At 41.9% G+C, this 128,113-nt stretch overlaps 3 protein-coding genes across 13 annotated transcripts in view; 2 read left to right on the top strand and 1 right to left on the bottom strand.

The window, feature by feature from the left end:
* Positions 1–19,517: 19,517 nt before the first annotated feature.
* LOC123021480 (lymphocyte antigen 75-like) lies at positions 19,518–80,648 on the top strand. Its single transcript, XM_044426202.1, has 35 exons — positions 19,518–19,916; positions 27,053–27,424; positions 34,998–35,171; positions 35,828–35,992; positions 39,577–39,687; positions 39,982–40,125; positions 41,285–41,473; positions 42,525–42,682; positions 43,341–43,451; positions 44,005–44,093; positions 44,311–44,480; positions 44,596–44,792; positions 45,634–45,776; positions 48,335–48,416; positions 48,992–49,063; positions 50,732–50,855; positions 52,140–52,175; positions 53,528–53,703; positions 54,426–54,490; positions 55,534–55,610; positions 58,755–58,891; positions 59,175–59,280; positions 61,593–61,753; positions 63,095–63,224; positions 64,249–64,475; positions 65,191–65,359; positions 65,888–66,055; positions 68,681–68,803; positions 69,792–69,983; positions 70,098–70,318; positions 72,019–72,193; positions 73,804–73,968; positions 74,235–74,351; positions 76,105–76,272; positions 76,927–80,648. Exons 1-35 carry the CDS (start codon positions 19,814–19,816, stop codon positions 77,109–77,111), a joined length of 5,202 nt encoding a protein of 1,733 aa, XP_044282137.1. The 5' UTR covers positions 19,518–19,813; the 3' UTR covers positions 77,112–80,648.
* An 8,388-nt stretch (positions 80,649–89,036) lies between these two features.
* Positions 89,037–107,918, top strand: LOC123021482 (CD302 antigen-like). Its single transcript, XM_044426215.1, has 6 exons — positions 89,037–89,280; positions 95,493–95,603; positions 98,769–98,891; positions 100,191–100,364; positions 101,799–101,825; positions 107,471–107,918. Exons 1-6 carry the CDS (start codon positions 89,037–89,039, stop codon positions 107,662–107,664), a joined length of 873 nt encoding a protein of 290 aa, XP_044282150.1. The 3' UTR covers positions 107,665–107,918.
* Positions 107,919–114,272: 6,354 nt separating this feature from the next.
* Positions 114,273–128,113, bottom strand: part of LOC123021481 (E3 ubiquitin-protein ligase MARCHF7-like) — a 27,940-nt gene continuing 14,099 nt past the window's right edge. For 4 of the 11 annotated variants that reach the window (XM_044426204.1, XM_044426203.1, XM_044426214.1 and 1 more), the window contains 8 exons: positions 127,212–127,386; positions 125,500–125,661; positions 122,690–123,797; positions 121,819–121,988; positions 121,026–121,135; positions 119,622–119,735; positions 118,100–118,148; positions 114,273–115,114 (listed from right to left, as the gene is read on the bottom strand). In XM_044426204.1, the coding sequence (XP_044282139.1) occupies positions 115,053–115,114; positions 118,100–118,148; positions 119,622–119,735; positions 121,026–121,135; positions 121,819–121,988; positions 122,690–123,797; positions 125,500–125,661; positions 127,212–127,386 (1,950 nt within the window). In that variant the 3' untranslated portion in view covers positions 114,273–115,052. The other 7 variants (XM_044426211.1, XM_044426206.1, XM_044426209.1 and 4 more) reach the window with 7 other exon arrangements.

Raw genomic sequence — 128,113 nt, 5'->3', positions numbered from 1 at the left:
AATGACTACTGTCCTTCCTTCCTTCCTTCCTTCCTTCCTTCCTTCCTCCCTTCCTTCCTTCCTTCCTTCCTTATTGCATCCCATAGCTGAAGCTCTCTGGGTGATTTACAACAATATATAAAGGAAAACAATAAAATACAGTACAACGACCATAAAAAGCAGCATTGCTAAAATCAATTTAAAATAGCTTAAAATACAGTAAAAGACTATCGTATACAAGTAAAAGGCTATTCTATACTTTGACAAGCTTCCAACGTTCAGTCTCGTTTACTCAGTCTGTTTGAGGCACTTCACTATTACAAGGAGTTCTGCATTGTGCCTTTGCAGAGCACACTGTCTGCTTTGGCATTAATGTTATGTAGAAAGATTTGGAGGCTTCTCACCACCCCACGGTAGCTGAAATAGCTAGAATTATTTCCAGTCGTTTCAGTGCATGGACCCAAAACAATCTACTGATTTTGTGGGGGTGGGGGAAGTCTCAGCTTTCCTTCCCAGAGCTACTGTGTAGGAATGCTTTCTTCAAACCTAAAGCTGTATGTGAGGTGATCATCAGAAGGTTACTGCTTACACTGAGGGGGGAGATAATCTTTACCTTCCAGCTAAGACCTTCCCCAATTTATTCCTGTTAGGTAGACTTTTTAAAATAGCACAAAAATTGAGGACTTTTAAAGACAAGTCTAACTGCTGTGCATGGAATGGGATAAGAAGGAAGCAGCTCTCAGACCACTTTCAGCCTAGGAACCAGCCGGGGGCCCTCTGTAATGACCACACACTGTGCTACCAATAAGGAAGTCTTTGGCCCAGTAGGGTGACCGAGGGGGGAATCAGAGGGGTGCTATACAGCCGGAGTAGCCGTTGCGCCTCTTTTCTGCTATTTTCTGAGACTGTGTGCTCAGGAAAATGGAAAAATGAAAGTAACCCCAATTATGAAAACATGGCGTTTTGACAGCTGTTGAAGATCAAGCTTCTTTTTAAAAGTGGGTTTTTAACAGGCTAATCAGGAGGTTTTGACAGGGACATATGACTATAAATATAAAAGAACTCCCTGGTGAATCTACTAAAAAGCCCATTTTTAAAAGCCTTACCTTGTCGAGCTAGCTGCCAAAACTTCCATAAAAGGGGTAAATCTCACTTTTCCGCCTTCCCAAATATCTAACATCTCAGGAAAGGATGGAAAAAAGCAAGGACACGGACCTGTTGCTTGTTGTTTAATTGCAAAGTCATGCCTGACCCATCACGACCTCATGGACAACATTCGGACAGGTTCTCCTGTCCTCCACCATCCCTTGGAGTCCACCCAAGCTCATGCCAACTGTCCCAGTGACTTCATCCAGCCACCTCATCCTCTTCCATCCCCTTCTCCTTTTGCCATCAATCATTCCCAGCATCAGGGTCTTCTCCAGTGAGTTGTTCCTTCTCATTAGGTGGCCAAAGTATTTGAGTGGACATGGACCTACTCACCTCAAAAAGGACTCAAACACAGAAGGATCACGCTGCAAACGGGTTAAGCTACTGGCCATCTTCTCTCACAAAGGGCCCTCAAGGCTTGGCTTGCCTGGACAGCTTACTTTTGACAGACAAACAGAGAACACAAATTAAAATGCAAAGATTGTTGCAGCCTTCTTTCTGGATGGTTCCTTCAGGAGAACTTCCCATAACATTGACAAAAAAAGGCTTTTTCTTACGATTACCCAAGGGTTCACACCTGCCAATGACTTGGAAACTAAGAAAAAGCAAAGGGCAATTTAACAATGTGGTAAATCAGTGACAGCTGTTCCAATGTGCTGCTTGGGGACTTTGGAGGAGCTGTCACTAGCTGTCACTTCAGCGATCACTGGCAAGAAGGACATGTTAAGAAACAAAAACCTTAAGTAGTCAATTTGCAGCTCTGAAAAGTAACACCAATTCAGATACTATTGTATACACACATACATATCATGTGAACAACATGATATAAAATAGTGGAGAATGTCTCTGCCAAAGTCATACATTTCTAGACTTGCTACATTTGTGAAACTGGATCTCAAACAGCATGTGCCACGTGGAAATGTTTTTGCACATGGCACATACAGGTGTGTGGCTGAGGGTAGCATATGAATTTCAAGGTTGACAGTCTTGAAAAGGAATGCAAAATAAACGGAGAGTCACATGTCGCTGATGTTCCAGGGAGGGAGGGGAACATGAAGTCCAGAAGGCTGGAGATGTTTGGCTGTTGTAGCCACCATAGCTGCTCTCTTAACCACAGAAGCTGCAGAAATGTGGAACAGATGTGCAAGTTTCTGACAAGAGAGTCTTGTTTTCTTGCTTCCATGTCAGAATGAAAGGCAGATTTAGAAAACTGTGGGTGCCCTCATCTCCTCCATTTGCCTAGCAAATAGATGGCTACCAGAGCAATGGGTAATTCAGGAAGTCGGAGCAACTTTGGAAATGGAGACAGGTTCAGAAATATTCCTGGGGTGGCCAGACTTGCTCATTGGAAGAGCCACACGGGGGAAGTGCAGATGTTTGATAGCTGCAAGTGGGCACCCACAGGCGGTGGCTGCGGGCAGCAAGTGGGCACCTGTGGTCAGTGGCTGTGGGCAGCGAGCAGCAAGCCACAAGCTGCAAAATAAACTCAAAGAGCCGCATGCAGCTCCCAAGCCTCAGTTTGGCCACCCATGGTAATGTGTTGTTATTTCATTTTGCTAGCTGGGAATCTGAAAGCTCCGGCACAGAATAACGTTGGCTGATTCTGGAAGAATTTTGAGGCAGAAGGTTAAACTTTGTGGACCTTTGTTGAGCTTCCACTGAGATGAGAACTTGGGTACCCAGAGGAATTTTTCCAGTGGGAGTCAAAGCGACAGAGAAGTTTTTGGTCCTAACAGGCATAGATAGGCACCACAACACACCTGTGTACAGAAGCCTACACAGAAAAGTAGAAGATACTGAAAACTGAACAGCACTAATGCAGAAGAGTGTTACATTCAAGAAGCAGTATGATCACTAAATTTATTTGAATTTGAAGCAAGGACTAAAAAGAAAAAAAACAGCAAGAGAAAAATGCCCGCTACGCAAAACAGTACATCTAGTATAGGACTATTATCTTGTGCGTTTCATGGCATCACTGCACTTTGCAATATTGACAACTTCACTACATTAGTTCCAGAATGGTTTCTGCTAGAAACATTGGTGAGCCCTCTCCAGCTCAGCCTTTCCCAAGCAGAAGTCATCCAGAAGTTTCAAACTGGAAACCTAGTATTCCCAACCCTTGAGCACCGTGACTGGAGCTGAAGTCTAAAATCTCTGAAGGAACCAGGCTGGGGAAAGAGGCTGTAGGCAGAAGAAGAAAACATCAGAAGAAAAAATTGGTATATGTCATGTGGTTTTAAACTTCTAGAGAACCCAGGGCATTATTTTCACGTTTCACATTGTTAGCCATTCTTCCACAACAGCCAGCAATACAACTTTTGCATGGCTTGAATGTCAAACTACAGCAATATTATTTTGAAGCTGCATATTTTTCCTTTAAAGGAACATTCTCTCTCTCTCTCTCTCTCTCTCTCTCTCTCTCTCTCTCTCTCTCTCTGTGTGTGTGTGTGTGTGTGTGTGTGTGTGTGTGGTTAATATTGGGATGGGGGGGTGAGGTGCCCTGCTCAGCTTGCAACACACCGGTAGTTTCTGCTCTAAAGGCATTGCACAATCGGTGCTTTATTTCTACAGTAGATTAGAAAACACTGTGGGGGCTGTGTGTTACACTGTCTCCGCTCCAAGACCAACAGTAAGAGAGAGATGAGAAGAGGCACACCTGGATCTTCCACAAGGGCTAAAAATGGCAGGTTTTCCCTCTGCCTCTCTCTCACACACACACCACATTCTCATCCTCAATAAATTGCACTATGGGTTTAGTAACAGCAGTCCTTTATTGTAAGGTAAAGCAAAGGTAAGGTAAAAGCAAAGTATTGTACATTGTAAAGGTAAGTTTTAAAATGTTTAAAAGCTCAGAAAAACATACTGTCAAGATTCATGTAGCAGTTGTTGCTGCTACCTTTTGTTTCTTGGTGGACATGCTACTGCCCAAACCCAGCCATGAGAAAGTCCTAGATTTTTACTTCCTTTTTAAATCAGGCTGCAATTACTTCTTAACAGGAATGACTGAAAAAATGCAATGCAGAGGCATGACCAGATTCCTCCATGCTGAAGTGGCTTCCTTCAGGGACTGGCTGCAGCACCTCATTCCACGCACACCTGCCTCATTCTGGTCTCTGGTTCCACAAAAACACACCCCAAGATGGGCAGGTGAGGCCCAACCAGAGGAAGTTGGTATATCAGCTCTGGGGTTGGGATTCCATCGCGCTCAGCTGAGAGGAGCAGCACCGTAAACGGCAGAGGACAGACTTGGAAGGGGCAGTGAGGCTGACTTTCTGGAAAGCCCAGCTATGAGGCACCAGGCCCTCTTAGGCCTTTGGTGTCCATGCAAGTGGCCTGCCTCGTGGAGCACTTCTTGCTGTCTGTCTGTGACTGCAAATCCTTGACTCTGACCACTCTACAAGGCATGTATCGCGGGACTGTGACTCTTCGTGCACAGTAGTTAGTGCGTGCTTTACAAATGTCACCCTCCCACAAGGCCTCTCCTGGAGCATTCCCATTCTTTTTTCTGGACTTGGATAGTGAGCTACTGTTCGGCTATCACGCTAAACCACACATGTCTATTTCTGCACCTGTGCTGTCCCACAATGCATAATGGAACATATAGGAGGGCAGAAAAAGAAAGACATGGCATGGGGGGAGCACCACCATTCCAAACTTCACCCATGCTTATGGATGTCTGCAGGAGGAGGGAGGCAAGCTCCATCGACCCCTCAGGGATAAGCCATTCTCTCCAGTCTCCCAGCTTGCTTGCAGTTCTCTAGCCTTTCTAGAGCCCAGGATACGAGACAGGATGTATAGCCACTATTCTGCTTCTTCGTTTTCTAAAAAGCCAGCCAGCTCCCCCTGTTAGCATTGCTACCCATTAATGAAAACATAGTGCATGTCCATGGATGAGGATCCATTACAATCAGTGATGCTGGCTGGGATGCCATCGAAGACACGGTGCATTCCCTGGAGTCAGCATCCTGCAGCATGCAGGTTTCACTTACATTGGTTCCATTCCTTTTGAATAGCTTGATGCTGGCATGCTTGCCTGAGCATCAAATACCACAAAGCCGAAACCTTCACAGCTGACGCTGACATCTGGAACATTACATAATGTAATCAGAGAAAAGCCTTCCTGTTTCATGTGAGCATCTGCAGTTTATTCCATAATAAGTAATCATAATTTCCACAGCCCTTTTTAATGAACAAAATGCATTTCATCCCTTCTGTCTTTCTATGAAGGAAAGATGAGGATAATTTTTTGATAGTTAAACTTGGCAGAGAGCATACAGAAATAAATTGCGATCATGGGGTGGGGAAAAGAACACACATAAAAAGAGCAATTAGAGAAAGAGATGATGAGAATGCCAGGAACCTTAAAGCAAAAATGGTGGTGGGAGGGAGAGATTGCAGTGGCTGGTACTGAAATAAAACATATTTATAGTGGGCATATTAGAAACTGGTTGAAAAGTGAAAATCTGTTTTTATCTTTGAATCTATAAAATCTGTAAGAAGTATAGTAGAAAGAGGTAGGTTGCTGTACAGGCCGGTACAGAAACAAGGTACTGTTTGACACAGCATTAAAATGTGAAATTTGCTGTCATGAAATAGGGCAATGGACTCTTATGCGGCTTTAAAAGAGGGTTATGCAACTTCAAAGAGGATGATTCTATTGAGAGTTATTAGCTGTGACATGGATGCAGCATAGCTCTAGATGTGAATTACTACAGGAATGGCAGCTGCCTTACTGATGGGCTTTCCTGAGACTTATGGCTGGCGGATCACTGTTGCAAACAGTGTGGCAGGCCCTCCTGCTGATGCAGTAGGTATTCTCACTCATTCTTACAGCAGAATCCTTCAAATTCACTGAAGTAAGTTTAAAGAGTCTCATTTTGGAAGCAAAGAAGTAACTGAGGCTGAGAGAAAATGGCTTGCATGTAGTCTTGATCAATTAAAACACATTTTCTGGAGTAGCAAAGAGTCCCGTGTCACCTTAAAGACTGGCAAATGTATTCTGACATGAACTTTCATGGAAACTTGTGTGCCACATTTTGATTTCATCTGCCATCACAGTTTACATCTATACCCTGCCCTAAGCCAATACCAGCTTGTGGAAATCTGCTAGTTTGCATCTGATGAAGTGAGTTGCGTCCATGAAAGCTTGTGCCAGTATATATTTGTTGGTCTTTAAGGAGCCACAAGACTCCTTTCTTGTCCTTTAATCCAAGACCCTGAACCCCAACTAATTCTAAACGATGGTTGTAAAGTTCTAAGGTCAGTTCAGTTATAGTGCAAAACCAGAAAGGATAAAAAGCTAAATAAATAAAAGTTAAAGATCATACTAAACAATCAGTGCAAAGTCCACAGACAATTCCTACAGCTGCGTATACGTGACTGGGTTGCTATTGTCTTCCCAAAGATAACAGAGGCTGGAGGTTTACAACAGGAATAGCAAACTCCGAGCCCTTTAAAGAACTTGGTGCTAAAAGAATTTAAGTGTCTTCTGTGTACAGCAGAGGTGAAAACCATGTAGTTCTTTAGATGTTTCTAGATTCCAACTGCCACCAGCCCAAGGCAATATAGCCAGTTGGGCAAGATGGTGGAAATTGTATTTCAGGATCTGGGGGGCTACATGTTCTTCATTTCTGATGTGCAAGTCCATTTATTAAATGAAGGCTAACACTAAACATTCTGTACAGTGTCACCTGGGACCTCTAGGGCTTTTGCAATGGGATACATACACAAAGCCCTGGAAGATTCAGCCTGCTTACTTTTCTGTATGGTAGTGCAAACAGTAAAAAGCAGCAGTCAGAAAATTCCCTCCATGGAAACTAACAATGCTTAGTTCAATGTTACATACACAAGGGTGTCTCACAAAAATCTCCCTTTAGATGAAATGGTTTGTTTAGAGCCATTGTTTTAATAGAATTCAAGAGAATGACAACATTTCATCTCTAAAAATGAGTGTTCTGGCTTGTTTAGCACTGTGCTTGAGACAGATTGATTCTGAAATGGGAATAAGAAGCAGCGGCTAGAAAACCATTAATGAATTGTTCAGATCTTTTCCAAAATGTCTACATCATTTGCAATAAAGGGAGGAGGAAAAGCTATCAGTGATTTCTATTATTGAATTGCAGTTGTTTTGGTTTACTTTCTGGGGAAAGAATTTTTGAATCGCCCACTCAAAACTTCACGTATCAGTTAGCTTTAAAACTGTATACTAATTATATCTGTAATCTAAAAAGTCTGTTCATGCTACATTTTCCAAGGATTAAAATAAGATTTTTAAAAAACCCAAGCAAGTTAAAAATAAAAATATTTCAAAATGCTACATTTGAAATAAATTTAACTTTTCTATTAAAAAAATCTACTATTTGAATTATCAGCTGCAAACAAAGACATCTGTTGTTAAGAACAAGATACCAGCTTAAACATACACAGTATTTTAAACAAATGGATTCATTCTGAATGGAATTTAGCACCCTGTAATTTAGTGGGCTGGAGGAAATCAGATCATTTATTCTTTGCATCATATCTGAATTTGAGTTGAATGTCTGTAAAAATAAATAATGGTATTTTGCCCATTTTCTTTTTATACATTTAGTAAAGGCAGAATTAAATGTGATCATTTTTAATTTTACAGTCAGTGTTTGAAGCATATGCTTTGCACTGAAGTAAATGTCATAAAAAAAAGAGACGTAATTATTTGAGGGTGCAGCCCTATGTCCTCCCAACAGTTGGCACAGAAAGAAACATACATTCTGCTCCTACGCCCACAGTTGCAACTGGGAATGGGATATTCCAGAGGAAGACACTGGGGCCAAGGGCTAGGCCAGGGGTCAGCAATCTGTGGCTCCGGAGCCGCACGTGGCTCTTGAACCCCTCTGCTGCGGCTCCGTCGCTCAAAACACTCGTGACAGCTGCTGATCTGCAGCTGAGGCTCCAAGTTACAAAATACCAATAGGTGATGATGAGGAACGCTGCACTAGCTGGTTAAGTACATTGCAACATTGCAGGGAAAGAGTGGAACAAGCTTCCTCCAGGCTCTCATGTTACACGAAACTGCTGCTGAAAGGATTCTCTTTGTCCCAATGTAATCTCCTTCATCTGAATGTTAAAAGCTGCGCTTGGGACCTGTCACAATTCACAGCACTTGACTGTTTATCTGCTAATCACTCACTAAACACACCTATATCTCTGTCGATCTGCAGACCCACCCCCACGCCAATTTATTGAGCCTCCCCCCCACCCCCCCGCATAGGCCAACCATGGATAAATTGAAGAAAAGTTTCTGAAGAAAACCAAATGTTTAATTATACATGGGTAGATTCATTTGCTTTTACTGCTGACGAACTTATGGGGTTTGCTGTTTAATGCACGCAGCCCTTTAGCACTGACTTTGACTCTTCAGGAAGCTGTTCTCCTATTCAAAATATACGAAAGGAGTCCTACTAGTTTATAATGTAAGATTAAAAATAACAGTTTTTAGTGACTGAACAAGAACTGCAGCTAAATCATAATGAAGATATACATAGCATTAAGGTAAAAAACAATATATGCAGTGTTATCTCCATTTTAGATGGCAAAAGGGTTTTGCGGCTCCCAGTATTTTCTTCTGTATGGGAAACGGGTCCAAATGGCTCTTTGAGTGTTAACGGTTGCCGACTCCTGGGCTAGGCCAATCCCTATCTGAGCTGCATTCTGCTTTCTTCCCCCCGCTGGGCACTTCATCCTAATGACCACGTGGCATAAGGTGCTGTGGCACTGCTGTGCCTCATTCCATTCAGAGGCTGATGTGCAGTGAGACAGTGGGACAGTTTATTCAATTCCCACCCTCCGATTTCAGCAGGCAGATAACCTAGGTGAGGCAAAGCTTGCTAGGGAACAATAATGGAGGAAGCCCAATGCTTTCCAAGAGAGAAAGCTTTCTTGCTGACAGTCTTGCAAGACCACGCCTGGCATTTTGAACTTTACATCATTTCCCTCTTGTCCCTCCTTTTGTGCTTTCCTCTTGTCCTTGAAATTCTCCCTTGTTCCTCTGGCTTACAGCAGAATTGCCAAAGAAAGTGTGGTAGAACTGCATTGAGTCTTAGAGGGAATACACACGGGGCACAGCTAGGCAGTTCAAACCAATTTACATTGATGGTGTTTTTATAAGCATCACTGAAGAAGGCTATCTAACCTTGTTTAACTGCAAGCATTCTCTAAAGCTTAGCATGTCAGTGTTAAGTGAAGGCGTGAAAACAGGTACTTCTTTCCCTTGGGGAGAAAGCGCATGTTGCCTGTGGCAGGGGCAAAGAGAAGAAGGAAAGGGAGGAAGTAGAGGAAAGGAGCTGATCAAGGCACAGATCGAAGTGGGGGAGCAAGATAAACAGCTGTGGATACAGGAGCTCCCTAATGACCGAGAGCATCTGGAGTTGTCCCTTTTATCCAACAGTTCCATCTACTGGACTCCTGTGCAGAGACTGAGAACAGCCATTAGGGATGTTGGAGTGAAGCAGTTACATCTGCATCATCTCGGGAGTAAGCTGATGAGACATCCTCTAGGCCAGTGATGGCGAACCTATGGCACGTGTGCCGCAGCAGGCACACAGAGCCCTCTCTGTCGGCACGAGAGCGAAGCCACCCCAGCATCGCCCCAGCAGCCGAGCATCGGATAACAGCGCACATAGGACCCATGTGCATGCTCAGAAAGGAGTAGCGGCACCAGGTGATGATGTCACAAGCCACAACTCATTAGCCGTGACTTGGCCAAGCTTTCGCATGGCCGGTTAGTGCGCTGCCAAGGATATATATATATATATTTGCTTGGACTGGTTGTGAGTTGTTTTTTCTAAACTAAAACCTAAGTATTCAGGTTTTATTGCAGTGTTGGCCCATTGCGATAAATAAGTGGGTTTTGGGTTGCAGTTTGGGCACTCGGTCTCTAAAAGGTTTGCCATCACTGCTCTGAGCCATACCCATATTGTGAGGTTTAATAATAAGGCTGACTCTGATGAACTGAGGTTAAATTACACCAGGCAAAACAAAGATGAAAAAAGCAATGCAAAGAATGGAAGATTCTGACAAACCTATTTTTCTGTGCTATATCCTAACTCAGACTTGAAAATAAATAAATAAATAAAATAATAGTCCAGAGAGTCTTCTTTTCTTCTCCAACTGAGTAAACACAATCAGGATCTCAGTATCTTGGGTCAGTCAGCCAAACTTTCATGTTTTTATTTGAGTTTGCATATTGATCCATATCTAGACAGATTCCAGAGTGGTGAACAATAAAAAACAGATAAAAGCCCAAAAATAATGCACTAAAACCAAGTAACATTAAATCCACGGTCATCTGCACCATGGCATAATTAGTTGTGTGGTCCAACACTTGAAGAATGGGCCTAATTTTTTCCAGAAATAACCTGAACTTATTTTTAAGTGTGCCATAGCTCAACAACAAGATAGGGCCCGTATGAGCATCCACCATCTTGAGCCAGGATCCCAGCACTCGCAGACGGGCTCCCGCAGATGGCTGCCCAGAGCGTCTTTCTCTCTTTCTCTGAATCCAGTGGTCTGAGCAAAGCCAGGTAGCTCCACAACATTCCACTAATAAATCCATTGGCTTTAACTTGAATTGAAAGCTAAAGAATCGCACTGTACAATTTGATGCACATTCATGTAGACTCATTTCTATCACTTTAAAACTAATCTTGATTATAGCTTCCTTCTCAGCAAGTTTTCTTAGTTTCCTCAACCCTAGTTGTAAAACAGGATGCTGTTTTACTAATTTGTGGACTTCACTTTTCTTCCATACTGGTTCTCAAACTCTGCAGAGCACTTGTGTTGTCTCGGGGTTTAGTTACCTATGGTGGTAGGTAACAAAAACAGTTTCCTGTAAAGTACAGTTTCCTGTAAGGAAATTATAACTTACTGATTTCTATCTAGGACAGTGTGTACAGAATTGATGATGAAAAATGACACTGGACCTTTTTCAGTCTTACAAGAAAAGCAAAGGTATCCCTTCTATCCAAGAAGTAAAGTCTAAAGGCATGCCTAATGAGCTCTCTCAGTTTGGAATCAAGGATCTGCTCAGCTGCACACAGACATTTATTTCAAAGCAGTAATTTTATGGCAGTACATCTCAGCGTCTTCTTTCCACTTTACTGGGTCCTTAGTTCTTTTTTTTTTTTCTTTTTGGAAAAAGCTTTGGTCAGATTCCTTTTGATAAAAGGTGGCAACATAGTGTCTCCCTCCTCCCCATGGACACATAAATGCTCCAGCTGCATTTGTTTGCTAGGGACAAGCCCTATCTGCTACTGACTCTTTTAGGTTATCTAGAAGTTAAATTTCTGAGTTGGATGCATGTTTTCTTTATCACACATGTGCTATGCAAATAAACATGCATGAACACTAAAGCACTATGCATGCATGGCTTGCTTTTCCATACTGGAGCTGCTACAGCACATTTGTGTAAGCACAATTTTTATTTTGCATACAATGAAGCCAACATTGTAACATAAACCAGCGACATATAGCATTTTGTTCACCATAGCCATTCACCAGATAACACCTTTGGATTTCTAGTGGAGCGTAGTTAACGGAGAGAAGATGCAGTTCAGTGGCAACTCCCTGGTTTGTTTGCAGAAGGCTCGTTTTGTTCCTTGGGATTTCCAGGCAGGGTTATAAAAAACTCCTCTCCAAACCCCTGCAGAGTTGCAGTCTGCGTTCATGGGACCAAGGGCCAGCCACAAGATTAGGCAGCTTCCTATAGTTCATATATTATGTCTTTTGTTAATGAAGGTTTCAGTAAAAAGGTCACGTTTTGCTATTGCTTGTATTAACCTGCTGCAGTGAGTCAGCTGTTCTGATAATGCTGCCATCCATATTTTATAAGCCAGCCTCGAACTGCGAAGCCCAAATGGGATCCACTCAGTGCAGTGCTGCTCAGTGTCTAAGCATGAAGCCGATGACTTCCTTTTGACTCAGGGGCTATATGATCTGCCTGCTTAATCGGATCCCAGTTCAGTCCTTCAGAAAGGCCTGTTTCTGCTCAGCCTGCGTTATACCTTCCCTCTCACTTCAGTTTCTGTTTCTGTGTGCTACTGAGTCATGTGCATGCCAGTCTAGCAGTGTAAGTCCTACAACTTTAAAGCTGTAGTTTTTCTACATTTCCCCCAACCTTTGCCTGACCTCAAGCAGGGGACAGGATATGTAGGACATGCATTTCTTTTCTTCCTGTGACCAGGTTGGATGATTAGTCTGTATAGCAAGCTACGATGACTCTGCAAAACGACCCCACTGAAAATAACCGCACCACCCTTGTTTCGCACATGCATTTACCAGACGCTTTAAAAGAAACCCAGCCGAAGCAACATGAATTCTTGCTTCTGCCACAGTTCTGAAACCGCACTGTGGCCTGTGTCATGTGCTTGCTCTGTAAGTGCAAATGATACAGTGCACACGACCTTTCAAACTTCTCCATAAGCACAACACTATGCACAGGGACGCAGCATTTGACTATACTATAAACAGAGCGGATGACATGCAGTATTCATTAACTTTTGTCCCACAAAGCAGCCGCTGAGTTTGAGAAACACACTGGCACAGAGGCGCCTTGTAAATGCACAGGACCGCACTACCAATCCTGATAGAATAGTGAGAACAGTCTCACTAGGCTGGTCTCCTGGCAGGGTCACCCAAGGAGGAGTGGTCAAGGCTGAGGCCAGACGAAGATGCATCCACCGTCACATCAACAAGAAGAATGGATCTCACTAATTATGATGGGGATGCAGAACCTTCTGAAGGGCAGCTACTGAGGCACAACAGTAGTTGAAGACAACACCGGCAGAGTGATGCTCAAGCTAAGTCTAGTTAATACTGCACAGAAGAAGCCAATGATAAGCCACTTGTGCCTATTTTTTACCCTTACAATCCTGTGATGAAACAATCCAAAATGAAACAAGAGATAGTGCCAGAAGATGATACCCCCAGGCTAGGAGACACTTTACGAGCTACTGGGGAAGGGCAAAGGACAAAGACAAGTATTGTTGTCACTAACTAGATCAAACAAGAAAGGGAATCTGTGCAGCTGACATGCACAGAGGTGAGAGTAAAGTCAAACAGTAGCTTCTTGCTTGTGGCACCGGTTAGGCATCAAGAGAATCAAATGTAGAGGCACACCCGTTTCTTTCAGGACCATCCATAGCTTCTTGCAAGCTACACAGTCAAAGGCTTTGCTGTAGTCAATAAGCAGAGACTGGTCTTTTTCTGAAATTCTTTGGTGCATTCCAGTAGCCAACATATATTTGCAATATGATCTCTAGTGCTTCTTCCTTTTAGAATCCAGCTTGGACGTCTGGCATTTCTCACTCCATAGAAACATAGAAACAGAGCGAGTCAGAAGGGGCCTCCCGGGCCATCTAGTCTGACCTCTGGCACCAGCCGGCTCCGCTCACGACATACCCACCATGTGGACGTCCAGCCTATCCTTGAACACCCGCACTGATGGGGCCTCAACGACCTCTCGTGGAAGCCCATTCCACATCCTTGGGGTCCTGACTGTCAGGAAATGCTTCCTGGCATCCAAATGGAACCTAGGCTCCCTGAGCTTTGCTCCATTGGAGCGTGTCCTGCCTTCCTCTGCAGGGGAGAACAGGTCTCTACCCATCTCCATGTGACATCCCCTCACATACCTGTATGTCGCCAACATATCCCCTCTGAGTCTCCTCTTCTTCAGGCTGAAGAGACCCAGTTCCCTCAGTCTCGCCTCATACCCCATCCCCTGCAAACTGGCCACCAACCTTGTGGTCCTACGCTGCACTGACTCCAACCTGGCTATATCCTTTCTGTAATGAAGGGCCCAAAACTGAGCACAATTGCGGGCGCACTAGAGTCGTGTAGAGTGGTAGTAATACCTCTCTTGATCTAGAAGCCACACTTCTGGCTATACAACCAAGGGTGGCGTTTGCCCTCTTGACCACCGCATCACACTGCTGACTCATGTTTAGCCTGCAGTCAACCAGTACCCCAAGGTCCCTTTCACAAGTGCTGCTCTCCAGCCACTTGTCACCTAACCTGTACTTATGACACCTATTCCTATGCCCCAAGTGCAAGACCTTGCACTTATCCACATTGAACGCCATCCTGTTGTCTCCTGCCCACTTCCATAGTCTGTCCAGATCCTTTTGGATCTGGAGTACCTGCTCCTCAGTTGTGGCCACTGCTCCAGTTTTAGTGTCGTCTGCGAATTTGATCAGCAGACTGTTCACCCCTTCTCCCATGTCGTTAATGAAAAGATTAAATAGGATCGGCCCCAGGACAGAGCCCTGGGGGACCCTGCTTGTTACTGGCCTCCATCCCGATGATTTCCCGCTAATGGTTACCTTCTGCTTACTGTCAGTCAACCATGCCCTAATCCACCGGACAGTGCTTTGGTGTATCCCAAAACTCCTGTTTCTCCACCAGGATATCATGGGGCACTTTGTCAAAGGCCTTGCTGAAATCCAGGTATACTACATCCACTGCATCCCCTCCATCTAGCCATCTGGAAACCTTGTCATAGAATTCCACAAGGTTTGTCTGGCAGGACCTGTTTTTGCAGAAGCCATGTTGTGTGGCTGTCAGCCTCCCTTCCCTATCTAGCATCACTAGATCTCTCTCTATTATGAGCCTTTCCATTGTTTTTCCTGCAATGGACGTAAGGCTAACCGGTCTATAATTCCCCATGTCCTTTCTACTACCCCTTTTGAAAATTGGGACCACTGACGCCATCCTCCAGTCCTCTGGAACTTCACCCATTCTCCACGAGGCCTCAAAAATGGAGGCCAGCGGGCGTGAGAGAACCCCTGCCAACTCTCTAAGTACTCTTGGGTGTAACCCGTCAGGGCCTGGCACCTTTGTAATGTCCAATGCCCTGAGGAGCCCCTCGACTTCAAGGGGGGTGACTCTAATCTGTGCCTCTAAGTCCCCACCCTCATCTAATCTCTATGCGGATATCCCCCATCCTGCTTTGGGGAGAACACAGAGGCAAAATAGTCATTTAGCATCTGTGCCTGTTCCCTCATATCAGTCACTGGATCGCCTTCCTCCTTATTTAGTGGTCCCACCACTTGTCTCCCCTTCCTCTTCCTATTTACATGCTGAAAGAAGCCCTTTTTGTTGCTCTTGATATTCGTGGCAAGTCACAGCTCATAATCAGCCTTAGCCTTGCGAAGAATCCTTCTGCAACGGGCTTCCTCCTCCCGGTATACCCTTTTGTCTATTTTCCCCAGTACCCATTTCCTACGGAGGTTCCTCTTTCATCTAATCCCTCTAACCACCTCCTTTCGCATCCATGGCGGCACTCTCCTCCACCTCCCCACCTTACTGACTAGAGGTATCGTCAAGGCTTGCGCCTCCAAAACCTCCCTTTTGAGTGCTATCCACCCCTCCTCAACTCGCTTACCTTCCAGTAACCTATCCCAGGAGACTTTCCCCAGTCTGGCCTTCAGTTGGCCAAAGTTGGCCCTCTTGAAGTCCCAGCTTCTAGTGCTCGACCTGCTGCACGTCCCCAGTCCCCTGATCTCAAAGCAAAGGATGAAGTGATCACTCGCATCCAGAGCTCCCCTAATCTGTACTTTATTTATTTATTTAGAAAGTTTCTATGCCGCCCCATTCGCCGAAGCCTCGGGGCGGCTCACAACATGAATCAATTAAAATAATATAAATTATAATAATATAAATTAACAATATAAAATAAGTTACTTCATCTATCAGTTCCTCCCTATTGGTCAAGACCAAGTCAAGGATGTTTCCCTCCCTTGTCGCCTCTTGGACCCACTGTGTGAAAAACCCTCCCTCTATAGCTCCTAGGAAGCAACGAGACCTGACTGTCACTGCCGAGTGAGTCTCCCAAGTAATATCCGGGAGATTGAAATCTCCCATAATTACTGTGACTCTCCCCCGAGATATCCTTAGAATCTGGCCTGTCAGGACATCATCCAGGGTCTCAAGTTGACCTGGAGGGCGATAAGATACCCCCACTGTCAGGTCTCTTTCCCTGTCAAAACCCCTAAATTTCTCACTCCATATACGGTGTTATTCTTTGTTGCAACACTTTCAGTATAACTTTGTTTGCATGGGAGATTAATACAATGGCCTTCTTCTGCATTTCCCTTCTTGAGCATTGGAATATATATTTGTTGAATGTTTTCAGTCTGTGGGTCATTGTTTTGTTTTCCATATTTGTTGATCACTGTAATAGTTAAGACAGAATATGAAGAAACAGAATGGTTTCCCTTAGGCAAAGGTGTCACACAAAGATGCATTTTATCTCCCTATTTGATCAATCTGTATGTAGAACCTATCATAAGGAAAACTGGTTCGTATGAGAGGCAGGAGTGAAAATTGGTGGCAGAAACACCACTAATTTAAAATATGCAGATGACAATCTACTACTGGCAGAAAGCAGCAATGACTTAGAACAACTCCTGTTAAAGTAAAAGAAAGCACTGCAGGTGAATATTAAGAAAACAAATATCATGTCCACAGAAGAATGACAGAACTTTAGTGCTATTAATAAAGAAACTGAAATTGTGATTTCACATATGTTGCCTCAGTCATCAATTCAAATACAGACTGTAGCCATTCAAAGGACTGAGACTTGGGAGGGCAGCAATGAAGGAACCAGAAAACGTCACCAAATGTAAGGACATTTCACTAGAGACCAAGGTCAAGATCGTTCAAACCATTTGATCACAATGGCTCCCAATCACAATGCATGGCGATGAAAGCTAGGCTATGAAGAAAGCAGACAGGAAGAAAATTGAAATTTGAAACATGGTGCTAGAGAAGAGCTTTGCAAATACCCTGGACCATCAGAAACTCAAACAAGTAGATACTAGATCAAATCAAGCCAGAGCTTTCTCTAGAAGCAAAAACAGAGGCCGTGATACTTTGGACACATCATGAGAAGGCAAGGCTCCCTGGAGAAGGCCACCATGTTAGGGAAAGTCAAAGACAGAAGATGAAAGGAAGTCCAAATATGAGATGGATTGAATCCATAAGAGAAGCCACAGCCTTGTACTTGGGAAAGCTGGATCGTGCTGGCATGGACAGGGCATTTTGGAGGGCTTTCATTCATCGGGTTGCCATAAGTCAGAGAAAACTTGATACCACATAACAACAACAAAATAGATTCTGCTGCAGAAACCTTTCACCAAAGGCTAATCAAAAATATAAAAAAGGATATTCAGTTAGATGCTTTCTGTTGTCTTGTTATGGCAGCAGGTATCTATGTCAAGTTCTTTGTTACATCTTCCTACTGTTTTATTTGTGATCCCAATTTAAATTAACTGCTTGACTAGAATATTCTCATCTAAATTAACTATAATCAGGAAGGTTATTTTAATGGAAGACCTAAATGCATGCACTTGAATGAAATTCCTTGGATTAGAACTGCTTTTTCCTCTATATATTGTGAATAAACCTTCTGATCTACAGCTCCTCTTAATTTAATTTTATATCACTGAAAATAGCCATTCTGGGTTTACATCACATTATAAGCTCTACAAAAAATGTAATCTTTGTCCTATTATGCACACAGATCTCATTACTGGATTTCTTCTTTTCCATCTTAGAAACATCAGAACCACTGTATTCATAATATTATATTCCCAGGCTGCTTATGATGCATTTAAAAATGCTTGGAGGTTAAGATCCATTGCATTGAATTGGAATGACTAGATTAACTGAACTCAGGTCCACTGAAATCACTGGTTCAGGATGGTCACTGCTTAATTTACATCCTGTTGATTTCTCTAAGGAAAAAGTGAAATTTAGTCCAGCTCTAACCCGTTTTAATTAAAATGAAATAGTGCTTTATCCAAGTAAAGATACTTTTGCATTTCTACAAAGAAATACAATCCTATAACTGTCTGCTCATAAATAGGTGCCAGACTTAACAATGGGACTTACTCTGGGGTAAGTCGGTATAGAATTAAATCACTTTCGCTTTTTATTCAGTTCACTGAGTGAACATGCCCTCAGCTGTCCATGTGATGGTAGCCCCCAGTTTAGACTACTGTATCTGGTGCTATCCTTGAAGCCTGTTCAGAAACTGTAGAGTTAGTACAAAATGTGGCTTTTAGATTACTAACAAGAACCATGTTGTGATCACACTAAGCCTGTGATTTGCCAGCTGCACTGTCTCCCCAGTTTGTTTTCCAACACCCTGCTTACTCGTTTACCAGTGGAAAAACAAGGCATGAGCCCAGCAGCTAGTGCACAGATATTATTCCAGTGCTCTGGGCCTGAATGGATGTTAACCCTGCACCTTCTGAGCACCACCAGAGCACAGCTACAGGCCATCGGTGCTTGTGCTCTTCTGTAGCCTTCCACGTAACTACGTCTCTCTTTACAAGGCATCCTTATCTCTGTGATGGGCAATACTGCATCTGATAGCCAAGCGAGCCTGCACTTTTAGCAGCATTTGCGCTCCTTGAGGCTTTGTGGCAGCTTGGCATTTGCCTCCGAGTCCCAGAGGGGGCTAAGCACGTCTTGGAACTGAATGCAGAGAGTGGAGTGCAGGCGATTCACTGATTGTTTACATAAACACAAAACAGCTGTTAAGAGGAACTATTATGTCATCCGCTGGAAAGCATCAGGCAGCAAAGCAAAGGCTCTGCCATTGGTAGAAAATGTGCCAGACTTGCAAAAAAAATGCTTATCAAATATTCACACACACACACACACACACAATATTTTTCAATCTTATCGCTTGCTAGTTAAACTGCTATATTTAACTGAGTTATGTATAGTAGTGTTTGTGAATCCACACGGAGAAGATAAAAACTCCCCAACCCCACTCACACCGCTAGGATGCAATTCTATCAGTCCAGAAGTGTTGGGCTAGGTGGACATTCACGCTGGACTTGATGGGAGTTGCAGTCCAATGCATCTAGCCGGCCTCGGATCATGGAAGACTAGCCTTGAGTGAAAGCAAGGGGCAACGACCACAAGACATCGCACTGCGACGACACCAGGTTTAAACTATAATGCACAATCATGTCCAATGTTTCCCGTGCAGCACTCTTGAGTCTGTAGCAGGAACTGAGTCCCGACGACGACACGCTACCGCCAGCATGAGGCGGTGTGCCTACGCACAGCAGTCGCTGGGGAAGGCGGCGCGGGTGCTGTTGCATGCACCGCCCGCAAGCGGAGGGCTGCCCGCCGCGCAAACGGAATGCTAAACGCAGTCCGATCCAGCATGGCTCGCAGTCCCTTCTCCGCGCGGCGGGCAGTTTGCGTGGCGAGGGCGCAGCGCCTCTCCCGCGGGCGCCTTCCCGGGCCAAAGCGCCTTTCGCTTTCGATCCCTTTTCTCCGCCGCGAGGGCGGGGCTCTCGCCTAAACGACGCTGCGAAGTCGAGGGCGTAATAGAAACATATATAGGTATATATTTAGCAACGTCGCCAGCGTTTTTTGATGCCGGCAGTTTGCGGCCTGCCTGCCTGCCGCCTGCCGACGACTTGCTCCTCAAGACCCGGGCGAGGCGGAAAAACCCGTGATTGGCCCCGAAGCCTACACCACTCTGTGGTCGGCGGCACCGGCGCGCTCACACGCGGACCGTAACTAAGAGCCTGCGAGCGCCCGAGGCGGGCGGGGGCAGCCTTTCCGGAAAGGCACCGGCTCCGTCGCGGCCGTCGTGCCCGCTCTGCTCGCGGCAACTTTTCCCTGGAGGATGAGGAGGACGCGCCGGCGCTCCCTTTCCACCTGCTGGGTGGCTCTGCTGGTCTGCAGCCTGTGCTGCCGCGGCTTCTGCGCGCTCCCGGCGGCCTCTTCAGGTACGGGAGCGGGGCTTCGGCCACGGGCTCGCCTTGGGGACGGGACCCCAAGCTGTGCGCGCACTGGCGCGGGCTGACTCGCCCCAGCCCCCGGGGACGCGAGCCCGGCGGGGGAAGGAGGAGCTGGGGGGGGGGGGGGGAACGAGTGCCGGCCAGTGACTGCGCAACCTCGCCGGTGGAGAGGCTTGGAAGCCTGCGGCGTGGCTGTGTGCCTCGGGATGTTGAAGCAGAGGCAGGAGCGATGCATCTGGAAGCGCTGCTGCGGAGGGGGCGAGCTCTTACGGCGGGGGGCGAGTAGCGGGCGTGGGACAGAGGGCGGGAAGTCCTGCAGGGAGACCAGCGCTTTCCCCTAGCCTGCAACGGGGATCCCCACGGCGAGTGGAATTTCCCTCGAAGGAGCTCTGGCCCTCGGAGAGTGGAATTATTATGTATTCCTAGAAAAATACATGTTTATCTAGGCGGATCAAACAAAAGCAAACAGCCGTTCCGTCAGAGCGCACGGACGGGGCGCAGGCTTTTTTCGCTCACTTGCGTATTCGGTGACAGGCTAGAGCAAAGTTTGGAGCCATGATTGGACTGGGCTTTTAGCTCTGTGACAGGGCTTTGCCCAGCTTGCGAAGTACTGCTAAGCTGCAGAGCATGTGTAGAGTACCCCGTCGCTTGGGCCAAGCGCTTCTGGTGTGTCTGTGGCGCAGAAGCCCCAGCGGCGTTTTCTGCCCATGAGCTCACACCGTGTCGGCAGGGCAGCCAAGGGTCGACTTTCGTTTTTGCTTCAGCAGCTATGGAATAAAGCGTTGCTGCAGGAGTTGCTTGCGCGTTCCCAGGAGCCGCTTGCGAGAGAACCCTTTCTCGGCATGACTCAGAGGCCGAGGGACTGGCCTGCTTCCAGTTCCCATCGAACTTAATATAAAGAAAGGAACGCAGCCCTTGGGCGGAGCAGGGGAATTCCAGAAATGGACTGGAGCTATAAGAGAAAAGCTGGGTGGTGACAGGCGAGGGCCCTGCTGATTGTTTTGTTTCCCTTCAGGGAAAAACAAGCTGCCTGCAAGCAGGCTTGACGCTTCCCCCATATCCTACAATGCCTATGTGCTTTGTAAGATACTTGCCTAACAGGCAGGGGTTCAACTCCCTCTGGTAACTATATTTCCATGGTGCAGGCAGCTGGTGCATTGCTTGATTTTTACCTGTAGTGCTGTGATAAAAGTCACTAGCAATAAGGGTTGTGGTACCCACGAAAGGTTATGCCATAATAAATGGTTAGTCTGTAAGCCATAGTATACCCACATTTTTCTGAACAGCAGGGCCCAATCCATGAAAGCAAATGTTGTGCCAAAATGTTGGTACATTGTTACCTCTTCCCTGCATTATTAGAAATTGTCCTTTCCCCCTCCATCTCCTGTGCAATTGCAGGACAGAACTAGCTTTTGAGGAAGCTGCTGTTTGGGCACACTGGGTGAAAAGGGAGGCAGGTATTTTGTTTTTCAAGTAAGGGCAAGCAGCCAACAAACATTAGGAAACGGGCATATCTGGTAAAAACAGATTATAGCCAGCAGTGTTAGGATGTGTCCACATGAGGTTTTTGACAGTGCTAGAATATTGATTAATCAGATCAGGATAAGCCACAATGCAGTCATACCATCTGATCCCTTTCTGATGTAAAGAAGTTATGTCTTGGTGGAATCATGGCAGCAGAGTGAAAGCAAAGGAGTCTTGATTAGCTTCAGGCTTTCCTGTTCCTTTCGAGTTTGGCAGCAGTCCTCCTGGTGGGAAGGGAAAGGGGACTGAATGGATTTTCCCTTGTACAAAGGGTTTGAGGATGGCTTGGTCTTGATTATTCAGTCAAAAGTTTTACAAAAGACTTGCTCCTGTTTCAGATGAAGATGATGAGTACCTGCAGTTCAAAACTTACCATCTCTGGTAAAGAAAGGTTTTGGAAAATCTTGTGCAGCCTAGCTCCTGGAGGCTGTTTTCTACTTTTGAACTAGCAGTGAAGCCCTGGATCTGTCATGAATGAAACTTGTTTGTGGACATAACCCAAGGGATTAGCTTTTTTATGTAAGAATTAGTTCTTGGATATAATAGGTAACCACTAGTGGTTGTAGAACTAAACAGCAGTTTAATGATGAAGTTAATAGGTTTAATAATGCTAAATAAAGTGTCTGCAAAATTCAAGTGTAAAAAGACTTCAGAGAAACTTGCCAAGCCAGCATTTAACTGACTCACACTTCCACAAAGGCAACAACAGAGAAAGTTGCTCAAATTTTTCATGAGTTTCTTCCACATTACAATTTAGGAACCTTTGAAAATTTCCAGGCACTCTTCCTGTAAGAGGGGAGAAATATGTAGGGCTGTAGCTAGTTTGTTTTTTAGGGGCAGCTCTCAGTAGCTCGAGCTCATTTGCATGGTTTGTTCAGACTCCTCTTGGTCTGTAACTGTAGTTTCCAGATGCTTTACAGGTTGTATTCAGAGCTCCTAGCTACATGATAGGAAAGAGGATGACTGCTTGTTTGTTTCTTTCTGGCAGGCAGTGACTAGTGCAGCCTGGTAGGACAGGTGTAACCTGGTAGGAAAGGGAGAATGATGAGAGAAAGAAACCAAGGGAGGGATATATTTATAGGTCTTGCACTTAGGTACCAAAAGAACCAAAAAGCCCAAGGCTTGAAGATACAACTCATAAATCTTACCCACAGACACGTCTGTGTTCGTTAGAATTGGTTCCCACATCTGTGTGTCCTTTCTCTGTCCTAAGATACATAATGAACAATTCTCAGGTTTAAAAAGACTCTTATCTGTGGTGAGCATTTGCCTGTGAACTAGAGTGGCATTCAGTTACAGTTGGAAAGGACATTCTGTCTAACAGCACTTTTGCTTTGTATAGTTTCTCTTTTCTCCACCAGTGGTGTGAACACTGGCAGCAGCCCTGATCCCTCTTCCGCTGGAGATATGCCCCAGGTATCTTTCCTGGGAAAGGGCTGGCGACATGGGTGTGCACAGCAGCCATAGCAGCAAGCTGTGTTACACAACATAGTGCTAGGCAGCTATGTGTATGGCTCTTATGTGTCTCCTCCAGCCTTTAAAGTGACTGGGTCATAAAAGGTGGGAAGTAGGAATAAGAGATTGGTGCAAGAACGTGGCCTTGCAGCACAGCACAGCCCTATCTCCAGTGCTGGCAGAAATTTAGGGTGCTTCCAGAGGGGTCAAAAGACTGCCACAAAAGGAGCATAGGAAACACAGGAGGGCTACAAATCTGTATACCTTGTAAATCCTAGCACAGTGAAATCCTAGTCTGGAAACACCTTTAATCTCAGGGAGTAGCCAGCCAGATGGTAACATTACTTTGGATTTATATAGCAATTTTCTGACAGTTCAATGCACTCCAGGTAGATCATCTTACTGATACTAGGAACAACCCTGTGTGAGTTGTTATCACATTATATCGACCCTATGTTGCAAAATAGTGTGCAAAGATGAGATGAACGCTTGATATTCATGGTTGAGGTAAATGACTCAGGTTTATCTGGTGAGTTCTTGGCTTTACACCTCTCAGTTTTAACTGTCACTCCAGTTCACAAATTGACAGAAAGGCTTATAAACGGGGCATGATTGAGATAACCACTTGATTTTCCACTGGCAGAATAAAGTTTGGGCATGTCAAATTGGGTTAACAGCCTTTCCTGACCTCCGTTTTCTTTATTGAGCTCTTTGTTTAGCACTTTACATGCACTTATCTAGCATATTGCATTAGAATGGTTCAAATAATGTTGATGTTACTTAGCCAGTTCTTGACTCACAGTAAATGGTAAATATTTTTGTAAAGTTAAACTTCATGGGACCGAATCCAAAGGATTTAGGATGCACTTGCTTTAGGATTTAGGATTCACTTGTAGAGTAGGACTACAAGTGAAATTCTCTCACATCATTTTCAAGGATTAACAAGGGTAAAGAAATCCTTATCTGCCAAAGGAAATCTTTCAATATTTGTTTTCATTTACATTAGTGTCTTTTAAAACATGTACTGCCAATTAGTTTCTTCATTGTAAATCTTCAGATCTTTTTAAACTTTGTAATTTTTCCATTTTTCTTCAATATTTATGGAGCAAGCCATTATACCACACACAATGTCAAGGGTAAGATTGTGATCACATTCTGTCTCAAAAAGACATTCTGTTTTGTGACATGTTTAAACCAACGCAAAACAGAAGCTGTATTTACACTGCTCAAGTAAAAAAAAGAAAAAATAAACATAGTGGAAGAACCACCAAATATAACACCCCCCGTTTTTGTTGCATTTTTAATGAAACGACTGAGCCCTAGGCCAGTAAATGCTTTCAAAACTCATGGCTTTCTGGCAAGCTGGAGTGAATGCTGACCATTCTTATACCCACCCCCCTCAGAATTATCTATGAAAAGTTATGTGGGCAGTGTGTGTGTGTGTGTGTGGGGGGAGATAGTCCATTTATTCATGTGCATGTTCAACAACCTGCTTTAGCATTGGATGATACTCAAATGGAAGTTGAATAGGGTGTTTCAGTTCAGCGCATTAAACACAGCATAATTGTTTTCTTCCAGCAAATTGCTAGAGGCATGGCTCCAGGGACTGTGCCATGAGTGGGCTGCAAAGGCACAAACATGCTTTTTTCCAGGAAAAAAATGTTACCATTCCGGCCAAATAAACATCTGAATAAAAATTTTAAGTCACTGTTAACTTGCTATTTTTGAAGGTTTTAAGAAAACTCCTAGTTTCCTTTAGCAGGACAATAAACATCATTAATTTATCACTAGAATCTTTAAAAAATACCAAAGAGTACAACACAGAAACACTCCTTTTTCACACCACAGAAGAGAGCTAATGTTCAAATAGTGGGGCTAGTCCATTTCCATAGAATGTGTTAGATAAGAAGCAAGTTGTCATCTGTGAGCAGTTTTCTCTGTGCAAGTTGGTAACATTCTAACAGATGTTAAGAGGCAGAGCACCCGGAGCAGGGCCTTCTCTGTGGTGGCGCCCCGCCTACGGAACGTGCTCCCCAGAGAGGTCCACCTGGCGCTGTCGTTATTTGTTTCTCGGTGCCAGGCCAAGGCCTTTTTATTCAAACGTTATTTTAATATGTTTTAATATTGAACTTTATTGTTGTATTTTATTAACTTGCAGCCAGAGTGGGTCGTCAGTTTATTTATGCTGTAAGTTGTCCAGGGATGCAAGTAATTGGACGGCATACCAATTTTATAAATAACAATAATAACAGTCACAGATTTGGGCATCATATTAACTTCAATTCCAAATGGGTGTTTGGGACTGAGATATATATGTTCATGATGAATGGGAGTTACCTTAGAGTCTGTAACCTATACTCTGAAATGCTTTTGTAAACATGCAGTGTTTTTATGTGTAAATTAATTTAAGCTCTAGAAAGACAGATTTATAGAACAGGGTAACTTGCCAGTTTATGCTAAATTTTAAAAATTTCCATTTAATTTTAAATTGAAGTGAGGATTTTGGGTAAGACTTTTTGAAAATATAAAAGTTCTGAAAATTATGTAAATATGTACAAATACAATAATCCTAATCATTCTAAATTTCTGAGAAAGAGTGAAAGGATGCTATTTCACAGGAAAAATAGATTTCCTATGCTTTGTCCATTTCTTTGATGGATTACATTGATCATTTTATCCTTGATCAAACTTTAGTAGCAGGTTTACCTTACATTGCTATGTAGCAGTAAAATTTACTGGTTTCAAAATCAGTGTGTTGAGATTTACATTCTGGTGAATTGGATTGTGTCTAATAAATTAAGGCTCCATCTAGGCAAGACAGAAATACTGTTCTTGGGTTATTTGTCTGCCCTGGTGAATGGTATTCCACCTCTCTCTAAAGAAACAGGTCTCACTCCCCCTAAACCAAACCTGATTCCAGGTGCTTGCTCTAACCTATAAAACCCTATATGGCTGGGATGTGCAATATTTGATGGAGTATATCTCCCATCCACAATTGACGAGTACAGTACAATTAATATCTGAGGCCTATCTTCAAATCCAAACCCCAGGGAAGGCTCAGAGGGCACAAGGAGTGGGCCGTTTGGTGTGGCAGCCCCACTGCTGTGGAATCATCTCTCTACTTGGACCCACCTGGTGCCAACTTTGTCATCCTTTTGGCACAGAGTTGAGAGAACCCTCTCTTCCAAGACACTGAAAAATATCTGCAATGATCTAATGATTTGATCAGGGTATCAGTGTATTTTTTTCACATGTCTGCTCCATACTAAATACAGCTTTAGTTGTTAACTGTTTCATTTTTTTAAACTGTTTTTTACATTTTGTATTATGGGGAAAATAATTGTATAGGGTGCAGAGATTTTTGGGTGGAGGATTATGGTCCTGCTAGGAACTGTTATAAACCCACCTGAAAGCGTCAACTATTGGGTGAGATAGAACCGAAACAGATAAATCATCTCACTTTGGGTTCCTGCAACACGTTATCTGTGGGCTTGTCCCTGGGGACAGTCCTGCAATTTGCTAGTCCAGCCTAGGCTGTATGGCATGGGACAACTTGAATATAGTACACCAGGTCATGCAGAGTGCCCGCTCTCAGCCTGTTCTGGAGCTCACTTCAAAGTGCAGCCTTCAACTTTCAGATCCTTAATGATTTGAGACAAGGCTTTTAAAGATCCCACCTTCTGCACCTTAAAAGGTCCTAAAATCATCTTTCTTTAGAGGTCCTTCTCCATGTGTCCCTCAAGTAATATGCATCAAGTGGCCTCCGTGGAAAGGGTGTTTTTGGGGTGGCATCCCAGTTATTGAACGCTTTCTCCAGTCAGGCTCATCTGATGTTCCTTTTGATATCAGGCTTTGTTTTAGAGTTCTGAATATTTAATAGTTAACATTTGAACATTTAATATTGCTAATTTGCTGTAGTGTTTTTTTACTGAATTGTGGTTACATTTTAATGTTTGTTATTGTAAGCCAAATTTAGAATGTTTTTATGAGGTGGCATTTACAAACACTGTAAATAAATAGAAAGTGCTACAGTCTTTTAGGGAGGTGTTCTTTTAGCGGGCATTCTGTAACATGGCACCCTTATAATATTGCCTGACTGCATCTCACAAAAGAAAAATATTAAAGCATATGCCTTTCTTATGCAGATAATAATGCTTTTGCCATCCGCCATGAAAAAACCAACACGTGCATCAAAGTTAAAAACCGGGAGATAACCGCAGGAGACTGTCGAGAGACAAAAGAGACCTTATGGGCCTGGGTCTCCGAACATCGCCTTTTTAATTTGGGATCCCAAAAGTGCCTTGGACTAGATACCAAATCCCAGAATACCTTGAAAATTGTGGATTGTGACTCGGACCTTCTTACACTGTGGTGGCGATGTGTTGATGCCGCAATACTTACAGAATCTGAGAAGAAATTGACTTTAAAGAATGGAATTGTGTCTGTAAGCATTGACGCTTCCGATATCTGGAGAAGAAGCAATTCCAGTGATTCTATTTGTAAACTTCCATACCATGGTATGTATTTTCTTTGTGTCATTTGTTTTTTTGGGAGAAAGATGGGATTTCAACATGGGTTTCATTTAGTAAATGTAGGTGCTGTTCCTAGAGCAGTGAACATTACGGAGTGAGTGGCTGTCAGACAAAACTTGCAGAATCACACTGTTTGCACCTGGCTTAGTGTGGTGTCTGAAAGTGACCTACAAGGTTTTGTGGTTTGGTTTGGTTTTGGTCATTGACTTTTAAGGATGCTGAATTGACTAGTAGGTAATTGGTGGCCTGGTCTGGACATTATGAAAGCATACACTGCAATGGACTTCAGGCTCAGATACTTGACTCTTCCTCACATGTGAAGACACTGAAAGTTTCTCTGTTGGCCTTGAATAAATTGTAGTACTGGCCCAACTCAGGAAACTGTGGATAGTCTAACTGTACCCGTTTTCATGATTTGAGATCTTATTACTTTATTAAACCATGGTTTACAGGAAACAATTTCCCTAAGTTTGAACACAGTGGGAAATTGAAACTAACTCAGGTGCACCATGAAAGCATTCCATCTGTTATTCTGATGCACAGAGGAGTAGAAAGGAAGGGGAATCCATGAACTGAAGGTTCAGTGTGAATTATTCTCATGACTCAAAACAATAGCTTGTTCTAAGTTTTATAATTTAAAGTATAGTCCTAACGTATGTTTAAAAAGGAAAAGGTTCAGCAACTCTCAGCGTTCCCTAGACAACTTTACTCGCAGCATCTGGGGGATGCTGGGAGTTGTAGGGTTTTGTTTTGTTTGCTTATCTAAAAAGGGATAGGACCACACTATTAGAATAAAAGGGTTAGCACGAAATAGCCAGCATACTAGCAGGTTTAGATACCGGTTAAAACCCATGTAATTTTTTTCTCATTGGCTGGGAAACTGACTAGGCAATAATGTGTTTCAGTGCACAGAAAACCCTGCTGTACAGTTCTTACATGTTCTGTCCCCTCCCTGTTCTTAAAAAGATCAATAATTTTGCAGCAAGTTGTAGTTCTTCTCTTGCCATGTATGCTACTCATCCACCTTTAAAAGACATCTAGGCCAAGTGCTTCAAGTGCTCCTGGCAGGCAGGGCTCTCATCACCTAGACCTGGATAAAAGAATGCAGCCCCTCTCTCTGCAGGTGCTGCTTCTGCTAACTGTGGCAATCTTACACAAGTGTTCCCTATTATTAATTTCATGTCTGTACCGCCCGTAGCTGAAGTTCTCTTGGTGGTTTACAACAAAGTATATAAACAATAAAATGTTATTCGGTAATTTGGAGGTAGGGGCTGAGGTTTCTTCAGTGAGGTTTCTCATTTTCATCTAACCCAAGTGAAGCATTTCCATCCTGAATCACTGCCTGTGCTTGATAATGGACTGGATAAGGGCCATGTGCCCATATTACCCTGATAATGCATCACTTGCACTGGCTCTGACCCAATATAAGGTGCTTGTTCTAACACCCAAGCCCCTAAACAGCTTTGGACCAGAATATCTGAAGGACTGCCTGCTCCCATATGTACCTACCTGGCCCCTAAAATAAGGCAAGGAGGCCCTTCTGAGGAAGCCATCCTCCAACAAGATAAGGAGGATGGCAAATGGAAGAGGGGCCTTCTAAGTTGCACCCCATCTATGGAACGTCCTTCCGGGAGCAGCTTGTCTGGTGCCATCTTTACAATCTTTCTGATGCCAGGAGAAAATGACTCTGTTGGCAAATTTGGCACCAGGCTGGCCATGGCAGGGAGGTTGTTCCAAAGATGGGGGCCACCACCAAAAAGGCTCCCCTCCCCAGTTGCCACCCTCTGAGCCTCTTGAGGGATTAGAACCCAGAGGAGTGTAGTGTCTGGGCAGTTGGGGCTGGGAGAGGTGCTCCAGCAGGGGTTGTGTCCCAAGCTGTGTAAGGCATTATAAGTTAGGACTAGCACCTTGCATTGGTACTGGCCTCATACAGGTAGCCAATGCAAGCGGGCCAGAACTGGTCTTCTGTGTTTGGGCCTCCAAGTCCCGGTTATTAAGCTGGTTGCCACATTCTGCACCGGCTGCAGCTTCTGAAACATCTTCAAGGACAGCCCCATGTAGAGTGTGTTGTAGTAAACTAATTTAGAGATTACCAGAGCATAGATTACAGAAGTCAGGCTATCCCTGTCCAGGTAGAGGCACAGATGGGCTGCCAGCCAGAGCTGGTAGAAAGCATTCCAGGCCACCAATGTCTCCTGAGCTTCAAGTGACAAAGATGGATTAATGAGTACCTCCAAACTACAATCAAGGAGCATTCCCAAGTACCTAGGTGCCATTCTGTGTCACACCACAGGCTGTATAAGGAATTAACAAAATACGTTGAGATACAAGTGCAATTTCATAAAACGTGAGAAATACTTGGCACACTGGTCATATACTGTCAGCTAACCATCTGTTGCGCGACTGAGGCAAAATACTTCAGGAATGCTTTTCAGTTGAATCTAAAGCTTGCCTCCTGTGGATGAAAAGGCTCCTCCTTCCTTCCAGAGATGGCTTCTGATCTGGCAGAATATCTCTGCTAGTGGGATGGAGAGGAGGCAATATTAGCCAACGTCCCCTCCAGCTGAAGTCCTCCGTCCCCCTTGAAAATCTGCTCTGGAGGATTGGTGGACCTTCTGGAATAGTTAGAGAAATGGTACGGAGGTCTGCAAGGGGATGGAGAATCTGCTTTCCATTCCTTTCCATGGAGAGAGTTGCGAGTGTCCTGAGCAGAACTCAGCTCAGGTGATGTCACCACTAGTTAAAGGAATCAGTCCTCTTGAACCATACCATCTTAATTTCATTCCGGCTCCATTTGCTAGCAAAACCTGCTCACAAGTTCTGGGCAAACTCTCAGTCCTCTTCATCTCTCTCCTCTTTTCCTTCTGCGTCAGGCTCCCTGCCTCCCGTCTGCCAGGCTGCCTAGTGAAGCTCCCTGCCCCATCCCCTTGCACACCCAGCTGTCTACCTCCCAAGTTGCCTCTGTTACTGCATACTCTGAACAGTGGCCAAGATCCACATTGGCTAGAAAGGTGCCTGGCATGGCTCTTCAGAAAGGCGGCCACGTCCAAACGCCTGACTTGAAGGCTTATTCCTCAGAGCCAGTAACTGTGGCAAGGGTGTCCCTGGAGATTTCTTGTACTGTGGTGGGAGCAACACAGTAGCGGCAGATTCTGCTGACAGGACTGGTGGGGAGATGAGCGGACAATTTGCTGCTTTGCCATCTTAATTCACAGGAAAGGTGGTCCTGCAACTCACTGTCTAATTCTGCAGTAGTTGGGTGCAGCCCTGCGTGCTTTGTATAATTGTAGGCATCACCCAACTGGAACTAGTAATCAAGGGGTTCTGTGTGGGGTGTTGGACTAGGATAAGCTAGGTTCAGCCATTCAGGCATGAAATGGGTTAGGTTCCCAGATAATGAGCCACTGGATTGCTTTAGCACCCTGGACATCTTCGGGTAGGACTGACTAAAAATGTAATAAAGGATTTGTTAATCCAGTGAATAAGTCAGATCCAGAGTAAATGATGACTTTATCATGACCAAGACAAATCCTGTTGATTTGTTATATGGTACTAAAGCATGCATAACCTAATTTGGATCCAACCCAATGTTAGTTTTTCAAAGCACATGCATTAAATCTGTTAATTTGCATTGTTACAACTTCAAAACATCAGTGTTTAAGAATAGTTGATTCACTCGATTGAACTCATCTTTTTTGACAAGTTGAATTTCCATTTCACATGTTAGCTTGTATTAGGTTTACCGATGAGGAGCTTGTAATCTGAGGAAATGTGGCTTGCACAAGGTCATGTGTGGCTGATCTAGAATTTCAAGTTAAGTGTCCCAGATCCGACTACAACTCTCCGTGCTCTGCTCCACATTTTAAAGAATTGCTCCTGGTAATAGGACTCAGTGGTAGTTCTTTTAATTAGAAGTTAATTACTGCTATAGTCCTGTACTCACTTACCTTAGAATAAGCCCACTGAACTCAAGAAAGTTACTTCAGTATTGTAAGATGTAGATTGCAAAACAGGAGGATAGGTCCTCGGGAATGACAGATGCTGCATGGAAGAAATAAACAAGCATGTCCCATTTTTAAATTACTACCATAATATATATCCTTTTGTTGTTATAGGCCATGCTTTATTTCTAGCAATACATGTCCTAGAAGAAAGGAACCAGGTAAATCTTGCCATGTAAAGCTAGAACAACTGGAAATGAGAATACTATAATGATTAAAGTTTCTGACCCCTTCCCCAGACTTCTGCATTTAGCACCCTTGAAGTATGCAGGTGTTATGGAGTCTTGCCAATTCCATTTTACCTAGGCATTCTCTATGACCGGCCTCACATAAAGTGCCTGTAGTTATACTACATCTTACAAGACATACTCTTTATGAATTTGTGGTTCTCACTGGGGAAAAACATTGAGCATGTCTGAACAAATAAATCAAGGCTGCCTGTGTCTTTCTCTCTTGTTGCTGCTGTGCAACTTGGTTGATGAAGTCCATGTTGCAAAGCATATTTAGTTTTCTGTTCTTCTGTAACTATAACTTAATACAAAAATGTGCTTTTCTGGCTGTTGTTTTCCTATTCTTTTCTTTTTTTGCGGGGGGGGGGAAGGGTTGTATTGTGTCTGTTAGCTAATAAGCCCATGAACAGGAATGTGCTTTTAAAAACTCAGTACAGTGTCTTAATTTAATGTAGAAATTCTTAATTTATAAATTAACAACTGTAATAGAATCCCAAAAGACGTGTTCATGGACTTGTGCCATGCAATAGGACGCATTCCCTGTACTACCCCAGAGTATTTGTATGTAGGCAAAATTGTTTGAGCCCCACTGTGGGAATCTGATGGGACTGTCAGGTTTATCATATAGACCTATTTTAATTACACACCTACAGTAAGTAAAGTTGTTGTTTCTTTTAAGTATGAACTAGGATAATAATGTTGAGTTACTATTCACTTACACATACAATTTCTGCAAAGCTCAATGGAAGGATATGCAGACTTGCTTTGCTTGACAAAGGAAAAAAACAGTCAAATTGACTGAAGCAGATGAAACTGTTAATTTTGTATTCCTGTTGAACTGGACTGAAACAACTGGAGAAGTTGATGTTCTTGAGAAACTTTTCACCAGCTAGACTGACATCCCTCTTTAAACTTAAATGCTTTGTGATCAGTTCCCATCTGTACCAGCAAGACAGCTTTTCAGTTTCAGTTTTAAATGGATATGTTGCCTGAATTACATTTTAATGCTTTGCTTTTTAAATTTGTTGTTGTTGTTGCAGAGAAGGAACATATAAGCCAAATAAAAAATACATATAAAAATATATTTTCACCAACCGAAGAACTTGCCTGGTTCATCCAGGATGTAAAGATTTTTGGCAAGCAGCTGGATTTTATATTTTCAAATCAACAATTGGTTTGATCAGCAACCGTCAGAGGATTCTTTCACTGAGTTGACACAGGCACTCTGAAACCTGAGGCTATCACATCACTTGGCAGAGCTGAATTTGAATGATTGCAAACCCTCCCTCTTCACATAATTTTATGACTCTGGCTGTATAGGTATCCTGACAACATTCAGAGAGCCTTTTATATCCCACACCCCCTACTAATCCGATTTTTATAACATCTTGTAACTTCTTTTTATAACATAGTACCACCTGATTGATGGTGGAGGCTCAAAAGCCTGAAAATTTTTGTGATCTATGAGTTAGCCTACTAAAAGTATTTCAGCATACAGTTTTTGAATACATGATATCCATGTGTGAATGGCATACAAACAGCCTCCTTGCATTAGAACTCTTTTCCCAGTTATGTCTTGATGTTTCCACTACAAAACCTGTAATGCAATCAACAATATGGTAGCACTTGTTTCAAAAGAATACATTATTTAGCATTACAACTGTGTTGAAAGCTAAACAACTGCTGTAGGGAGGAAGATCAGATAAACAGTGTAGTCCTGGAATTACTGCCCTTAAAAATATTAAGATAATGTGCTTTGAGAGTGATTAATGTTTTCAAACCTAAAATCAGTTTCCTTTTCCTTGAAAGCAAGAAGAATTTGTTTACCAAGATTTCCATAGCTTAGTGTTCCACCAGTGTTCCCAGAGACTTCTGTTTTGGTTCCAACTTCTCCTTTGCTGTTCTTCTTCTTATAGTTTATCATTTATATTAAAATTCCTTATTGGCAGTTGGGATTGCTTCGAAGCAAAGAGAACTTCTAGCTATTTCCATGTTTGTTTCCTATAAATTCCATGGGGCTGCATGTGGGGCCCTGAGACATTCCTAGGAAATGAAGATCATGGCGAGCTGATAGTTTCCTCCAGTGTGCCCATTTTGTGGTGGTGCCCAGAATAGCTTTTCAAATTGCTAAATGCGCCCGAATAGGTTGCCTAACTCACTCTAGCTTGGATGCGTCCTCTCAGGAAGGCCTGCTTCCAGGCTTGTGGCAATTTCTCCATAATGCTTCCCACCTAGATACCTGAAGGGACATATCATAGCAGAGGTCGAGCACTGCAATACCAGATGAGGACTAAGGCATATCAGTTTCAGGTCCAGTAATTTCTGCTGCTACTATGAGTAATTATGCCTTTGCAGAAGCATTATATTCATTGGCAGCTCTGTTAGATCATACCAGTTAAAACCTGAAAATATGTTTTGCCAGGAACATGATTGGGTGGACTCAAAGCGACTGGCATTGATAAGGGAGATCAGTCAAGCTGAAGAAAATTGTTAGTCTCTTTTTCAAGTCCATAAACAACTTGTTCTAATCCAGTTTCATAGGAATGCAAAACTGTCTGGCATGCCAGTTTTACTTGTTTTGTGAAGTATAGAAAGGCTCTCCTTGAATGGATTTTTGCAGAAAATATATGTGGAATTTTATGACAACTCAGCACGGCTTATTCCAGTTTGAGGACCATTCAAGAATTCTGTATGGTGTAATCTTTAGCTTGATCAAATCTTACTTCTTAATACATTAATTCAGTTAAAATGTTTAGAAGCCACCTTTAAGGATAAATGAACTCACAAGGCAGCTTTCAAGGTATCCACCAGAGACAATAACATTTCTATGATATAAACCAGCAAGAATGATAAAAACAAAACTATTCAGCCCACGAAATACAGAAATCCAGTAAATCATTGGGATTGTAATAATCAGCATTCCAACAAACTCCATCTCAGAAAAACCTATGTTGAACCCCACTGGGGGCATTTTGAACCCCACCTAGTAATAGATTCAGCACTATGCCATTTATCGTAAAACCCTATTCTTAGTCCCTTGGTTTTGGAATATACATTTGTGCTTCTCACAGAATACAGAGGAAACAACACAAAAACCATTCTGTCCAATTGATCCATTGATCAATCTCTTGCAATCCAGCTATGTCTGCATAACACAGAAGGACAAAAGGTGAGGTCTTTCCCACCATGTCATGTTGTTCTACAGTTATACAAACCCCATCGTTGAAGGCTTGAAGTTGCTGTTAATTTCTTACTTCCAAATGACCTGTATTGGTTGATTGATATATATTCTACATGCTAAATACTTCTCTGGCCTTTTCTCTGTAGTAATTTATACAAGGGATGGGAATTCTAATGGAAAGCCGTGTGAGTTCCCTTTCCTGATGAATAAGACATGGCATCATGACTGCATACGCAATGGAATGTTCGAGGATGGTCTGTGGTGTTCCACAACGTCCAATTTTGATACTGGTAGAAAATGGGGTTTCTGCTTAAAACCAGGCAAGTAGCATTCCTGTATAAAACAACATCTTGAAAAATTTATTTTACTTCAGTGTGTCTTGTTTATTTTTACACTTCATGGGCAGAAATTGTATTAAGCTCTTGTGTTGTATATCTGTACTTCTGTTTTTGTGTTCTATGTTATAAATTAGAAAGAGGATTTTAATTGTTTAATTATGGAGCCAACCAAATAATAAGGATTGTAAATGCTTAAAATAAATAAAATGTTCCAGTGTTGGTGCAGAACATATGAGGAATCAATGCTGTGATGTAGGACGTGATTCACTTGTATTCTATGTATTTTCACCTGGGTTTTCACTAGTGGGATTTGGGGACAGAAAGCCCACTTGTTACCCTGACCATTGGAACATGCAAGCAGACATCACAAGAAATGACTGTGTACCCCTTTCTTAGTCTCCACTTGTTTTACATGTGCATGGAACAGGAGGATGCTGGGTAGGGAGTCCATGTCCAGATGCACATGGACTTCTTGTTTGCTGCACTGCTTTGGACTACTGTCCATACACTATATGTCTGTATCATTCTCAAGTCAATGCCATTTTATTGAGGGCAAAACACAAATCTACTGAGTGCTTGTGGCACTCAGTGCTGCCTGCATGGGACTTAGGTTTTAATTATTCTTTTGCTTTCACCAGAGGATGGTTGTCAAAATACATGGGAGCATGATGCAGATTCTGGAAGCTGCTACCAGGTAAATACACAGGGTCCCCTTTCTTGGAAAGAAGCATATATCTCATGCCAGAGGCAAGGAGGAGATTTGCTGAGCATCACCAGTGCATCTGAGCTACACTACATTCAAGGTAGGTTCATTTGTGTACAGTGAATTCTAGAAGAAGCAGTTATTAACATAGGAGACATAAAGATCTTTGACATGAGCAGTAGTTTTGAGGTAATTTTCTAACTACCAGCTCTCATACCCTGAAAGAGAGAATGTCTTCTGTACAGCAGAAGCTCTCTTTTCTCTACACCTGAGCTATTCAAAATCCCTGCTACTCAAGTTTATTTCATAACACAGAAGGCAAAGTTGTCCATGAGGTTTTCTGAACCAGGAAAGGTTCTTAGTTTTCCCCTCCTTTTTTCTGTCATTATATTGTTAACTGTTGTGTACATACTTGCTGTGGTTCTTCAACTGTGCTGAATTTCAGAGTATGGCTAATCAAGTATTTCTTGCCCTTAGTAGTTGGGGAATATCAAATCTATTTGTGTAATTGCATAACAAGCTCTCAGGATCAACCAGGGTAATACGGGGTATCCATGAATAAGCTCTCCCATGAGGTATCTCTCTCTCTCTCTCTCTGTATGCAGGGAAAAGTTGGTTTGGGAAAGTTGGGGGTGGGATATTGCATTAATTTACCTACCCTTTACCATTTTTCCTATCCAGCATTCCCTCAACTCTTATTGGTCACACAGAAGAAAACATACTGGGATGTGATTTAGATAGGAAAGATGATGCAGTAGAAAACAATACTTCCCTTGCATTATTTCCCCAACTCAGTTCTTCCTTCTCCATGAAACTGCACAATGTTGCATCAATGTTTAGTGTTAGGAAAATAAGATCCTCTTCCCAGATTCTCCCGCTGTCCTCCCATGCGGCTACATGGAGAAGTTCCCATTTTAGATTAACCACAAATTACTGTGCCACTGTACCCCAAACAGTGGTAAGCCACAACTTACCATTAGGTGAAGAAAACTAGCTTCATCTGCTATGGTTTAAAGGTGGCTTGGATTTGAACAATGCAGAGTTAAGACTAAGCAGACTTTGTCTAGGCTGTGGTTAATCTAAAATGGAATGAAAAGCTTCAAAACTCTTCCATGAGGTTGTTCCAGAGCAGAGTATGTGTGATCTTAGGGCTTGCTGTGACTTATTCTCATTATACTAAACTGTGATGTCTGGACAAAGTCATTAACTACTTCAATTTTTAAAAATCAGTTAGGGGAACAAAACACCAGGAGATTTATGGAACAGGATTTCCTTCAATATCTCTAGCTGAGTCTTGTCCTATAGCTATTAAGTTTCAGTTGTGAGGATTCTGCATGATCCTCTCTGACGAAGAGGTTCAGGGAGAGTTCTGCACAGAGTACCTTAAAAGAAGTCAGTATTACTTAGTAAATAAAGTGCTAGACTTTGGCCTAGCAGTGTGAGTTCTAAAGTTCCTATTCAGACATTTTTAGCAACTTGGAACAAATTACTATATCTCAGCCACAGTTCTTCATTAAGAAAATGAAAAGTATGAAAGATAAATCATGTATAAAAAGTCAATAATGCAAAGCTTCAGAATTCATTTTTTTTCTTTTTTTGGTCTCCCTTTCTGGATGGCTACTTCTGAACCTCATTAAATGTTGTTCAGATTTGTTCCCAGGTGAATATTCCTACATATCCAAACTGCCCCTTGCTCCAGTTCATTCATGTAGATCAAGGTATATCTTAGCTTTCTACAGAATTGTGTTGAAGCTTGAATTAAAAATAATCTGTTGCATATAGAAACATTCTGTGTAATCCATGTTATGCAAGGATTAAGAAAGGATTTGCATGAGCAGTTCTGGTTTTATTTTCTTCTGGGTGGTATTCTTCTTGGGCACAGGGCCAAGCAGGTTAAATGTGCTCATTTTCAGTTAACTTAATCTATATATAACATAATCAGCTGCTTTTCAAAAAGCACTTCACAGATTCAGATAAGCCCCAAAAGTACAGAGATTTACCCTTGGCATACTTGCCAGAAAGTGGATCTTTGACTATTATGGCAGTTTCAGGTTCCTCCCCCCCCGCCTTTTGTAATCATAATTCTGCAACTTGCAAGGTTCACTTCCTTACACTGCAGTCTGTGCACATCTGCTCCAAGTAAGCCCCACTGAGTTCCATGGAACTTGCTCCCATGAATGTGTGAATGTGTACTAGGAGGGTAACCTTACTTTCTTGCCTTCATATATTTTATCCCTAGAGAAAGTGCAGGCTTTTCTCAACAACTACTGTGACAATAGTGACGCAGCGTGCAGCATTTAATGACACCACCATCAAGAGACCATAGGATTGTTCCCTTAGTGTCTTTTTTCTCTAAGCAAAAGTACATCCCATTATGTGGTAGTGGGATTGCTAGAGCTGGACTTAGGATAATCAAAATATATTGAATTTCTTACCTTAGGATAGTAAGGCAAATTCTACAGTATGAAAGACAGCAATATTTTATCAAGGATATAATGTTTTGCTTTCTTCACCATGTGTAAACTTAGAATAGCTGTATTTCTGATGTTTTGCGATGATGGGGTAGAAGTTGCAGCTCTGGAGCTATAGACCATTGCTGACCATGGCCAACAAGAATGAAAACTAATAGTTGCCATCTGTGCCCTAGCACTAGTGATGAGAACTTTACTCTAGTGTAAACCAATGCTAGTGCAAGGTGCCTAGCACTTGCAAAGGCAGTGGGGAAAAGTGACTTGCCGCTGAAATTCAGTGGCAAACATTGCCTTTGCAAGTACTAGTTACGTTGTGCAAGTGTTGCTTTGCAGTAGCACAATATCATTAGCACTAATGCTGGAGCATAGCATTCCTTTTAAAGGATATTAATTTGCCACTAAGCTCAATAAGCTTAGCATATGGACTTGCCCTTCATGCAGATTTATAGGGGCATTATTAGATTCCAAGTCAGAATTAACCTTGTTAAAAAGAACTTACATTTTAATACAAAAAAGTTATTAAGCAGTAACTTTTCAAAACAACCATAAAAGTTATCAGCTTTTCTACCATCATATTACAGATCATGCAGATCTCGAAAAGAATCCGTCTCCATAATTTCAATGCTGCTTTCTACAGGAAGCAACTGCTTAGGTCAGCGTTGTGCTTCTTGGCAGAGAAATGCTCACCTGCATATAAGTAATATGGAAATTCAAAATGCAGCATATATTTCTATTGGTCAGAAAAGGGTAAAAAATCCAGTATTATGCAACAACTTGAACAAATACATGTGATGTGTCTAGCCATGCTGTGTCATGCCCGTTTGCAGTGTTCTTTGTTTTAAACAGATCTGAATTGGCACCCCAAATATACTTGTAGCATCACAGGCATTGCTAGTATTTTGAAAATATTTAAGTTCTCAAAATGATGTCCTCACTTATCACTGGTGATTTCACAGGCACTGTCCAATAAATTCATTTATTGTTTGAACACATTCTACACAGCATTTATAACACCTGTGGGAACAGTGCCTGCATTTTCCCATGCTGTTGTATTGCAGCTCAGATTCTAATCATAATCATAATATCCCAGGTAAGGAAAAGCTACACTGAAAGATGCTGTTTGGATTCAGGGCAGCAGTTGAGTCACAAGTATGATGTTGTTGCTTGAACACCTATAATTATATCAACATCTGATATTTTTTTAACCCTCTAGCTAAAGATGACATTGCAGACATGTTTTGGATTGGATTAAACCAACTGGATAATTTTGGAGGCTGGCAGTGGTCAGACCATACGCCATTGAACTTCCTTAGCTGGAGTCCAGGTAAACGCACCTGTCGGTTAGTCAGTGTGATCTTATGCATGTGTACTCAGAAGTAAGTTCCACTGCGTTCAGTTGGGCTTACTCTCTGGTATGTGTACACAGGTTTGCAGCCTTATTAAATATTTTAATAGCACACTATCAAGAATATTATATTAAAACTTCCATGAAGTTTGTGACCATTTTTAAAAGGAGGAAGGAACAACAATGCACACGTCGGTTCTTCCAAGTCCTGTAATTATGCAGACTCTGATTTCTTATTCACTACTCTAAATACTAATTTTTATTCTTCTGCAGAGATGAAGGATTCATCCCCTCTGGATGGAACTGCGTGTGCAATTATGGATGCCAACAAGGGTGACTGGAAGAGTTATGCTTGTGAGACGGCACTTCCTTATGTCTGCAAGAAACAATTCAACAGCACTGAGTCAGAGCTCCCAGGTAAATCAGGATCGGTTTGTGGTTGCAGCTGCCTCTCACTATTAAACCACTGTCATCTTCTTCAGGCATACTTAGTTATGAAATTCTGTTTGCAATAAAAATAGCATTGCAAAATGTTCTCGGCAAAGACCCAAACCCATACCAAATATTCATCACAGTAGAATATAATGAGATGCAAAGGGTGAGAAAAGAGTGCAGAAGTTCAGTTTTTGCAGAAACCAAGTCTGGAAAGAGTTTAAGGGATTTTCACCATCACCCAAGAGTGGGACCATAATTACCAGTACTTGAAAAGTTTAGGCAAGTTTGCTCCCTAGAAGTGTGTGTGGGATTGCAGTGTGCACATTTACCTAGGAGTAAGTCTGACTGAACTCAGTGAAACCTCCTTTTTATTAAATACATGTAGGATCAGACAGCATGAATATCTCTTGGGCTGGGTTTCATTATTTGTATTAATGCAAGGTAGGAAGCTAATTGGAGAGTGGTAGCATTTTAAAATAAAATGTACATTCTTGTCAGCATTGGTATGAAGGGACAGAAGACCAAAGACAGAAAATCGGATTGAAGCTTCATGGGTAATTATGTGCCAATGGCAAGAGTGGGGTGGGAATCATCTCCTGTTCTTCTGTTCCGTGCACCAAAACCCTTCAGTCCACACACTTCAGCCTGCATGGGCTTCTTTCCAATCTTGGAAAATGCAGAAGTGGAGGTGGCAGAGAATGTACTGCACTTACATTCCAAGATGTGATGTTAGCATGATTTATTCTGCACTACTTTGATTTATATTTCTGAAAAGCATTTCAATGTGACTGCAAAATTGAGTGGGAGAATCTTTGCAGAAGGATGCTGCCTTATACCAGGTCAAACTGTCTCTCTCATCTAGCCAGGTATTGTCTACTCTGATTGGTAGCAGCTCTCTAGTTTCAGGCACGTCTTTAATGGCTCTTTTAACTGGAGATGCCAAGGTTCAAACCTGAGATATTCTGAATGCAAAACATGTACTCTGCCACTGAGCTACAGCTCCTCCATAGTGTATGGTCAGGTTGTGCCATGTTAGTTGCACGTTAGTTCTGTTCTGTGCTTTTAAGAGGTTGGGACTTTTACCATCACCTCCCAGTGTATATTGACCAGCAAATAATTCACTTATTCTCTTTATTCCCAGGAGTTCAAAACTATGAAGAGACCCAGTGTGACTCTAACTGGTATCCTCACAATGGATTTTGCTATATGCTAATGAACGCTTCCGCTTCCTGGAAAGATGCATATCACTCATGCAGTGCGAGCAGTAGTAGCTTAATCAGCATAAATTCCTTAGCAGATGTGGAGTTACTTGTTACACAAATCCATAATGGTAAGTTTGGCTAAACATAGCCGAGAATGATCTACAGTATTCAGCCTAAGCACCTCTCTCAATTTAAGGATAAGTAATGTAATGGAAATTAGCTTTCGATTAGTTATTATTTCCCATTTGTCACAGTTTCAAGAATAAACAAATACATAATTCAGCCTGGGTTAAATGCACTGTGTGTCGTGCCTGACGGCTCGGGAGAGACGTCTACTCATGAGGAAGAGACAGGAGCCAACAGTGAGAGTTTGGCAATGGACCAAGGAGACTTATATTTGAGAACCAGTGCTCAGACAGCCCATATACAGCCTGGCTCTCAGGCTACTGAGCAAGAAACCTCTCCACCACCTCATCCCTCGGCCCCTGAGCATACAACCCCCCGCAGGCTGATGGGGAAGCTCCTGAAGGAGTAGCTTCCTCTGATTCTAGCTCTGGGCTGCCTGAGGAAGGTGCCCCCCCCCCAGCTCCTAGCTCTGAAACTGCTGAACAGAGTTCAGGAGGGCAAAAGACATGACGGAGAGTTTGGCACATGCCCAAAACAGGAGAGCCTTAATGCGACAGACCCAATTACGACAACGGGACAGGGGTCTGCCACACCCTCGGGCGGAAAGATGAGACAGGAAGGTTTGATGCCACATGTTGCTTTTGAAGAGATAGGGAGCTCGTTAGTGGAGCTTATCAGTTAAATCGTAAATTTTGTAGTGAGTAGCAATAAAAGTTTTTAGCTGATATATGGTCTGCTGTATGAATTAATTGAAGCGTGAGTTACCTCATGACACTGTGGTGGCTACATCCTTTTAAATGTACTGTAAGAAGTCTTAGGAACTTCCACTCAGTTCTGGGAGAAAAATGTGTTCTTGTTCTGATTACATGACTAATCATGGACTCAAAGAATAGTTGAAAGAGGCCAATAAACCCATCAAGTTCACCTCCCTACTTAATGTATAACCACAAGTTAAAGCATCCCTGACCTATTGGCTGTCCATTGTTTCTAAGTGCCTTGTCATTCCATTGTCTGTATTCTTTTTTAATTGCTTGCTTGCATTTCTGAATATAGAAACAAAAGATAAAGTATGGACAGGGTTTATCAATGAGGAAGTTCCAGCCTTGTTTAAGTGGTCAGATGGCTCCGACGTGGTTTTTACCTACTGGGATCAAAATGAGCCAAAAATTCCTTCCAACAGCACTCCTAACTGTGTTGCCTACTCAGGAAAGGTAAGGAACGTCTATATTCTATAATTAAATGTTCAAAGTGCCTATCCCATTTCAGAGCAGGGAATAAAATTCATAAATTGCCTTATATTGTGCTTTTGTGTATGTGTATAGCTTGTTTAGTTTTGGAGGGGGTTATTATCGCATGTTTACTAGGAAATAAGGCCCTCTGACTTCAGTGGAACTTTCTCCCATGCAAATATGCATAGGAGTAAGCATTAAATATCCAGTTTCTACAGCTGTAGTTCATGTTAATGGACCTTAGAACAAGAAAATGACAGACCTTAGAACAAATACACAGGGCCTATCATGTCTTCTCAGTCGCTCACAGCTTTCTGTAAGAGGAAACATACACAGCCATCTCTCACCTTTTGTGGGACACCAGCTTTCACACCTGCTGATTGGTCTCTCCAAGGCATGGTAGATAAATGGGAGGTGCCAAGGTGCATAAGCAACAGTGATTAATGGGGGGTTTAGAAGGTGAGAAGGCATTGAGGAAGGTGGGAATCCCTCCTTTGAGGAGAAGGACATGGGAAAAGCTGAGAATTGGCTAAATCTGCCTTTATTCCAGTATTGAAGAAGTGTGTTTATATGCAACATAAAAAGAATGAGACTTTAGGTGTCTAACAAAGACAACCCCGCTTTTTCCTCTTGTTTATAGTGGGGCCGATGGAACGTTCTACATTGTGATGATAAACTCAAATACGTGTGCATGAAAAAAGGAAAGGTTTTGGATAAACCAAAACCTGTTAAGGATTGTCCTACAGATGGGGTAAGGCAATAGCAACAATTCTATTTTTAATTAATCTTGGTGATCTTATTTAACATAATTTGCTACCGTTTGCTCAACATGTTTGCCATTTCACATTTCATATTCAGTAATAATAAACACAGAAAATAAAATGGAATTATTTACAATTCTTATACTAAATAAAAGAGTAAACACCTGTATTGTGCCTAGTGGCTATTTTAATGTCTCAGGGGATGATCCTGTACGTGTCTATCCTGACATAACTATGGATAAGTTGTGTGCTAGTGCATGCAGCCTGTCCACTCCCCCTTTTCTCCTTCACTCCTACAAGTGCATGAAATTGAGCAGCAAAGAAGATCTTACTGTGCCACCTGAACCCAGAATTTTCATTTTTTGGTCCCAGGCAAGGTAGAATTGTAAGCTAGCAACAAACCATGTTGTGACAGGAGGAAGAAATGCATGCCTTATTCAAAGTAAGCCAGGAATCCTGGTTTAGCATTATGTGTGAATGTGGTAAGGGAATTGGGCATGCTGCATTTATCTAAAAGTAAAAGATTATCATTCTCCAAACTAGGAATGGAAGAAGCATGGAAATTTTTGTTACAAAGTCGAAGAGAATGAAGTCTCATTTGGAAAATCATGCAATCTCACAATAGGGAACAGGTATTGTGTAGTTTTCACTTTGAATGAATAAAATATAATTGGTGGGCAAGAGATAAGTCTAATTTGCTAACTCTTATGTACTTCTTAAATATATGAATGTGGAAAATACATACACTATATCCCTGTGAAGCAAAGTGTTCATTTCCCTCAAGTAAGATGTATTTGCACATTTGATATGGGTAATTACTCCTTAATCTGTAACTTTTGACTCTTACAGATTTGAACAAGAATTCATAAACAGTCTGATTAGAAAGTATAGCAGAGTTGAAGAAAAGTACTTCTGGACTGGCTTGCAAGATATCAAATCTTCAGGAGAATATAGCTGGGGAAGTGTTGATGGAACTATTGAAATGTTGACATATGCAAACTGGGGCAGATTTGAACCAGGTAAAATCTTGAAATTGGTGTGTGGCTACGTGTTTTGGAAAGTAGTTTTGTACAATGTTCGGTTTCTGAAAATAAGTATAGACAATGCTGAAAGTTTTTAAAATCAACATTCTAGCTCTGCTTGGAGGATGTGTGGCTATGTCGAGTGGAAAATACCTTGGAAAGTGGGAAGTCAAGAACTGCAAAACATTTAAAGCTTACTCTATTTGCAAGAAATACATTGGACCAAAAAGGAAACCAGACGTACCACCCAAAGTCACTGACCCCTGCCCTGAAGGGTGGCACAGTGGATCAGGTCTTGTTTGTTATAAGGTAGTATATCATTCCTATTAAAGTTCCTAATTGATCTAGTGTAATTTCATGAGAACATGTGTGTGTGTGTGTTAACAGTATCCATATTGTACTGTGTTGGTTTGTATTAAAGCCCGTAGAATATCTGGATATTTTTCTTTTTTCCTGGTCAAAAGTTTCATTACAGCATGTTATTTCATAACATGATTGCAGTAACTGATCAGTTTCTTTCTAAAATTATATTAATTTATTCAGTGAATGATCAGGCTCTGAGCAGACTATTTGGGACCCTGAGTTACCATTCTGTGCATGGAAAATCCTCTGTTTTCAGAAGGTCATTGATCCAGCTCCTGCTGGTTTGTGCAGAGGAAAGCATGTTTTACTCATTGCTGATTACTCTTGCTGCCCACAGTGAAGCTTCCCACATAGTTCCAGAGGACCCTCAATCGTCTGGAACAAATTTCCAGGGTACTGTAAGAGTGAGTCAGACAAAAAATGCCTTCTCCCTTTCCACCAGTGGAGTAAAGCTAAAATAATGCTCACAGCAGCTTAGTACCCAAACCAAAAAAATGTAAGATGTATTCTTGGCTAACTGTGTGTGTGTGTGTTTGATCAAGAAAGAATAAAATTAAATGCTTACACAGAAGCAGTATGAGTGAACAACAGACCATCAAGAGACTCAGTGTGATTGGACGGCCTAAAAATATCCCAAATAAATAAATCAAAGAATTAAAAGAGAATGCTCAAAATATAAAATTGATAAAGGATTGAGTCTGATGTTTTTATTTATTTGATTTATATGCACCCAGTTAGTCCTTAGGTTCTGTGGGTAGCTTACAATGTTTCGTTTCCTTTTATAAAGTTCTTTCATAAGGAAAGAGTGCTGAGAACCAGAACGTGGGAAGAAGCAGAGAGATTTTGTGAGGCTCTTGGAGGACATCTTCCTAGTTTTAGCCACGTGGATGAAATGAGGGAGCTCCATACCACATTGAGAGAAATTATCAGGTAATATTCTTGAGATCCTGCTGGTATTGTGCTGCAAGTCAGTCGATGAATCTGTCTGCAAGCTTGGATGTCCTGCAACTTTCTTTTTAAGGTTGATGAAATAGTTCACATGACAACCCACTCTGTAAACAAGCTATGCGGGATGAGTTGTTTTCTGTACTTTCTGTGGGTTGTCTTAGCCTCTGTCCCCTCCAGTCCTCTGGCTGGTACCCCAGGGTCCTGCACTGCAGAACCTGTTTCTTTTCTCACAGATCCCCACGTGGCTGCCAGGGACTTTGCCAGTCCACCTGTGCCCAAGCAGCATGTTGGAATGACTGTCATTGGCTCTGACTTGTTTTTTTCTCTAAGATTCTGTGCTGGCTGCTGGGTTCTCCCTCTTTCTTTCTGCTGCTCCACTTCTTTGTATTAGGGTTTTATGTTTTGCTTTTCTCTCTTTCAAACTCCAGCCAGTCAGAAATGTGCTTTTTGTTGATTTCTGGTGAAAACAGAATTCATTAGGGATTCAGCTAAAAAAGTGCGGAATGGAAAAAAGGATTAGTCATCTTCAAAGCATAAAATAGTTTGCTGTTTAAAGTATGCTGTTTAAAGTGACAGTTAAGTGGCAAATGGCAATGAAAATAGAAAAACACAGTTTAGCTATTTGCAGTAAAACTGTGGGGCTTTACTGTGTTATTCCAAAGTGGTAAACAGTAAACAAATAAAACAAATGAAAGTAAAAACAGTATGTTAAAAACATGGTAACATTATAACTATGGCTGGCCTGCTTCCCAGAGCAAGGATGTCTTCCGCGGGCACCCAAAATAGCGTGCTGTGGGGCCTGCCACACCTCCTGAGTGAATGGGGCTGTTCTGCAGGTGGGCTCCAGTTGGTCCGTGGCTCTTTGCGTGGTGCCTGCAAAGGAATGTCATCTGAGGACTTCGGTGACCAGGCAGGTCGGTAAGGGAGGAGGCATGCCTGGTCCCAAGCCTTGCTGTTATTGCTAGAAAACGGATCAACAGGAGGAGCTCTATTTTAATGACCTGGCTCTCAGAATAGGGCAACCCACAGTGGCTGATCAGCCAGGTGAGCGGTTGCGTCCTGCAACCCTAGTACAACCATACGGACAGCCCGTGACTTGCTGGGCAGTTCATAACCACATTGGCTTCCTGTGAGTCAAAGCCCACCAGGACACCTTCACTGGAAGTGGCTGAGAAAGGCCAAAGAGCCACCTGGCAGGAGTGGCAGAACCCGCTGCCGTTCTTCACAGTCTCACTAGTGCCACTCCCATCCTCCCTCTTCTCAGCCCTGCTCTTGAAAACCTGGAAGCATGGATAGTGGAGAATGTCAAGGCCTGTTTGTAATTTGTTTCACCGTTATTTTCAGTGCTCCACAACTGCACAAGAGGGAATGTGTCATTTCCCCTTAGTTTTACTGACATAAAATTTGCACAATTTCCCCCTTTGTGGTATTGTTTTGCCCTGAGCTTTCCACAACGTCCTTCCTCTTCCTTTTACAGCCTTGCTATGAGATTTGCATATGCCTCCCAGTCCAGGAGCGTGTAGCCCATGTCTGTGTGTCACACTGGAGCTAGCAGTGGAGGCTGGTGAGGGAGAGCAACAAGCTCGACGGATGGTGGTAGCCAAAAGCAACTGGCAGCTGTAGGGGAAATGGCACTTGGTGGGTGGGTGTCCTTGTTTCAGCAGAACATGAAGGAACTTTAAAAAATGTGTTCAGTAGCAAAGAAAACCCAACCTGGAGGCCCAGTTTACAAGATTGTTGAGCAGAGCAGGAGATGGATGTCTTAGTCATGGAGAGGTAGTCTTGTAACAGAGTGCAAGAACTTAAGAGAAAAATGTTGGCAAGCATGTGAATGTGTTCCTAAGGGCTCAGAAAATGAATTCCATTTGGTGATCTGATGGGAGTGGATTTCTCTTAATAGTTAGCAGCCCTACCAGATGAATTGCAGAAAAGTCTCGGACCAAGTACATGAGGAGTTTTTATGCAGAGCCACCTGAAAAACATACCAGAGTCTGTAGGAGGACTGAGGGGGATGGAAACATGCCATGGGAAACCACAGAGCTCATGATTGTCCATTGGAGTTAGCAAATGAACAAACAATCCATGCGGTCTTATTCTCAAAGTGGCATAGCATGGCATGAAAACCTGCTTAGAATATCTTAAAAGTTAATGCTTCTTATTTTTAATCAATTCTACATCTAAGTACTGTGTGCATGGTAAGGGGGTGGGACTGCAGTGCATCACCTCATGTTGAGGCTTGTAGGTTCTGCTTCCGAAGAGAGACAAACTTGCCTCGAGTCCACCACATGTATTCCAAATGCATGCCACCTTTCTGCTTCAGTGCTGAAATACAGATTCTGGCTTCCTATGGAAATGTCCATTTGAACACAAAAATGGCTGGCCCAGAGGGCATCTTGGCAGACAATACATATTCCCCACCATACTGAAAATTCAGAAATCTGCAGAGGCAATTGCTTTATAAGCTGACTGTGATAAAATACACAGCTTTAGAGTAATTGTGTTGAAATATAGCTTTGTACCGAAATGTTCTCTTTTTTCAGTGATGACAGATGGGTCTGGGTTGGGCTAAATAAGAGGAATCCAGAGTCACCAGGATCATGGCAGTGGAGTGACGATAAGCCGGTAAGTTGACAACAGTAAAGGAAGATCAGATCCTAACTGGGAGAATGTAGGTGGATGTGGAAGAAATCACTTGATTCAGAAGTGATCTAGTCCTTGCTTGTGGAAGGGCATCAAGAAACATGGAAGTTGCTGTCCACAAGAACTGCTGCACTTCTTACACCAGAAGAACCAGTTCCACAGAACACATTCCGCTTTGCTCTGTAAAATCAATAGGGAACCCTCAAGTTATGACACCTTGTATATTCATAGGAGTACATATGAAGCTCCAGATGGTAATGAGCTAACTTTTAAAGTTAACTTTTAACTTTAACTAGTGCTAAGTAAATATCAGAATGTGGCCTTTCACTTCCATAAAGGCCTATGTTAGTATGCATTTTTTGAAAGACTTTTTTGGTGCAATCCACCAAAGCACAACTTCACTAAGAGCCATTACCGGGTGGGAACTGCCTGCTAGCCCCCATTTGAGATGCTTACACTCTGTAGTACTGCAGGTATTGTTGCTACAACTTGCTGGTTCATATGAATTAAATGCAATTAGGTAATATGTTGCGCAACTGTCTCTTTCCTTTGTTTAGGTGTCTACTGTCGTCATGTCCCCTGAGTTTAGAGAAGATGACTATGACACTAGAGACTGTGCAGCTGTCAAGGTGCATTTAAACTGTTCTGATCACCAAAGCTTTCTTGGTAAAAGGGTGGAATACAAATCAAATAACTAAATAAGGCTATCCTATATGTGCTTAACTTAGCAGTGAGTCCAGCTGAAATCTGTGGGGCTTACTTTTGAGTAGGCATGCATAGGATTGTGCTGTAACTTTTACATAAAATTGTGCTACATTTTGTTACATTAATTCAGTTGCTATATTAATTGGCTGATAAACTTGGTCAACATGAGGTGCCATTTTTGGTTTGCTGTTCAGTAAAAACAAGGCACTTTTGGTTTACTAGTAAGTCCTAAGTGAGTTCTCCCAAGTCATCCTGTTACCCTGGGCAAGCAGCTGTGGCTTAACAGACCCTTCCTAAGTGGGTGGCAGGATGCGAGGTTTGGCTAGAGCAGGGGTCTCAAACTCGCGGCCCGTGGGCCACTTGCTGGGACAGGGGGGGGCACGGGGGAGGGGCCCTGCGGCCTTCAAAGCGCCGGCTGTGCTGGGGCCGGCCGTGGGATGAGCGGCCCACCACCACCGCGGTGGAGGGATACGTGATGCGGCCCAGCCTCACCCAGACTCTCCTTCCAGCGGCCCCCAGGTCAGTTGAGTTTGAGACCCCTGGGCTAGACGTTCCACCAATTTCAAAGCCCTAATAGTTTGCAAAAGCCAAGGTAGAAGGGAGGCATGTGAAAAGCCAGATCTTACCCTTCTGTGTTGCCTATGATTCTCTGTTGTTTCCCCACCTGCTCCCCTCCCCCCCCAGTGAGTTCCAGTGGGGGGAAGTCAGTTGTGCCAGCTCAAGGCTGGAGCTTCTGAGTGAATGAATAGAATTTGGCTCCAGTTGAACACCACTTTGTAGGACCTGGTGCCAGCAGAATCAGTACTGGCAGGATTGCTATATTTGCTGAGCTCTTCACAGGCTGATCCAGAGGAACAGATAGTCTACCCCGCCACCAGTTGAGCAGCATCTCTGGACCCTCCTTGGATGGATGGCAAAAGGGTTTTGGATTGCTCAGCCAAGTGCACTGTCAAATAAAAATTTAAAATTACGCAGCATTCATCAAATGAGTTTATAGATTTGAAAAATGCAGCAACAGTGGCTCTTTTGCAGTAGGTTGTTTTTCATTTTTGTATTTGAATGGCAGCATCCTCTTTTTCTCCATCAGTATTTTATTTCTAAAAACTTGAAAGCAAAAAGATCAGTGTTAACAATGCAAAGTAATTGCACAAACAAATGGCATTTGATAACCAAATGCACAGCCTTGATCAGGCATCACTGTGCTCCCGCACACTTTTAAGGATTGTGGCCGTGTCACATAGCTCTGTCCCAGCCCACCACCTGCTGAAGCACACATGTTCTTGTGTCGCATGTTATCGCCTTCAAGCTGCAGTCCTGCATGTATTATTGGAAGGCGGTTCCATTGGACACATAATTCTTATGCACAGGCCACTAATTAGTTGTACATTTTATCTTTTAAAGCACACAGGAGATAAATGGGATTTATTAAGAGCTGACTTAGGCATTTAGACGCTTCTTTAGGAGTATACTCCACTGAGCACAGTGGAATTTAATTGTCCATAAACGTGCATGATATTACAGCATGTGTGCAGGAAAATATACTGAATACCAATGCTACATATTTTCATCATGTTTATCTTCCTGTTGAGCAGACTCTTAGAGCAATGCGACGAGCAATGTGGTCATTTCACCTTTTTGGAGACAGAGAAGAGGATTTCTATTTAAAACCATTCCACTGTGGTGCAAAGCTTGAATGGGTGTGCCAGATTTCTAAAGGTAAATTTCAGTTGCAAACGTATTGTACAGCTCTGTCCTATGGATGTTCATTTAGAAGTTGAGTGCCACTGTATTCGGTATAGGTCCTGAATATAGCACACACTGTGGGGTTGGGGTAGGAAATGTTTTCACCTTCATTTTGTTATGTCTGCCAACACAAGCTGCCTACCCAGATTTCTGCAATCTGAGACACAGAATTTAATAAAGATTTCTTTCGAACCAGAGTTCTTTTCATCCAAGATTGAAGGCTTTCTTCTTTCTTTTTTATAGTGATGATTATAAGGGATGCATAAATCAGTTTTTGAATATTCACTGCTCAATTTTTATTGGCTAGAGAATTTTGTCTAAAAATTGCTCTCATACTTCCTATTCCATGTGACCACATTCATCAGGAGGAGAAGCCCCATCAGTAGGAAGAGGGAGGCAACTGCAGCCAGCGGCAGAATTTGGGCACCTTTGAGGGCAGCTGTTCATATATTGTTAGTGTGAGGAAAATATGCTGATTGAGTTAGCCACTTTATGCAGTAAAAGCAGCGTTTGAGGCCAGTGTTTCCAAACAATAAAATCCATGCTGGGTTGGCAAACCAGCCTTTACTGAAGTTGCACAGCAGCTACTCACAACCGGTTTTTCTCAGCCCTGCCTGAAGATGCTGAGGATTAGATCTGGGACCAGCGGCATACGAAGTATCCTGCTGAGCCTAAGTGCCTTCTCCTGGGCCAGCAGAATTTAGGAAAATAAAATGCACAGCATGATGCTACTGTGCTCTTTTCTGAGAGTTCCAACTGCTCCTTTGACTCCCAACTGCAAGGCCAAGGGAACCTGAACTGTGATGACATACATCACATAGCTTGATTTTATCCTTGCAACAGCAGCCCTTTGGGGTAGGTTGAACTGAGTCTGCGACTGGCCGAGCGTTACCCAGTGAGCGCCATGGCCAGGCGGGTACTAGAACCTGGATCTAACACTCTTAACCACCACACCAAGTCCTAGGCTTTGTCCAAGTCTTTCCAAGAGCTTCTTGGTATTTTTGACCAAGTAAAGCTGGATTTGCAGGGTGTGACAAAATCACTATATACTCTTGATTTAATTTTCTTTTAAATTATTGTTTTGCCCATGCTTAAGAGATGTATATTTACCACACTGCTTGTGCATTTCTGATAAAGAGACAAAGCAATTCCACACATTGTTTAACAAAGCTCTTGCGCATTTCTCTCTGCCCTTTCCGTTGTGACCAAGGCAAAATCAGCAGGCCCAATGACAATTCCTTCTTCTGTTCTCCACAGGTATTACTCCAGAGATACCAGAGTGGTATAAACCAGGTGAGTTTTCCCACATTAAGGTGGTGTCCACACATGCAACTGAAAAGTGCCTTAGATCTCAAATGAAATCTCTGACAGCTGGGCCTGGGCGCTTTGCTTTGCACCCTTGCATGCAGCTTGCAAGCAGAGGGAACTGTTGACTTGATCTCTGCTACACTGCAGCACCACTGCTTTAGACGGCCCGACAGTATACTTTAGCTTTCCACTGCTAGTGACACGAGGAACTAATAAGGTTGCACGAGGCTTTATCTGATGGCTTACTCTGGTATGAAGCCACAGTTTGAGAAATGGCGCACTCAGTTGTGAGCTGCTGGCTCCTTGCTCTGTACCCAGCTGAACCATCTGCTTAACTCCAGACCAACAGTCTCAGCAGGGACTTCGTTTAAGGGGATTTATAATCAAAGAGCAGCATGAACACATCACACATATCTAATATAATATATTTTGCAATATAATGTGTAATATATTACTTTATGAATGATCTCTTTCGTAGCACTAGCAGGAATTCTGTACTGAATATAATATGGAATATATATTTGCCCAGCAACCAATAGCTAACTGAAATTTGGAACAATCTTACACAGTTTTGTAAAGAAACTTGGCTCTGCCCACGAACATTTTCAGGGAGAGTGCTAGTACAGGCAGTGAGCAAGTGTGTCCGAAGTCATAATTGATTCATGGCTTGCAAGCTTATGGGGGCACTTGCATTTGCTGTAATGGAACGCGGGAAGGTGATATCTCAGGTATGTGGAACTCGAGTTGTTTATAAATTGAGCCCATCATGCCAGTCATTTGGAACACGTGCTTTCCAAAAGTATTGCTCATAGAATTACCGTCGTGGACCTTGATCCACATAGGAACATAAGCATGTGCCTTTTCTGTGCAGACTGGCTAGACTCCTTCAACTCATTCTTCCCCTCCAGGATTTATGTGCACTGACTGGAATCTGATCAGTCGCTGGAATCAGTGCCCTGTGTAGTTCTTTGATCGACCTCATGGCAGAACGGGGTTGTTGGGACACGCAAGGCTATGCCGCCCTCATGGCATGCCTATACTTGGGCATGCCAGCTGGGGAACTGGAGAGATTACTGTGCGAAAAAGCCCTGAATATCACACGCAGTGGCTCAGGGCTGCATTGAACACCTTGGGGCGTGTGCAGGTCATGATGCTTGCTATATGTACGGCTGCACTTTTAGATGCTATTGATTTACTTGGTGTGATTGTTACAAGGCATTAACCACTATTTGTTACACGTTCCAGAGTGGCAAAGTTTTGGGGGTTTGTGTATGCATGTAATTTTTATTGAATATAAATGCCTGTCTATGCCTGTTGTGTTTTTTGTTTTTTTGTAGATGAAGTTGGAATTCATGGGCCAGCACTGATTATTGATGGGTCTGAATTCTGGTTTGTGCCGGAAAAGCACCTGAGCTATCAAGAAGCATCTGCATTCTGCTCGAAGAATGACAGTGACTTGGCTTCTGTCACCTCGTTCACAGCACTGACAGGAATTTTGAACAGAATAGCAAATGTAATTCCTTACTTATTATGGATAGCTTTTATTGTGAATCATATCTATCCCGAAATAATGAAGTCTGTCTGCTTAGGAAGATGGGTAAGAAGTATGATACCCAGTGGTGGGAACAGAACCAAGGTTTTCCTCTATTCTGGCTTGACCATCTTCTACAGTTTTGTCTGTAGTTAACAAGGGTGCTTAGAGGTTAAACCCTTGAATGCGTGGTTCACGTAGATTAGAGCCATGTTTGATTGAAACCCATTAAGATTAGTCTTGTAGGAACATCCATCTTTCCAAAGTGCAGGAAAAACAGTTAACAGGGCTTGAGACTCTTACGATCTGGAGTGCAGGAGGAAGCCCATTTCAAGAAAGTCGAGGCTTCCTAAGCACCACATGAGGGTCTTGGCCTGATTCCCATTTGAGCAAGCAGTGGTCAAAGAGCACCAACTGTCTTTGCGAATGAATTGCCGCCACGCAGAGGCTTCTAATCAGCAGGCTGTAGTTTTGCTGCAGGGAAATCTTGCACTGCAATTCAAAGATGAAAATTAAAATGGCTTCATGCTTTGAGCCCCAATATATTACTGAGAAGCCTGGATTGGTGGTGGGATGTGATCATAAATGATCTAACTATGCAGAAGGTTTTCACTTTGTTACACTTACTTTGCTTTGCACTGTAACTGTACTGAAAGATATTTGGTCGTCCAGGTTTAAGTCCACATCTCCTTTTGCTTTTGCAGTTATCAGATCAGAAGCAGAATTGGTGGCTGAGATACACACCTTCTACAAGTCGATTTCATTCGCTGTATGTAGACCCATCTATCATTATCATTATATTATCATACTGCATTTCTTCCCTGTTTTTTTTCCCTTTTACAGGGAATCCAAAGTGGCTTACAAAGTTCTCCTCCCCTCCATTTATTCTCACAACAACAACCCTGTGAGGTAAGCTTGACTGAAAATTGGTGCCTGGCCCATAATGATCTAGTAATGTGAACAAGCTGCAGCACTAGGCTAGATGTTGGAGCTAAGAGTTTCAAGATTTATTCATCATCTGAAATTTGATACCACCTTCCACAGGAAATTTCCACAGGAGTTTCACAGATATTTAAAAACAAAAAACCAGTGGATTAGATGCACAATCTGCTTGGGTCACAAGCACTTCTGAAAATTTGTGGAAGTGTCCTTGGCATCGATACAAACTGATTGCAATGTAAGGCTTGCCAAGGGGCAAGTGCCTCAACGGAATATCTGTGGCAGTGTGGTGTGGTGGTTAAAGTGTTGGACTGGAACACCGGAGATCTGGGTTCTAATCTACACTTGGCCATGAATCTCAGTGTGTGACTTTGGACCAGTCACTGACATTCAGCTTCATCTACCTCACAGGGTCAATTTAAAAACAAACTGGAGAGGAGAATTATGTGAACCATCTTGGGTCCCTTGAAGGAAAAAGGTGAGTAACAAATTTAATTAATTAATAATCTTAGTGCTGATTAGGATTGCGTGCCAGCCCCTCTTCTTTATCCCAAAGCAAATCAGGAATTGCATGGACAGAATTTTTAGAATAAGCAATAAGTAAAGAGTCCCCAGATTGGAACTGCAGCAGGGCCAAAGTGCTCAAGGCAGAAAGTAACAGAAACCTAACAATTGAGGAACAATCACTGTGTTCAGTAGCTGCAGAAAAAGATGCTATCTCCATATCTCTGTTCTTCCAGCAAACCTGTTCTGCGTAATATAACAGATGCCAGATAAAGAAGCCAGCATAGCTCGCTTGTTACTTAGTCGTCTTGTCTTTCAATAACAACTGAAGGCTACTTTTAAAATACTTGTTTTCTTTGTTGTGTCTAGTTCTGCGTTATTTTCATACTACCATGAACGACACTTCAGGAATTGTTGGCATGTTTCTTATCAAACCTGGTTTAGAGGTAAGGTGTTTATTTTTAAAACAGGTCCTTTACAACCCTTAAGAGTTTTTTCTTTTTGGGAACAGTTTATTGTTCCCTATTAAATCTTTTTGTTTCGTTCAGCCACAGAGACTTTCGTGGTTTTTAAAAAATATATACAGAGACAGAACATTGCTTCAAATATTAAAGGCAATAAATATAGACTGGCAGGGCTTGTTTGTAATCTTAGAGATGGTCCTGCATTCAGAGTTCATGCAGTCTGTAGAAGTCAGTAGGACTTCTGCAGCTTTTATAACATTTCCTAACAGCACAGATAGCCAAGAAACAACTGGACTAGAGGCTCTGCAGGTGGCTGGCACAGCCTGCGTGCTCTGCGTGGTGGGTGCATCGCCAGTGTTCAGAATGCTCCCCTCTGTGTCCTGCAAGCCCGTCAAGCCAGCCGCCTCCTTCTAATGCCACTCCCATGCCAGTCAGGGTGCAAAGGAAAGGACTTGGCTGAGGCTTGCAGGACCTGACCCAAGGGTGGGGAATAGATTATGGGACAATATATACAGTATATGACCCAAGTGTGTGCGCATGTGCGTGTGTACATACTGAACTTGACCCCAAGGGATTTTCTTGATTACGGGAGATAACCAGCTTCCATATAGCCTGAGGTGCCCAATCCTGCCTAATCTTGGAAGCTAAGCAGGGTCAGGCCTGGTTGGTATTTGGATGGGAGTCTTGATTCCTGCATTCAGCAGGAGGTTGCGGCCGATGGCCTTCTAGGCCCCTTCCGACTGTATGGCTCTGTGAACTCCTTTCTTCAGGGGAATAGGGCGCACCAAGGCAGCATAACTTCTGTCACCAGATTGGGCATAGCTGTAGGCTGGAATTTATCTTTCCATGGTAACGTATTTCCTGACAGCATATTTCCAGGGTGGTTCTTCATGGTCTGTGTGCATCACATATATGGGGTTTGTGTCCGTGGGGATCTTGCGTTGGAACTCTTCTGAGCTGAGATCTTAGGCAGGAAGTCGGCCCGACTCCTCCAAAGCATGTCCAGAGGGCAGGACTTAAGAGACACTTACTTTGCCTCAGTCTGTCTTCGACTGCTGCAGCAGCATTGGGAGCCTTCTGTACTAAATCACGTCTTTGATGATGGAGCTGTGTATTTTTTTATTTTTACTCTTCCTAGTCTTTCTATCTACTGCTTCATAGCTTACCACTTTTTAACATTTCCCTTTATTTTTTGTGAGAGTGCTCTCTGATTTTGCAGTGTCTTCTAACAATAGCTTATGGCTCTTCGGGTCCCTCTCAGGGGTGAGAATTCCTGCTGCCTGCTGACTCCATTTCAGTTAATCCTATTTCCTGTTCTTTCATCCTGTTCAGTTTCTGTTAATTGAAGACTTGCTTTATCATCCTTTCAAATTTATTTGGCAGCATTGTCTGTGTTCAATATGTTTTGCTTCCATCTGTTGACTTGGACACTTCTAGTGAGACTGAAGTACTATATCCCTGCCGGTTTCCTGGCCAATTCCTTCCTGGAGCCTCTCTGTAGTTTTGTCTGCCTTAATGCCCAAGCCTTTCAAACTGCTGGCTTTGTGTGATCCCAGGTTGTTCACATGCAAGGTACGTTTGCACATTGCCATAACCTCCAGACATCGAGTGAGGTGCCTTCCGGACCAGCCTGAGAATTGTGGTCCTCCACTGGGCCAGGCAGCATGTAGGACAGATCCAACTTTCCTACCTAAAGTTTTGACACATTTTCATTTGAACCAAGCTTCCACTCTTCCCATCTTCTTGCCAAATGCAATCATAGCTCCATAGTGTTCTTCCTTCACAGGAGCGCAATGGATTCTATCCTACCTTCATGGGCCTGCTGTGTTTCAAAAGGTTCTGATACTTACTTTGTCAGTTACAGTGGCAAAAATAAGGGTGCTTTGATATTGAAGACCATCAGATTGGATCTCTGAAATGATCAGGCTCCAGTACATTCTGACTTGGCTCTCACTGTTGCCTCAGGCCCATTGTGTACCCGGTTGTTTCCCCCAGTTGAGAGGTGTTCTTCTTTAAAACCTATGCAAGGCCTCTGCCTGCTCATCGTCTGCAGCCTTTATATTAAGTGGTGCTGCTTCAGTGTTTAGACTAGCAGGGACGCTGCTTGCACTTGAACCCTTCTCCTTGGGTAAGCCAGCTGGCTTATCACCCTTCTGCCTGATGCACAGGGATTGTGAAGAAGGACACGTTGCTTACCTGTAACTATTGTTCTTTCGATGGTCCTTGTGCAGCCACACAGTCCGTCTTCTTACTCTGCTACAAGTATTTTGGGAAGTTTCTCACTTGCTTCCCTCAGTTTTTTTGGTGCTGCTATTTGAGGGAAACATTTGGAACATCACCCTCGAGGCACATGCTGCAGGAGATAGCATGAGCTTCCTGTCTAAATGTTTCAGCTCTAGGACATTCCAGCCAAGTCTGCATGGGTGTACAGCCCATGTTTTTGACTACACAGTAAACACCTCAAAGAGCTACAGTTTGAGGAGAGCAGCTCGCCCTTTCAAGCAGCAAGAAGCATTTCCCAACACTGTGACTAAAGTTTTTTAAACTGGAGATAATGTGAGTTGAACCAACAACTGTCTGCTGGCAAAGTGTGAGTCCTGCTTTTGAGCTCAAGGTTCTCTCTTGTTAAGTGTGAACAGGACCTCAAACGAATCAGTTCTGATGCAAAGTGTTGTAACCCCCCTCATAATCGGACACGCAGCCAGGGCATGGCTCGTCACGGGTAAAAAGCATGGTCAAGGTGTCCTGTTCGCGTGAGAACAAGGACAAGAACAAGGATGTGCACGCTACGCAAGGCTGACAACAAAGCAGGCTACGCTCCAGCATCACCGCAGACGTTACACCCTTGTACCCTCGCTTGCTTGCTTTAGCATGATAAATGTGCAAATGGGGCTTGGTAGCTTTCCCCTATTGTTCGCTGTTATTCAAGCATAAGTGTAAAAGAGTATAAAAGCAATGTCTTCCCTCTGCTCGAGACCACACTCCAATGAGTGCTTGGTCCCTGCAGGAAATAAACTGCTTCTCTCGAAAATTCCAGCTGGTCTCTGGTCTCATCCGTAAAACCGCGGGACACAACACAAAGATATTAACATTATGGTTTTACTTGTCTGTTTATGGTTCCTGCAGACAACACCATAGATTGCAGTGCCAAGCTCCCTTTCATCTGTGAGAAATACAACACATCGCTGTTGGAGGCACACGATCCGAATTTTCAAGCACCTCAGAGAAAGTGCCCGGAAAACTGGTTCGTTTTCCAGGATCAGGTAAAAATAAATAAGTATCCTTATCCCTTTATTTTTCAGACCATGTGATATCTATTAGAAAACTTTTAATATATCTTCTGATGTTAAGTCTCCAAATCAGTTTGATGGGTATTTGCAAGGTCATAGAGTGACCCTGAATTGTAACAACTTGTTTTTTGTAAGGATCTGCCCGATCCTGGATTGATGTTGTGCTTTGTCAGCTACACCTTAAACTAAGCATCAAAGAATTCTCACCGTAATCAGTTCACTATATGTTGCTTTAAGAAAAATACTCCTCTTTCAGTGTTTTCAATTGGTGCCACCTAAGGATCTAACGTTTAGAAAAGCGAGTGAATATTGCCATTCGTATAATGGGTTCCTTCCTTCAATCAAAAACCAAGCTGAACAAGGTAAGATGCTAGATTCCATGCTTCTTAGTAAGTATGGTTTAATCTAGAAAACTAGGCATTACATTGATCTCTGAATGTTTCTGGAGATAGGCGAGACATCAGGATTCTACAGATTTTCTAGCACCTGCTGTGGAAATAAGGGTAAATGGTGCTCTTTCCCCTGCCCTCTTGAACCAACTGGATCTTTTCTTAATATGCCAATATAGATATTTATCTCAGACATGTTTTGTTTATTCATATATATATATATATTACTTGGTTTCTCAACCCTGGATAAATTGAAGCTAAATTCAACCCTGAAGCTTACACTAGAAACAGAGTCAAAAGGGGCCTCCTGGGCCATCTAGTCTGACCCCTGGCTCCAGCTAGCTCCACTAATGACATGCCTACCATGTGCATGTGCACTACTATTGAAAAGTAGTGTGCATGTGAGGTTTGCTTGTGCTTCTAAATCTGGGATGGTTAAACTGCACATGAAAGTTTCTGCTCAGTGCAGCAAAATAGAAGACTGCTTGTTTCAGGCAAGAGTGAAAGGAACTGAATTGCCACTGATAAGAGTTTTTAACACACAATCCAATTTTACAGTTGTTATATTCTGCATCCTCAAAACAAACCCCGTTCTGAATAGTGAGAGACTATTTTTTTTCCATTTCATTACCTTGTGTTGCTCACACTTTTTCTTTCTCACTACACCTGTGTTCACATGAGTGTGAGTGTGTGTGTATGTGAGAGAGAGAGAGAGAATATAACTTTGCCCACTGAAGATATAGCTGATGGAATTGATTCTGCTTCATAATAAATTGCTATGTGACTTTACATTTTGTTCATTGAAAGAAAATGATTTTTTTAGCTTACACCAGTGAACCAGATTGGAAACATTTGTTTTTTAACACCCTAATTAACTCTGTCTGCAGGACAGAGTGGATTGCTCAACCCCCAGTAAGTAATGGCATGTGCCAGCTGCCATTTTGAATATGCAACTCTTGATTGGTGTAATTAGAGAATTGTCATGTTTTGTGGACCCAGCTGCTGTGGGTAACACAACCCTTACATCACCCTCTGTTTGTGGTATGGTTATGTGAAGGTGGTTTAACCCTCAAATAGCTCACAGTGACCAGGTTTGCATGATACGCAATTGAGAATTTCATATTCAAAATGATAATGTATCTCATTTTGGATTAACAAGCCATGGTGAGCCTGATATACAAACCAGGCCATTGTGTCTGAACCAAGAATGTCTCAACACACTCTGCTTCTTTGTGGTTTCTGTGACTCACAGAAATGGGTTACATGTTTGCACAAAACAGACTTTTAGAACATGCCAAAGCTAAATACAATTTTATGTGAGAGTTTCCCTGTCATGCAGCTTTGATTCCTGTCTGTCTCCCAGTTTGTTTTCACTCACCGCAGCAATTAGCATTTGGAACGCTATCTCACCTCTCCATTCTACCGTCCTCTTCTGACATGGTGAACAGAGTTTTCTTCCTCCATTTTCTTTTCATCTTCTCCTATTGTCTTTTAGTTTTTTTCTCCTTCTTCCTGTATTTGGGTTCCCACTTCAAAGTGCACAGCCTCAAAGGCTTTCTTCAAAATGGCACCTGCGTGTCAGAAAGATACCATTAACGGACAGGCACCGCAGCTGCCTTCTTGGAAAGGGCTGCTGTACAGACTGCTGGCTTTTGCAAAGCAGGTCAGGAGAAGGCAGTTTGCACGCCTAAAGGCCCTGCTGTGGGGCCAGGCTCTCAAGCCGCAGACCCGGGCTCAGGGAGCTGGCTTCTGCATCCTGCTTCAGCAGGCATTTACCATGACGCAGCGCCTTCTCTCGGCTTCTTCCTGTACACACTGTGGAGAGTGCTTCAGGGCAGCCATCCCTGAAGGGCAGCCAGTCATTCATTGACTTTCTAGTGTTTACACATTTTCCCCATGCTAAAAAGTGGAAATGTGTCTCCTAAGCATGAGAAGTCAAAATATGTCAGAATGCTTGTTATCTGGACCCCACATTTTGACCTGATCTTCTCCTCAACTAATTGTGGCCCTCATGCTGAGAGAAGTTTCTCACCTCTGATCTAAGGGTTGGAGTAAAAGATGAAGAAAGCCCTCTAAGCAAATTCAGAATTTCCTGCCATCGGTAGCTACAGACTGGTTTACTAGTATTGCACTAATTGCAGTTCGTAGACAAGGTGATTTGCAGCTGAAGGAAATGCAGTTGGCATAAGCGAAGGATGAATTGTTTTACATATGCAAACAGATTGTAGAATGTCTCTTCCGGCTGCCTGATTCTAAAACACAAATATTTCTCTTTCACCCAACAGATTTTATAACATCCTTGCTTCCTCATAAACCCCCAAATATTTGGATTGGTTTGCACTTTCGGGTTCACACACGTGAAAACAAGTGGGAAGATGGCAGTCCACTAAAATATAGCAATTTCCACCCGTTACTTCAAGGAAGGATAAGAAAGGTTCAGCTCGATGTAAGTTGTTGAGATTGTTCTTTTCATGTAGACTTCATGATAATTCCTGATAATTCATGAAGTTGGTTAAGGTAGAAAAGGACTACCAGTGTAGGGTAGGGAAAGAATTGTGTGTCCCACAAAAGAGAGAAGAAAGTAAAATCTGTCAAGGCTTCCTAAGTATTTGGTCTGTAGCTGAGTGCCTTCCTTGAGAGCTGGGATGGGCAGGGCAAAGCCCATGGACTCCTTGGCCCTTTTGTGCCACAGCATCCTTTCAGATTGAAGCAGCCCATCTGTGCCACTTGCTGCTGCCCAGTTGTGTCAGCACATTCAGCAGATAAGGCTGCGATATTCCCCTTCCGGGGGAATGTGGTCCTTTGACCCCTGGAAGTATGCCCTCCCGTTTTGGCTTGTACAGAAAGCCAAAATCCAGAATAATGCCACTGGGCAGAGTTTTCTTGAATTAAATGGAGTATAATTGTTATATTCAAACAAATAATTATATAGCATAAAGAAATATAATATTTTTAAAAGTGCATAATAATGACTGAGAGAAAAAAAATCTATTTACAGTCCTGTGGGTTGCACCATTGAGGATCATAACCTCTGAAACCTGGAGGCTTACAAATATGCAGTGCATAGTGGGAGGAGCAGTATAAACACTGCAGGCCATCTAGTTGAAACGCATTGGAGCAGGAGGGAAGGAGGCTGGGATATTGCCAGGATACCTCATATCATGGCAGACCCAGTCGCCTTTCCTCCTTGCTATGTTTGCATGCTCCCCGAGGTCACTTTCCCAACTTTGGAAAGGCAGCCAGTGTGGTTCTTTGTGCACCAACAAGGAATGAGAGACTTGGAGCATGGATTCCCAACTCCATGGTCAGATCTCATATTAAGAAATCGAATTATCTAATGCCCCTTTGTTTATAATAGTATGCTACACTATTCTGCCTTAGGCGGTTACAGGAAAATTTAATCCAAAGGCAAGGATTCTCCCTATCCAACGACAGAACTGAACAATATTTATCTTGGAAACAAACTAACTATGACACTTCTGAGCCTTTGCAGTGGTTAGACAGCTAACTTAGATGGCAGAGTGCTATATGTTTTCTAGCTGCACAGAGATAGTCATGGGAGCAGCAGCCACTGAAGACGGCATGTTGGCCATCCCTGACATAACAGTCACATAGTTTGGGAACAGATAAACTACTTTAGACAGTATATACTTGATTTTCATAATGTAAAAGGGCAATATGATGTCTTAGCTACGATGAAAAGAGTGTTTCCATATCTTTTCTGGTATATCTTAGGATGGTTAATTGAGTGTCTATCACTCCATCTTCTGGGTGCATTCTTTTCCAGTTCTTCGATGAGGAAGCAAACAACCAGTGTGGTGTTTTGCTCAATGATCCCAAGTCGTCATATCTTGGAACCTGGAATTTCACTTCATGTGCTGATACCAAGTCTGTGGCCATATGTCAAAAGAATGCTGGTAATGCTCAGAATCCCTAAAGAGTATCACATGTTTATGAGCCGAGAAATCCATGGGAATCCTGGAAAATGATTGACCTCTGTCTGCACACAGGCTGTTTGTTAAGAAACTGCTCATACATCATATTTATGTGACAGCCCAAGCTACGCAGAGTTCCATATGAGTGTTTGCTATAATACAATTTTCTGGCGCATGACCGCTATGCCATATGACAGGAGCCAACCTAGATGGTGTTTTGGCATCTTAACCAAGATATATTTGCTGAATGAAATGCTTAGCATCTCACGGAATAGGACATGGAATAATCAATTCGAGTTGTGAAAACCCAGATTCAGGCTTGCTATCAGGAACAGTTTTCTCACTGTCGGAGCCTTATGACAGTGGAGCCTGGAATGGTTGTGGATTCTCCCACAGCAGAGGCATTCAACCAAAACTGGAAAGTCGTCAGAATGAGATGGTGTAAATTGTTGCTCTGCAACAGCAGAGGGTTGAACCCAATGACCTACTATTCTGTGATTCTATGAAATCATATTAAATAGAATGACTTTTACTTTTGAGTAGACATGTAGACAATTGTGCTGTAAGCCAATTATCTACAAAATATTGCATATAGGAAAAATACTTCCCAAAAAAAGGATACTCATTTTTTTCTTAGACAATGCATGTATGTGCCTTACTTTACACAAGGCATTCCAGTTACAGGGAGGAAGGACTGTTTCTTAAGATAGTGTTTGCCATCTGTAATTTTTACAAGTACATGTATTATAGTATTTTAAGAAAAAAATATGAACCAATAAGGAATTTGTTCTAGTCAATCGAAGTGTTTTAGTAGTTTAATTTAAGCAATTGACTCAGTGTTGCAGTCCTTCCTGCATCACTGAAAATGCTATGTACAACATTATAAAGCTCCTTTTCAAGCTTAAAAAATATACTCCAAAACAGTATAGGAGACATGGTTGATTCTACAAAATTGCAGTGTGTGATGAATAGTTAGTCCTACTTAACTATTTGGTTTCTTCCTTAGAGGTTGCAGAAAACCAGACACAGCAAGAGCTTAATGTCACTGTGAACTATCAAAATGTCACATACACCATAATTCTGAAGGCCCTGACGTGGCATGAGGCACAGCAGGTATGCCTGCAGAATAATATGCAGCTGGTTAGCATCACAGAGCAATACCAGCAGGCCTTCCTTGCTGCTCAGGCTGCCCATCATAATTACCCACTGTGGATTGGACTCTCCAGCAAAGATGTAAGTTTCATTTCACTCTCCTTTGAAACATACCATTGGAATACCAAACGGGGGTGTGTACTGAGACAGTTTAAACCATATCAGTAAAGTATTCGCCCTTCGATGCTGCTTCTGTTGTTTGAACTGTGAATCATTTGTGGATGTCTGTTTAAAATGTACAGGTAAAAGCTATTGCACTTTTACACAATAGGAAAGAAATATACCTCCATTCCATCCAGTTGGAGGACTAACGTTAGCCCAAGGACCTGCAAAAGCAATTGTGCTGGCCATTAACACTAGGCCGATACATATAACTACCTACACACAAGTTCATTTATATCCACAAATCTTGGATATAATTTTACAAGAAATATGGTGAAGAATACACTTTACACATTGTACATTTCTCTACAGGGCTCAGTGTTCAGCCTTCCCCAGCTTGTAACCAAGATATTTTGCACTGCAAGTCCCAACATTCCTGACTATTCACCATGCTGGTGGGAGCTAACGGGAGTTGAAGTTGGGGAAACCTGTCATTAGTATGTCTTAGGGATAAGCTGGGGGGGTAGGAAATCTGGTGCCCAAAACAACTGGAGGACACAAAACTGTTCCTGATATTTAGTTCTGTGCAGACAGTATTCCATTTGTATAATTGAGTTTAGAGCTGTCATGTGGTTTAGTTTAGTTCGGTTTTATTGTTTAATTCTGTTAATCTTTTTAATGTTTATGTCACTAGGATGGAATACATTATCACTGGTCTGATAAAAAACATATCAGTTTCAGTCGCTGGTCTGAAGAAGATGGAGATTTAATTGACAGTTGTGTATATTTGGATACCGATGGATTATGGAAAACAGCTGATTGTTACAGCGAAAAACCAGGAACAATTTGCTACCAGCCAACAAGTAGGAGTCCTTGAATTATTGTTTTGAGAATATTTTTGTAAAAAATATTATTGAAAATATTTAATCATACAGTATTTGGCTTCTGTGTTTTAAATGTTATTTAAAATAGCAACATCATACCCTTCATGTTGTATTTCCAAAAGAAAGTGTGCCTTCCACTTACATCTCTGGATTTTAGCATTAACTCATGGTTTCCTCCTATACCAGAATTAGAAACTGTTGAAGTAAGCTTGCCTACCATGGCTATGGGTAGATAAATTTGGCTACTGTTAACTGTTGTTTGAATCACTGGACACAGAATGCAGAGCCATAACAAAGCCAAGCAAGAGAAGGGATGGGGGATTTACTCTGGAAGAGGGCAGGAGCAAGTATGCATCCCAGATTTGGTTCCTAATTTGAAAAGCATGGTTTTCAGGAAGCCAGCATTACATCCCATAATTTTCTTTCAGTCAGTGTTGCATCCTAGGGCAGCTAGTTATATTCTGAATATATTCTTGTGCTCTAAAGAAATGTGGTTTATTTTTACAGATGAAACGGAAACATCAGAAGCATATTATGATTCTATCAAATGTCCACACAAGATCAAGAATACACCATGGATAGCTTTTCAGAACAGTTGTTATACATTCGTAATCACAAAAAATCGATGGAAAGAATTGAAATCGGATGAAGCCCACCATTTATGCAGAAACATGAGTAGGCAGTTTTTTCTGAATTCTTATCTTCATATGATATTGAATGACATCTTTAGATCCGAAAGAACTTCTTAGTTTTCCTATGTGATCATGGACAAGAGCATAACTATGTCCAGACACATATACACTGAGCAATCCATGGAGACTGCTAACAGTCATTTCTATTATCACAGCCTCATATTTTTCTAGAGCTGAAATCGTGGGACTTCTACAGTTCCCTCCAAGTTACTACCCAGGTCAGACTAAGATTCCTCCATGCAGCTGTAAATTATTATTTGAATAAAACAAGCAATGACTGTATGTGTGAACAGGCACATAATTATTGGAGTAGCTCCACAGGTTATATTATGCTTTGTATCTCATTGGAGAACTAGTTATATTCATGGTTCTTTCTTGCCATATTTGCAATCTGTTGAAAACTTGGAAAGAAAAAGATCCACTGCTATGTAGAATTTCAGTTTGCTAGCATGAACTTTGGTGGGCATCTTTTCTTAGCAGAGTACATATAAGTGAACTAATAACTGATGAAGTGGGCCATGAATAGTGCCAGAATGCAACTATTTATCTTTAATATGCCTGTTGTTCCTTCTGCTGCAATAGACTAATGCAGATTTCCTCTAAGAATGGTGACATTTCTCCTGACCTTCTGGAGAGTTTTCTAGGGAAAAATGCTGCTGGTGTATGCACCTTTAGTGAGACAGAGTTTTAAAAGTGTAGTTTCGTATAAGGTCAAGATACATAAAACCTAAGAGTCCAGCAGTACAAGACCAAAGGCCCAACTAGTCAGCATCCTGTTTCCAGCAGTGGCCAGCAAGACGCTTATAGGCAAGCCATGAGCAGCCCATGATGGTCCCCTGCAGTTGCTCTCAGCAGCTGGCACTTGGTCTCATCTAGCCATCAGGACTACTAGCTGTTGATGTCTCTGTATGTCATGAATGTGTTTCATGCCCTATTAAAGCCATATAGTCAAGCAGTAATCATAGACTATATATTCATAGTCTGAAGAAGTGCCTTCCTTTGGTTTTCCCTGTTTCTGCTGCCCATTCATTTCAACGAATGACCTTGCGTTCTAGTAATATGGATGGAAGGGGGGGGGACTTTCTCAACACCATGCATAATGTTCTAAACCTCTGACTCATTTCCCCATAGCCAACTTTTTCAAAACGAGAAAGTCTTAGCTTCTTGATCATTTTGGTTGCCCTTTCAACTCCTTTTCCAATTCTGTATATTGCTTTTTTAAATAGTGAAAACAGATACAAAGATTTATATGAAAGCATTATTAATACTTTTTTAGTATTTAGTATCAAGCGTTTATTATTTTCTACAAATAAAACAAATGATCATTCAAAAGACGTCGGACATACTGGGTTATTATCTTATTCACTCTACAATTAATGTATATTTCAGCCCTAAGTATAATCCTGTTTCTTTAGCCCTTGATAAAAGAAGTTCCAAGTTTGGTAATAATATGTTTCTTCTTTTTCCTTGAGAGACAAGGTCAATCTATCCATTTCTGCACAGTCCAGTATTTTCTTTAAAATTAATTCTTCTGTTGGTATTTCCTCATTCTTTCAGTGTTGTGCAAATACAATCCTTGCCGTTGTAATTACATGTAAAGTCAGATATGCGCTTTGTTTGTCGAGAGCATTATTAATACTGTTAGAATGTCAGTCCCTTAACTAATAATGTTAACATGGAGTTTGCCTTTTTCATCAATACTGAATGCTTTGTATTCCTTTCAGTGAACCACAATCCCAAGATCTCTTATTTGGGAAGTTGTAGCCAGTTCAGAAACTATAGGACTATATGTAGCTGACAGTGTTTATCATCTTATACTTATTTGCATTAAGCCTCATTTGGCATTTTGTTGCCTATTTACTCAAATTGAGATCTTTTAGAACAGTCTAGTTGGGGTTTCAGTGTTCTGAGTAACATAATAGGTGAGTCTCAAGGTCATGCTGAGCCATCTTGCTAATAAGCTACTAGGATTGGATTTTTTTTTTTTTTTTTTGCTAAACAGCCCACAGTACTCCTGGCAGATAATTGTGCTTCTATAGCTTGTTCCAGTTCATTTATTCCCATTCAGTACTCCTGAGAACTCCAGCACACAACCCTCAGGCATCTTTGTGACACAATTTTTGGTCGCATTGGTCCCTACATCAGCAGCCTTTCTGCAGTTGGCCCACTGGAGTTGCTAGCTTCTGAAAGAGACCGCCACCCCCCCGTCTGCCCCCCCAGATCGCCAAATGGAATTAATTTTTAGAGCCCTCGCAGCTACAAGAACACATTCACCAGTGGGCTGGGTTGGGTTTCTTTTGTTTGGAATTTCACTGCTACACTTAGAGTGGCAAGACTGGTATTTAGCCCAGCATACTGGTATCCCAATAGGAGATTTGCACAAAATGATTTTTTCATACCTGCCCCTTTCCAGAAATAATATGTCCACTCATTTCAGGTTATTTGTAGATGTGCAGAATCCCCTTTGCACTTAATACTGTGATTTCAGATTCTTTTAATTAAAAACTTACATCTAGGTTATACCTTACTCCAAAAGAATGTTAGAAATTGTCAATTGAATCCTTCCAAATTCATTCAGTGACTTCTTTTTTAAAAACTTCTTCAACAGATTCGAATGCCTCTCTCTTGATTATCAGGGATGAATATGAAAATGATTTTGTTGTGGAGCAGCTTCAGTCTTTCAGTGGCCTTGCCCACTGGCTGTGGTTAGGTCTGGTGTATGAGGCTGACGGTAAGTTCTCAGTTATTTATAGCTGTAAAACCCTGTTACTACTGCGTCCCTTTATAAATGTACAAAGAGACCAATGCTACAATGATGCAATTTGCAGCCAAATTCTATTAGCAGAGAGAAGTGAGACTGAATTTGTATCAAAGTTATGTTTGATTAGTTGAATTGTCAGATGAATGTTAATGGGAAAGATTCTCTAAACTCATTTGCTTTGGAAAATTGTGCTGTTAGTTAAGGCTATTTTGGCCATTGCAAAGAATGAAAACTTAAAGAAGATGCAGGCTGGGTAAACATTGAAGCCTCTGTGTAGTTGAATGAAATTGCCTTTGAGTCCATAAGAAATAGCAAATGTGTAACGTTCTGGTTTTCAAAATCCTATTTGCTAATTGTTCTAGTACAGCAGTTTTTCATTTCCAAGTCTTTCAGTACACGTGCACAGCCTGCTTTAAGATCGGTCAAATATTTAAAATCTCATACGTGGATGCTTATTATTTAAGTGTTGCATTTATGCAGTCATGTTTATTAGTTTAATTTCTTCTGGAGTTGAAACTGAGAAATTTCATGAAAAATGTCTCAAAAATACTGGATTGTTTTCAGGTGCTGTTCTTCTGCAAGCCTAATGGACAGGATACCACCAATATGCCACACAGCTGACACAGAATTTTCCCCTTTCCTGCCTCACTTCATGCTCCCCAAACCCATCCTGTAGATTTTGGGACTGCAGAGGGAGGAGAAGGGAAACTCCCAGTGCATGAACAGAAGTTCACTTGTGTAACACTGAATTTAACCCAGTAAAACTTTAAGCAATCCACACTACTTTCCAATGGGGAGAAATAGATACATCCCTTCTAGACCAATCATTGTTAGCAATGATAATCAAGTAATATTCCTGTTGTTAACATTGTCCAGGCATGACCTACTTTGAGCACTGCTGTCTTTTCAATAATATCAGTAGTGCTCGGTATGAAAATGCCGTGTCTTTTCCCTGCAGATAATGCTTTAAAGTGGTCTGATGATACACGCTTGACATACAATAACTGGAGAATGGGGAGACCTTATATAAGGAATAACCATTTTGTTGCTGGTGTTCACCTGGATGGCTTCTGGGATATTTACAATGACACTCGCTGGCTACCCTTTCAGTTCAAGCTACACAGCGTTCTCGTCTGCAAAGTAGAAATGGGTAAGGAATATTTCTCATTTTTGTTGAATTTGCAAACACCCACAAATATTATCTTACACATACCTAGGCTGAAGAAAATGTGCAAACATTTATCCATTTTTTATATTGAAATAGGACCAAAGGAGGACAAACCACCATTGCCTACACTACTACCCTATAAAAACACATCATACTGGATTCTTCAAAAACAGATCAATTGGTACGAAGCATGGAAAGAATGCAAACAAAACGGAAGAGAATTAGCAAGCATACACAGCGAATCTGAACAAGACTTTCTGAAAAATATTGTAAAGAGTGATGGATTTCCACTATGGATTGGTTTATCCAATCATAATGTAGGTCTGATCTCTACTTTCATAGCTGCGTAGTAGTCATTAGAGGTTTTTAGTCTCTTGTTCACATGTACATGTTTAAATGCATTATACATTAATTTTATTATGGCATTGCATTTATTATTTTGTTCTTTATAATATATTATTTTTGCCTCCACTTTAAATGCTTTCCTTACACTTAAATATGTTGAGCTGTCAATGAGGATAGGAATGGGATGAAGAGATTGTAAAATTGTCTACAATACAGTCAAATACAGTAAGATCATAGTTTGGTAAAACCTGGAGTCAGAGATCAGATTGCTATCATATTTCCCGTAGAAGATTGTTTCATTTAATTCCTCTATCACACAGAATAGTGTTACAATGACTGGCAGACAGCTCTATTCATATTTACTCAGGAGTAAATCTCATTGAATGGTGAGGGGTGGAGTGGGCTTAGCACATGGTAAGCAGCCACAGGATTGCAGGCCGAGTCTCCCTTCCTCCTCTGTATGCAAAAGGTCTGGGAGAGCACCAGAGTAACCCATACAGTGTGAGACTCCAAGACAGAGGACAGTTGGCAAATCAGGCACATTGGAGGGTGGGGTAGACTGTGTATGTGAATAAAAATAATTGCCTGAAGCTTCTTGCAGAGCTACCTGCCTGTGAAAACAGAAGCTGCCAATCCATTGACAGAATTCCCCCCACAATTACAAGTGCTGTAAGCTACACGCAGCTTCATGCTGCTTTTGTTCCTCAGAAATCAAAACATTTCTTAATATCCCAAATCATTGTCTAAATCCAATGCATGTTCAGTCAGAGAAAAGTCATACAACTTGCAGCGTGCCCCAGCCAGTAATGCAGGACCCTGGCAGTGAGGAGGAAGGGTTTAACTCTTCGCCTCCTCCCCTCCCCGCCATCTCTCCCAGTCTGCAGAGTCTGCTGAGAGAGCCCCACCTGCTATTGTTTTCAGAGAAAAGCTGTGAGAGTTTTCTCCTGGTGCTGCTGGCAGGTGTGTGGGACCTGCTCTGAACCACAGGGAGGTAGAAGCATTGAGTTAAAGTCTTCCCTTCCTGAACCCCCCGTTATTTGCAAAATTCAAATTGATTTATTTACCCATCTAGTTATTTTCTTTTATTTACAACATGCCTACACTATACCTAAACAGATTCCATAGCAATGAATAATAACAATTAAAAAGAATAAAGCACGGTGTTAAATGTTTTTAAAAACAGTAACAATAAAAACCATGGTTGGTCAAGGGTTTCTTGAAATTAAGCTGTTTTCAGGGGGTGCTGAAAGCAATGCAGTGTTGGTGCCTTCCTGATTTTCAGAAGCAGGGACCTCCACAATGATGGCTTTACTGCAGGTGGATCCCAGTTGGTGCACATGTCCATGGGGAGAACCACCAAGAGCATCCTGTCTCAGTGGACAGCTTAATAATGGGGTCTTGCCATATCTAATTTGTCCCTGTGGGCTTTGCTCTCAAAGCATATCACCTGTTCTGGCACCAGCTTAGTTCAGTGCACTCTGCCTCGGATAATTTCTCTGAGAACAAATCTGGATATTGAAGTGTAATAAAATTCAAAGCCCCTACATGAAAATAAGGAAGTCTTGAGCCTCTGCAGTTCCCTTTTTAGCCATGATGCTCATTTAGCCAAGTGCTTGATAAGAAAGAATAGCATTAACCTTTGTGCAGCCTGAATTGTATTGTTCATTTCCAGGAAAATGATTCCGATTTTGAATGGTCTGATGGGAGCACATTTGACTACCACCCCAGGGAATTTGAACATTCACCTCCTCCTGGAAAATGTGTTGTCTTGGACACAAAAGGACTTTGGAATCGCGTGGAATGTACAAAGCCCGCTGATGGTGCTGTTTGCTACTCCCCTTCAAACAGTAAGCCTGCATTCATGCACCTTGATGTTTCCATGCACCGCATACTCTGAGGACTCTAAATCAAAACAACAACAAAATTGGAGGAGTGATGTCCTTAGCTGCTGCTAAATAAATGTCCCTAGAATGAGATCCCACTGTTTTCAAGGTTTCAGGTCATGTGCTAAGGACTGCAATGAGTTATATATCCATCAAAATCAGTGTGACTTAGTTTATTGTAAGTGTCCCAAAGTAACATAGGAGATGTTCTTGTTTTGGTTGTTGCTTTGCTGTTGAGAGTGCGTACGGATGTGATTATCATTTCACAGTTGTTATGCTGGCCTAACGGCAGGCGAGTGGCCCTGACATATCAGGACCATCAGATTAATCTCCTTGGCTGCAAAACTGCCTAATTGCTAAACGGTGTGTAATTTTCCTTCCAAATCAATGTGACTCGAAGTACTGAGTTTACAAGAAAATGCCCACCATCTGGAGAGATCAGAAAACAGCAGAAGACTGGAGAGACACTGTGACATTTGAACAGCCCCAACACTGTCTCTGCTCACCAGACGAATGCTCCGTGTGGCCAGCTCTGACAGAGCTCCCTCGGAGAAGGGAAGCGAGCCTCAGAGCACAGCCTGGCATCTGCCTCCTCCCCACTTACTCCTCAGAATCAGCGTGGGAGCAGCTGATCTGTTCACTGTTGTCCTCACAACTGCAGCAACAGATATGCACATAGGTCTGCAAGGGGGAAATGCATTTGTGTGGGGACACACTTTTCTGAGAGTGCTTTTGCACACATCCATTTCACAGGATTAGGTTCGGGTTTATGTTTCAGACAAAAGGACACGACTCTGCACAGCTGCTTATCAAATCAACAGCCTTGTACACTCATCACTGCAGGTCGAACTGTTTCCGAAATTGTTGTCTTCATGCCTTTTAAAAAACACAGAGAAGCCTTGTTAGTTCTTGAGAAGGCTCCTTTCATGTAATCCTATTGACCTGGATGCAAAAGACAAGGAACCGCAAGGAGTTCTGGGCCATACAGTCTGCAGACTATACCACACTGTACAGTTTGCAGCATGGAAAGAGGAGCAGGAAATCCATTGACCAAATCCATATGAACCATGGTTGTTTCTTTTCCCCATGCTGCATGTGCCTCGTTTCCATAATTATCTTCACAGGGCCCAGGTTGCCATGTGGTCCAAACCAGCCAAGTAGGCAGTCAGGATAACTTCCAAACCACCCTGCAAAGCACCCATGCCAGGTTTGGATGGCATGGCACCCTGTGCCCACAAGGTAAATTATGGAAACGAGGTGTACTGTGACTGGCATGTGGGAGATGGAGAAAAGAAGCCACAGTGGCTTCTCTTTCTTCCCTGATCGTATCAATCCCATCAACACAGAAATCTCCAAGCAACACCTTGTATGCTTGCAAATAATTCATGAAAGATTTTTTTAAATTTTCTCATGAAGGTGTATAGTGCTGCATCAGAGAAGATAACTAGGTCTGCGAATCAAATGTCATAGCTGTACTTTATTTTAAACTTTGAATTACAACATGAAACTGCCTGTTAAATGAAGAGCCTCATTCTGTCTGACCTGTGATAATGACAGTAGTTTCATTTTCACAGAAATGCAGTCCAAGCAAACTGAAATTGCAGCCAAGTGTCCACAACCAGCTGCTGGATCACCACAGTGGATACAATATAAAGACAATTGCTATGCATTTGCTATGGAATTATACAATTATTCAATATATACTGCGGGTGATGCTAAAGAAGTCTGCAAGAAGCTTGGTATGCTCAAATAATGCATTGTCTCATAGTTAAAAAGGAGATCATAAAACCCCATGTAATATTTTGGATGAGGAGTTAATTTTTCATCATTATTATATTTTAAATATATTAAATTTTGTTCAAGAAGTGAATAATATATAAGTAACAGTAAAACCTATTTTCCAGTATAATTTTAGGCGCTGTCTTTCCATCAATATTATTAGGAAGTTTAAATGAATATCTCAAAAAGTTTTTATCTCTTTTGACTGCTAACATTCTCTCACTAGACCCGTCCGCAACACTTTTGACTGTCAAGGATGCTGAGGAAAACCAGTTTGTGAGTATGCACTTGAAAGAATACCACTACATCACTGGAAGAGCATGGCTTGGAATACAGTCTAATGGTAAGGAGTCTCTCAGAAACACAGAACTACAAAAACTACGTGTGATAAGCAGAGAGATAAATTTTGAGGTGAACTTAGATACATTTGCGTTGCATCCTTTAGTTTCATGATTTTAATGAGACAGCATTTGTATTTGGATTGTGTTCATGGAAATCACTGCAGAAATCACATTAATACAGAAATTAATGTGATTGTTAATTCTCAATGTGTTATTGAGAACAAGTGCTCAATAACATTGTAATTAATAGAATTTAAAATAGATAATGTGTCTTACACATTTGGTGGTTTAAATTTAAGCACAGTGAATTTGAGTCAAACTAGAGGCCAGTAGCCAATATTTCAACTCAGTATTTTAAATTCATCATATCACCTCTGCCCTTTCTCACTATGTGCCGGTTTAGAGAGAGACTTGGTTCTCGCACTGTTTCGCTTCATCTTTCCTATTTCTGCTGCTTCCATACCTCTACCCCAAGTTTAGGCCTTTCTCCTGGGATCTCCCTATTCCCTAAGCCAGCTGCTTTCTCTGCATTCACAGCATCCTTTTGCTAGCACTGCTGCTTTTTAGAAGTGGACCTGTCCAGTCAGTTGCAGCCAGAACAGTGTAGGATCAAAGCAAAGCAGCGAGCAGCATTCAGAAGAGCCTCTTGCCTACCCTCCCTCCCTATGATCCTAGAGCAGCTCAGGCAACATCCATTACAAGAGTTTTCCACACCACAAAATCTTTCTGTGTGGTACCATACAGATAGCAAATGTTATGAAGTTCTATACAGAGTAAACAGCTGGAATGCCAAGTAGCAGTTAGAACAGGCAAGTGGGCTAGTTTTGTGTAGCTGCACAGCTTCATAGCTGGCTGTTGCAGAGACATAAATGGTAGTTTTCTTTGGTATACCTTCATGTGCTGGCTAGCTACGTGGCCAGCCATGCCCTGGTTTTGTAAAGTTTTGTATAGTCAGCTCTGTCCTGCCACTCAGTTATGCTTGCATTGCCCATCTGTGAATCAAGACCTGTGCCAGCATCAGAGTCCTTGGCTGGATGTGGCAAGTCTCCAGGAGAGGTTTCTTGCTGGTCCCTTCCTTTTCAACATTATTAGTCATGCACCTTCTTCTCCTAAGGTTCAGCACCAGTGGGAACACAGAAAATCATGATTTCCTCTCTGTAAATGTACTGTTAGCTCAGGCATAAGCTGATCCTTGGATAATTTCTGAAATATTCTGAATATCTGTGAGTGTCTTTGGATTCTACAAGTTTGCTGTAGCTTCTTTCTGTTTGCCTGACCTTATGTTGACATGTGTTTTTCTGCTCCGTGGGGCTGTTTGAGACTGTGCTCCCCACTGCTTGACCTCTCAACCTAAGGACACCCTGTGTTTTCATGGGCCACTTTGTTTTGCCCTCAACAGGCCAGACTTCCAGGTTCACACATCACAGGGAACAACTCGGACATCCCTGGGTTGTTCACCACAGCAGAAGCAGATGAGCAACCAGGAATCAGGGTGTTGACTTGCCTCCAGAGCCATGATTAGTTAACTGTAGGTTGCTCGCTGCATGCAAACCAGTGTCAGTTAAAATTCTGTAGTATAAGGTAGTCATTTTTACTTGTTCTTGGCTTGCACACTGATACCAGACTTAGGGAGCTATATTTAGACAACCTGCAAAATAGCAGAATGGACCCTCCCAATATTAGGCAGACACCTGACCCTGAATTGACTTTGCGGGATCTGAATAAATAATAAATTCTTGTGGCTTTTATTTACAGCTCAATCCTTGAAGTGGCTTGATGGATCAGAGGTTAAGTATACAAACTGGGCAAAGGGAAATGAAAATGTTCGTGGTGAATGTAGTGTTATCCTTACAACAAATGGAACCTGGTCCAAGACAGACTGCAAAACTGGCAAAACCAGAGTGGTGTGCAAAGCTCCTCAAGGTGGGTAGGGTATTGTCTGAATAAGCTGTATATTTTTAAAGAAACTACTGGCACACAGTTGTGTTAGCAGCATCTTACATCTCTCTCTAGCTGAACACAGGAAAATTATCTCCACAGAACTTACTAGCAACTTCTTTCCTGTCATTTTTCCTCCTTGGCCTCTGGCTATGCATGACTACCTGTGCATCTCCATCTGTTACATCAGCTATTACAGGTGCTTCCAGACGAGTCTCTGTCATACAATTTCCCCTGCCTCGTTCATGGAATTTTACAGGAATCCGGTTTGAGGGTGGGAATCGGTCAGCTCCCCAGACTCCAGCCCCCTTTCTCTGTTCCTGGCAAGGAGCTGGTCTCTTGCATTTTGTTATACTCATGGAACATGGATGGTACCATTTTAATAATAGCAGCAGCTATTATTAGGGAGTTTGGGTCAAAAAAAGGAGCCCACTTACCCACATAATTTCCCCCAAAATGGGTAGGTGCTCACTATTCACAAAAGGCTTTCCCCACTGAAACTGTGGGGTAGCAAGCATGGACCTGATGCTTCACGTGGCAGTTGGGATACAGTGTGCTTGTGTAACCATTCTGCATATAGAACATGATTTGCAATGGAGCTGCTCTGGAGTAATTGTTCTTGGTGTTTGCTCTTTGCAGTTGCAAATCGAATGGGAGGGGCAATAGCAGTCGCCGTTTTATTCATTGTGGTCCTGCTGGCTGGACTGATATGCTTCCTGTATAAGAAGAAACGACTGCACTGGAGTGGATTCTCTTCAGTACGCTACGAACGGGGGATGTACGAAGATGAAACTGACAGCATGTTCACCAGAGATGGTGACTGAGGAATAATTCTTGCAGGTTTTATTTAAACTTTTTCTGGAATGGGCTGTTTTGGCATCTTTTTAAAGGTTTCCTTTGGGAAACCTATGCCAGGTGTCTTAAGTAGCAGAGAAACTCTGACTTCTGGATACTGTTTTTGTTTACTGTTCAGGGTCCCTCAACAGCAACTCTTTCTCCAACTTTAAGAGACAAAGTGTACCTACCCTGTCTGATTAACCATTTAAACTGCAGCCTTTTTCTTCATTTTTAATATTTGCACATACAGGAGAAAAGGTACATGATATTATCTTGATGTTAAGATCAGGACATGCTCCATCTACTGATACAAAGTTCAGCGGCAGACATCCAGGGAATTGTTTGAAATGTAACTTACTTTGTATAAAACATGGAATGTGTCAGCTTGTAATATCGATCATGCTCTGTTTTACTTAAGTTCTCTTGGTACAGAGTGTTGCTGTTTTTAAAGCCCTCTTTTGAAATTGTGTCCCTTTTCCATTGTAAGCACCAAAGATTGCATCTTGGTCAAAGAATTTTAAGCTGAATAAGCCATACACAATAGCTGAAAAAATTAAAGCAAGAGCTAAACGAAAAATTCAGACTCCTATATAAATTATCATATTCACTAGGTCCAGCTTAGTGAATGGAAGCTAGAGAAGCAGACATTGTGCAGCATCTTGCATTCATTTGATATTTGTACTTATTCTGATTACTTATTTCATTGTCAGATACTCCAATGAAGGTACTAGCCTGTTTTCCTTTATTTACAAGTTAAATGCATTGCCTGAAATGTAAATAGGTACTTGATAAAACATTTCCATTACTAGGGCTTTCCAAAAAAATATTCTGATCATAGTTCTTTATGCTGCACTGGATTGATTCCCTTCCCCGCTTCTGTGCCACCACCGATCCCTTGTACTGATTCTTTATTTGGTGGTAACATGGAACAATTCAACCATATTGTGGCACTGTTTCATAAGTCAACAAAGGAGAGCCATTATATGTATTGTCATCCCATTAACCTAAGAAAAATGCACCAGGGAAATGCTTAACCAATTGTTCTGATAATACTACTGATTTTTTAAAGGAATGCTATCAAAATTGATGGCAAAAATAAAAAGAATTGGTTTACTGCTATTAGCTCTTTTAAAAGGTGATAGAGATGCATATTTTGAACAGTCTTGATAAACAGAATGTTAAATTATGTATTTAAATGCTGTGCCCCTGATCCAGAGTCCCACATGGGCAGGAGCTCCCCATGTCATATATGAGGAGAAACAGAATTAGCAAGCATTAGAAAAGCTATGCCCTCCATGGGCGTATCAGATTGCTTCTCCTACATAAAAATGGGAAAACCTTGTATGCATGGGGTTCTGCATTACAGATTGTGGTCTAGTGTTCTGTATATTATGCACAGACATAAGACCATGTGATTACTGAAACGTGCCCTAAGTAGTGGGGGGAAATCTGTTAGTTTAGTAATGCAGCCTTCTCTGTAGAAGAGTGTTTGGAAATCCCTTTTATAAGACTAGAACATCTTACGTGTTAATGTATACATGAGTAGGCCTTTGTGTGTACGCAAGTAGTTTTCCTGGACAGACAACAATCTCTCTTCCTGCTTTCAATCTCTTCTCTCAGGGTCTTTCTGCATGATCATTTGAAAGATGTCATATTTGCATTTTAGCCATTGAAGGATATTCCATATTTGCAGTGACCATAGCAAAGTATTCAATAAAGGAAGGGGAGAGCTTGCTGTGTGAGGAGCAGTAACATAGAAACAGAGCGAAGCAGAAGGGGTCTCCTGGGCCATCTAGTCTGACCCATGGCGCCAGCTCACGACATGCCACCATAGCTGCATCTCTTTGTAAAAGAACTTTAAAAAAAAGAACTATCGAGATAGATGCGTGCTTGGATCAGAAGTCATAACTAAAAACCCCAGACTACAACAAAAGCCTCATAGAGACAGGAGTGCTCTATCTGCATACCATCTGAGTCACAAAATCCAGCAAGTGTCCGTGATGCTTACACAATAGCATTCCACAGAGGAGTTGCAATGGGTTGAATCCAACTTTAGTCTAAGTTAAGCCTCATTAATTTGGATGGATGTACACTAAATAGGACAAGCATTAGACACAACTCAGTGACTACATGCTAACATTTAACATAAATAAATACATATTTATGTGAGCCGTCCCGAGGCTATAAGCGATGGGACGGCTTACAAAAACTCTAAATAAATAAATGAATAATAAATAAATAGCTGGAGAATGTATTGTAGTTTCCATGATAATCAAGTACTGGTCTTTGAGTACTTGGAAACCATGGCAGCCTTGCAATGAAAATAGCAAGGGCCTATGGGGGTGGCAGCTTCTTAGGGCACAACCTTGTGGCTTCCGGATGTTGTCTGGAGTGCCCTAGGAGTTCCACATATTCTCAGTCCAAGCTCCTGCAGTCTTGGGCCATGATGGCCAAGCCCATGCCCCACCCCCTCACAGCCAGCATAGGAAGAACTGCAGCAGATGGCCGTCGGAGAGCTGAAGTGAACCTTGGAGAGGGAGAAATGGAGCTTGCGGTGGGGAGGGGGCTGGTGCCATCTGCCTACATCAGCTCCCAAAGCCACTTCAGGCTCCTTCCTTCCCCTTCCTTGTTTTATCTAGAGTGCTGGAAGGGCCATTCCAATGAAATGAAATGCACAGGGCAAGCCATGGCGGCACAGTGCTTCCAGCACTCTTGAGTTCAGAGAGTTACACACACTAAGGGCAGAGACAATTGGATTGTGTCCATGCTGTATCAAATCTGATTGTGCAGAAAGACCTATAATATAGTGCCTATATTAATAGCCCATGTGAGACTGCTGAATAATACTGATGCACATGTATATCCACAGTTAGAAGACATATGCACTTTGCCTTCACTGAAAGCATGATTTAGATAATTGAAATGTCCTTAACCTGCAGGTAGATGTGGGTGTATACTCCATGCACTACTCCTTTGTGGACTGAGTAGTGACCAGGGTTTGGGATAATTTTCAGTTCTCTAAGTCTGCTTAGTTACTGAATTCATGACTATTTGCACTCCTGGGTTTCTTTTGATGTGAATCTATAAAGAAAGTTTATTTTAAATATGAGCGTTGTTCAATTATGCAAGATAGGATAAATATGAACAAAACTTTCAAGTGTTTCTATAAAATGTTTATTTGTATAATATTCGAAAAGATATACATTTTGTAAGTTATGTTTTTAATTGTGTGAGCTTTGTGTGGGTCCCTCCACCCGAAAAAACCCTATTCCTAGTCATGTTGTGAAATGTTGTGTGAATTAAGACAAATGCCTTACTATATCTAATTAGACCAGTTGTTGAAACCTACCTATGGTCTGAGTAATAGCAGTAGATTTAAAGATGGCTTCATGGGTTGCTAACTTAGACTTGTGCTAGAGAGAAAATTAAGCTGACTTGATTCTTCTCACCTTATTAAAATCTTTTTGTACCCTTCAGTATTTAAAGAAATCAAAAATTAATGTTAATAAAACTTTTAAAAAGAATCCTATATTATTCTGATGAGTTTCTTTTAGAGGGGAAGAAGACCATAGGCAAGTTGTAAACAGAGATTGAATTCAGAACAGATACTTGAGTAGCAAGGCAGAAGAATTTCTGTGCCTGCACAGAGTGCCGTACTGTTCTCTATGATGAGCTGCACTATCGGCCCTGGAATCACTGAACATCTGTCAGATGGGAAGGGGCCTGGCACATGCTCTGCTTCTCCTCTTTGTGAAATAACTGACAGTGCAAGAGGAAGCGTCACAGCTCAGTGGGAAAACACCTGCCTGGTATGTTGAAAGCCCCCGTTTCTATGCCTGTTATTTCCTGAAAAGGCTGAGAAAGACTTGTCTGAAAATCTGAACAGTTACTAACCGTCATCGTAAAGAATACCACGGTAGTTGCACCAAGAGTTTCACTCACTCTAAGGTAGCTCTTTGTGTTCCCATAGAACTTCAGAGAAGCTCACCCACCATTCAGAGAAGGCTCTTTCCTTCAGCAGAGCTTCTTGTGGATTAAAGAGCAAGGTGGAAAGCAGAAAGCCCCCCCCCCCTTTCACTTGCAGTACACTCATGTCACATCCCGTGCTTGTTCCAACGGGTCTCCAACTCTTTGGAGCAGATTTGGGGTGGGGGAAATGTAGAGTTTGCAGAAGAAAGGGGGAATCAGCAAAAAATCACCTACACTGAAGAGCATTTTGTGATTAAGTTTAGCGCCAGCCACCACATTTTGGAACAGGAGCTGTTCAAGGGCAATCTTATGAATCCAAATTCTAAACACAGGCTACAACAGCTTAAATGGTGAGTGCCTTTCTTTCAGCATACAGATGTTCTGAAAACAGCAAAATCCATAAAAATGGTTTATAATTAGGAAAGGAACTGAAAATAAAGCTGCCAAACATAAATTAAGGTGCACTTAGAATACTGTGTACAGTTCCGGTCACTGCATCTAAAACTGGATTATGGTGAGGAAAAAAGTGGATGGGAAAACATTTTTCTCCCTCTGCCATAATACTAAAACCCGGGGCCTCCCATTTGTGGTTGTGGGAGTTCAAGACAGATCAACATGAAGTACAGATTGTATCGTAATAAGTACTCCCCACAGCACATTACCTGTGGAATTCATTTCCACAAGATGTGGTGAGGGCACCAATAAGGGCAGCTTTAAAGGAGATCAGACAAATTCATGGAAAATAAACAGCTACTACTCCTTTTGATACCCCCAGTATCAAGCCCAGTATGTCTGTGTACATCATTTGGTAGGACAAATGGGTAGGGGAGCGCTTTTGCACACATGTCCTGCTTGTGGGTTTCCTATGGGCAGTTGGTTGGGCACTGTAAACAGAATGCTGGACTAGATGGCTGGTTGGCATGACCCAGCATAGATTGTTTTACATGTGTATGTTGCACCACTGGGGAATTTTTAACAGGATTTAGATGAATACGCTTGCCCCTGAAGAACTCTACTATTCCAAATAAATTTTCATTGCTGGGCTTTCTGAGAACGATTTTCTCTTTTTGCATTCTTTTTCAATTACTCCTTTTGGTTTTCCAAAGGAGCAAGAGTGATGGAATGCTGTTGATGACAGAGTGCTTTCAGAAAGTCAGTTCTTTTCCCTACCTATCAAAACTTGTACAATTATTCTAGTCTTATCCAGCTTGGGTTAAGCTAAGAGATTTTCCATCTGCTGCAGCCTGCAGAGGCAATGGCTGCCTTTATTGGGAGCTGTAGTCCAAAACAACTAGAAGGCACCAGCTTGGGGAAGTCTGAGCTGTTCCATCTTTCCAACCAGATATTTTTTGGTAAGAAAAAAGATAGGAGACCTGATAGGATAAAACAGGTTGCAGATAGAAGAGTAGGTTTCTGGTGGCTGGACTTCCATGTTTGAGGAAGGGATAAAAGCCCCATTTGAAGCACCCATGGAATACAGTAGCCAGAAAATGCCTGTCTGTGAATGGATGTAAATCAGAGGTGTAGCTGTTGTTTTTTAACACAAATATGAGTTATTTATTTTGACATAAATAAAGCTTTGCAAATGTTTTAACTAAAACCTTGTTGAGCTGTTTTGTATTTTAAGGATGGTTTCTGTGATTAAAACTCCCCATTATTCTAATGAGCATATATTTTCTTCAGGGCCCAGACTAGTCCCAATTGCCCTCCGTTCCTGGGAGAATCAACAGACCTGCTCTGTAAATGGAAGGACTTAAAAACCTTAGAAAAATAGTTTGTGTTTCCTGTTCATTGGATTAATAAAAGGGAGTATAATTTTAAATAATGGTTCAGACCTTGACTACCTCATTTCCAGATAAAAATACAGAACCTCCATTTTGGGTACGTTTACCAGGCAAGAGTTGCCTCATACTTAAAATGAAGAAGTTAAATGGAAAACTCACTTTAGCATCAGATGGAACTCAGAATATGATCGTGAAAATAAAGGGGTGAGGCTGCAGTTAATGGTCCCAGTCCCTCTCTCACAGAGGGAGGGAGGGAGTTTAATAGCGTTCTACAGGATAAAATAAATTGGCTCCAATCTAACTGAACACAGCAAATGGTAATTCATATCGGGATCATTTTATTCTCATTGTTATCACTCAGTACAGCCCATGATTTTCTCCCATGCTTACACAGGTGTGATTCCAAAACAAACAAGCCCACTGGTTCGGGAGACATTGTCCCTAGTTTACACAACACAGCTGGGCTCATTGGGCCTTTTACTCACAGTGGGTCAAGGTGTGTGACAGGTGACATTTCGAATATGCAACACCTGACTGGGGTTTGCTATGTCACAAACACTCAACCAGTATGGATTACTTCAGATTGTCACCCCAACACACAGAGACATGTCCCATGTCTGTAGGTTGCAATTCACTTTGCCTTGGTTACAATTAAAGTATGTAATTCTGTATTACTATTGTCTGAGTTTTTCTACAAACCCTCACCACTGGACATCCTTGGAATTACAGGAGTAAACGCAACTTTCTCTGAGTATGTTCAAACTTGAAACAAATACTATAAACATAATTGTAAGTATTTTAAATATTCTAGGCATGGGTAATGTGCTACACCACACAATCTAATGTAATGCAAAGTCTAGTGCACTTGTTAACCCCATTGGGTTGCATCCAGATATATCTGCATGCAGTTAGACTGCAAGAATCAAACCTTCCTGCTGCCTTCTCCCCACAGTATTAAAGTATTATGTTTTAAAGAGCCTATCATACCTCTTTAAAACATAATACTGGAATATGGGGCCTTACTGAGGGGGATCTCCTAAATCGGATATGAAAACGTCCTAAACACTCCACCATTTAACTTTTTGGGGTGACCCCATCTGAAAAAGAGAAAAAAAAACTCTCTACACAATCCTATTGGATCATAGCTTTCTTAATTTATAAGTTATCTACACATTAGTACAGAGGAAGTAAGCACAACTGGATTTCCTCCCATATAAGCAGGCATAGGGCTACAGTGTAAATCCTCCCCAATTTAAAATCAGTTAATGGCGGCAGATGCTGAGAAGATGGTTAATACTTGATTGCTTTTGAACTGAACCATAACAGTAGCATCAGATCATGAAACATCCAGCCATTTCAGGAATTAAACCCATTTCTTTTATAACAGGATGCTTTATTTAACTAGAAATGAAAGCTTCTAAAATTTGATTCATTATGAGCAAATTTTATATTTATTCCTTATGCTTCCGAGAATGGACAGTGCAAGCCATCTCTTTGAATGCAATTGTATCTCCATGACAGCAACTGGAGGAAAAGCTTTATACTTTTTGCCTAAAACAAAAGGCTCTCCATTTAATACACATTAAGAATACATTAGCAGAGCCATTAAATTCTTTTAAAAACAGGCAGATAACAAGGATGGAATTTCTAAGGCTGAAGGGGCAACATGACAATGCAGAGTTGTAACTGATTAAATTGTTAACTTCTGTAAATAAAATACATCTATAACCTCTTCATTTTCCTTTCTTCCTACACAGAAGATTTGGGGTTAATTCCTATAACCAGTAGGCATTTAGTGAACACTGGAACACAGATTGAAAATCACTGAGCTATTTGGCAGTGATAAGCTTGTGTTATATAAGTATACCACACATGGGTCTGAGGGTTCAAATTAAGATGGGAATTGGGTGAATATCTATCAAACATAAATCCAGATAAAGATACACAGCAAGGCTTCCAAGCAATCACATACAGGCTCTGGCTGCATCAATGGTCAAGTGAAGGCATTTAAAACACCTGCTCTTGTACACAGTGGGAACTTGGAATCGGCTCTTGAAAAGCAGGCTATTTTTTTACTATCTCAGGAAAAATGGCATTGACGCTATTTAAGACATTAAGATTTCCACCACTCATTCAATGAATTGTGGTGGTGATGTTAATTTATATCCTGCTATGTTGACACCAGGCACTGACCAAATCCAGACCTGCAAGTCTGCTGCGTCATGTAATAACCTAATAACCTCCAGATGTTTTTGACCACAACTCCCATAAGGCCCAACTAGAAGAGTGAATGGACTCTCATTTTAGGTAATAGCCAAACCTTTTCTCTCCAGCTGCATGGAAATATTGCTTGTACAGTTGTAGTCCTAAACATCTGGATGGAGCCAGATTGTCTACCAATGCACAGAGTATTATTATAGTTAGTTCCTTTTATTTAATTTCTATACCACTCCAATAGTCCTACAAGACTCTGAGTGGTTCACAGTCACAACAATATAAAAACAGATAATAAAACAGTTAAAACAGTATAATATAGCAATAATAGAAACACAACAAATGTAACAGCTGAGAGTATTAATCAAAGCATGGTGAATTTAAATCATTTTAAAAATTTGTTTTTTCTTTTAAAATAATTGCAATAAAAGTCAATTATTGAAATGTCTGGATAATAAAACCGTTTTTGCCTGGTGCCAGAAAGACTGTAATGAAGGTGCTAGGCAACCTGCTCCTGGGGGCTATTTCAACAGGGGGGTGCAATCACCAAAAAGGCCCCTCTTCTCATCTCCTTAGAGGATGGCTCTTTCAAAAGGGCCTCTGAAACCAATATAAGGGGTTGCATAGCTCTAACCCCTAAGTAAGGGATTGTCTATGTTAAGTTGCATATTCAAGATGAGCTTGAGTAGCACAGTAGATCAGAGACAAGTATCTGTTATGAAAGATTATACAGAAAAGTAAGTGCCAGTGAAAACAGCAAGGCTTCTGAGGAAACATGGTTTGAAGCAGGCCGTATTATGTGTTTGCCTGAAAGAAATACAGTCCAGCCAGTATGAGGCATTGTGCAACCTAATATTCCTACTTACATGTGCTTGTAAATATAATTAGCTGTCTGCTGGTAACTACTCAAAGGGTAGACAAAAACAACATTGGCAAAGCACATGTCTTCACACAAAGCTTGAGGCAAAACATCTGGAACTATCTGGGAATGACTTGGTGATTTCATGTGGGAAAACAGTGGTCAAGTGGGAGGAATGCTGCTTTCTCTGACCACTTTGTCTTGCACTCTGCCTCTGGATTTTTCACCCAGCTGAACTTATTTTTTATCAAACATCAGCTGGATTTAATAACTGGAAAAGAGAAAAGTTGAGTAGATGAAGGGTTCAGTACCTCCTATGTACCAATTTTCCCACCTAAAATCACTCTAGTTTCTTACTTTCTAGGTGTTTGGCAGGAATCCACGTTTAATGACAAGACTTCTGCCATCATGTGCAGTTCTGTTCTATGATGCATAGGGTTACAGCTTTTAAATTGCCATCACACTAACAGGTAAGGTCTTGGAAGTATCATAAACCCTCCTTAATACTTCTACTGGATTATTTCAAAGTATGGGTTAGATGTAAAACTGGTTTAGAAAAATAGTTCGTTATATGATCAGAACTGAATCAATGCCAATCGGAAGTAATCTTTCAAAAATCAAGTACTTTCAAGTCATATTGTTTTCAGTGGGTTAGTTCTTACTACAGGAAAATAATAGTAACTTTGGTTGGATTGTATACACTGTTATAGTAAATAGGTCCTGCCCATATACTGCTGGTGCATTAGTGAAAAACACTGATACCCTCTACTGGCCTACATGCATATAACGCTTAACGAAAGGAGCAGCCCTGTTCTGTGAGCTTGTATCAATGTACTGGATTCATTCGACCACTGGCCAATTTTTAATGAACTACCATGATACCAGCTTTTTACTGATATTCTTTGCAAAGCATCTTCCTCTGATCCAGCACAATCTTCTGATGTTTTACATTCATTTTTGAGCAGGAATATGGATTCGGGATCACTTCACACAATTTATGTTTTAATTGCTAAGCAATTCTCAGTACGCACTCTGTCTTTGTACATTTAAGAATGTAAAAGATAACAGATGAGAAATATTAATGCAGATAATATCAGCTCCAGGGATGAGAAGTATTAATTGTTGGACTGCAGTTCCCATCAACCCTCACCAATGTTTACATTAACTATGGTTGATGGGAGGTGCAGTCCAAGAACAGAAGAAAGAGCTCTGGAGGACCACACATTTCCCAACCTTTAGTTCAATGCGTGACTTGAAATGTAATTACTATACTGAAAATTGAATGTAAATAGACATGTTAAGACAAGGCTCAACTTTGCAATAATGAAAATATATTTCATTTTTTAAAACTTAAAGGCTTACATGAGAGTTAAATCCAATCACTAATATGATGTAGATTACTTAGACTTCTTTAGTATATTCAAATTACTGATATTTGCAGTGATACAAACTATCACTTCCTGCATTTTAAAAAAAAAATCAGGGCTTCAATTTGCAAGCGCATAGCTATTATGCATGTCTTATCTATTTATTTAATTCATCAAGTGACATTGGCTTATAACACATTTGCAACCCATGACCAAGCTAAAGATTCCACCTGTGGTATAAAATCAAGGTGGCGTCCCAAAACATTAATCTCATGCATGGCAGTAAATGCCACACACCAGCTGACAACAGACAGTATCTCATTGGTGGCTTTGAGTGACACTGACTCTTAGCCTAATCTACATCACAGGATTATGATGATGATAAAGTGAAGGATGGCTATGCAAGCCACCTTGGGATTTTTCGAAGAGGGAAAAACGTGTGACACACATAAACAGCTTTCAAGCAGCCACGTGGTGGGTAGGGCCTACATCAGCTTCTAAAAGCAACCTGGGATTGGAACTGTTGGTATGGAACTTGCTTTTTTATGTAGCAGAAACAAAGGGATGTACAAGTGCAGCTATATAGCCTGCTTTTGTCCTCCCAAAAGCATAACTGCTTTCTTTTCTGTGCCAGCGGTGGGCAGAGCTTCGCACAAGAAGGTACAGTGAATTTGTAAAAGACTGGGATCTACTTAGAGATCCCTTGGGTGATTTAACGTAGCCTACAAGCATTTCTAATTCCCAAGTGTTTAGCAATGGGAACCAAATGTCTCTTCCCCGTTACACTACTGAAATAAAAAGAATGGAGCTGGGGGCCTGAGAAAACTTCTGCTAGTTTATTTCCATACTAAAATACCTGGTGCCCTAGCTCTCCTGCTCGGAATAAATTCCAGGGCTCAGGATAACATGCATTTTGCACCAGGCTTCGTTTGGTGGCTCACCAGGTTCTCATTTAAAAAGTATTCTGAAAGACTAGGCCCTGACCACTCTTGCTCGATGTAGTATCGTTTCAATGTCATGCAATACATTTCAGCTACTACTAATATCCATTTTACCTAAGCACCCTGAACGTGTTTCTTGTCAGTTCTGATCACAAATGCAAGTCAGGAACAGGGATGGTTACACAGAAATCCCCAAGACCAGGATAGGGTCTTTCCACAGACCAGCATCATAGTCAAATGAGTGCTTGAGTGAAGTACAGCCGAGTAATCCCTCTAAAAGCGCTTAAATGTTATCATCTGCTATTTCAACTTTCAACAAAAGGAGCGAGGAATTCCAGCTCATCTGGCAAAACCCTGTGTACCTTCGAACTGCTGTGCCGGGCACCAGGTGTATAAGCATAGCCCATGCCAGGAGAAGCTGTGCCAGTTGAATTTTTACGTACTTCAAGAGCTCCATCAGGAAAACGTGGTGCCCTAAGAGGCTGCTTAATGAATAGCGTCAGCCTGCACCGGAGTGCTTCCTGATCTTTCTCTGCACTAAGAAAGCGGGCCAAAGCACATAAAACATTAACTCTGTCCAGCAGAGAAGCCTTTTTCTGTTCTTTAATTTTCTCTCTAGGTTAAGTGCAGGGCGCCTAATTCGGATTTCAAAAACACTAGTACTCGCACCCCACGAGCCTGATCTGAATCAGCGCCCCTACAGCTACTCCCAAGCAGCAAGAATAAAACGGAAAGCTAGATCCGCAGTCGAAGTAATGCATGTCTGACCAAGGGAAGAATGCCGCCCGCGAGGCGGCTGCTGGGCCCGCCGCTCTTCCCCTTCGCGCCTGCCGGAGCAATGGCCAGGGCTCGCCCACCAGGCCGGGGTGACGCCTATTCGGCCTTGGCGGGCCAGCATTCGGGGAGCGAGCGGCGGCCGCACTGCGCTGCTTGGGTCATGGGCGCCCCCTTGCTGGCAGCTCGCTCTTGCCTCCTGAGCGGACTTCTGCTGGCAGCCGCAGCGCCGAGCCACGGAGCGGACGGTAAGGCGGCGCCCCGCCGCCCTCTGCCCAGCTGCCGATCGCGGCGGCTCCCGAGAAGCAAGGCCGCCTCGGGCCTGGTCGCGCCAGGGAAGGGGGTGGGGTCGCGGGCCACTCAGTGCCCCCCATTCTGCTGGGAGAGGCGCTCCGCGCTGCTCAGGAGGCCCGCGGGCGGCCGTGCACGCGGAGCGGCTGCGGCGCGATCCCGGGGAGGGCGAGCGAGAGCGAGAGCTGGGCGCAGCGTCTTCGGCAGGCGTCTCTCTCAGCCCAGCCTGCCTCCCCTGGAAGCGATGGGTTGTGCTGGCCACGGTGGGGAAAGGGTGCGATAAAAATACATTATCTCGCCATTTCGAGATCGATAGATAAATAAATGAATGCTTACTCACAAGCATGCTTGTTAATTGCAGCAAGGGTCATTCCCACGTGACATTGTTAGGACTGAAGCCTTAATTTGAACCAGAGCGATTCCTTAGAATCTGCCCTTAGCCGCCAAGAGTACAGTGGAAACCTATTCATATCTGCTTAGAAGTCCCATTGGCGTCAGTGGACTTAGGTGCAGATAATTGTGTATCGGATTACAGACTTACAGTGCAAACCTGTAGGTGTCTGCATGGAAGCCATTTTCATAGAGCGTGGCCTTAGAATAGCCCGTGAATACCCTGGATCGAAAGAAATTGTACCAGTGGGTCCTAGATCAAATCAAGCCAGAACTTTCTCAGGAAGTGAAACTGAGGAAACCCAGCCTGTCCTGTTTTGGACATGACAAGTGAAGGCAAGACTCATTTGACATGTTAATCATGAGGAAGGCTCAAGAAGAGGAAGCCCTACTGTGCAGTGAACCTATTCCATAAAGGAAGCCACAGCCTTGAATGTGAAAGAGCTGAGCAGGGCTCTCAAGGAGAAGATATTCTGGAGGACTTCATTCATAGGGTTGCCATAAGTCAGAGACAGCTTGATGGGTATTGTAACAACAATTGGCCTTAGACTCGCAATTGAACATCTATATGTTTTTCCTGTGAACTGCTATGGCTTTTAACTGCACCCAACTCCTCTGGAAGCAGCTGCAAGGGCAGGAGGTCTGCTTGCTTGCTTAATTTCTGTCTCTTGCAGCTATGAAAGGTGCAATTGCACTGCTAGGTTTTTTGGGGGGGGAGGGGGAAGCAAGCATGGGAGATGGAAATGACGGGTGAGTGACTTGAAGCATGTACAGACTTATTTTCAGCAACAACAACTGGAGGACCATAACTGTTGTACAGGCCTGAGTGCTGTTACCTTTCCCATTAAGAAAAAAATAATAGCTTATAAAACAACAATTATAAAGGAAGTGACGTGGGATCAAAAACTAAAGGGAAAAAAATGGGTAATTTCAGTGCTTAGTGTGTTTTTTCCTCCTAAGATTTGCTGGTGTGATTTTACTAGGAGCACAGAATGTTTCAGTTGCTAAGGGTATAGGCTGCTGCTTTTGTTACATGCCATCAAGTCATCACCAACTTATGGTGACCCTATGAACGAATGTCTTCCAAATTGTCCTGTTCTGCACAGCACTGCTCCGCTTTTGTAAACCCAGGGTTGGGATGAGATGGACTACTAGTTGGCCTTGCTCTTCCTCCTCTTGTGTGTTCAACTTTCCCAAGCCTTATTATCTTTTCCAGTGAGTCTTGCCTTTTCACGAGGTGCCCAAAGTACAACAGCTTCAGTGTCATCATGTTTGCTTCTGGGGAATGTTCTGGCTCAATTTGCTCTAGGACCCACTTGTTTGTCTTTCAGTTGGTACAGCAAATTTGCACAGCTCTCTTCCAGCACCGTGTTTCAAACACATGACTTGTTTTCCTGTTGGCTTTCTTCACAGTCCAGCAGCTTTCATGCCCTTACATAATGATTAGGAGTACAACAGTGTGGTTATCTTGGCCTTAGTCTTCAGTGAAACCATCCTTAACACTGTATAATTCTGTCTAATTCTTCCATTGCTGGTCTTCCAAATCTCAGTGTTGTTCTAATTTCTTGGCTTCAGTCTCCCTTTGAATTGGCAATTGAGCCAAGGTAGCAAAGTCTTTTACAATTTCAATTTCTTCACTGCTGACTTTAAAATTGTGTCATTCTTCCATACTCGTGATTTTTGTTTTTTTTAATGTTGAGCTGCAGTCCTGCTTTTGCAACATCTTTCATTTGCATAAGGAATTCAATTAGGGTATAGGAGTCTTTTAATTTTATTCCAAAGTGGTTTCTGTCTTTGTGGGATAAAGACCAATATAAAAGGGAAGGGTGCATATTTAGACATCAAATGACTTACAATGCATTAGAAGTCATTAGAAGAGGGTTTTTTTTTTAAATTTTAGAAACCTGCTTCTCAGTCTCTTTGGAAACTTATTTCAGAATGATTCCCATTCACTCCATTCACTTTAGTTTATCTGCTGAGAACTGAATGAAGCCAAGCGGTTTGTAAAGATGAACTCGTATGTGCTAAAATATAGCACACTACCTCATATTTTGGGGATTTGATCATCACAGGAAGCAAATAAGATAATGGACAAATTAATTTCCTGTTTTCTCTGTAGCAAGATGAGAAAGTTGCATTATTCTGGAAAGATTTTTTTTTTACCCACCTGACTGGTATACTGCTGTTGATGCAAAGACAGAGGGCCTGAAAAGAAACCCTTAACAGAGCATTGAGACATATTTCATAAAGTCCATGCTAATTTCCAGCTCTAATGCTAACGCATGAGCATACTAAAGTAGGAGTCTTTGGTCCTTAAGACCCAATCTCTCACCCTATGAGCATGTTCAAGGGACAGTATAATCCTGTTTGCATGATTCCGTCTGCTCATTCTGCTAATCAAAGCCCTGGACTCTGCCCCTAATAGCACCACTGCTCAGATCAGTTCCTTATGCTGACTTTCCCAGGTTGTGCAGCAGAAGAAACAGATTCACATGTTCCATGCACACAGTAGATTTCTCCTGAATGGGGGCATGTGTGTATAAAGTGTGAAATAGTTACTTTGATCGAACACTCTGGCAACAGCTGTCGGGTCTATTTTTTATGTAGTCCTCCGGGTTCCTTTGTCCTTTGATACCTTTTGCTAAGTAGCAAGGACGAAGTCATCATATCTCAACCTACCTAGCAGCATCTATTACTATAGAGACTCTCCTAATGGAAAGGAAACCTCATAGCTGTCTTTTAGTAAAATTGGAAAGCCCTTGGCTCATTCCAGTCTTTAGCCAGCAGTATGGGAGCTCCTTCAAAGGAAGCATCCTTTGCTGTGGCAAGAACTGAGAAATCAAGCCCAATGCACAGGCCACAGTGTTTCATTCTGATTTGATCAGAGTAGGGCATTCGTCCTTATCCAGTTATTTATAGAAGGAGGAATAGATACAGATTTAGGTGTATGCGAGGAAGTGGATGAAAGCAGACTTTGGCACACACTCCTCCCAATAACAAGTGCTCCAGCCCCTGGATATGCTACACAGAGGTTGAAGAGCCTAGCTGGATGGGGTGAGCTGGGTGGAGGAGGGAGGGAAACTGTCAAATTGGGTGAAGTAAAGTTCAAGTTTGAGCTGAGCCCTTCCATTTATAGACAAAATATCCCGGATCCAGATAAGACTCTTTAATGGAGACCTGATGGACTTTGGGGAGTTATTCTTGTACCCACATCAGCCTGTGGAAACTGCAGGATGTGATGGCCCAGTGGCCTCTGCTTATAGCTGTGAAGTTGTGCTGGCACATATGGGATTTGGTTTCTGGTAAGCCAGCAGTGACCTATCAATATGGAAGTTTGCAGCAGCAAACTAAACCTTCCTCCCAGAACTCTTAGTCATGGCCTGTTTCATCTGGAAGTCAGTGTGGAACTCCAAAGACTGCCTTAGCTGAGATGATGCGTAGAAATCACCCTCCCTGGGTGGCACTGGGCCTGTTTCGTTCAGGCTCCAGATGCAATGTGTCAGTAAGGCAAACAATCTTAATTCTACATAGTCAAATGCTTATCTGGCTTATTTACAACATGAAAAAGTAACTCGTATCTTGACATAAAGAAGAGTGTCTTCTATTGGTTATTGTTCCCACAGTAGAAGTGAACTTAGAACTGATTTAAAGAATATTATTTTGTTACAATGTTCCTAAAACATATGGTATTCATCTTGGAGAAGAAAAAACAAACATTTACTGCTTACTTTCCTCTAAACTATTCATTGTGGTTTGGAAGAGGAACAAGCAATTCTCTTAAAGTAAGCTGAAATTTCCTTTAGAGTGCAAAGCTGTTACTGGTTTTCCAAAGCACTTTCAGTTCTTGTAAGTTATGAGGAATTAGGACTGCTTTATTCTGTTCCTAGCTGACATGTCTGTTGGCTGTTAGTTTCTGTAAATCATATTTGCTCGGGACCATTTCTATTTCTAGTGTATATGTCTGTCTTCACACTGAGTAATCCGGATATCAAGAGAACAGGGAAGATGAAAGATCTAAACTGGTGATTTAATATGAATCTTTTAAGGAAACGGTGTAGTGAGTCTTCTTAAAATTTTATTTCTCGAGGCATTTTAAGATACACATGGCTCAGCCAAGATCAGAATCCTTGGCACAGACAGTAAGTGCTCGGAAGCCATGCTCACCCAGTATCCATTTTGCTGGAAAGGCAGTCCCAGGTTAGCAGGGGTGCGGCGTGATTCTGAGCTGACTGATGCTATCTCCAAATCCAAACAGCAGGGGGAGCTCTGTCTGAAAAGCCTATAGGCTATAAAATGCGCCACTTGACAAAAGTTCAGCAGAAACACCCCAAGATATTGTTAGACAAAATCCAGTAGTTATGCCCCTATGGTAAAAATGTATATGAAATATTGGCCATTTGCTGCCCTCTAACAGTACTGCAAAATCTGTTGCCTAAGGTACAGTGTCTCACCCGGCCTAATAGTACAGCTTTACTTTTGAGTAAAGGGAGAAAAATCACTTGTCCACTAGCACATTTTAAATGTATAACTTAATTTTTTGATGTTAAGATAAAGAGTTTGAAGTTGACATAAGAATCAATAAGAAGCCAATTCAGAGATTTAAGGATATTATAACAGTTTTAGTAATGAAAAGTGACCTTTTGCTAGAGCAGCTGAGGTCCAAAATGCTAGAACTATGATGAACTATTTACATAGAAGACTTTATTGTATACAGAAGACTGTTCTTAACCTATTAAAACTAAGTGTAATTTACAAGTGTGATTGAATTTAACAGAAATTGCTTTAGTTAGAGTGAAAATTGCTAGGGGGATCCATTTGTTTCTCTTCTAGAAAGTTAACAGGAAAAAAAAGGAACAATATAAAGAAACTAGATTGCAATGTGCCTTTTCAAGAGAGCCCCTTGGATCAACAACTGCTTGCAAGGCCATCAGCAGATAATGCAAACCAGACTATTCTTCAGGTTAGCGAGCACCAGTGGAAACTGGGAAGCACACAAGATAGAATCATATAAAGATCCAAGCTTGTATTAAACAAGCTTTCCCCAAGCTGGGTCCCTCCAGATGTTCTGGACTACAGCTGCCATCCACAGCGACTCAGTGGTCAAGGAAAGACCTGGGTTGGGGGAGGATGCATTAAAACAATGAGTTAGCTAGCATTTGGCTCCCAAATGCTGCAGACACTTGTGGGAGATGAAATCCCATTGGCATCCAGATATAGGTGTGTTTGCGGAAGGAAAAACATATACCCATGTAACTGCAGTGTAATACAGTTTGGGCATTATCTAGAGGCCACCTTGGCTAAAGTAAAGAGCACTACTTAAATATTGCAGTGAAGATCCATGATTGCACTATCAATTTTAAAAATAAAAGCTTCAAGAGAACTCATATGGATCGAGACTATGGTGCTGGCAAAAGGCTGCTTAATGTTTTTTGTAGTGGCATTTTTTTCATTTAATATCTCTCCCTGCCCTATCTGCACCATTGCAGAAGAATGTGATTGAAGATCTAGTTTTGCTCTTAGACATAGAAAACACACATCTTCAAGTTTAATCTCTGGTCCTGTTGATTTTGAATGGGTCTTGATGGTCAACTTTTGCAGGGTTATGCATGTTGATTGCTACTGTCTTAAAATACATGCCTGAGGTACCAACTGCACTTTGTTTTATGTTACTTGGCAAATGGCCTGGGATATTAGCATTTGGGGTGGCTATATAAACAGAACTGTCTATAGAAATGAGTGCACAGTAGCACTGATGGTGATTGTTCTCTTCCTGGCATAGCATGTCCTTCTTTGGCTTGGATTTTATTCGAAAGGAGCTGCTATGCTTTGCTTCCAGGACCATTGGAGACACGCAGCATTGAAGATGCCAGGGAATACTGCAGAGGCAATGGTAATGCAGCTGATCTCTCTCGGGTCACAACCTGCCCATTTTTTATTCACTTATGATATGTGGGGAAAAGTGCATTTAGCATTTGCAGTTTATTTGTACCTTTGAAAACTCTGATAATCATAGGGATTTGCACCAGTGTCAACATTCAGTTCAGATCCTGATTTGGAGAACAGCTCAGTGGCTGTAATTCCTTTTCTTTTTGGCAGTATTGTCAGCACATTATCCCTTTGTGAAGGGATGGTGCATGCCACATTTCAGACAAATAGATCCAGTATTTTTCTGATAGTTTTCTTTAAAGTTTGAGTTCTTTTAAAATTGAATTTCCAGTACCTTTTTCAATTTCTTGCCAGAACTGGATTATATTTCTCTAACCCTCTCAGTCCTCTTCTGCCACATTTCAGACAGAGAGGTTCAGGGAGTTGAGCAAGAGCAACCTTTATTGATCTGATGTTCTCCCTCCAAAGATGAACATATTCCCATTCATTTTTTTGTGGGACATTGCCATGAAATTGGCATATTCCATAAAAGCAGCCCTGAAGTTAGTTAAGAAACCTGACAAATTTAAGAAATGTGTAATGGTCTTTATCAAAGAGAGTTTATTCCATTTTTTGTGGGGGAGAGTTATTCAGTTTCCCTTCTGGCTGTGTGCATTTTTTGGAGAATTTGTATGAAAAATGCACCACAGAGGTATCACCAGTCAAAAGGATTATGATGATTAAAATAAAGTGAAAGGGCATAATCCCATGCATATTTGGACAAGTTTGACAAGTTTCAGTCTTCCCCAGCCAGCCAGTGGACTATAGGACTTTTTCAGTTCAGACATGCACAAACTGTGCTCTAAAGGCATTTTTATTTCTAGTCAGTTGGCACCAAAGGCACAAAGTGTGGTAGGACAAATGGGTGATGGATGAAGAGAGGCTGAAGGTCCTGAACATCCAGCATTTTCCAGGGAAGCATCTACTGTTACAGGTCCTCCAAAACTCCTCTCATGTTCCTGCTCCTGGGAAAGAGAACGAGCAAAGAGTACTGAGCACAGGAACAGCCCTATGATAGATGACTTCAGCATCCCTTCCCCAAAACACTGAGTGGAAAGCTCTGGTGAAACCATTTATTATCATTGGAAGCTAGAGCTCTTGTGCTTAGCTCTGTCTCCCTTATTTGGAGAGCTTGGGGACAAATGTATCAATTTTGCAGGCATATTGTCTACAGCAGTGTCCTTTCTATGTGCTAATCAATCTTCAGGAGAGTTCAGGTCTTACAGCAGTGGGGGAGGGCTCTCTGTTATTTGAACATTTCCTGAATGTTTCTGAATCAGCCCAAATCATTTTGGGATTTGGCCAAATATGAGGGTAATTATAGATCTTAGACCAGCATCCCTGAACCTGGTGCTTTCAGATATTTTGAATGACTATTCCTAGCATATGTGGGAATGCTGCCTGGGGCCTATCAAAATGGGTTCAAAACTTCTGAAAGACCCAAGATTGAGGAAAACTGGCAGAAAGTGTGATACAGATTAGCAGAGATGATTTAAGCATTTTGCAGTCAGAGGCAAAGGCTAAGATGGAACCTTTTCCCCTTCCATCCCACATTCCATTCCGATTCAGTCCAGCCAGTCTTGTGTTCATAACAATCTAGCAGGCTGTTGGCAGATCTTTCAAGGTAACAGAATTTCAACAAGCCTTTCACTGTGCCCTCTGGCATATCCAGTTGCGGGTGAGAGGAGAGCAATTGCAGTGTCATTGTCAGCTCAAGTGTTTCTAAAACATTTTACTTTGAAGAATGCTTTCCACATGGACTTGTCCGCCACAGAAGAGTTGCAGTCTGTTGCAGATGACTCCAGCATATTTGAATGTGTGCCTTAGCTGCTGTGTCTTAGCACCCCACATGCTGCAAGAGAACCAACACACTCCTGCAGACTGCAGAGAAAGAGAGATGACTACTGGGCAGGCAAACTATCTTTCAAGCAAACTTCTCTTCATACATACGTGGTGGTTTAAAGCAATCCCTTAAGAAGCTTTAACTGTGCCAGAGATACCCAGGAACATGGACTAAAAAACCACTGACCTAGCCCAGTGTGGTTACCCAACTCTTGGGCAGGTTTGCATGCCACACCAATCAACCTTGGCAATAAACTGCAGGAACAACCTACAGAGTACCCAACATACACTTGTTTGAGCTTATTTGGGTTGTCACACCACTTCTTGATCTGTAAAAACTAATCTGGATGCAGTGGGAGTAAAAAGGTGGAAGAGAGTTGTAGTGAGCCAGAACAGCTCCCCAACATGGTGTGGGGAGGGCAGTAAACCGGTGCCAGCCACTGCACAACACCACTAGAGCACTTTTAAAGACAGCAAGGGGGTTTTGTCACTCTTGTCGCACAACTCCCTTGCTGTTGGACTTCACCCATGGAGGAACTGGTCATCTGACATGACAACCACCTTGAGTAAAATGACACCTAGAATAGTCCATGGGTTTTCATGGTGACTTACTTGAAAAACAAGCTGTCATGGGGCTATACCAAAGTATCTCTCATGGGTTGTTGTACTGCATCAGTGAGGTCTGTTTAGAAGTCAGCTCTTAAAATCCCCCAGTATCTGGTAGTTCTAGTGGGATATACTTCCAAGAAAATTAGTTAAGAATCAGCTGTCAAAGATTAACTTGACAGCTGTTAAATTGTGCTTGCACTTCCCACTGATGCTTACAGGACTGAATGGTACAAAACTGTGACGTATTATGCTTTTATAAAAGACAGATGAGAAGGAACACAACTTTGTGAGACAGTACTTAAACAGAGGGCAGTGTCCAGTTTTGCCTGACTGCCAGAGGGTACCATCTTAAGCACAATGAGCAGCTAAGCAGTTGTTAAAGCAACCCAAAATGATCTAAAACACTTAATTCTGGAATGGTGTAAATCATTTCAGTAACTCATAGCAGGATGTCCCACTGACCTGATCCAGTGCAGAAACATACGTTTCCACTTGTTTTCAGAGTTCCTAATTCCCTGTTGCACAACCAGTGGATCCCATTAGTGTAAGGCAATCAGTGGGATTGCAGTGGCTATGTTGGATTCTGGTCATTCCTGATTAAAGGCATAGTCTGAGGTCTGTTTGAGTTCTCGTTTTAAAACTGAGATTTGACTTTGATTTGCGTGTTTTTCAAATGCAGCATCAGGAGCAGATATTATCAGCATAAATAACAAAGAGGAGAATACTTTCATCAAAAACAGTTTCTGTTCCCATTGGCATGGACCTGAATATATATCGTTGGGCATGTTTTTTGACACAGATGGTGAGTGACGCAAGGCTTGATGGTGAACTGATCTGACATAGCCCTATTTTTTGTTGGGGAACTTACCTCCATTAGGGCTCCTCTAGTGTCTTCAAGGAAAAACTCACATCAAAATAACTACTTTCAATATCCCCAAATGTAAGAAAAGACCAAGGTAGGCTCTTTTTCTGTAAGGACTTATTCTTGCCCAGAGCTTGGGAACAGGTGCCAGTGCGGTTTACCGAAAGTCATCCCTGAGAATTGCAGTGTCATCAAACAAAGGAAATACAAAGGATGCTACATAGTCCCAGGCATGGAACTAACTGGGAAGGAAAGTGAAATGGAATGGCAGCCCAATAGCTGGAAAGACTCAGATGTGGAGAGGCAGTTTGGTGCCTACAGGCACCAGTGTCCCCTGCTTTCCTTTCCTGAGGCCCACCAAGGCACCCTGTCCCTCCCACTGTTTTAATCTTTTCCTTCTGGTCACTGCGACTGTTGTGAAATAGCCTTGTGTTGGTGCTGAAAACTGAGGGTTTTTGTTTGTTGGACTTCAGACCCAACTTCAGCCTTAGATTCAGGACAGGTCTCTTGCCCTTTGCTATGCTCCCATAGCAGCCATTTGGTGATGATGCCCAGGACAGTCACTTCGGGTGCATATTGTTCTTGTAGTCAGTTTGCCTCCCTCGTATCAAGATCTTATTATCTATTAGCCAGTGCATGGGTCTGTAACTGAGGTGTTATCCAACCGAGAACACACAATGCTTTTGATAAAGACTTGAGTCGACAAAAAATTATAGCACACTAAAGCCACATTAATACAAGCTTAAGCATGTACTCAAACAGTAGGTGCCTCTGTGCTCATTGGGGCATATTTTGTAGAATGGGATGAGCAACTGTGAGAGATCTGTGGACTGTTTCTGGAAAAATCCCCCCACCCTGGCAATTAAAAAAGTGGCAAGCTACTCCACAGAACTACAAGGATTAAATTTAGCTTGTTTGGAAACACTGACCTTTGCAGGTGTCCACAGCAAGTACAGATCACTGAAACAGTCACATTTAACTTGCAAACAAGCAGTTCTGACCCATGCAGTTCTCTGTTGTCTTCCAGATTTATTTCACTCCAGCCAGGATAATGGGGTCACATGTAGAGCACAGGCTGTATGTTGCCTACCCCTGACAATTTCTATTTAAGGTGCCAGAAGCTTCTTTGCAATGTTGAGGACAGGGGATGTATAGCATCCCAAGCAGTTTTTTTTTAATTCATCTGTCCTTCAGAAAAACAAAAAATTCTTACCTTTTTTCCACTTTACTTCATTGCAGATGATGATTTCAGATGGTTCGATGATTCAGAAGTTAGTTTTACAAACTGGATGGAGGAGGAAAGCAACACAGAGCTCCTCAACACTTGCGCCACTATGCACACTAGCTCAGGGGGATGGAAGAAGACAAGCTGTGAGCAGCTACCGCTGACTGAAATTCTGTGTGAAGCTACTGGTATGTATGTTACTTTACTGACACCCTGAAAAAGGTTTCTGTCTCACACAATACATGGCTAGATTTTATAAGGAGTTGAGGATATGTCTTGGAAGGAGTTAGTACTATGATAGACACAATGGGTCAGAACCAGGGAAAACATAAAAGGATCCCCTCAGTGGAAGATTCTTTGGTGGAACCTTCCACTGAGTGGCTGGAATTGGGAAGTAATTGGGGAGGAGGAACAATTCTCCCCTTCCCCCTGCAGTTTCCTGAAAATTTGTTGGGGGGTTGGTCTAGATCTCCAAGAAAAGTGCGGTAGGTGGAAATGGAGGCTGCAGATAGAGAGGGAACCAGCGTAGAACGCCTCCCCTGCTTTTCTGCTAGCAGCAGCATCCCAAGCAGCACTCCACTTGGGACACTCCATCACTGGAATGGAAACTCTGGATCCAACTAATTCTTTCTTCTAAATATGCTAAAAGTGAAAGATGCATGTCCTACTTGCAGTTGTTCAGCTAGAGTATGTATTCACATCCATTTTTTATTTATTTAGCGAGCCATCCTACAGTCCATAGGAGTACATCCCAAGACCGTGGGATTTTTTTTGCAGGGGGTGGATTCCATTTGCTGAGGCACCAGGCCTTCCTATGAACTTTCAAGTGGGATCCCTTCCCCTCCCAGCCCCCATGGGAAAGAACTGCAGTATATTCCCTTCATGTCAAAGAGTATGAAGGCTTGCAGGATTGGGCAATCCATAAAAGCACCTACATATTTCAAGCTTTTCGAGAGAAGTTCTTAGAGAGCACATGACTTCCAGCACTGTAGATACCATGAAGACAGGCATGAAAGACTCTTTTGGAAAGCCACTGGCTTTCATCCCAAACAATTTAATTGGATTAATAATTCCAATATGATAAAGGATACAGTGCACACTGTAACACCCCATATGAATGCAGGTTTTATTGGTTTTCAAAGACTTATACAGACAGGTGCTCTGTATTTACTTAATGCAAATCATTAGTGTATACTTCAATGCAAGGGTAGCATCATATCTGTTTTGTGTGTGCATAACTGCTTTTCAAACTAAGGTGAATGGGAAAGTTTCTTGCCTGAAAAGGTGTGTTCTTCAGACACTCAAGAGTACACTATTCAAAATAAGGATTTGTAGAATTTGGTGTATTATCAATTTATAATTCATTGCAGCAAAAGCTAATATGGGATATTATCTGTACTGCTAGAAAGTATACAGAAAAATAAATTGCAAAATACAATTCATTGTCCAGATCATAAACAGGCCAACACAGTCCAAGCTGCATGTTATAATGTGTACCTATTAGTCCTAGAATGTGAATGCAAACCTGAATCCAGCTGCATGATAATCTGAAGAATGTACTCTTCTTTAAAAAATAGTACTCATCAGTGCCTTTTTATTTTCTTTTACATGTATGCTTGTAGTTTTTAATCAAAGGAAATATTTACTGGGTGAGTAGAGTCTCTCTCTCTTCTTTTTTCATGTTGTCCAGTAGTCAAACTGTGATTAGATACTGCTTTTTCCTAACTGAGAAAGGCAGGTTGCTCACCTGTAACTGTCATTCTTCGAGTGGCCATCTGTGCATTCACACACATGAGTGCTGTGCCTGCGCAGTGCCTATGGCGGGAAAGATTCAAAGCTTAACGGTTTTGGCGGGAACTCCTCATCCCCCCGGTATAAAAGAGCAGAGTGCCGGCCATTTCCTCAGTCTACTGAAGACCGATTGTTTGCCCCCTCGTGGGAGCAAGAGATATTGCAGGGAACTGCTGAACCGGAGAGAAAAAATTACCAATGAAACCGTTATCAAAGAGAAATGGTACCATATAAGCCCATTCACCGACACCGAGTAGGGCCGGCGGGTGCGTTGTGTGAATGCACAGATGGCCACTCGAAGAACGACAGTTACAGGTGAGCAACCTGCCTTTCTTTGTCGTGGCCTCTGTGCATCACACATATGGGTGATTAGCAAGCTTACTAGACCTGGAGGCAGGCGGTGTCATCATTGAAGAACAGAAGAAAGGATTGTCCAGCCAAAGGAGCAATTGTGTCTGGCATGCACATCAAGACAGTAATGCCTGGCAAAGGTGCAAGGAATCGTCCAAGTGGCAGCCTTGCAAATGTCCTGGATCAGAATGCCAGCGGCAAAGGCAGAGGAAGCAGCTTCCACCCTCATAAAATGCCCTCTGGGCATGACAGGTATGTCAAGCTTGGCGAGCTGACACGCTAGCTCGATGGTCTGTACAATCCACTTTGAAAGTCTCTGTGAACCAACAGGGGAGCCCTTATCATAGTCTGAGTATTTAACAAAGAGGCGGTTAGATTTACGGAAGGACTCCGTGCGAGACCTGTAAAAGGCAAGGCAGCAACGAATGTCGAGAGAATGTAATGACCGTTCTATTTGTGTAGCAGGCGTAGGAAAAAAGGCTGGTAAGACGATGTCCTGGTTAATGTGAAAAGGAGACAGAACCTTGGGTAAGAATGTCGGATCAGTACAGAGAATGACTTTCTCCTTATGGAAGTTAAGGTAAGGAGGATCTATCTAAAGTGCACAGAGTTCACTAGCCCTTCGGTCAGACGTGACTGCAACGAGAAAGGCAGTCTTCCAAGATAGGAGGCGTAAGTCAGTAGTTGCCAGGGGCTCGAAAGGAGTACAGGTGAGTGCCTGAAGAACAACCGAGAGGCTCCAAGTAGGGATAGCTGGGCGAAGTGGTGGTTGGAGGTTCTGTAAACCCTTGAGGAATCGACGTATGAGGGTATGAGAAAAAACCGAAGAACCCCGCACCTGTCCGCAGTAGTGGGAAATTGCAGCTATATAAACTTTAATAGACAATGGCTGAAGTCCCGATTGATGGAATGATAAGAGAAATTGAAGGATATTTTCAACAGAGGCTGAAGAAGTGGTAAAACTGTTGCATTCAGCAAAGGATGTGAAGCTCTTCCATTTAGCCACATAAGATCGGTGAGTTGCAGGTCTTAGGGCAGACTGGAGAATGAATTGAGTATCGGGATGGAGAGCACTTGGATTCGATGAGAAGTCTATCGGTATCGGGGAAGAAGAGGCTGTCTCGGGACGGTGTTGGACAAGTGTAGGAGTCCCCAAATCCGCTGGTACCAAAGGGACCCCATGGTTCATCGAATGTGCCAGGCTGTCAGGCTGAGTGAGGGAAGATCTGGGTGACGAACAGCTCTGTACTGTTGAGTTATTAGATGAAGTATGAGAGGCAGGCGGAGAAAGGTGCTGCCAGATAGACGGAGAAGAGTAGGGAACCACGGTTGACAGGGCCACCAGGGGGTGATCAGGATCCCCGTGGCACCATCATAGACAATCTTGGCTAGGACCCTCATTATGAGTGGGATTGGGGGAAACGCATAAAAGAACATGTTGGACCAAGGGATCATGAGTACATCCCCTGTCGATCCCGGACTGATGCCGGCATGAAAGCAGAACATCTTGCACACCTTGTTCGTGTGAGTGGCAAACAGGTCTATGTGCAGAGAACCCCAAGTCCGGAAGAGGCGATGGCAGGTCAGACAATCCAGTTCCCATTCGTGGGTCGACATCTGCCCATTGAAGGCGTCGGCCTCCTCGTTGTCGGTACCAGCCAGGTGAACAGCGAGGAGGGTGATCTCCCTGGAGATGCACCAGTCCCACAGCTGCATTGCCAGGCGGGCCACGGGGGCCGACTTTGTCCCACCTTGTTTGTTTATATAGAATACAGCGACAATGTTGTCGGAGGCAATTTGCACAACGTGCTGCCGGAAAGTGTCCTCGAATGATCAAAGGGCTTTGAAGACCACCAGGAGTTTGAGGTAATTGATGTGTCTGGTGGTCTCCTGATGGTCCCAGGTGCCCTGTGTACGGAGACTGGCACATAGGGCTCCCCACCCGGTAAGGGAGGCATTGGTAAACAAAGTCAAGGTCAGGTGAGGCAGACGAAATGGGTCGCCTCCGGACAAATTGTGCCGCATAGAGACTGGAGGACGGAGGTTGGAAGGCGGAGGAGACAGTGAGGGGTTGAGTCTCGTTGGGGTTGAAACATTCAGTTGAACCACAACTGGAGTGGTCTCATCCGTTGTTTGGTGTGGGAAACTGTGGAGACTGTAGAGGCCATGTGACCGAGAAGTTTCTGCACTGAGAGTACTGGAACAGCTCTGTCCATGTGGATTCGACAGATCGATGAGCACAGATTGTCTTGTCGACTTTGTGGAAGAAAGGCTCTCATCAGCGTGGAATCGAGACGAGCTCCAATGAAGTCGATGATCTGTGAAGGAATAAGGCACGATTTCTCATGATTAATGCATAGACCCAAATTGTCCAAGAGGATACAAATAGTCTGAAATGATGGCCGAAGACCTTCCTTAGATGGGGAGAAGATCAGCCAGTCATCCAGGTAGGGGTACACTTGAATGCCTTGGAGCCGAAGATGCGCACACACCGGAGCCATACATTTCGTAAAAACCCGGGGGGCAGTAGCCAGTCCAAACGGAAGGACGTTGAACTCAGAACCGACAGTGAATCAGAGAAGACGCCTGTGGGACAGGTGAATGGTAATGTGAAAATAGGCATCTTTCAAATCCAGAGAAGCGAACCAATCCTCTCTCCTAAGCAACGGAAGGATATTTTGAAGGGTGGTCAGACTGTTCGCCCTTGACAATGTGGTAGAACTTGTCGGTATTGGGATTGAAGCGGTGCTGGGCCTCGATCTCAAGTGACCTTGTAAGCCTCACCATCAGTTCTCCAAAGGGTTCCTCCAGTGAGCTGGGACCCTGTGTAGAGATCACCGCGTCTGGTGAAGTAGGCGCCACTTCGGAGTCCTCCGAGTCCAAATCATAGTGAGGCGGGAGGCTAGAAGAAGAGTCGATAGGCAAAGAGGGACGCCTGGACTGAGCCGCCCTCAAAATCAAAGGGGCGTCTCTCGGTACCGGAGAGAGGGTACGATCACACACCGGTGGGTAGTAACCGTAGGGTGGATAATCATCCCATGTCTCACGATGAGACGGCCTATGGGGTGGTTGCACCCATTCTTCCGAGGGGTGCATGGAGGCGCGTTGCTGATATCACACCTGCTGAGGAGCAGCCCTCGGGGAAGGCTTGAGTGATGGTTGGGGGGTAGGTGAACGAGCCATTGGAGGAGAGTCCCGAATCTTTTCGTCGGAGATTGATCCCAGCAAGGGAATGTCCCGTTGCTCAGGGGAAGACTGGACAGAAGGTGCAACCCATCTTGGAGACCCAGGCAGTGTCTGGTCGGTGTCGGTACTGAAGCAGCCATTGGGATCGATGGGGCAGACGAACCCAAGTCACGGTACCTGGAATGGTCGAGTTTTTTAGGCTTGCGGGCCGACTTATCCGTCTTAGGCTTCTTACGGCCTGAGGACTTGTCCAATCCACTATGCTTCCTCTTCTCCTTCTGTGGAGATGCAGAGGAGTTTTGACCCTCTGGCAAAGGGGCACCATCAGCCGATGGGCGGGGCAGAAGCATGGTGGAAGAGGAGGACGGAGGGGCAGATTTGCCTGCCAGTTGGTCTGATTGAAGCAGGGCTTGGTCCCACAAAAGTTTGCGTAGGCGATTCTCCCGATTTTTCCTCGCCTGCTTAAAAGCCTGACAATGGCCACATTTATCGGTCCTGTGCCCTTCTCCAAGACAGAGAAGGCACAGATCGTGCAGATCAGTAGGTGACATTTTGGACCCGCACTGAGAGCACTTGCGAAAAGCCACACACTGCACCATCAAGGAAGAAAGAGAAGATAGCAAAGTAAAGAGAAAAGAGGAACAATATTGTTTTGTTTTTTGTTCTTTTTTTAACAGAGAAAAGGGGGAAATTGAGAAGAAACTTCTAACAGGGAGGGAAAAACTTGGAATCGTAACGTTTAAGAGAGATAATAGCAACTGGATAAACATGTACAAACTGTGAGACAAAAGGCTCGAGGCACAGCAAACAGTGGTCACAAGAAGACTGAGGAAATGGGGGGCACTCTGCTCTTTTATACCGTGGGGGGGATGCAGAGTTCCCGCCAAAACCGTTAAGCTTTGAATCTTTCCAGCCATAGGCACTGCGCAGGTGCAGCACCCATATGTGTGAAGCACAGAGGCCATGATGAAGAACAGCTGTTCTAACTGAAACTGAAAACTGCAGCATCCACACTTAGAATGGTTTGCCTCCAGATGCAGCCATATCCAAAGTAGACTCAGTGAAGTCAATATGAATTAATTTGGTGAGGTACTTAGTACCAATGATTTCAATGGCACTACTCTAGGTTTGACTAAATCTCGATAGGATCCCATGTTCTCTGTTTAGATATGCAAGTGGTATGTTAACAGTCTCTGCTTAGAGCCAGTGTGGTGTAGTGGTTAAGAGACTGAGTAATCTGGGTTCCAGCCCCCACACAGCCATGGAGCCAACTGGATGACTTTGGGCCAGTCACAGCCTCTCAGGCCAACCTATTTCACAGGGTTGCTGTCGTAAGAAACAAAGTGGGATATAAATCTCATAAATAAATAATTTAATTTCCATACCACCCAACAGCCAAAGCTCTATTTGTTGTGCTTTGTGTGTATCAAAGATTCTGTGCTTTCAGGTCCAATCAACTTTGTTGCTACAAGATAGTGGTAAATATAGTACAGCATTTTCCTAGCATTTTCTATTGTCAGCTTTTTTGCTGACCCAGCTACCACCCTGATTTGGTATTGGTTCTCTGCTGCTTTATACAAAACAAGTTTTTGGCTAGCATGTATTGGACCTGGTAATGCATAAGTCAAAATATGATGAAACAGAAGTAATCATGTTTGGCTCATGAATAACCTGTCATAACATTTGCAGACCTTACAGTTCTCCATCCCCCTCAACTTCCCACATTGTGTGAGATGAAACAGTTTAAGAATGTTCAGCTGTTTATGAACATTGATACAGTACTGCATGCTGGTCTTCTGTAGCAGGCTTTAGAACTGAAATATTATAGAAAAGGTCATAAAGTAAGTTGCCTAAGTAAAGATCCAATAACTGCTAACATTAGAAGTGCTAAATTAGTGCAACAGCAGATGGACATCTGTATCGATATGGACTATGTGTTTTTCATGGATTCATGGTGTTATTTCAGGTGAAACAGCATGGACAACTGCCTTAGTTATAACTTCGACAGTAATTGTTTCAGTAGCTGCAGCAATTCTCTGGTTTCTTTACCAAAGGAGAGTTTCTTCTGGAGCAAGAGATACAATACACAGGTCTACCAATCAAAGTCCATATAATGATGAAACAATGCTTATAGAGGAGGGAAATGAATATACTGCCTAGATTTTATTTATAAATGTATAATTATCTTGAGAGTAATAATGGTAATTATTAATTACTCTAATAAATAATAGAGTAATAAACCATGACACTGCTATTCCACATGAAACTGTTAATTAGAAATCTTAAATTGTTGATGTAATTGCTCTTACCGATATATGATTTTCTCTCTGTGCAGATATCGTACTTTTTCACAAATTGCACTTCTATCATGCAAACGTTCTCAAATACTCATCGGGGAAGGTGTAGTTTTTAGTTAAAAAAAAAAAAAAAGGAGATATGTGCTAGCCAAAATCAAATACTCAGCTGCTTAATCTCTCCAGCTGAATTGTGGAACTTTTGACGGCACAATCCTATGTGGCTGCCTATAGCACTTCAGTCACAAACTTACGGGCATCTAATAAGTGTGAGAGGAGAGCAGAAGCTAAGATTGCCTCTATGCTTCCCCTCATCTTCAAAAACATGGCCATCTAAATGTTTGTCCCTTTCTTGTGAGGAGCAGCAGCAGAAGCACTCCCTGGATTCATCCAGCAAAGGTGGCGCTTCACTCTTCTCCCTGGAAGAGAGCCCCTGGAATGTGCTCCCAGCATATGCCTCTCTTGCATGTGCAAGACTGTAGCTGACACAGGATGAACCATGCAGGCTGCAAGGGTGGCAAAAGACTGTGCTGACATCCAAAAACAAAGTCCTTGCTGTGTCCTTGGAAGGCTTTTCCCAAAGTGCAGTAGGGACTCTGCCTTTTCCTATGGCTGGGCAGACAGGTCCTAAGGGACTTTAATTTCAGCTAGAGAATGGTCATTGTTTACAAATCACCCTAAATGAGAAGGCAACTATGTACAGAAATCCTTAGTGATCCACCCTGGCTGGAGAAAGCCTTCTGCATCTATGTATTTCTGCCTTAAAAGCCACTGTACTGAATGGTTTTTAAAGTCAGTTAACATATCACCTAAATTGGCCCAGAGTTTGACAAACTATAAAAGCACAAACTGGCAACCACCATTATAAGTCACACTAGAAGTTCAGTTGTTCAGCTGGAACTATCTGCTTCAAACCTTTGGTTTTTCTATCAGTTCCATCATAATCCTGATGCCAAGTTCAAGGCAGTCACATGCCCTCCTAAGAAGCTGCACGTGTTTCATTAATTTCAATGACGGCCGTGCAAAACACTAAAACCTATGTGTTGTACCTTCCTACTGAAGGCGGACATATTTTGTATAAATGAAGGCCAACTAGTTTTGTATTAACATGGATATGGAAGAAAGCCAAGAACCATCTTCATACAAATTCACTTAACATATTTTTATATTCCATTATTAAATAAAATGTTTGTCTAATATGTAAGCATTGTTTATGTTGAGATTATACAGAAAGCAGAGCACGATGTTTTGTAAAACATAACAGGAAAGGAGTCTTCTTAGAATTGTGTACATAAAGCAATTCACTGTTTACAATAAAATACTGTGGCAAAGTGTTAGAGGAATATGTTTCCTTCATATTGCAATGGTAATTCCTAAAATGGATGAGCAGGTGAAATAACTGGTTAATGGGCTATTTATTACATATTAAATTGCAGCCTCTAACTGTAGGCCCATTATAAGCTGTCTTGTACCCGAAGAGAGCAGAATTTGTACCACCGCAACCTCTGTTTCCTGTTGCTTTCCCTTCTTCCCACCACTGTGCATCCCACTAACTTCACTACTTCACTGAAGTTCTCACTAGATCTTCACAGAGCCTTGTGAAATGGCCAAACATTTCATGAGGTTTCAGTTCAGAGGCTCACAATAAGAGGGCTACAACTGCAGAAAATAGCACAGTGGGAGAGTTGCTGGTAGGGCTCTTCAGAGCACTTGCTTTTAATGCACCAGTGGACTTCCTTGGCTGAGGGCCTGGCAAGAGAAGTGGCACAATTTGCCATTCCTCCAGTTTTGCCACCTCATGCAGATACCTCACCCTGTTTCATGGGTTGGCTGGCTCTCAGCAATTCTGTTTGCTCCTGTGCAGAATTACACTGTAATAACGTATTGTTTGACTGCACCAGAAAAACTGGTATTTGTTAAACTGTTATTTTCCAAGTCTCAATATTTCAAGTTGAAATTCACTGTAAAAAAATTACACAAAATTAAGTCCTGTGCTCCTTCATGGATCACTGCCTTGTCGTGGCGAAGGGGCTTGCGTGGCTCAATGAAGCTATGAGCTATGCCGTGCAGGGCCACCCAAGACAGACAAGTCACAGCAGAGAGCTCTGACAAAACGTGATCCACTGGAGAAGGAAATGGCAACCCACTCCAGTATCTTTGCCATGAAAACCCCATGGACAGTACCAAAAGGCAAAAAGATATGACACCAGAAGATGAGCCCCTCAAGTCGAAAGGTGTCCAATATGCTACTGGGGAAGAGCGGAGGGCTAGTACTAGTAGCACCAGCAAGAATGAAGCGACTGGGTCAAAGCCGAAAGGACACTCAATTGCCAATGTATCTGGTGGTGAAAGGAGAGTCCGATGCTGCAAAGATCTATACTCCATAGGCACCTAAAATGTAAGGTTCATGAATCAAAGCAAGCTGGATGTGGTCAAACAGGAGATGACAAGACTGAACATTGACATCTTAGGAATCAGTGAACTAAAATGGACAGTATTGGGTGAATTTAATTCAGATGACCATCAGGTATACTACTGTGGGCAAGAATCCCTCAGAAGAAATGGAGTAGCCTTCATAGTCAATAAAAGAGTAGGAAAGGCAGTACTGGGATATAATATCCAAAATGACAGCATCATCTCAGTTCGAATCCAAGGCAAACCATTCGACATCACAATAGTCCAAGTCTATGCCCCAACCACTGGTGCTGAAGAGGCTGAAGTTGACCGGTTCTATGAAGGCCTACAACACCTTCTAGAATTAACACCAAAAATGATGTCCGTATCATCATGGGGGATTGGAATGCTAAAGTAGGAAGCCAAAAGATAACTGGAATAACAGGCAAGTTTGGCCTTGGAGTACAAAATGAAGCAGGGCACAGGCTGGTAGAATTTTGTCAAGAGAATACAATGGTCATAGCAAACACTCTTTTCCAACAACCCAAGAGACGACTCTACACATGAACATCACCAGGCGGTCAACACAGAAATCAGACTGACTATGTGCTCTGCAGCCAAAGATGGAGAAGCTCTGTACAGTCAGTAAAAACTAGACCAGGAGCTGACTGTGGCTCAGATCATGAGCTGCTCGTTGCAAAATTTAGGCTTAAATTGAAGAAAGTAGGGAAAAGCACTAGGCCACTCAGGTATGACCTAAATCATATCCCTGATGAACATACAGTAGAGGTGACAAATAGATTTAAGGAATTAGATCTGATAGACAGAGTGCCTGAAGAACTATGGATGGAGGTTCACAACATTGTACAAGAGGTAGCAACTAAAACCTTCCCAAAGAAAAAGAAATATAAGAAAGCAAAATGGCTGTCCGAGGAAGCTTTACAAATAGCTGAGGAAAGAAGGGAAGAGAAAGGCAAGGGAGAAAGAGAAAGATACACCCACTTGAATGCAGAATTCCAGAGAATAGCTAGAAGAGGTAAGAATGCCTTCTTAAATGAACAGTGCAAAGAAATACAAGAAAACAATAGAACAGGGAGGACCAGAGATCTCTTCAAGAAAATTGGAGATACGAAGGGAACGTTTCATGCAAAGATGGGCATGATAAAGGACCAAAATGGCAGGGCCATAACAGAGGCAGAAGAGATTAAGAAGAGGTGGCAAGATTACACAGAAGAACTATACAAGAAAGAGCTTAACATCCCTGATAACCACGATGGGGTGGTCACTGACCTCAAGCCAGACATCCTGGAATGTGAAGTCAAATGGGCCTTAGAAAGTCTGAGCAACAACAAAGCTAGTGGAGGTGACAGTATTCCAGCTGACCTATTCAAAATCTTAAAAGACGATGCAGTAAAAGTGCTACACTCAATATGCCAGCAAATTTGGAAAACTCAACAGTGGCCACAGGATTGGAAAAGGTCAGTTTACATTCCGATCCCGAAGAAGGGCAATGCCAAAGAACGTTCAAACTACCGCACCATTGCACTCATTTCACATGCTAGCAAAGTGATGCTCAAAATCCTACAAGCTAGGCTCCAGCAGTATGTGGACCAAGAACAACCAGAAGTACAGGCAGGATTTCGAAGAGGGAGAGGAACTAGAGGTCAAATTGCCAACATACGCTGGATCATGGAGAAAGCTAGGGAGTTCCAGAAAAACATCTACTTCTGCTTCATTGACTATGCTAAAGCCTATGATTGTGTGGATCACAACAAATTGTGGCAAGTTCTTAAAGAGATGGGAGTACCAGACCATCTTATTTTTGTCTTGAAAAACCTATACGCGGGTCAAGAAGCAACAGTGAGAACTGGACACGGAACCACTGATTGGTTTAAAATTGAGAAAGGAGTTCCGCAAGGCTGTATACTGTCGCCCTGCTTATTTAACTTATATCCAGAGCACATCATGAGAAAGGTGGGACTAGATGGAATCACCAGTTGGAATTAAGATTGCTGGGAGAAATATCAACAACCTCAGATATGCAGATGATACCACTCTAATGGCAGAAAGTGAAGAGGAACTAGAGAGCCTCTTGATGTGGGTGAAGGAAGAGAGTGCAAAAGTTGGCTTGAAACTCAACGTTAAGAAAACTAAGATCATGGCATCTGGTCTATTTGCCACTTCCTGGCAAATAGATGGAGAAGAAATGGAGGTAGTGACAGATTTTATTTTCCAGGGCTTCAAGATCACCGCAGACGGGGACTGTAGCCAAGAAATTAAAAGATGCTTGCTCCTGGGGAGGAAAGCTATGGCAAATCTAAACAGCATACTAAAAGCAGAGACATCACCCTGCCAACAAAAGTGCGTATAGTCAAGGCCATGGTTTTCCCAATTGCAATATATGGCTGTGAAAGCTGGACCATAAGGAAGGCTGAGCGCCAAATAATTGAGGCCGTTGAATTGTGGTGCTGGACAAGGCTCCTGCGAGTCCCTTGGACCGCAAGGCGATCAAACCAGTCAGTCCTAGAGGAGATCAACCCTGACTGCTCTTTAGAAGGCCAGATACTGAAGATGAAACTCAAATACTTTAGCCACCTAATGAGAAGGAGTGGAGAAGAGCCTAATGCTGGGAACAATAGATGGCAAAAGAAGAAGGGGATGGCAGAGGATGAGGTGGCTGGATGGAGTCACTGAAGCAGTTGGTGTGAGCTTAAGTGGACTCCAGGGGATGGTGGACAGGAAGGCCTGGAGGAATGTTGTCCATGGGGTCGCGATGGGTCAGTTGGACACGACTTCACGACTAACAACAACAAAGTCCTGTGCTAAGTTTTAATAATTTGCTTTTTAAAAAATCTGAATTGTTTGTGGCTTCTATTTGCACAGCACAGCTTTTCCTCTGCTCCCTGCAGCTTTTTATGATGCTGTAGAGATTTACTCCAGGCTCAGTGGATAGTTACTAGGACAACTTATGTTTATGAAATACTAGCATGGATTGGAGATAGTGGGTGTTTCCAGTGAAACTCAGTTCCTATTCTCCTGCAGAAAAGGTTTAAAAGGTAGTGCTAGGAGACAACTGCTCCTTTCCCATGAGATCTCTGACAGAGTTCTCTCTCAACCTCTATGCTTTCACATCTTTATGGATGCACTAAGGTCAAACAATCTAGCAAACTGGAGTGTAGTCTTATGAAAACAATACCAGCCTCTCTTCTTCCCTCCGTGAAAAGCTACCCCAAATGTTTATCCAACACTGTAGTGGGAAGAAGGACTCTAACTCAAGGTTAACATAAATTGGCTTTTGGTGGCTTTTTGACAACTAAAAGACTAATATTGCAACAACACTGGAAGGATAAATGACTCCCTGTCATTTATGGGTGGAAGATTTCATGAAATTTTCTATTCTAGGTGTAATCTAGATATTTGGAGGGCCTTTGTCAGAATATAAGTATTATTATTTTAATTATTATAATATATTCTGCTATATACTAATATAAAGGGAATATATGTAATAATTTTTAAATACTATTCAAATATGTTCTTCCCTTTCCCCTCTTTACTTTTTTCCTATGGTGCAGTTTGTTTTTGTCTTGCACTGTAAAAAATAAATAATAAAAAAGAATGACTTTTGATGAGGGATTCCATAATTTACTTTAGCTGGAATGGCACACCAACAGTTACCTGAAACTGCACTGCTGCTTCAGGATCCCAAGCTGCTCTGTGGGAGTGTTTAAATTCATTTAAAGTATTCAGTCGTAAGGAATTTTAGGGCAGCATAGTTGTGCCTTATATGACTACAACTCAGGAGTAAGAATACCATGTGCCATATAACCCAAAAGGTAAAATGCTGCCAGTAAGGAATGGTATTCAAGGATCTTCTGTGCTTTAAGATGAGCATCAGCACTGAAATGACCACCCTCTATTACTGCTCCACCCCAAGAGATTTCTAATTAGCACCAAATTACTCAACTGAGAAAAAGTCCCAAAAAGACAAGGACCACTGCAGCAGAATTTTATAAGTTTAAACATGCTGTATTCTACCATGTTTAGGATTCAGTAGATTTTTAAAGAAGCAGACAAATGAAATGCATTGTAATTTTTATTTAACAAGTGACAACACTAGAAAACACATTGATAACCAGTGCTTCAGCAATGAATGTGGGTTCTAAAAAAGGTTCATTAAGATAAATAACTTGGTTAAGATTCTAAACCATAAGTTTTATTCCTTCCAGGAATGCTGAAATGCCAGTGTTTACAGCTGTAAATCCATATTGGAAATTCTACATAATATTATCAAATATAATCCGCAATTTATAAAAGCCGTCATTAACACTTATTAGTAGCCCCTTGCAAGTTTATTGCTTTGAGTTAAACATTCCTCAAGAAAAAAACTTAGAAACTTAACACTAATTTTGACAGAACCCATTCATACCCTCATTCAATCTAGGTTGTTAACACTGGAAGCAAAGTGATGAGTCTTCCCAGAGGTGTTTTTAAATGGAAAGCTAACACAGAACAATCCCCATGACTTGAACTTGCAAATACACTTAATATTACCACATAGTGCCAGTAGAAGATCAAAACTTGAGAAATGTTTCCCAGAACTTTTAACTGATTACTGTAAGAAGTTTATACAAAAGGAAATCTTCCTTACACATAAAAATCTGGTATTTAGAAGGCATACATGTCATAATCTCAAAGGAGAAACAACACACTCTTGCAGATTGAAGGTTCAGGTCTCTGGATACCAGCATGCAACAGCAGGTTCTGAACTGAGCAATCTAATAGTAATCACTGTATTTTACTAAATAAAAATAATAATGATGGTACTTGTGTCAGCTGAGCATCCAGTCCCTCTGTTCGCATTTATGCAGCATCAAGTGTTCTGCTGAGATCTCCATCTTCAGAATCATCATCATCTGAAGCTGCTGGAAGTATAGGACATAATCAAAATTCTTTCTAAAAACCTATGGTATGGGAAATTTATCACTTGCGTATGGCATATGCATTATTTAATATGGGGTATGTAATTTTCGAATTGGGATTGTTACTAAACTGAAAGCCACAGTCTTGTTTCACCACACATATCAATCTTATTTTTCAGGGTGGATAAAAACCAATGATTAAAAAAAAATCTCAAACAGATTTTTAACATTTAAATTGGATTGTTTAAATAATATGCTAAAGATGGTTTTCTATCTTTAAGATAAGATACATTAAGTCCAAAAGTTATTCATCATGAAATAAGGATTAATTTTTTTAATTATGAAGCATGAGGCTGCATATTCATGCAATGTTTAAATTTTTTGGTAAATGAATTCCATTAATCCATTCACAATGTCATGCACTTCCAGAAGTTTTTGTAAGATTATTGGGCAACTTTTCTATCTAGAAGATATAATCACAGATGCTTGGTTTTACAGTTCTCAAAACTGTGAGTTTGCATCGGCAGAGATCACACGTGTCTTCTTCACAGCAAAAATGTTATAAAATAAACATACAGAGTTGAGAAAAAGACCTTAATCCCATTGTTCCTTTGCAAATTTATGTACACAGTATCAACCCTTCACGTCTTAAGTGCTAATTTTCAAACAAATCAATGAATAGAAGAAGATTGTTGGGAATGGAATAGATCTGCACAAGAAGCTAAGTGTGAGGAAGGATGGGCAAGCTGTAAAAATGTAAGTGAAACCTTTTGAGCAGAATACTGTGCAAGTCTTTGAATCTTTTTGTGTCTAGCCTAAGGTTTATCTTATTATTCTTTCCCTGGAAAGGAAAACCTATAATGGCAGCAGGCCTTAAGAGATATTCCTAGTTTGGGAATATTTTAATGAATATGGGATATTCATACCTATGAGTAAGGCAGGCATGCATGCAAAATGAAAACACCTTGCAATGCTTTCATAATTATCTATCTATGGTGTGGTTCTAATAGTATAACCAAATCAGTATTTATATAATGGTAAAACTAATCTGAAAATTTGTTATTCTAAAAATGAAACTTTCATCTGATTGTAAATATTAAGATTTTACCACCAAGAATGAGTCTTTATGTAAAAAACCATGATTTAAATCTATTTGATTTAAATATCCCACCCCCGTTATCACTAGAATTAAAAATGGAAAGACACACACATATACTATATGTACTTATGTTAAAATAAAATCAGCTTTTAATATGCACATGGATATAGAGTGAAAAGCAACAGAAGTTTTTTAGTCACATGGACAGGGTTATATGCTTTCATTTTTTGACTGTATAGTGCAGAGGTGACCAGTGACTGTTCCTGAATTCTACTTTGTACTTTACAGCTCAGAAATGGCAAAAGGCCAAACTGTTATCTGTGCAATAAAAGAAATTCTGCATCATGTGTGATTTTACTTTGGTTTTATGTTCAACTGCATGTTTATGGATGGCACTATAGAAATATTACTAACAACATCAAAAGGCTTCTTTAGCACTAGCATAGGGACAGTTTCTAAGAAAAGCCATTAAATACATAATTATGATTATTATGGAATCTCCCATATTAAATGACATGGGACATAAAAACTTTTAAAAGTACCATCCATATTCTCCCAATGTGTATCAACAGTCTAGATATTCCCAAAGCTCCTTGAACTGGAAGGCAAAATTCCTAAGTGGAAGAAATTTTATCAATCAAATGTGTTTAATAAACAGGGTTTGAGTTATTACAGTAGTCATCTGTTGGAACAGAGGCCAAGAAGAATAAACAACAGAAAAGCAGAAAGAAGACTGGCAACTACTGAAGACAGATTTAGACAGGATATATTATTGTTCCATGGGGGATGGAATGGTACCTGGATCCTGGTCATACCCCCTACAAATGTAAGTCCTTCCCCACAATTATTGGGAAAGTTCTGCTTTATGGGCCAGCTCACAAATTCCTTGCTCCTGCTGTGTCCAGCTTGGCCAAGATCAATATCAGCTGGTATCAAGGAATGTTGGGATGCCTATTCATTGGGAACAAAAAAAGTGGGGTGGGCATATATACTTGCAGTCAGGTCTCTGGGAACAAGATGTAACATAACTATATATGCTCCCTGTTCCTAATTTCCCACTTACCATTCCTCTAACAAAAAGCACAATAGCCAGTAGTGCCAAGCAACTGTAGATACACGCTCAAGGATCCCAAGAGATAAGTGCCTGAGACTGATTTGTGTAATGTATCATCCTAGAAGCATAAAATACAGCTTGTCCTTACAGACTAATACAGCCAGGATCCAAAAAATATATGGGGGAAAGCTTAATAGCTAATAGCAAACATATATTATACAGCAGTGGGATATCTTTAAATGGAACAATCTCAAAAGGATACTTCTTTTGTTGAAAGCATATACTTCCAGAAAAACAAGTATGCTCCTCCTAGGCAGTCAACTAATTACATTTCTTATTTCCACTTGAAAGCCATTTGCAAAATCTAGTAAACAAAGACATTCACCTGCTTGTCTTGGCTACACTGATATGGTTTATGGGCCAAAATCTAGCCCAAATTAAACACTTTACAATCCAGTGATTTCAACTAAGTATGTGCTTAATATAGAGTTTTTCATACTCTAACTGGATTATGTCACCTATTCTTTTGCCCTTTAAATTCCTCTAACATGTAGCAAGAGAATGCAAAGTGTAGCCTGAATGCTTCAAAGCACTTTGCCTGAGGTATTTTGTTTGAAAGGTATTTCTGAAGTCCTCCTTTCACCTTTACAAGATGCTAAAATTTGACATAAACCTCATTCTTTCATTTTTATTTGGTGTTCCAGTCACAAATACATGAACATTACAGGTAGTCTCAAACACTTGAATACTTAGTGCTATACATTTCAAAACAGATGAGTTTATTCCTTGGTTCTTTTAACTTTGAAGTAAAACTAAGCAAGGGAAAGCCACCTACTTTCAATATCATCCATGTGTGCCTGAAGAGTTCTTGCAAGATTAATAAACTAGAAGCAATACAGAAAGAAGGCAGTTTTAAATGTTGTAGATCACCAAGGATTTTAAACCTCTATAAATGCCATTGTTGCCCTTCAGAAATTTAAGACATTCCTCATTTTTCATCTACATGTGAGCAGTCCAATTGTCTCCAGGAACTGTCTCCATATATAGAAAAAATATGTGAGCTGAAGGGATCAGAACTATAGTCAGCATCTCTTAGTAAGTGCATAAGTTAGAAAAAAGCCTGTTGCCATCATGGAATGGCTGCTGTCCAACTGTGATCCAGCAGGTTTCACTTCTCTATTAAAGTGCCTGGGAGTGTACAGCTGAGTGTACAGCTAGGTATTACTTGCATGCAGGAGAACGGTACTGTATGAACTCTAAATACACGGAATAAAGGTCCATTTGGAAATTTCAGACAGGTTATCATATAAGAAAGATGAGCATGTACAGTTCACTGAAATACTTATGCATATTTTCAAACCCTGAACTAGAACTATTCAAATTTTTTGAATTTGGGTTGCTTGAATATGAAGGACACCCTTTGAACTTGCAAGATTTCAAGAAAAATCTGCTTAGTTGATCTAACAAAATGAAATCTAGTATTAGGAAGAGGAAATGCCTTTAATTAAGTAAAGGGTCATGGAGAAGTGAAAAGGTAGCTTTAATTAACCTGTATCTATTTTGTCATTCCTGATGGAACTAGCCAGACTGAGAACTTTATTATAGTATATAAATATCTAGAAGAATCAAATAACTAAAAGAAAATCCTTTCCCAAACAGGTACTATTCTAGGAATTCTTAATGGTCAGGGTAAGGAAATGTGTCATGTTCAGATTTGTTCAAAGAAAGTATGAAGATATAGAAAATGTTCAGAAGAGGCAACAAAAATAAAGAGTTGGAGCAATTTTCCTGCAATCAGAGGCTGTTTGTGAATATCTAGTTCAGAAAAACAGACAACAATAGGCTACAACAATGCCCACTAGCTTAAGATAGTTTTTTCAGAAAATGAAAATGTATGGAATTTATCCTCTGGTTTAGTTTGTCAGTACTGTAGCTCTCAACATAATCTTGAGAGATCAAGTTACACTCAGGGAGCACCCAATGCCTGTTTTGTGTTGTCTGTCCCAGTATGCTTTAAAATTAATTAGGTGTTACACAGTACTCTGGGAAGTTACCAATCGATCAAATGAACCAGAGGGCCCTACATGCAAGCAGAAGAATTTCTCTGTTCGACCGTGTCACATTGGTTTCTCACACTAGTTGCATTCCCTGAACTACCAGTGGCTCCAGAGGGTAGTCTGTCCTTTACAAGCAGTGTTTGTAAGACAAGAGGGACTGAAGCAGGAATGGGCAGAAAGCCACAGTTGGAAACATGGCCATCTGATCCTGGCTAATGTAAATTTTGAGGAAATATGAAAAGCATGCTTTAACAGGCGTCATAATCAGCCTCTCCCACAGAAGCAGCTCACACCACTTACCCGAACTCGTGTGTTGGCCTCACTTGTAGTTCCCAGCATGTCTGAAAAGCGCTGTTCACACAAGTGTAACAACACTACAAGGTAAAGCCCAGAACTGATAAATTCATAGTCTGCCTAGGAAGAGAGGGCATTATCAAGTCAAACATGTCTGAAATGCACAACTGGTACTACATTTTACTGATTATTTTGTCCCAGTACATATATGCAGGTATGCTCTTCTTTCAGTAATTTCTATTGAAGACTCAGATCTTAACATGGTTGCACTTTAAATAACTGCTCTGACTAGATAGATCTGACTCCCAAGTTTATCTCTCAATAAATTGGCTACCTCTATGCTTAAGTAGCCATCTTGAAAAGATGAAGCTTAAGATCTTTATAACTAGCAGCAAATCTTATGGGCTCCTTTTTGCTAAAGAAAGGTGCCCTAGATAAACATTCAGACCTTAAGCTCCAATGATTTAAACATGGATGGTTTACACTAACTAAGCAGCAAGTATGAAAAAGCAGAAGCAAAGTAAAATACAAGTATACAAACTCATATTGAAAGCTTCATACTACTTAGTATTTATATAGTACTGAATATACAAGATGAAAGTATCCTACTTTTTCTATTAAGATGTACAAGTCTTGCAGCTCAGCCACTACTAATAGCAAGGATCTGAGTGAATACATTACTACTATCACCAGCTAATTGGCCTGTTTTCCCACACCATTTCCCACAAAGGCTCTCAAAACTATCACACTTCCTTTCCACCCTTTTGCTATGCATTTTTTGTAAGTTTGCGCCAGTATTAAGATGACAGGGGCACAATGTAGCAGGGGAGGGAGAATTATTTGTGGTGTCATCAAGAAACAATGGTGATGGATACGGATGCAGCAATACAAAGAATCTTTTCCTACTGACTATGTATTGCCTTACTTACAAATAGAAACACAGCATCAGATCATATGTCCTGTTATAACAACATAGCATAGTTATGACTCATGTTCAAGAGAGTCATAAGATTGTATCCTACAGTCCTCTTCAGAGACAAAAATCCATTGTACTGCCAAAATATAGTTTGTGTCTGCCTGAAAAAATAGTGCCTGCCCTTTAACTCTCAAGACTCCTTACTCAAATAAGACAGCAAGTGGGGTAAGTTTATCAATGTTCATTATGGCTTCCTATTTATATCAGTTTCTATTTCATCTTTTTCCAAGCCTCAAGACAAACAACTGATCACTATGAAACACATATAACCCAGCCTTTATAAACACACACCTGAAGCAAAGGACAGAATGTGTTCTACAAGGTGATTATACAATTAAAATTTGACCTAAACAAATGTTTTCTTCTAGGGAAAAAAGTTGTCCTGAGTCACAGCACTAAACTGACACTTACCAAATTAGCCAAAATATACTAACTTGTTCATTTGCATGTGCTCTATGAAGCTCATGGATATCAAAATTGTCAAGATTGAGATGCAATTTCTCTTTGCACAGCTCACAAGTGGTTACTGCTTCCAAAGAAGAACCTAAGAAAATAGAACAGTTATACTAATAGAACAGAAAATACTCCTGAAAAACTAAGTAGACATCACTCAGGTATGTGAAAGCACAACATGGAACAATGGTTCAGCTAGGTTACCCTTGCATACACAAATGTAAACCTAACTACACAGAATACAGGAACCAGTGACCAAATAGCCTCCAAGGGCGAGCTGCAGGGGACTAGGCATGGCCACACCTTACCTCAGTTGTTCTATAACCAAAGATCCCAATAGATCTTACACCCAGTGCTTGAGCCAGGAGCCAACATTTGTCATACGTACATGGCTTTCCCTATCACCTCACTGTAATCTCCAATTTGTAAGGGAGCCCTTTCCCCTTATTTTATGCAATTCCAATGAGTGGCACAAGCTGCTTCAGGTAAGGTGCAGAGCCCACAGTATAAAATTACTGTACCCCTTCTTATATTGCTACAAGGTATTCTCGTTTCCAAAAAACTTTCTCTCTCTCTCTCAAAAGTAAGGAGTCTCTCTCTACAATAGATAGCTTCTGCTACGCAGTCTCTCCCACTGCTTTCATTAAATGATCCACTCCACCTTCCATTTACAGTAGCTTCTATGAGATTGGAAGTCCTTCTGTTCATTAAAAAACAACTCAGGGTCTAAGCCATTATCTGTTTCCTGTATACTATTCTAAACCACTCCCTTACCTGAATTAATCTTGGACTGTAGCCACTTTTTCATACACTCTTGGTGAACATACTGCAGACTTCCAGTGCATTTACATGGCTCTATTAAGAGGTTAGTAGCAGATGTGGATGACATCTGACAAATTCTACATAAGTCCCCTTCTTCCTCTTCTGAGTCTTCTGAAAGGAGACTAAAATGGGAAAGGGGGATTAATCTGTAGAACTGAAATAAGCATTCCAAATATTTAAATATTAATCATATTATCTAAGACAGTAATCAATATTGCAACGGATAAACAGTTCTCCCAATCCAAGTTGTCAGTGATGCTGCAGGAATGCCACATAGAGAAGAGTCTTATGCTGTCCCCAGAAACATAGGCTGAGATTGCAAATTTCTTTACATGAACATAAAAGAGCCCCACCCTTTCTTCCGTATACAGTATTGTATTCCCTTCCAAAAGCTTACTCCTAGGAATTGGTGGAACTCTAGGAATGGTGGAGACAGCTGCACAGAGAAGAATTGACTTTTTTTCCTCTCACACCCACACGCACGGGCATGCACAACCCAACCTATGTGAATTAACTGCTCAAGGAAAGTTGTATCTTTTCCAAAGGAAAGTTGAAGATTGCATGGTACATGTGGACTTGCATGGTACATGTGGTTTATACTACAAACCAAGGGTGACATGAGCATGGTTTAATGTGGCCAGATTTAGTCAACAAGCCACAACCCTATCATGGGTTGCATCTTCATAATGGTAGCTTCATGTGCCCATGCACACCATGGCTCGTTGTGGGTTAAATAATCCATAGTGAGCCTAGTGTATTGTACAAAACAGATCAATATCTTCTTTCAATTTTATGAAAACTTCATTAAAAATCTATGTGTTACCTTTCTTTAATTTTTTGAAGCCTTTCAGGATCTCTTGAAGGTGGTATTTTAGATTTGTCACTATCTTCTCCTCCAGGTTGATTCCAGCCTGAGGGAATAATATCTACTGTTATCATAACATTGTCAGACAAGTTGTTTCCCAGTGTTGGGGGAACTGCAAACCGGAAAAGAGAACCAGGAAACATTCCTGATATTCCTGAATTTCTTCTACCTTGCACAGAATCTGGCCCCGAGGCAACAGATGTAGCACCATTAGGTACTGCAGGTGTTGATGGCCTAGCAGCAGACCTGGGGGAATCATTTTGTGCTTCAAGAGATGTCTCCCCAACAGATTCTCTTCTCCTAAAAAGATGCAGTGATCTAGCAGGTGTTTCAGAGGTAGAGGTTCTTGCAGTTTCATCTCTTCCTTCTCTCCTTCTTCTGGAAAATAAAGGTGTACACCTGTTCCTCAGAGAAGATGACAACCAAGAACCTGCATTCCTATTTTCTGAATCATGTCGGTAACTTTCAGCTTCCGAATCATTACTAGAATTTTGTGAAACACCTGCCAGGCCCCATCGTCTTCGAAGAAAGCTAAATCCCTGAGAAACATCAGGAGTCTGAGCTTCTGTATCATCAGAATTTGTAGCTGTGTTCATAGCACTAGCTTGGGTATAACCCTGAGCTCTAGGAACAGTTGAATCTTCAGAACCTAGAGGTCTTGGTGTCAAAGAGTCTTGGCTAGACCTTCTTGAAAAAAATGTGGAAGACATACTAGAAGCTAAACGAGACAGTAGTTGCCGAGTTGTACGCCTTCCTTCAGTATCTGCAGGAGGTTCACTTAATGACCTTTGGGATGGCATAACCCTTTCAGAAATGCTTGAGGAACTGGTTCCACTTCTCATGGCACCATGGGAAAACTCTGGCTGTATATTCCTTTGAGTAGACTCTAATTCTCTTGAGACATAGTTAGATCTTGAATTCCAGCTATGGTCTCTAGACAGTAATGATGACTGATGTTCAGAAGGCAACTGGCGGTTCATGGATGTGTTCAGCCTCAAAGAACTCAATGAGTTTTCTTTTGGTCTTGCTCCCTGTGCATATGAAGAAGCAGATCTTTCCTGAAGATCTATCATAAATCACAGAAACCAAAAAGCATAAACTATTAAGATAATAATCCAGCACAGGATATGATTATGAGTTAAACTAAACTAACCTGGATTAACTAGACCCCATAAAAAACTTTTTAAACCAAATTATCCTGAAAACATGGATGGTAATGTTTACTTAATTTTTATTCTGCCCCTCTTCCTAGGAGCTCATGACAGCATGCATGGTTCACCCCTTCTCCTACCCCACGAGCTAGTACTGAGACTCAGCTGCCAACCCAAGGTCCACTGGGTTTTGTGGCATACAGGTGACCAAATCTGGGCCTGTCCAATGTTATTCCGGCACTAACTACTATAACATACCAGCTTGAAAATAAATCTCCATTATAGGCACCATGAACATAAGGTTATCTGTAGATAACTGTTCTGAGAGCTCTTTCACTAAATAGCAGTACATAAAAGCTAGAAATAAATAAATAGTAATACACCACAACCAAAATTGTGGTGTATTACTATTGTGGTGTACACCACAATCAAAACATCACAATTATAGAAGCAGCTGTCCACTTGGCTTCCATAAAAGCCAATCATATCCAATAATATTAATATGACAGAAAGGCATTTTTACTGGAATTATCTTTTTAATAGCCATTCAACTTTGGAAGGTGGATAACCCAATACTAATCATGAATTTTCATTGAACATCAGTTATGAGTTAACCTAATGAATAAATAAAGGAAAATTGTTATTTCTCCCTTGCAACTGTTTTTGTAATTTTTTGTCTAAACACCAACGTGTTGGATCCAGGAAATGGACAAGCAGAATTCTACTTGCACAATGGGTTTTCCTGGCTCCTCTCTCACAAAGTTGCCCCTAAAGATCAAAACTGAGGGGCTGCAGCAGGACAGGGAAATTGAAGGAAATCAGAACTATTAGTTCACACAAGTGCCTTTTTGCTTGCACAAGCCATTTCTGAATCAGTAGTAATATTCAAAGTAACTCTAATTAAAAGTGAAGTTAAATAGCATAGTTGTGTAATGTAAGGTATAGACATAAAACTAATATTCCTTCATTGGAAAATACAATGCTAACCAGACAGATAATTCAAAAGTTCACCAAGTTCTGGTTTCAATTTAGCTAGACTTTAACCTTTGGAAGGTAATTCCACTATTAGTGCCACAGTCATTGGAAAAGTAATTCAAATCCAACAGGACCAATGGCTTTGTTAGCTAGGAAGTAATCATGTTCCAGTCCTACACATCTGGAACGTTCCATGTTGAGGAATGCTGAGTTACTCTATCCATTAATAATCTAGGCCACACAGCCTCTTCCCAGAAAAACCAGTCAATGAACATTGGGTGGAAAAAATTTTTGCACGTCTGAACTGATTCCAAGTCTGTGTTTCTTCTCCAAGTGAGTAAACTTATTTTATTAGTCCAAACTAGTGACAATGGATACTGGTGAAAAGGGATATGACCAGTACATTAAATGCCCACAAATATAAACCAGCTTCAAAATAATTTGTCTTATAAAAAGAAACAATGCAGAACTGTTCCTTTAGAAAATAAAACTGAAGTAGAATCTTGCAACCACTGCACAACCTAGTTACATGTATGAACCAAGAGCAATGGCTTCAACTAAACAAAGGCCAGATGACTGGCTGTGAACACTACAAATGGAACCAACCAATGTGCCTGAAATTCTCAGGTTTCCAATACATACATGATGAAGATGGGAAATCACCATTCCTGTGACTACAATCCACAAGACTAACAGATGGATCTGTTCTTTCTAGCTCTCTCCTCTCTCTCACAAGTTCAGTTCCTAATGATCCAAGTACCATAGATGAAGATCTGGACACATCATTGTACCTCCATGAGGAATCTAAAACATAAGTTAAAGCTGTTATGTCTTCCTGCTTCCTTGCTACAGGCTTTAAACCCTAATGATGCTATGTTCAATGAATGTTCATATTTTTGTTTGGACGACACTTCCCTTTTCTAAATGTCGTTATACTTTATGTACAGTGAGGGAAGCAGATCCGAAGTGACTGAACTGAGCACAGAGGAGGTAGGAGAGGAGCATTATCCAATTTCCCTGGAATACGTTAAGAATGAATCATAATTAAGGCAAGATTTTAATGTATTGCTCTCAATCCTTCCACAACCAGCTAAGCATTTTTAAATTTCTAGCTGCACTAGTTTACTATTACAGTTCTGCACTTGACGGTCAGAGTCATTGTATTCCAGAAATTCTGAACTGGGAATAAAATCTTTACATTGTCACAAAATATCCCTCTTGGAAATTTGTGTGTGTGTGTCTTGAGGACAAAAAAGTCCCTTGTTTGTTCTCTGACCATGAGAGAGACAGGCAACACCAGCAAGCAGTTTTATATTTTAAAAAATTCTTTATTGTAGGTACACACTAACAGTTGAGTGAGCCCATCTCCACTGGGGACCAGCTGCCACAGTCATCATGCATGGCAAATGTATATGTTTAGCTTTTTGCAATGGTTACTTAACAGAAAATATTCTTTTGTACATGCTTATCTTGACCTACACTTCTTTTTAAAACATCTGGTATCAAAACATCTGCCTCTGGGCTAATCTTTACAAATTCTGACCTTCTTGACAGAGATTTATATTTTCAACCTTCTTGTGTCTGACAGAACACTAAGCAACTGACCTTAGTTTGGTTTTCAGGGAAAAATATATTATTCATATACATCTGATAAGTATATGTATGATGCATCTGTCCACAGACAGTTGTATTTGGGTAAGCTCAAGTCTATGAAAGGTCATTTCATAATAAATTGTCAGAATTGTATCCAATGGTGGGAATCTACTAATGGATGTTTTTGATCCAGTAGAGGCTTCTGTCAAAGGATTGTGGAAGGAACTGGTTTTTGCCCATTTCCCCAGAAAACTGTTTTAGGGGCTTAGGAAATCCCTTTGGAACCATGTGGGAGGTGGCACAAGGTGCAAGGAAAATCAAAGAAAATCACCTTCTTCCTCATTCTTTGGATGGAAGAGTCCTTTGACAGTGGAAGGACACTAATGATTATAACTCATTGAATCTTCTTTGGTTCCTTTGCTTGCAGCCTATTGTTTAGGGTATAATACAATACCATACAACTGTTCCTAAGGAGATTCTGGGGTACTTTTGTGCCCTGGACATGTTTTGGTTTATGGGGGGGGGGAATGTTAAAGAGCGAAGGCTGAAATTTTGGGATGGTCTAGCCACGACACTTTGTGTCTAGGAGAACACAGTGTCCTAGAAGGACTAATTGGTGCGACTGCTTATGTGCAAATTAAACTACAAAATGTGATCTGGGGGATACGTGTGATCCTCTGCTTATGCAATGAGGGTTACCAAGCTTTGGTATAAGCAAGATGAAGATAATACACTGTTTATAGCTTCAGCACATTACATACCTGAGACTGTGTTTAAGCCATTACTTCTCACACTAGAGGTAGATGTATAAGAAAGTTTGGGTCTTTTAGAATCAGTATCCTGTTGCTGGTTATGAAGCCTTGAAGAATATGCTCCCTGAGTTCTTTCAGATTCACCAAGCCAAGAAGATGTAAGAGGCGAAGATGATGATGTAGACTACAAGCAAAGTATTGGAAGAGTTAATGTTTTTCTGTAAAATAGCACATAGTCTGTAACAGTAGGTTAGAGAAGACTTAAATCAAAATATTAAATGAATACATCTGGTAAGATAAAAATAAACATTTGCACACAGCTGAAATTAAGAACAAACTAATTTTTCAGGTATTAGATACTACCATTAAAAGTTTATTCTCAGTTCCTTCCATCCACTTACGTAGTCTTAATGGAAGTAGGCTACGTTACAGAATCAGAAATTAAGTTCAAGTGACCTCCTAATTCTACAACCATAACCTAGTCAGAAAGTGTTACACCTGTACCATCCTCATTACAAAACCAACTGGGTATCTAAAGGAACGCTTGCGTCCATATATGCCCTCCCGCCCCTTGAGATCAGCAACAGATGCCCTTCTCCGGGAACCCTCTGTGAATGATATTAGGAGGGTGAGTACCCGGAAGGCTTTCTCTGCGGTGGCGCCCCATCTATGGAATGCGCTCCCCAGAGAGGTCCGCCTGGCGCCGTCGTTATTTGTTTTTCGGCGCCAGGCTAAGACCTTTTTATTTAAAACTTATTTTAATTGTTAATTTATTATGTAGGTTTTTTTTAAATTTTAAGCCAAGATGCACCGGGTTTTAATATTTTTATTGTATAATTTTTATATGCTTTTGTTTTGTTGTGAGCCGCCCCGAGGCTTTGTTGCGATGGGGGCAGCATAGAAATGTTTTA

This window comes from Varanus komodoensis, unplaced genomic scaffold, assembly GCF_004798865.1.
Source record: "Varanus komodoensis strain SLA01 unplaced genomic scaffold, ASM479886v1 scaffold166, whole genome shotgun sequence".
Classification (NCBI taxonomy): Eukaryota; Metazoa; Chordata; class Lepidosauria; order Squamata; family Varanidae; genus Varanus; species Varanus komodoensis.
Note: the sequence above shows the minus strand (reverse complement) of the source record. Positions and strands in the feature narration are given on the sequence as shown.

Excerpts from the sequence above, each read along its gene's own strand:
- LOC123021480 (XM_044426202.1), top strand. The coding sequence starts at position 19,814 with ATGAGGAGGACGCGCCGGCGCTCCCTTTCCACCTGCTGGGTGGCTCTG. Across the intron at positions 48,417-48,991 it reads AGTGGAGTGACGATAAGCCG|GTGTCTACTGTCGTCATGTC; the intron begins GTAAGTTGACAA and ends TCCTTTGTTTAG. Across the intron at positions 55,611-58,754 it reads TTATCAAACCTGGTTTAGAG|ACAACACCATAGATTGCAGT; the intron begins GTAAGGTGTTTA and ends TGGTTCCTGCAG.
- LOC123021482 (XM_044426215.1), top strand. The coding sequence starts at position 89,037 with ATGCCGCCCGCGAGGCGGCTGCTGGGCCCGCCGCTCTTCCCCTTCGCG. Across the intron at positions 89,281-95,492 it reads GCCGAGCCACGGAGCGGACG|CATGTCCTTCTTTGGCTTGG; the intron begins GTAAGGCGGCGC and ends TTCCTGGCATAG. Across the intron at positions 101,826-107,470 it reads TCAAAGGAAATATTTACTGG|GTGAAACAGCATGGACAACT; the intron begins GTGAGTAGAGTC and ends GTGTTATTTCAG.